The sequence below is a fragment of the Jaculus jaculus genome, unplaced genomic scaffold (genome assembly GCF_020740685.1).
Source record: "Jaculus jaculus isolate mJacJac1 unplaced genomic scaffold, mJacJac1.mat.Y.cur mat_scaffold_36_1_2353498_arrow_ctg1, whole genome shotgun sequence".
In the NCBI taxonomy this organism is placed as follows: Eukaryota; Metazoa; Chordata; class Mammalia; order Rodentia; family Dipodidae; genus Jaculus; species Jaculus jaculus.
Window position 1 is genome coordinate 818515 of NW_025423492.1, and position 144179 is coordinate 962693.

Consider the following 144179-nt stretch of genomic DNA (forward strand, 5'->3'; position numbering starts at 1 on the left):
TAAAGGCAGGATGAAGGCTCTTGAGTGCATTGTGTCCCAATATAAATGAAAGGCAGTAGTAAAGTTCAAGATGAAATGTATGAGGACCTTGGAAAGCCGTATCTAATAGTAGGTACATATTCAATAGTTTTAAGTAAAAGTTAAAAAAAAAACACTTTTGCAATCTATTTTTTTAATTATTTATTTATTTATTTGAGAGCGACAGACAGAGAGAAAGACAGAGGGAGAGAGAGAGAGAGAATGGGTGCGCCAGGGCTTCCAGCCTCTGCAAACGAACTCCAGATGCGTGCGCCCCCTTGTGCATCTGGCTAACGTGGGACCTGGGGAACCGAGCCTCGAACCAGGGTCCTTAGGCTTCACAGGCAAGCACTTAACTGCTAAGCCATCTTTCCAGCCCTGCAATCTATTTTTTTATTGAAGAGTTTATTCTGTTTTAGAATAAAGCCTTGCTTTAATGCTGTCAGGTGCACTGCAGGTACGCCATGCTGCCAGTTACTATTGGGACAACAAACACCCTCGTCAGTGGCCCCAGAGGGCTGGGAAAATGAGTGAGCTCATGCTGTTTGAGCATGGAGAAGTGGCATTTACAGCAGCTCTTAAACCCAGCCCGGGACATCCCCATCCACAGAAGTACTGTCAGCACTCACCTTGATGTTCAGAGTGCCTCAGCAATGTGTTCAGTGTCATGATTTGTGGATCCTCCAAAAGGTTTGTTATTGACACGCAAGCAAATCGTACTAAACAATATTATCTAACCTATGGCTGCACAATACTGGATCCTAATAACAAAAACAAATTACAAAACATTTCCTTGTAGATCTATACAAAAGATATAAAATTAAAAATATTAACCAGCTTAAATAGTCCAATTCTGTTGGGTGCTGAAAGGCCCAGGCGTGAGGCCTAGTGGAACTTCCTGAGCCTAGCTAAAGTTTGGCGACCTGTCTCTGGCCAGCTAGGACTCAGCAAGATGCCTAATGGCTTCTTGCTTGCCACCTCCTGGTGGCAATTATAATTAGCATTTCAATAGTTACAGTTTACTATTGGTCCTTACCTCTCACCCCCCCCCCAAATCCCACCTTCATCCCCAACTTTATATAGGCAACTGCTCATAGTAATAAAATGAGTTTTTTTTTCTGTGAGTTCATGCTTTGAAAAGACTCCCGACTCAGTGTGGTTTTCTCTGGTGGCTAGGAGAGATTTCTGAGTCGTTATATGCTCATCTTCCTCCTTAACACCTTGGGAGGAACCAGCAAGTCTGGTTCTTCCACAGCACTACCTGCCCAGGGAGGAGCCCAGCACAATTCTCCTACAGTGTGGTTTTCCATATAATTACCACTACTCAGTGTTTTAAGGAGAAAGTTAACAAAAATCAAAATAGATAAAAGTATTTAAATCTTTGGATCCCTTTATTCCATGGCCTTGAGAAAAACCAAAAGTGACCAAGTTTTCTACTATAGCTTAAATTTCAAAAGGATTTCTTATAATTTTATAATTAGCAATGAACTATATACCAAGTCACCTGCGGGTCACAGGCCCAAGGACTGTGTTAATGGTGTTCACAGTTTTGAATGCTTGCTCTCCATCTTCTTGAAACACAAACAAAACAGTCAGTGTTAGTCACAACAAAGTTCCAGGCACATCAAGAAGACAAGGTTAAATGATGCCTAGTTTAATGTCTTAAAAAATGGGGAGGGTTGCTTATTGCAAAATACAGCAAGGTACATTTCTTGTTTATGATTATGTATATTCACATACTCAAAATATCTGTTATTTGAACAAATCCTATGATACGCCATTTGCTACAAAAGAAATTTACACTCTGAGCATGAATAATTTATCCTTTTTAGATAATGGAAAAATGTATCAAATCTTCATTTGTGTTCCAAACATTATAAAAAAGAAATAAAAATTTCTTAAGCCTGGAAAGCTAAGGAAAAAAAAAAAAAAAAAAAAAAAGACTCACCATAACTCTGCTCCTCAGCACATCAACTTCTGCAAGGACACAGTATGTTTGCTGACTTTAAAATGTTTATTCCTTTAAAGATTAGTTGCTTTTCGTAGAGCTATGCAAAGTTCTTAATGTTTCTTTGGCAATGGAATATAATGGAATTTTGCAACTATATAAAAAGTTACCTTTGTCTAAGAAACAGTATTTACCTGTGTGTACACAGTTGACTGACAAAATTCTCTACCATCCAGCACCCTAGTTAATTGACAAAATCAGCTACCTCATATTATAAGATTCCAAATAGAAAGAGAAAGATACAGACGCACACAACACACACACACACACACACACACACCACACAACCTTCTGTGGCTCACAGTTTCACTGCCCAATCCGCAACCTGCAGTAATTGCCAAGTGCAATTTAGTGATGAAAAATATCCTTCGATGTTCCACTGAAGTACTGCTCAAGTGTAACTATACATAAGAAATTACTTAACCTTTTGCTATTGCAAATATAGTTAGTGTTCGTTTTTTTGTTTTTTTTTTTTAAGGATGAGTCCCCCTGCCCCCCGCCAAAAGAAAAAAGTAACTGCATTGTATCTTTGAAATTAAGCAGAAAACAAAGAGACAAAACCCAGTGCTGGTGACAAGTATAGAGCAAAGTCACTTCTTCATTCTTCACAAAGGCTGAAATCAATTTCCAGGACCAGGAAGAGCTATAACTCCACCTCTTTTACAAAGCCTTGTTTGTAGACTATGCAGCAACTTTGCTGTCTTTCCTATATTCAAAATCTGCAAACTCCCTGCCCCCACAGCCTCCTCTGAATCCACCACGAAACCTCGAGGGGCAGAGAAGGTCCCTCCTGGCCACCACCACGCCCTCTGCCACCACTGAACCCAAAACCTCCTCTGCTTCTGTACCCGCCATGGCCACGGTTTGGATGAGGTGGGATTCCAAACGTTTCAGCGTTTAACCTTCTTTCTTCAGCCCAGCTTGGCCTCCTATCTCTGTTACTATCACAAGAAATATTATCAAAGAGGGATTTAGTCTAGCAATTAGGTCCAAGTAGATCTTTGTCATCAGCATTCCCTTCACTGTTTTGTGTATCTATGCCTGAGTCTCCTTTATCTTCACCATTTATAGGTTTCTCTTCTTTGTCAAGTTTATCTTCTTTTAAGTTTATTATGAAATTCTCTGTCGATCTCTTCCTTGTTAAATTGTGCATTTGCACGTTCAAAGTCAAAGTCATTCTCAAATTTCACTGGACCCTCTGGGACAATACCAAATCTTCCCCTGACTCCTGGATGTCCCCCGCGCCCTCTCCTTGGCACTGAAGGAGCACCTGGAACTATTTGTCTCTTGCTATCATTTCTGAGATGATCATTCATGTTTTCTGGCCTTGAGACTTTGTGTTCCTCAGCTCGCCTGTGCTCTTGATTCTCTATTGCTTTCTGGCTGGTAGATGCAAAGGCCTGGTGGACCCAGGGCTCCTTCTCCCAGCAGGTGCTGGAGCAGGTAAGTGGGCGGAAATTGTCTACACTGCTTGCTCCGTGGTTGGACTTTTTCTCAAAGGGTCTAACTGAGGGCTTGATCGACCCTGAGATAATTGTTTTTATAGATCTGGTATCCTGCATAAAGGCAGAACCAAGTGCTCTACTTTGGGACAGGACACTTCTGTTTGATGTTTCTGTTCCAAAGGACATCAAGGAGCTTCCAGCAACACCAACAGCACCAAACTGCTGCCCAACCCAGGTACTTGCACTGAACTGACTGCACCTGGGCATCCTGCCGAATGGTCCACAGGAACTCACTGACCGGCATGAAGATGACGATGAAGCTGGTGAAGTCTGAGAAATAGCTGGGTCCTGAGGCAAAGAACACTGTGGTTTTGGTGGCTCACAAACAGCGAGGTATTTAATATCACTTCCGCGGAATATTATGTACTCAAATACTTCATCTCGTGGTGGTATCGGATGATCTGCTGGTCTGTCTTCTGTGCCGAAGGATGGAGCTTTGGCGAGGGCCACGGTGGAGTTCTCGGTCGATGGTGTAGATGATGCCCTCGTAGCGGATCTCCGCCTTGGAGAGGAAGCTGATCTTGCGGCGTGGTAAGGGATGCGGCTGCTCCGGGCACCTCCGCCCCTCAACACCAGCCGCAGCCACAGCGCTCACCCGCCAACCGCTCTCACTCGCTGGCGCCTACAGCAGCCATGACAGTGCCCCGGCTCCGCTACCCTCCCCCGGCCTCCCGCCCTCAAACCACGGTGCTGTGGCGGGGGGAAGTGGGGTCTCAGTCTAGTCCAAGCTGACCTGGAATTCTCTATGTTGTTTCAGGGTGGCCTTGAACTCATGGCATACCTTCGTCTCATGAGCGCTGAGATTACAGGAATGTGACAACACAGACCCACAAAACTTCTGGAAGATTGAATTAGAGTGGTAGTTAATACAGCATCTAATGGGGCCTGGTTTCTCAGGATTATGTGTCCATCCGTATATTTAAACACCAGTGAACTCAACTCTGGCTTCCCCAAAAGGCACAAGTTAACAGGCTGAGACAGAAAACTGGAACCATTCATGTGCTGTGTACAAGAAACCCCCAGTACCATTAAGGACACATACCAACATAGGGTGAAAGGATAAAGATATTTCAAACAAATGGAAATAGAAAACAAGCTGGTGAGGCTCTAGCAATATTTGAAAAAATAATTGTATATAAGCAATCAAAATAGATTTAAAAATGCCCTATTGTACTCAAAAAGGAAACAACTCAACAAGAAGACATTACAAACAAAGCCATCAATTCACTATAAAGTCACACACCACCTTTGACAAAAAATCTATAAGATACAAACTAAAAAACAAATCCCAAAATATAATAGTGGGTTATTTTAATACATTTCTGTAATCAATAAAAAAATGGTCTAAATTAAAAGCAAAAAACCATGAATCTAAAGGCCAAGTATGAAATTGATGTAACAGACATTTACTGAACATTACACCAACTCTCCAGAGAACACACATTCATTGTGGGGGATGTTCTCTACCAAGCCAACTATACTAGACTGCATAGCCAATTTTTACTGTTCAGTGTCCTCCTGAAGGAATGCTGGAAGTAATTAAAATCATAGGCAAGAAAAAACATTGCAAGATTTTCCTATTCTTAAACAGTTATAAAGTGACAGGTTCAGAAATCTGCCTTGTTTCTCTTCAGGAAGTCCAAAGGTATCCTTAGAATTATAGGGAAAAAAGTGGGGGCAGGATTATGCTGTCCTGCTAAGTTCCCCATGGGGGTAAAGGTAAATTAGATAAAAATAGACAAAGGCTATCCCACTAGAATAACATCAGATTTCTCAATAGAAACCCTGAAAGCCAGAAGGACCTGGGGCAAAACATTTCAAAGTCTGAAAAACTATGGCTTCAAACCCAATCTACTTTACCCCACAAAAATTAACCCTCATAATAGATGGTGAAAGAAAAACTTTCCATGAAAAATTTCAACTCTATAATTATATGAACACAAAGCCAAACCTTCAGAGAATACTTAAGGGAATACTACACACAATATAGTCAAACAACCAATCTCAAGAGCCAACAAGAAGAAGATTACAATAACCAAAATTAACCATGCTCAAAATAGTACATAACACAAGTAAGCAACCGACCCCATAAAATGCCTTATCATGGCAGGGATTAATTCAAACCCTGCAGTAATAACCTTAAATATTAATTGTCTTATCTCACCCATGCTATTAGGATGTATCAAAAGAACCTTTTATCTGCTGTCCTCAAGAAACCCACCTCACCACAATGATAAACAGCTCCTCAGGGGAATGTTGGGAAATGATATTCCAAGCAATGGACATAAAAAACAAATCATAGATCAACTAGAGCTAACAGATATCTACAGAACTTTTCACCCCAACTCGATAGAATACATACTCTTCTCAGAAACCCATGGAACCATCTCCAAAATTGACCATATGTTAAGCCATAAAACATGCCTTCATAAAGTCAGGAAATTTGAACTAACTTCATCCATCATGTCAGATCACAATGCTTTAAAGCTATAATTTAACAACAAGAGACAAATCAAGAACTCCACCAACTCCTGGAGACTAAACAACACAATTTTAAACAATGAATGAGTCATGGCAGAAATCAAAAAAGAAATTGTAAAAATGCTAAATTTGAATGATAATGAAAACACAACCTACCAAAACTTAGGGGACTTAATGAAGGCATTCATAAAGAAAAAATTCATAGCCCTAAATGCCTTCAATACAAAGACAGAGTGATCAAAAATCAATAAACTGACTGTACACCTAAAGGCTCTGAAAAACAAGAATTATCCAACAAAAAGAGTTCCATATGGAAAGAAATAGGCAAGATTAAAGCAGAACTTAATGTATTGGAAACTCAGAAACAATTTTAAAAACTAAGGAAGCAAAGAGCTTGTTATTTGGAAAAATGAAGAAGATTGACAAACCCCTGGCCAAGGTGATCAAGCAAAAAAAGAGAGAAGTCTCAAATTAAAACATCAGAAATGAATAAGGAGAGATCACTACACACATAAATGAAACTGAAAGAATCATCAGGGAATGTTTCCAAAATCTCTACTCCACAAATTAGATAATCTGGAAGAAATGGATGAATTCTTAGACACATACCACCTACCAAAACTAAACTCAGAGCAGATTAGTCTCCTAAACAAACCTATCACATCCATGGAGATTGAAAAGGTAATCACAAACATCCCCAAAAAGAAAAGTCCCTGACAGGACGTCTTCTCAGCTGAATTCTATCATATCTTCATAGAAGAATTGATGCCAATTTTTCTCAGATTATTTAACATAATTGGAGACCAGGGAATCTTCTCTGAGTCCTATTATGAAGATAAGGTCACCCTAACACCAAAACCAGACAGAGAAGCAGCAAGGACAGAAAATTATAGGCCTATATCCCTAATGAACTTAAGATGAAAATATCCTGAACAAAATCCCTGCACACTGAATTCAACAACACATCAAAAGAATTATCCACCTTGACCACGTAGGCTTCATCTTAGTATGCAGGGATGGTTTAACATATGGCAATCAGTCAACATAATACATCATATAAATAAACTCAATCATAAGAACCACCGGATCATCTCAAGTGATGCAGAGAAGGCCTTTGACAAAATACCACACCACTCATGATCAAAAACTGGAAAGAATAGTCATGGAGGTTTATTTCTCAACACAATAAAAGTTATATATAAAGCTCCTAAAGCCCAAATAATTCTTAATGGAGAAAAACTCAAGGAGTTCCCACTCAGATTGGAAACAAAAGAGGGGTGCCCACTCACTACTGCTCTTCACCATAGTACTAGAAGTACTAGCCCAAACAATAAGACAGGAGAAGGAAATAAAAGGGATTCAAATTGGAAAGGAAGAAGTCAGGTTAGCCCTATTTTCAGTTGGCATGATTCTATATATAAGTCTCCATCCCAAAATTTCTACAGGTGATAAATTCCTTCAGCAACATGGCAGGATACAAAAGCAATGTACAAAAATCAGTAGCTTTTCTATATACAAAGGACAAATATATAGAGAAAGAAATCAGTGAGGCTGTTCCATTTTCAATAGCAATCAAAAAAAAATGCAATACCTTGGAATAACACTAACAAAGGATGTGATGGAACTATATAATGAAAATATAAAAACAATCAAGAAAGAAGTAGAGGAGGACTTAAGAAGATGTAAGGGCCTCCCATGTTCCTGGATAGGCAGAATTAATATTGTGAAAATGGCAATTCTACCACAAGCAATATACAGATTTAACACAACAACAATAAAATACCAGAATCATTCTTCACTGTGATTGAAAAAAGTGATGTCAAAATTCATATGAAATGGTAGAAGGCCTCACATAACCAAGCATATAATAAACAGAGTAACACCTCTGGTTGTATCACCATACCTGATCTAAGGATATATTACAAAGCCATAGTGACAAAAACAGCCTGGTACTAGAAGAAAAACAGAAACATAAGACCAATGGAAGAAAATTGAAGACTCAGACTTTAGGGCAAGCAACTACAGCTGCTTGATCTTTGACAAAGCTACCAATAATGTAGAGTGAAGAAAAAAAGTATTTTCAACAAATGGTGATTGACAAATTGGATGAACATAAGTAGAAAAATTAAATTAGACCCATTAATTTTGCCATACACAAAAATCATGTTCAAATGGACTAAAGACCTCAATATAAGACCTGAAATGCTTCAGTTACTGGAAGAAAAAATAGAAGGAACTCTCCACAATATAGGACTGGTAAAAGACTTCCTGAACAAAACCCCAATATCCAAGGAAATTAAAGGAGCATTCAATCTATGGGATCTTATGAAGCTAAAAACTTTTGCACAGAGAAACATACCATAAGCAGAGCCAATAGATTACCCAAGAATGGTAGAAAATCTTTGCCAGCTATAAGACTGACAAAAGCCTAATATCTAGAATCTATAAAGAACTCAAAAAATGAAACAATTAAAAAAAATCAAACAACCCACTCTAAAAGTGGGGCAGAGAACTAAATAGGGAGTTCTCAGAGGTTACAATTACAAATGGCTAACATACATTTTAGAAAATGTTCAACATCCCTTTTCATTAAAGAAGTGCAAATTAAAAAAAAAAAACTGTGAAATTCCACCTTACTGCAGTAAGGATAGCAAACATTAAAAAATCAAATGAAAACAAATGTTGGCAAGGCTGTGGAGCAATAGGAATCCTGACTCACTGTGAGAATGTAAGCTGGTACAACGACTGTTGAAATCAATTTGGAGACTCCTCAAAAGGATGAATATAGAGTTATCAGCAGACCCTTTTATTTCCTTACTGGGTATTTACACTAAAACCTCCAAATCTCTGTTCAGAAATATTTGCTGAACCATGTTTACAGCTATTGAATTGATATTAGCTAAAAACTGGAATCCACCCTGGTGCCCGTCATTGGATGAATGGATAACCAAGATGTGGTATACTTACACAATGGAATTCTTCTCCACAGAAAGAAGAAATGACATATTAAAATTTTTTGAAAAATGGATGAACTTGGAACAGATCATTTTAAGAGAACTCACACAATCACAGTAAGACAATCATTGTACAATCTCACTTATCTGCAGTTCCTAGCCTGTGTCAGCCCAAGTTTCTGACATAACTGAATAGCACCTTGATGCTTGGACATCAGGGAGGATAGGGTTCTGGAGAAGGGAAAAGGTGGGAGTGGGGGAACACAAAATCTGAACGGAAATTGAACTGGTGCTACACAAATTGAACTGGTCCTAGAGGATACTATATCCTAGAAATCAGCCTAAAAGGTGGAGCCTTCAAGTTGCCTTAAAGCGACCTTCTGACTCTAAGGGGCCCAGAGAGAGTGAGATGAAACCTAACCTCAAATTTCTTCTGTTTCTTTTTCTTCTCTGGCTTTCTCTTTTTTCTTGGTGCTAGCCTGTAATTCCCTGTACCAGGACGTGGTCTATATCCACAATGAACTGTTGATCAGAGAGACCAACTAGATCTCCCAAAACAAACAGCTCAGGCTGACCTGGAGCTCACTCTGTAGTCCCAGGCTGGCCACAATCTCACACTGGTCCTAACTATGCCTCCCAAATGCTGGAATTAAAGGCATGCACCAACACACCTAGCTAAAACACTGTAATTTTAAGATGATTCCTGTCTTGTTCATGGTGCTTTTGATAAATGATTATCACTGAGGTTATAATCTAAGTCATAAAATGGTGATATGGTCATTGTGTCTTTGTTCTTAGGAAACTGAAACAGCTCCCCATATCCTAGAGAAAACTGCTATATACAAACAGTGTTACTATAGTTTGTCTTAGCTTAATATAACGGCCATAAATGTTTCTTTCAGCCACAAAACAGTTCAAAATTACTTTGCATTTGTAATAATGTCTCTAAGGTATATTAGAATCAGGCTAGGTTAACTCAACAATTACCATATTTGACTTTATTCTTAAGCTATGTATAATCAGTCTCTGTCAAGGTTTTTTTTAAGTAAATTCATTACTTATGTATATATTGATACTTAAGATATGATTCTTGCCCAAGAAAAATAATGTTAAACTGCTGCTCTGCTTCCAGTTATGGGAGTAATTGGTACATGGACCTTTCTATCTGCTGTCTTCAAAAAACTCACTCACCACTAAAGATAGACACCTCCTCATGGTGAAGGGCTGTGAAATGATATACAAAGCAAATGGAAATAAAAAAGTGAGTGTTTCTATATTAATATCTGATAAAATAGACTTCAAAGCAATAATAATCAAAAATGACAAAGAAGGCCACTTCTTAGTCATCAAGGGCATGATCCAACATGAACATATCACATTCATAAATATATATGCACCAAACACAGGTGTACCACAGTTTATAAAGCAAAATCTGCTCAACAATAAAACAGAAATAAACACGAACACCATCAGAGACTTCAGTACTTCACTATTGTTAATAGACAGATCATCCAAGTACATATAAACAGGGAAATAATAGAACTTAACAACATCATAGATCAAGTAGACCTAATGGAACTTTCCACCCAAACTCTACAGAACATTCTTTTCAGCAGCCCACAGAACCTTTTTCAAAATTGACCTCATATTAGGCCAAAAAGTATGCCTTCATAAATTCGGGAATATGGAAGTAACTTCTTGTATCATGTCACATCACCATGTATAAAGATAGAAATTAACAACAAGAGACACATCAATAACTCCACCAGTTGTGAGAGACTAATAAAACACACATTTAAACAATGAATAGGTCATAGAAGAAACCAAAAAGAAATTGTACAGTTCTAGGAATTGAATGATAATGAAAACACAGCCTACAAAATGTGATGTAACACATTGATGGTAGTCATAAGGGTAAAATTCATACCCTTAAATCCCTTTATTACAAAGACAGAGAGATCCCAAATCAATATCCTGACTGTCCACCTAAAGGCAGTAGAAAAATAGGAAGAATCCAACCTAAAGAACTTCAGACAGAAATAAATCACCAAGATCAAGCAGAAATTAATGAATTGGAAACTAACTAAGGAAACAATAAAAAAAAAATCAAATGAAGAGCTGGTTCTTTGAAAAAAATTAAACTGCACTGATAAACACCTGGCCACATTGATCAAGCAAAAAAAAAAAAAAAAAAAAAAAAAAGTCTCCAGGTCTCAAATTAACAAAATCAGAAATGAAAAAGGAGACATGAGAGATCACAACAGACATCAAAGTAATTGGAAGAATCTTCAGGGAATACTCACAAAACCCCCTACTCCACAAAGTTAGATAATCTGGAAGAAATGAATGAATTCCTACACATATACCATCTACTCAAACTGAACTCAGAACAGATTAGTCTCCTAAACAAACCTATTATATCCATAGAGATTGAAAAGTTATTCAAAAACTTCCCCCAAAATAGAAGACCAGAACCAGATGGCTTCTCAGCTGAATTCTATCAAACCTTCATAGATCAACTGAAAACAATTTTTTTTCTCCAACTATTCTGCATAATTGAATGCCAGGGCATCCTCACCAACTCCTTTTATGAAGCTAGGATCACCCTAATACCAAAACCAGATAGAGACGCAACAAGAAAAGAAAACTACAGGCCTACATTCCTAATGAACTTAGATGCAAAGATCCTGAACAAAGTCCTTGCAAACTGAATTCAACAACACATCAAAGTATTATCCATCTTGATCAAGTAGGCTTTACCGCAGGGATGCAGGGATGGTTAAAAATAAGCTTGCCCCCAACAATACACTCTCTCCAGGAGGTATTAACTCCCACATCTTCATTAGCTGGGAACCTAGCTACAGAACACCCAAGTTTATGGGGGACACCTGAATCAAACCATCACAGTCATCGTGAATGGTATTTTTGATATATTCTTGTATTCTGTTTGCCAATGTTTTTTTGAGAATTTTTTTCATCTCTATTTATGAGGAAGATTGGTCTATAATTTACCCTTTTCTTCTGTCATTGTCTGGTTTTGATATCAGGATGATGCTTGGCTTCATAGAAGGAGTTGGTAGAATTACTTCATGTGCTATTTTATGAAAAAGATTGAGAAGCATTAGTGTTAGTTCCTCCATGAAGGTGAATCCATCTGGGCCTGGACTTTTTGTAGTTCAGAGACTATATAACTGCTTAGCTATTTGTACTTGTGGTATGTCTATTTCATTGTTTTATCTTGATTTAATTTTTGTAGGTCATATGAATCAACAAAATCATCCACTTCTTTCAAATTTTCATACTTAACCACTAAGACATTCCTCCAGCCCAAGGTGTTATCTTTTAATCATCCTCACAAACAACTTTTAATATCTGTTATCTTTCTATTAAAATTATAAATGTCTCCAAATATTAAGCTACATTTACATATATTGGTCTTTTATCAAGCTTAATTTAAATGTTATTTTCTGAAGCAGTACTCTGTATACTTTATTTCCACCAGTTTTCCAAAGTCAGCATATTATTTTTCTTGTTATAATCATTGACCTCTGTAACACAATAATTGTACATTATATATTAACATTTATCAGACACTCTTGAAACATTCTTTAGAATCAGACCAATGTGTAAATTTTGCTATCAGGACACATTACATATTACCTTATAGGTTTATATATTTTATGCTGCAAAGCTAAAATCCTAATGCCATGACATAACAATGTAAAAGTTATTTTTAACTATAATTGACTTTCTGGGTTTCCTGTTATTTGTTCAAGTCCTAGCCAATAAGAGTACAGATTTTATAACTCCTTATTATCAATTTCCAGTGTAGAAAAGTGTAATTGAATAAGCATCCATTCTCCAAATTATCATGGTTCTGACTCTTAAAGGGGATGATATAGTGATATCAATTAGGCTCAAAGGCTAACAAAGATTGACCTCACTTTATTAACATTAAAAAGAAATATTTTCTTCAAACCACAGGACTGGTCCCATATACCTCTATGTTAAGCGATATTGAACTGGTTAAAATTACGTTATTAGAGGATATTGTTAATTAGGAAATACTAAATTCCCATAACCAAAATTCAAGTGTTAGCAAATCTAATTTTACTGTTAGATACTGCTATACTTCTATTGATGTTCATAAAAGTCATTTTCAAACGGAACTTCAGATTAACTTTTAATTAATTAATCCCTAATTGTATGTTATTTTGTTCACAACAAGATTTCTTCTTTTAAAATATTATTATCCCCACCCCCCTTTTTTTAGGGAAGCCTTCAACAATGCCCATTTAGAGTTATGCCTGGATGTTAAACTTCTATGTTTTCCCAATGAACACACTTGCTGTTTTGATATAATTCATCAATTCCTCTGCATGCATGCATTGTTTTGATCTCTTATCGTTCATTTTAGACAAAACCTCATTTAGTAGGGAAAATCATTTCAACAGAAAATATTAGGTTGAATGAGACAAAGCTCATAATTTTGTGGTAATATAAAATGACAAAAATCATCAAATCTTTTGTTTTAGTTTGAAAACCTTTCATGTCTCCAAATCTTTTGCCTATACTAAGTAAATGAAATGCTTTGAATTATTAGTCCCTTAATTTTAATTAACTTTTTTTCTAAGTTAATGTCTCTTTTTATAGACAAAACGTGTTTTTCTCACCTGCAACTGTCATTTTGACATTGGTTATAATATTTGTGTATGTCACTTGTAAATGTCTTTCCACATAAAGAAAGGTTTTATAAGGTAAGAGCCAGGGTTTGGGGGCTAATAAACATAATACAATCCAGGGAATTATCTTCTTGGTGGCTCTGATTTGCACCATTTTTCTGAAGAGTAAACTGTGACAATTCAGCATACAAAATGAACAGAAACTGAAGTTCCTGAGCGCTACACTTGTATTATCAGAACTTCAAATTCAGCAGTTAAGGAGAATTGATTGCTGTCTGTCAAGAGCATATTAATCTTTGGGAATATGTGCCCCCCAGAATAATCAATTCACTGTCTTTCTGCATGTAAACAGGCATCTTTGTGACTACCTGAAACATCTGTTTCTCTGGGTTATAATTCCTATAGTTTTCTAATATACATAACCAGTTAGGATTATTGGTCCGTTTTAAATAATTCAATACCAAATACCAAAGAAAGGTACCATACTTGGCAGATCCAAGATGACTTTTGTCCATGTATCTGTATAACTAAAACATTTTTATGTTTCATCAGGACAAAAGGAAACTACACTAAAAGGAAAAAGAATCTCTGAAACACATACTTCCCAGTTGTAAATTTTGTAGAAAAATTTCCCTGTTCTCATCCTCCCTAGTGTGGCTGATTCTTGATAGTATTTTATTTTCCTCTCAAGTCTTCTGAAGATCCATTTCTGCTTATTTACCTTTGCTGGTCTTTCTTCCTTTATTTACTCCAAGGGGCCATGAATGAATCAACCAGTCTCTTTGGAGGAACAATGGCTTAGAATACTCCTTACCACCATGTCATAACACTTCAACATAACTGAAGGATTTATGAACCACTGACCATCATGGAAAAATTCTTGTGGACCATAAAACTTACAACCTTACAGCCATAAAACTTAAAGCTGGGGAACAGCTTTACTTCCCTCTCAACAGGCAATTAGTAAACAACAACAAAAAATTTAGATGATTTCCTACTAATTCCTGTTCAGAGGGGCTTAAATCTGTTTCCCAGATGACCTGATAACTCCATGGTCAAATATGGCTACCTGTGAGCTTGTAGGTTTTATGGTCGAAAAGAAGGAGAACAAAGGTCTTAAGAAGATGGTATTGTATATATGTAAGTAGAAGATCAGATCACAGGGAGGGGAAAGGCCGAAGTGAGGTCAGGGGAAGAGATTGTATAAAGAAAAGATGGGAGGGGAGAGTAAATCAAAATTCAAGATATTCTGAATATGACATATGAAAATCTAATTTTTAAAAATAATGGCACATCAATAAGCCATAGATTGTTATGTGAAAGTTTTCAGTGCTTGGGATGGGATACCACCCAGTGAGTCATTGGCCAGGGAGGTCTATGTTGCCTAGAAAACAGTACAGGCTATTGCCAAGGCACTTTGTTTCCCATGAGAAAGAGATGGTAAGACCCTGTTGCTGAAGACATCACATGGCTGAGCAGCAAAGTCACTGAGAAATCAAGGTGGTGCTGAGCAGAAAACCTTCTCCTTGTAGCCCAGACAACTGAAAGCTAGAAAAGGCTGCACTGTATGCAGTCTTATGGGAGACAGAAATCATCAGTGGTGCAAACAGTGGACACTTGAAACTTCAAGTTTGGCCAGACAGGACAAAGGCCTGAATGAGTGCAATAGTGGCATGTCTGCTCTGGGGGAAACCAACTGCTCTCTAATTGGACTGAAGGCCCACTCTATGGGAGGGAATACGTGCCTGGTACTAAAAACCTAATCAAAAGCCTATGGCAGGAGAGGTCATGAGACTCAGGGATATAAAGCCTGCTCTTATCTGGATAAATGCATATAGTACTCTCACCAAATTGCCCTGAAATGACTACTCTGAATGTTCATATTCATATATTAATGTTACTGTCACTTCTGGTTAGAGAAGCTTCTCTTTTCAGATGGCAATGACCACTGGGATGTCCCAAAAGCAACAGAGTGCAGAGAAGAAGGGCTGGAGGAGTGTCCAGCACTGAAATATTTCACACCCTCCAAGGCTCTGGGTCCACTGAGGAAGAGGTGGTGGAAAGAATGTAAGATCCAAAGCAAGGGTACCACTCCCTACACATATCTGTCCAGACAGAATTTGGCTTTGATATCTAAGACCTCACAGTGTCTAGAAATACCCACACAAGGCCCTCATAATAGGAGAAAAAGATGATGACATCAAATTAAAAGAGAGACTAATGGACAGAGGGAAGGGATATGATGGAGAGCAGACCTATGAAGTACAAAGATGGGGATGGGAGGGGAAGGCAGGAGAGGGAAATACCAAGGTTTGTTTCCTGTAAGTATAGAAGTCATCAATAAAATAATATATATATATATATATATATATATATATATATATATATATATATATATATTTAAACAAAGTAATCATCTAAAACAATGTTTCCAGTATAACTATTTGTCTATGTAAGAGGAAACTTGCCATAACCCTATGCTGGAGCTCAACCAATATGACTGAACAAGACAGTTTTTCTTTGATACCAGATCAAAGAAATTTGCCCAGTGTGTTGCCTACAAGCAAAACTAACTGACACAAATTTCTGTTCACACAGCAGTTTGGATTATGGGGATCTGAGTAGCTCAGTTCTGGCCTTTTAATTTTTCAATTTGCAAATAAAATAGTATATTTTATGAAATAAATAAATTAATGACCTAGAAACAAACAAACAAAAAAGCAATTCAAAGATTCAATGAACCAAAGAGTTAGTTCTTTGAAAGGATACACAAGATTGATAAACCCTTAGCAAATCTGACCAAAAGAAAGAGAGAAGAGAGACAAATTAATGAAATTAGAGATGAAAAAGGCAGTATCACAACAGATACCAGAGAAATTAAAAAAAAAAATCATAGAGACATACTATAAAAACATATACATAATTATGAATTATGAAAGAAATGAATTATTTCCTTGATTTATATGACCTACCTAAATTAAATCAAGATGAGATTAATCACTTAAATAGACCTATAATGAGTATGGAGATCCAAGCAGTTATCAAAAATCTCCCAACTAAAACAATCCATGCCGAGATTGACTAACTGGTGAATTTTAGCAGACTTTTAACAAATTTAGGGAAGAACTAACACAATTGTTTCTTAAACTTTTCCATTAAATAGGAAAAAAAGCAATCCTCCCAAACTCTTTCTATGAAACCAGCATCACCCTGACACCAAAACCAGGCAAAGACAGAACAAAAGAAGAAAATTATAGACCATTATTTGCAGATGACATGATTCTACACATAAAATACCCTAAAGACTTTACCAGCAAGCTGTTAGAGCTTACAAATGCCTATAGCTATGTAGCAGGTTATAAAATAAATACACAGAAATCAGTAGCCTTCCTATATGCTAACAACAAACACACAGAGGATGAAATCAGACAATCGCTCCCATTCACCATTGTGTCCAAAAAAAAAAAAAAAAAAAAGTACCTTGGAATAAACCTAACCAAGGAAGTGAGGGATCTCTACAATAAAAATTTTAAAACACTCAAGTGAGAAATTGCAGAAAACACAAGGAAGTGGAAAAACATCCCTTGTTCTTGGATCAGAAGAAACAATATTGTTCAAATGACAATCTTACCAAAAGCAACCTACAAATTGAATGCAATCCCCATCAAAATTCCAAAAGAATTCATCATGAAAATAGAAAACAAAATCCAAAAACTCATTTAGAACTACAAAGAAATCTTGAATATCTAAAACAATACTGGGGGGGGGGAAAGGCTGTTGGTATCACCATACCCGATTTTAATCTATGCTATGGAGCCATAGTAACAAAACAGCAAGATCCTGGCACAAAAGCAGATATGTTGATCAATGGAACAGAACAGAAGAGCCAGGTGTAAGTCCAGGTAGCTATAGCCACCTGTATTTGACAAAAATGCCAAAAATCCCCATTGGAGAAAAGACAGCCTCTTCAACAAATGGAGGAAACTGGGTATGTATCTGTAGAAGGATGCAAATAGATTCTTCTCTCTCTTCATGCATAAGAATTAAGTCCTAATGGATTAAAGACCTTAACATCAGACCCGAAACTCTGAAATAGCTAGAGGAAAAAGTAGGGGAAAACCTTAAACAACTTGGTCTGGGCAAAGACCTGTTGAATATAACCCAAGTTTCCCAGGCAATAAAACTGCAGATTCACCATTGGGACCCCATGAATTACAAAGATTTTGCACAGCAAAGGACACTGTGAATAAAGCAAAGAGGCCACCTACAGAACTGGAAAAAAATCTTTGCCAGCTACATATCGAGAGAGGCTTAATATCTGGGATATACAAAGAACTCAAAAAATTAAAAAAGAAATCACACAAGCCAATTAAAAAATGGGCTATGGAACTAAATAAAGAGTCCTCAAGAGAAGAAAGACGGATGGCATATAAGCATCTATAAAGTGGTCTACATCCCTAGTCATCAGGGAAATGCAGATTAAAACTACATTGAGATTCTATCTCACTCCTGTCAGATTGGCTACCATCATGAAAACAAATGACCATAAATGCTGGTGAGCATATGGAAAAAGAGGAACCCTTCTACACTGTTGGTGGATGCAATCTGGTCCAGCCATTGTGGCAATCAGTGTGGAGGCTCCTAAGACAGATAAAAATAGATCTACCATACGACCTATCTATAGCATTTGTAGGCATATATCCTACATATATCATCTCATTACCTTAGAGATACTTGCTCAACTATGTTTATTGCTGCTCAATTCACAAGAGGTTGGAAATGGAACCAGCCTATATGTCCCTCAACTGATGAGTGGATAATGAAGATATGGCACATTTATACAATGGAGTTCTACTCAAAGGTGAGGAGAAATGAAGTTATGAAATTTACAGGAAATTGGATGGATCTGAAATGGATTATACAAAGTGAGATAACCCAGGACCAGAAATCCAAATGTCACATGGTCTCTCTCATTTGTGGATCCTACCTACAGATGAGTGGACTTCTTTGTGAGTAGAAAGAAAACTCAGTAGCAAAGGCCACTAAGCTAAAAAAAGAAATGTAAATGGAAGCTAAAGGTAGGGAGGCTTCTACTTAATATTGTAACATATTGTATATATGTAAGTAGAACAATAGATTAATGGGGAGTGAAAACATACAAGTGAGGTCAGGGGAAGAGATTGAGTAAAGGAAAGGTGGAGGGAGGGCTAATCAAAATCTAACAGATATAAATAAATCATATGGAAATCTACTTTTGTGGACAATGGAGCACTCAGGAGCCATAGATTGTTGCTTGAAAATTTTTAGTAGCTCTGAGGGGTTACCTTTCAATGAGTTCTTGGCCAGGGAGCTCCCTGATGCCCCAAAACATTATAGGCCATTGCCTAGGCCCTTGGTTTCCTGCTAAGAATAGATGATATTGCTGAAGACTTCACATACTTGGGCTGCAAGGCAACTGAGAAATCCTGCTGGTACTGTGCTGAAACCTCCTCCATGTAGACCAGCTGACAGAAAGCTGGAAGAAGCCATTCTACATGTAGTTCAATGGGAGAGAGGGAAATCACCAGTGAAGATACTCAGCAGTGGACACTACAAGTCTTAACTTTTGCCAGCCAGGCCAAATGAGCCAAAGGGTGCAATAGTGGCACATCTGTCATGGTGGAAACCAACTGCCCTCTAATTGGACCAGAGGTATGCTCCATGGGAGGGAATACATCTGTGATACTGAGAACTTTAAACATAGGTAATCAGGAGCCCTAGGGGTGTAACGTCTGCTGCTATCTGGCTAAATGTATACACTATGCTTTTCAAACTGCCCAGTAAGCACTTTTCTTAATGTTCATACCCATATATTGATGCTACTGTCACTTTTGGTAGAGAGCTTTCTCTTTCAGATAGCAGTTACCTTGGGATGACTCAGAAGGCATCATGGTGCTGAAAAGAAGTGAAATGAGTGCTCAGCACTGCAATATCTCTATCACACCTTCCAAGGCTCAGGGTCTATTGTGGAAGAGGTGGCAGGAAGAATGTAAGAGCGAAAGGAAGGGGAGGACTCCTTACAAAGTGCTCCATCCACACATAAAATGGCCTGGATATCCGTGATCTCACAGTGCCTGACACTACCTACACAAGAACATCATAATAGGAGGACAAGAACATGATATCAAAATAAAAGAGAGACTGGTTTTGAGAGGGGAGGGGATATTATGGAGAATGGAATTTCAAAGGGGAAAGTGAGGGGAGGGAGGATATTACCATGGGATATTTTTACAATCATGGAAGTTGTTAATATAAAAAATGTTGACACTGGTTTTGCCTATATTTATCAATGTTAATATACAGTGCACCTACTTCCTGTTGAGCCAAATTGTTGAAAACAGTGTTATATTTCTTACGCTCCTAGCCTATATCAATCTGAATGCCATATAATCAATGTATCTATACAAATGTATGATTGCACCAGGTGTGGTGGCACATACCTTTAATCCCAGCACTCGGGAGGCAGAGGTAGGAGGATTGCTGTCAGTTCAAGGCCACCCTGAAACTACAGAGTGAATGTCATGTCAGCATGGGCTAGAGTTAGACCCTACTACAAAAATAACAAACAAAGTTATGATGGCACCTAAGACTTTCAGTGAAGCAATAACTATTTTACTTCTTTTTGAAATTGCTACAAGCAAGATCCCTTTGTGGTAGCTAATATACAACAAAAGTTCTGTTAACAATATACAACTAAAGTTAAACAAATAGGAAATGACAGGGGGCATTACACTGTCTACATAATATATTACTACTTTATCTTGGGAGTCAGGAACCTGTCTTATTTGACAGAAAGGAATATCTTAACCCTAACTGTACATAAATTTCTCTCCTATACAAGTGTAGGAAAATTCAAACAGAGAAATGTAACGTGTGTGGAACTCTAGCAAATCAGTAATTGTCAACTTCATGTGTGGAGTTTGGAGGCTCTCTCCATGTCTGTGAAGTAGGTTCTGCATAAAAGTATGTCTTCAGTTAAGGTATTTTAAGTTAAGATAAAACGGGTTAACATAAAAACTGTAGCTGGGCATGGGGGTGCAGGAGGCAGAGGTAGGAGAGTCTCAGTGAGTTCAAGGCCACCCTGAAAATACAGAGTGAAGTTCAGGCCAGCCTGGGCTAGAGTGAGACTCTACCTTAAAAAAAAAAATTAAAAACAAAACTAAAATAAAATAAAATAAAATTCTTTCTTTGCAGTTCTCTCTCCTTAATTGTTTATCTAAATCAAACTTAACTGTAATAGGTTGGTAAGTTAGAAAATTTTAAAAAACCGGACCCAAAGTTATGTTCTGCATTATAATAGACTTTTGTACTGGTGATGTTCCATATGGCAGAGTCTTTTGTGTTGATGTAAATAACCTTCAGAACTTTGAAAAACCACCAATTTCCCTCAGAGGTGCTTATACAAAACTAACTCCATCTATCTGAGATCCTCCCCATGGTTCTCCAAGGCTAAAATCCACAACAGAGACTCCCACTTTCACCATTCCACTTAAGATTGAAAAAGTCACACTTGATTACACCATCCACCTTCTAAAACCCTTGGGGTCTCTCACCAGTGACATGGACTTGGATATGACTTTGATATAACCTGGAGTTCATCAGAATACAGACCCAATTTCCTTTGCCTCTGCTAACATTAGAAGAAAAGAATAAAAATGCCTGCTGACCTTAGTCTGAGCCTAAACAGAGACATAAAATATATAATATATAATATGCACTGAATGATTAAAAGGGTAGTAAAAAGCTGTTTAATCTTTGATTGAGACAAATAGGTTATGTCCATCTGCTGAGATTGTATGTTTTCTACCTGATAAAGCTTTTGGGTAAGGGGCTTTAAAATTTCCTTGCCTCAATTTCCATTTCAATATAAGGCATGACACATTAATTTTTATTTTTTAGTTATTTTTATTTGAGAGAAAGGGTGAGGGAGAGAGAGAGAGAAAGAGAGGGGATGAATATTTGTATGCTAGGGCCCTAGCCACTGGGTGAGGGAGGAAGAGAAAGAGAGAGAGAGAGAGAGAGAGGAAGAAAGAGAGGGGATGAATATTGGCATGCTAGAGCCCTATCCACTGCAATCACACACCAGATGCTTGAAATACCTAGTGAGCCTCAGCAATCTTATGCTTGCCTCACATTTCTGTGTCTAACTTAGGTGGAATCAGGAGAGTCAAACATAGGTCCTTAGGTTTGTAAGCAAGCATCTTAAATGATAAGCCACATCTCCAACCCAACAAATGACACTTTAAATACATTTATCAACATATTATATAAAGTTTTGTGAATTAAGCCCAACCCCAATGATACGCTGGCTCTGGAAGGTGCCAATTTCCAATCTCCATCAGCTATGAACCTAGCATTCCTAACACCTAGGTTTTTGGGGGACACCTGAATCAAACCACAATGGAGGACACGTCAGCTATCTCTTTCATTGCTAAGCTCTCAATATTCTTCATTTTCTACCTTGATGAGTTTTAAGCTCCTCGATGTCTACTGTCATTTCCACAGAGAAGCTTAGTTGGCTAAGAAGCAAGAAAGAGAAGCACTCATGTTCCTTCCATGTCTACCTCATTTAGCTCATCAACAAAGATGACTCTTCTAGTGGTAAGCACTGGGAAATGTCTTCATGTCCTCATTTAGATGAGTTTTTATCTCCCCTTTACTTGTCTTTATGTGCAACAAGAATATTTTCCAATCAACAGTGAATATAAGATTATCAAAAGTTTTAACCATATACATTTAGAGGCAGGCTGCTTGGTGAGCATAATTTCTTTTATGTCAGGGAACTTTCATTGGAAGCTTCCCTTTGATGCCTATAACCAACCATGCCATAAGTTTCTCATTTCTTTTCAAGGCATCATCTTACTGTAGCCCAGGCTGACAAGAAGAAACTCACTCTGTAGCTGAAGGCTTGAATTGAACTTCCACCAATTCTATCTCAACTCCCTGAGTATTGGGAATAAAATTGTGTGCCACCGCCATGGTTAGTTCTGTGCCATAGGTTTTCATTTCTCATTTACAGGCATGAGTCACCACCCACCGAGCAGTTTCTTATTCAATGACAAAGAAGTTGATTGATTACCCATCACTTATGTGCCACAGTACACTGGTGGGTTCATCTTTCCTGGCGGGTGGATGTTATTGCATAGAGGCTCCAGTGCTTGTACAGAATGTAGATCGATTTTCTCCCAGAAAAGTTCACACAGTGCCTTGTATCATGATGCCAATTGTCTCTAAGGGAGATTGTTTTGATTTCAGTTTCAACCTTATTTTTCAATTTTCTGTTATCACAGCCACTGATGTATCTAGCAAAGTGGTAGTAACATTTAGCTCTCGTATGTAAAAAAAAAACCACAGTGGTAATGGCCTGCATTGTTTCGTACATAACCACCCCCCCCCCACACCGGGGATCAACAATATATTTTTCTACTCTTATGAAGCATCTCAGTATAGATATTTACAGGAAGATTAAGTAAACTACGAAGACTGCAAGGTGTAATGTGCTGAATATATGTGAGGTAAACTCAATAACCATCAAGGAAACATCAAACATCTGCAGGCCAAGTCCAGTATCACAACTAGTGACTGACAGTGTCCAAAATTCCCAAGGCTATACTTCCAGTTGTGCTGAATATCCAGGGAAAACGTCCATCCTGAGTGAACGGTGATACATGGTAGCCTTTGTATAGTCCTAGTATATCCAAAACATCTTCAGGTCTCCATGCAATCCATGGACTAGCTCCCAATAGCCTCATCAGCCTCCTCATTAGGGTAATCACACCGTGCCTATATGCCAGTAGCAGCTACTGGTACTGTGTATGCATCATGACTCACCCCATGTAGTTTTCATGCCTTATAAACCAATACCAGGTGTGCAGGACACAATTGTATTCTTGATTCAGTAGTGAAAGAAATCATGACCTCGAAGAGTAGGATCATTCTTTTTAGATCTCCTTTCAAAAGAGTCTTCAGACAGGCATGGTGGCACATGAATTTAATCCCAGCACTGGGGAGATAGAGTTAGAAGGTGTTGGTTGGGTGATTTCTACAAGCAATGTGAACCTGACTGCAACAGTAAAGTACTACCAAGGAGTGATTGCTGCTAGACACATGATTGTGTGGATTTGGCCTTTTGGAGCTGATTTTCAAGAGGGATGTGGAAGTATTTGAAACCTTGGCCTAAGAGATGCCTTGCAGTGCTGTAAGTACATCTTGATGGACTGTTCTGGTCAGAGTTGAATGACCTGAATGCAGTAAGAACTATGGACTGTGAAGCTAAGTTATGAGGGTAATAAAGAGCTTTACTTGGACTGGACTAGCAGTTTGTGTGAGGCTTGCTGTTATGCCCATGTCCTGAGAAGTTGTGGAGGGTTGCTTTGCATAGAAATTAACTGGTGTGAGCAGAGGGATATGGCACAGAAAGAAAAATCTTTGGGTAAACTGCTTTCCATTCAGCTGCTACTGAAATTACAACCTCTGAGACTGGGCCATCTGACATACAATGGGGCAACAGGAAGAATGTAGACTCTTTGGGAGGGGTCTGAGGGCTCAAGGAGTGTCCTGTTCTTCAAAGCCCGCCTTATTCCCCCTGGATTAACAAATTGGAGCCCTATCTGGTATTGTGCAGTATAAGAAATGCAGGGAAGATGCTACGTCCACGGCGACCTCGCCTGTGTAGCAAAGATGCCTCTACACTGGAAGAGAGCTGAGGACAGAGGGCCAGCACTCCTCGGAGGGATGCCCCCGGTGACCCCTTGGCAGTCAGTTACTGTAATGGTTCCTGCTGCCCATGAAGTCATGAAGACCCGATTGCTGGCGCCAATGGGCTGTTTTCTGCGCTCTGTTTCTTTCCTGCTTCCTTCTAGTTGTTTGTCTAAGAACAGCTAATTCAACGCTTACTAGTAATCATGCACGCAATCAGAGTACAAGGAACAATCTGAGCATTGAATGTGCCCCTCCTATAATTAGGGCAATGGAGGGAATGTATAATTCTACTAAGAATAAAAAATTAACTTTAGGACAATTTTTTGATGGTGTAGAGCAAAAACAGCTTATGATATTTGAGAACGATACTGAGCCTGAGAAAATGAAAGTAGAAATGTTGATCGGTAATGTTCATAAGAAGCATGACAGTTCTGCAGAAAAGGAGTTGCAAAACTTAGGCATTCCCACCAGGAAACTTCCTGGGGGATAGGTTCAGTACTTGATCAAGGGCAGATGGTGGACACCACCGAAGTGGACTCCTAGAGCTGGAAACTACTTAGATCCACTCCCCTATGAGGGAGGATATGATGAATTTGGTAATAGATGGGTGAATTATGAAGGAAAAAGGAGGCTATGGCATTCTCTTCCATTTATGGAACACTTAGCAAGGAAGCGTAAGCCTTGGTGTTTATACAATAAACAAGAAAGAAGAGAATTTCAGGAAAGTATTACACCAGTCTTAAAATATTGGTGGTCTTTTGGATGGAAACACTTTTATAATGAATATGAGTATTATATAAATGATTTAATAAGTGGAGAAAAGATGGTTTGGGACAGTCCTTGGGGCATGACAGTCCTTGGGGCATGACACTCCTTGGGGCATGACAGTCCTTGGGGCATGACAGTCCTTGGGGTATAAGAAATAAGTAACCTGTTATTCACCTTGCACCTTTTGCCCTAGTTTCTGTTCATATAATGTTGTGGTCAATGGTGCGAGACGTGCTTCTCAGAAAATGGGTAACACTGCATGTATGCTCACAATAGAACAATACTTAAGATTGTTTAGATTAATAATTCTTGAGATCACTTGTTCAATCTGTATAAAACCTTAATGAAAACTTCAGTAAATCGCAGCAGCATATTCAACTTAGAGTGTGTCTGTCTGTCATTTCCTCGCCGAATCCAGAGTTCTCCTTGAGCCTTCGCCCTTGTTCTCCCTCAGTCCTGATCTCCCTGAGAGTCAGTCCATGGCAGGAAGAGAGTGTCATTGAGTTTGCAACACAGCCCTGTGTTTTGGAAATGGCCATGGGCAGTGTGAAGCAGGTTTGCTGGATGCCTGCAAGAAGACCCCATGGGGGCTGGAGAGATGGCTTAGCGGTTAAGCGCTTGCCTGTGAAGCCTAAGGACCCTGGTTCGAGGCTCGGTTCCCCGGACCCACGTTAGCCAGATGCACAAGGGGGCGCACGTGTCTGGAGTTCGTTTGCAGTGGCTGGAAGCCCTGGCGCGCCATTTCTCAATCATTCTCTCTGTCTCTTTCTCTCTCTCTGTCACTCTCAAATAAATTAATAAAAAATGAACAAAAAAAAAAATTAAAAAAAAAAAAAAGAAGACCCCATGGGGCCAGGAGGATGATCTGTGGATTGCAGTGGAGACCCAGTGGAGACACTGGAACCACAAGATGTCTGCAAAGGAAAGCTGCCAGCCCCAATCAAGTTTTCCAGTGCTGTGAGTAGCCTAGCTAGAGGGACAGAATTGGAATGCCAGAGACTTGTTGCTGGTTAGAATTATCATAGTTGGAGATTTGTCATTTAGTAGAGTTGTTGGACTTGGAGTTACAAAGTTTGATGTTTGTCCTGGTTGTTTTAAATCTTGTTTTGGTAGAATATTTCTTTGCTATGCCTAATGTGTTCATTCTGTGCCATTATGGGTTTTTTGAGGTTATTTTTTGGTATTATAGCTCAGTTAAAAAATCTTGGACTATGGGGATATTTGAACGTCATCAGAATTGGTTAAAAATTATGGGGACTTTTAAAGTCAGACTTAATGCATTATATTTTGCATCATGTATGGATATCAGTTTATGGGGGCCTGGGGCAGAATGTGGTGGTTTGATCCAGGTGTCCCCCATAAACTTAGGTGTTCTGAATGCTAGGTTCCCAGTTGATGGAGATTTGGGAATTAATGCCTTCTGGGGGGAGTGTTTGTTAGGGGTGGCCTTATGGGTTGTAGCAAACAGCTTCGGGTTCACTGAGATGAACTTCCGGACCAGGAACAGTTATGAGGAAGGGATATTTATTGAAGCCTACAGATCCAGGGAAAGTTCCATAAATGGCAGAAGAAGCTGGCTTGCCTTCAAAAGACTAAGCAGAAAGAGAAAAGTACAAGCCTAAAGGTCAAAAGCCACAGCACACTTTAGGAACTCCAGCTAGACCCACTTTGCATATCTTTACATTGAAACCTAAAACCCACCACCACACCTTAAGATCCACCCAGTAACACTGCCTCCAGCCAGGTGGCTAAAGATGCAAACTACAAACAAATAAACAACTGAATATATTAGGGGCCATCTATTCTATTCAAACCACCACATGGGTGTTATAGCCAGTTTCCCCATGCAAGTCTTTGGCACACTCTCCTGTTGCTATTGTCCACCTTATGTTGGTCAAGAGATGATGTTCACCCTCTGCTCATACCATCCATTGTTTTCCCCTGCCATTGTGGAACTTTTCTTGAACCTGTAAGCCAAAATAAACCTTTTTCTCACAAGCTGCTCTTGGTTGGATGATTTCTACCAGCAATGCAAACTGGACTGCAACAGAACAATTGCTGTGAGATCAACATCAGGCTGAGAATACATAGTGCATTCCAGGTAAGCCTATGCAAGAGTGAAAACCCTATCTACAATTTAGTTGTTCAGAGTGGAATCACCTCAGGCACTCTCTCCCTTGTTTTAATGTAAAGCAAGTGGTCCATGGTCCATGTGCCAGCAACAGATGATTCTATTTACATTCAACACTCTCCCACCAGTACCCAGGAAGTCATCAGAACACAAGAAGCGGTTATTACATAAAATGCCCCATACCACATACTGCTTTTAGCTTTTTCTAACATATTTTTGTAACATACCACAATTGCCCATGAAACTTTTGTTACATCACTGCACGGTTCCTCAAGACCAAAATTCTAAGTCCTTCCATGTACATCCCACAAACCAATTCTAAAAGAATAAAGTCTGCATGTTTTCCAAAGTTCACTAAACTATGACTTAAAGCATAAAGTGTAGGTTTTTTTTTTTTTTTCAGATTCTTAAGCATTATATGCAGGCAATCTCTGATGTATAATTTGGACAAGTTTGCTCAGAGCTTTCCTTTTTTCAATGGACAAGATATATAGACAGTTCTAGGGATGAATAAGCTGAGTTGTTTTTTTTTTTTTTTTTCAAGGTAGGGTCTCACTCTGGTCCAGGCTGACCTGGAATTAACTGTAGTCTCAGGGTGGCCTCGAACTCATGGTGATCCTCCTACCTCTGCCTCCTGAGTGCTGGGATTAAAGGCGTGCGCCACCACGCCTGATGAATAAGCTGAGTTTTTATTCTTTAAGACTTGTACAAATTTTCTCATATGTAATGTTATATGAGTTTTCTGATGAAAAGTGAGCATTGACTTGCTCCAGCTTGAAGACTGAATCTGGTTTGGTCATACAGTTCCTTGTAATTGGGAAATAATGTACAAATTGTGCCAATATGTTATATCATGTAGACTCCCATAAAATAACAGCCACATGTCTACCATAGATCTCTACTGGTTGAAATGTAAAGTTAGCCTAGAGAAACTTTATACTCCGGGTGTTCATTAAATAAACTTTCCCTGAAGTGACATTGAAAATATCTCCATCAAGTGTCATGGAACAGCAATACAATGACATTTTGTTGTTGTTGTTTTTTACCTGGTATAGACTAGCCCAGGTAGATCAAGAACAGATGCTGTATCTCCAGGCTGTCCTCATACTCATGAAGACCCTTCAACCTCAGCCTCTCATGTTCTAGGACAAAAACTGGCACCACAAGACCCACCTCACACAAATAATAAAAAATAAATGAATTTACACTTACTGACTTTAAATAACCATAAAGTGGAACATAATGAAAACTAGAAAGACAGCAAATGACATTTGTGGGAGGTGGCTAAAAAAAGGGTGGTCATTTAAAGAAAAAGAGAGAAAGAAAATGGAAAAAGAGTTCAACTGAAGAAGTGAATAAATAAAATAAAACAGTAAAACGGATTCAAAAACAAATCAATAATGTAGAGGCAAGATTGTATAAATTAATCATGCAAATTAAGAAACTGGAAAAATATAAGGAAGGAATTGCTGTTAGTATGTGAATGTATATAAAAACCATGTTCCAACATAAAACAAACAAAGTAAAAATAGTTTACATGAAATAGTTTTCTATTATGGGAAAAAAATTGGCAAGGCTCACAGGAATCTTACCACATCTGAATAGCAAATTCAAGAGCAAAACAAAAAGTCAGTTATAAAAGAACAGTCCTTACAGTGACTGGCAAGTTCTCAGATATAAACTCAGATCAGCATTAAAGTGATTTGGAAAATGCAGATACAACATCAAAAGTATAGACCCACTAACAATTGATGAATACAGGTGCAAAATTCCTGAATGTAATAGAAAATAAGGAAGAATAGCACATAAAAATATTGTACACTATAAGTGTATTGATGGTTCAGTAGATAAATAATGTTCCTCTATAAGCATGTGGTGCTGAAGAAGCCTAAATTCAATTTTCTAGATCCAGTGGAAACTGCAGTACCATTCAGGCATATAACCACAAGTCATTCAGGGATGTAGAGACTCAAAAATATTTGAAGCCACGCAAGCTCTGCATTCAGAAACAGGAGGCTTTGGACAAGATGAATAAAATAAGCCAGACATGAAACAATCACATAAATTAACTCACACAAGCAGTGAAAGGCAAACATCACATGTTCGCTTTCATCTGTGGTTCCTAAACTGGAAGAGCTTGAGTTGCTAAGAAGCATGTCAAATGACAGACAAGAAGGATATAAGGGCTTAGGGAGCAGATATACACAAAGATAATCAAAAATGAATTGGTACCATAGAAACCTTCCTGCTGGGTAGGAACCGAAAAGATAAAAATCTAATAGAAATATGGAGGGACAAAAGAGAGTGTCATTGAGTTTGCAACATGGTCTTGTGTTTTGGAAATAGCCATGGGCAGTGTAAAGCAGGTCTGCTGGTTTCCTGCATGGAGACCCCATGGGGCCATGAGGATGAAACTTGAGTTGCAGTGGAGACCCAGTGGAGATGCCGGGACAACAAGATGGCTGCCAAGGAGAGCTGCTGGGTCCAGTGAAGTTTTCGAGGATTGTGAGTAGCCCAGCTGGAGGGGTTGAAACTCCAGAGACTTGTTGCTGGTTAGAATTATTGGACTTGGAGATTTGTCATTTAGTAGACTTGTTGGACTTGGAGTTATAGAGTTTGATGTTTGCCCTGGTTATTTAAAATCTTGTATTAGTTGAATATTTCTTTGCTATACCCAATGCCATCTTTTGCAGTATGAATGTTTAGTCTGTGACATTATGGTTTCTTTTAGTTTTTTTTTTTTTGTTTAATAATTGGCTCAGTTAAAAGATCTTGGACTATAGGGATGTTTGAACATCATTAGGATGGATAAAAACTATGGGGAGTTTTAAAGTTGGACTGAATGCATTTTATTTTATTTTATGTATAGTTATCAGTTTATGGGGGCTAAGGGTGTAATGTGGTAGTTTGAATCAGGTGTCCCCCATAAACATAGGTGTTCTGAATGCTAGGTTCTCAGATGATGGAAATTTGGGAATTGCTGCCTCCTGGAGGGAGTCTGTTGTTGGGTGCCAGCTTATGGGTGTTATAGCCAGTTTCTCCATGCCAGTGTTTGGCACACTCTCCTGTTGCTATGGTCCATCTTATGTTGGTCAGGTTATGATATCCACCCTCTGCTCAAGTAGCCTTTTTTCACTGCCATCATGGAGCTTCACATTGAGTCTGTAAGTCAAAATCAACCTCTTTTTCCCACAAGCTGCTCTTGGTCTTGTGATTTCTACCAGCACTGCAAACATGACTGCAACAAGGCCATTCTGAGACTACATAGTTAATTCCAGGTTAGCCTGAGCTACAGTGACACCCTATCTCAAAGGACAATGCAAAAGAGAGAGAGAGAGAGAGAGAAAGAAATCAATAAAAACTGATTTGGGTTTTCATTTAGTACTAAAATTGTACATGATAGAAGCCTTTGCTTTCCAAGTTAACTAATAAACTCACTCACTGAGGTGAAATTTATAATTTTTCCTTTGGTCTATAAAAGCCTGCTATAATTGGAGTGAATAGGTCTTATTTCACTTCTCCCCAGAAAAGACATGGGATGTAAATGAAATATGATAAATTTAAAAAATCCTGCATGTTCTCATTATACCTACAGGTCCAAGTTTACATAACAAGGTAAAAAATAAAACAAGTAATTGCAATGGAAAATGAGTAGAAGAAAAGGGATACAATGAGCTGGTTAAAATTAACTGGGTGTATTTGGAAGAAACAACTTCTTATGTTGTATAGAACAGTAGAAAGTTAGTATGCATTTGGCAAGGGTTGGAGAGATGGCTTAGCAGTTAATGTGCATGCCTGCAAAGCCAAAGGACTGAATTTCAATTCCCCAGGTCCCAGGTAAACCAGTACACATGATTGTGCATGAATCTGGAGTTTGTTTGCACTGGCTTGAGGCCCTGGTGTGCCCATTCTCTCTCTCTCTCTCTCTCCCTCTTTCTTTCTCTCTCTCTCATAAGTAAGTAAGTATGCATTTGGCAACACACATACATCAGTATTCAAAATAGCGACATTACATTTTAAGTGATTCCTATACAAGCAAAGCCTGACTGAAAAGATTCTGGTGATTATGTATGTGTGTACTGCAAAGCCAATCTGTTCTATATAATATGCTCCATTAAGTATGTCAGTTTAAGAGTACAATATCAAAACAATACCAAATATTAGTTATGATAGTTATACTTATCAATCCAAAGGAAAGTAATTGCTACTCAGAGACTCAGAGGCATTGAACTCACCCAAGAACATCAGGCTGCTGTAGATCTCCAGCATCACATCTCTGTACAGATTTTGCTGAACAACATCCAGGTGCTGCTACTCTTGCTGGGTAAAGTCCACAGCTATGTCTTCAAATGACACCAACTCCTGTAATGAAATATTTCTCTTCAACCCAAGACTACAAAAGAGGGACAAGCAATTTGAGCTTCACTCTTCTATGTCTTGGTAGGGACTTACTCAGTAAGCGCTAAATTCCGATGCTGTATCATGGAAGAAAGGACTCAAGACAAACATCTTACCTGTATCTTACTGTAATGATTCAAGAAAATAAAATGAGGTTGTTTTTTTTTTTTAAATGAAAATACAATAGAATGGAAAGGCATATGTTAGGAATTGTTACATTCCATTGTGGTACATGGTCTGCCCAGAAGATTCAAGGCCAAAAACAGGGACACCACAGTTCATAAAACAAAACCTACTTGACAATAAAACATAAATAACCACCAACACCGTCATAGCTGGGGACTTCAGCACACCATTATCAGTAATAGACAGATCATCCTGACAGGAACTCAACAGAGAAGTAAGAGAACTCAACAAAACCATAGAGCACTTAGAGCTAACAGACATCTACAGAACTTTCCATCCCATATCCACAGATGACACCTTCTTCTCAGCAGCCCATTGAACATTTTCTAAAATAGACCATATAATGGGTCACAAAGATTGCCTCCACATATTTAGGAAGGTTGACATAATTCCCTGCATGATATCAGATCACAATGCTATATTGCTAGAAAGCAACAACAAAAGACCCACCAAGAATCCCAATGGCACCTGGAAACTGAATAGCACACTCTTAAACAATAAATGGATAGTGGATGAAATAAAAAATGAAATTGCAAAATTCCTGGAATTGAATGACAATGAGAACACATCATACCAAAACTTATGGGACACAATGAAGGCAGTCCTCAGGGGAAAATTCATAGCACTCAATGCCTTCATAAAAAAGACAGAAAGATCCCAAATCAATAACCTAACCATCCACCTAAAGGTACTGGAGAATGAAGAAAAACCTATCCAAAAGAGTTCCAGAAGGAAAAAAAATAATTAAAATCAGAGGAGATATAATGAATTGGAAACCAAGAAAACAATTAAGACAATTGACAAAACAAAGAGCTAGTTCTTTGAAAAAATAAACAAAATAAATAAAATAAAATAAATAAACAAAATAAACAAATCTAGACCCAAACGGCAATGGTACCATCAAATTCTACTTCCTAAAAGGCAGACCAAATGGGTGAACCTTCACCAGGCCCTTACATGGAACACCTACACCACAAGACACTGGAGAGGTTAGTATGAAGGCTAACGTTAATCTTCTACATATTCTCTCTCTCTCCCTCTCACTCTCTCTCTCTTCTCTCTGACTCTTGTATATTACTTAGCTTTTTCCTCATTTTTTTATTGGGCACTTACCTGTAACACCCAGTACCTGCATGGGGCTATCATGTACAAACAGCTTTTGATCAGAGACCTACAAGGTTTCCTAAAAGACAGACAGATTTCGCTCAGAGTACTTGATGACCCACCAAAGGTTAGTGGTAAGACCCTGCTGCTGAAGACACCATATGCAGTTGACAAGTAAAATGGAATGGAATGCTGGAAGCTAGAAGAGAGTCAGTCCCAAGACAGTCAGCATGTCTAGTGCCAGAAGGTGCTACATGTGCGACTGGGGGAAAATGACCAATATCAGTCCAAGCAACTCATGGTCTAACCTACTTAGCAGCAAATAATCTATTGTGATGCCCACACAAGTGCAATAGTGGTACACAGCCATGGTGACGAACCAACTGCTCTTCATTTGGCTAACTGATCCCCTCAGTGGTATGCGACCCATACCTGGAGCTGGGAAACAATTCAGAACCATATCCAAACATAAGCCCACTCTCCAATATCAAGTTACCATAAATCATGGGCTACAAGAGTACCCACACCTATTAAGCTCTCTATAAAAAAGTAAGGGTTATCTCATTTGTACTGGGGCTAACTTACTCTGTATTGGAGAATCTGCTTCTCTTTTTCAGATAGATGTAGATCCTAAGGAGAGAGTCACCCCTCATACCTCAAAAGGACCCTGGATGAAACTAAGAAAAAGTGGCAAAACAAGCAAGGGTGCTGTTATCCTGAAGAACTGCATACCAGCACAAGGGGGAAGGAGACTAACACAGAGAAAATTCAACTCCTACCAAATCAGAGAGCTAGAGCCTCAGAGGCCCCCAACACCTAATCCCTGAAGCAGACCAAAAATGAACCCAACATGGCACAGGGAAATTTTGCACAAGAGGGGCTGGAAAGAATGCCAGAGCCACATGTTGGGTCATGATATGCAGAGACATTTATCTTACCCATAACTGTGGGCTAACTCCACAATGCATGACCCATATACCTCAACAAGGAGGGGCTAGTGGGGAGGGGGTAAGTCATGGATGAGCCTAACAATGGTACCAAACTGACTGTATTTGCTGAATACAAAACTAACTAGTAAAAAAATTAAAAAGAAATAATATAAGCAGTGAATTCAAGGTGTTTTGGCACCAACATACCAGGTTGCATCAGTCAACTTCACTGAAGCTTATGCTGGGAAGCCATACAAGTACATTTCATTGTGCATACCATTAGGACAGGCAACTCCAGTCGAATGAGCACACACAATCTGAAACATCTTGGCTCAAGTGTATGTTACACATGTCAGTGCTAATAAAGTAGAATATTTTTCTCTTCTCTTGAGCCATACTTGTTTAGTAAATGACACTTCAAACCTATTTCTTTACTAGCTAAGAAAATATATGTTAAAAGAGATATTGTTTACCCAGAAGCAATACATTGTTATTAGAAAAAATTTCAATATCAGGATGGGCCACAAAGTATTAGCATAAAACCTTTAAACTGATAACCATAAATGTAAAATGCAATGTATTCAGTCCAATTTTAAATGTTCCCATAGTTTTTATCAACCCAAATGATGTTCAAACATTTCCATAGTCCAAGATATTTTAACAGAGCTGTAATATTCCCATAATGGCACAGAATAAACACTCACACTGCAAAAAATGGCATGGGGCATATCAAGGAATTATTCAACCAATACAAGAGTTAAACAGGGCAAACAGGAAACTCTGTAGCTCCAAGTCAAACACCTCATAATAAGTCTCTAAGTCCAATAATTATAACCAGTGACAAATCTTTGAAGTTCGAAATCCACCCACCCAGCTAGGCTACTCACAGCCCACATAACTTCTTCCAGTGCCAGCAGCTTTTCTTGGCAGTCAAAACATAGCCCTGAGTTTTCCTGGCTGCAACCCATGGTTGATACTAAGCACTCCACAGAGTCTCCATGCAAGTCACATTGCCCATGGCCATGTCTACTATACAAACCTGTGTTGTGAATTCAACAACCTTCTCTTTCCTGCATTAGTTTTACTCCACAATACCAGGTGGGTTACCAACTTGATAATCCAGGGAGGAATAAAGCATGAATAAGTTTAGATGGCACTGTGGCGTGAATAATTTATTAAATAAACATCACAAGAAAAGTAGTTCTCTCCTAAGACTTATGACCTCCTGTGGTGGTTTGATTCAAGAGTCGCCCATAAACTTATGTGTGTTATGAATGCTAGGGTTCTCACCTGTTAATTTGACAAGAGAAGCCTCCGAGATGCACTGTATTGTTGGGGATTCTCACTTTTGGCTAAAGAAGCCTCCTTTTTCAGATAGCAGTGATCATTGGGGTGATTCAAAACACACCAAGTTGCGGAGAAGTGACAGTGGAATGATCAGTACTAAATGAGATATCTTGTTCACATGCTACCAGGCTCAGGGACCATTTTAAGTGAATGGATGAAGACCTGTGATAGCTGGGCATGATGTACTTGCTTTAATCCCAGCACTAGAAAGACAGAGGTGTAAGCGACCAGCACTTACCAGGGAGTGGGATCTCATGACAATGGTCAGTGGGAACGAAGCAGGCTCGGGTTGGAGGGATCCCAGCAAGGCTGAAACAAGTGTATTTTCAGAGCTTCAGACTTTTATGCTTCTCAGAACAGAAAAGGAACTACTCTCACTTTGGAACATCAGGAAAACTAGTATACAATAGTGCATTCTTTTTCAATAAATGGAAAGTCAGATAACTCCAGGTTATCTGAAGGCAATCTTTTGACTCATCTTTCAACCAACCATCCCAAGAAACTCTTGCTATATATTTTAACTGGGTGATCTGCATTATTAAACATTGAATCTCTAAACAATTAGCCTGTCTTGATAGACACAACCAGATCTACTTATATATAGTCCTTCCGACATCATGACACACCCTGACAATACAGTCCTGTACATATATCACATATTTCTTCTTCTATGAGTTACAACATGCATGATGTCATAAATGTCATAAATACATTATCACAAAATTAAAAGGTTCCTGTTAAAGTGAGAAACAGGGAAGACAGGAACAGACTTTATTCAAGGAACCTGACAAGGGCTGTGACCAGGCAGGTCAAACAGCCTACAGGATATTTTTGGGTCATGTGGGAACTGGAATTCTTTGTTTGCTGGTTGGTCCATCATGCTCAGGGCTTGGGCTACATGAGGGAAGTGATAACCAAACAGGTGGTTTAGGCCATTATAGGAAAGTTATATGAATGGAGAATGTGAGGCATTCCAAGAATGTGATAATTGGGAGGGGTGGTTGGGTCACTCTTAGGAAACAAAGAGTCACAATGACATGGCAGTCAGAGTCCAAAGAGGGAGTCATTCTAGTTATAACAGGTCCTATTTTCTACATAATCCTATTGTCTGCTTACTCTGTTTGAGGCAGTCTCAATCTGATTAAAAGTAAGCTTCCTCTTTATGTCTCCTGCAGGCACAGCCCAACTAGATGATTGTGTTGCTGGCAGAGTGTCCTTTATCCACCCCTTCAGTGTGTTCTGAGCTGGCTGTGCTCATTCATTCCTTGCTGTGCATATATGATGAAGTGACCCAGCCTTTTCTGCCATGATGAAAGTTCCCAGGAATTTGAAAGTCTTAAATAAATAAATAAGGTGAAACATCTCCATTTCTATTCTCCTCAGTCTTTCAGAACTCAAGCCTATCTCCTTCCTGAGAACTGACTTTTAGAGTCAAAGCATCTCCAAATTACCTTTTGCCTTAGAACTCTTTCTAGATACCTAATGCATCAGATGCCTAAGGCATCTATATGACTATCACTGGAACCTTCACATGCTTTCTTACAGAGTTAAATCCTCTTAGGCAATCACTCTCCTTGGGAACTACTCTCTAATCCTTTTTGTCCCTCAGTTTTTTGCTTCCTCCCTCACACCATGAATTCATCCTTCACACCAATAAGACCTGTCTTCCTCATACACATCCACGTTCCACACCACATTTTTTCCATCATCCATCCTCACAGAATGAGGAACAATTGTAACTCATACTATTCCTATGCTTTTTACACTCTTATTGAAGACACAGTATTCTTAAACCTGTGAAAATCCAGCCAGTGGCATCCTGGGTTAATCATTCCAGGTAAAAAAAAATAAAAAAAAAAGGAAGTTCTCAGGCCAAAATATCACAGATAGCTGAAATGGAATTGCTGCCCACTCATATTGCTGGTGGAAAAAAAAAAAAAAGACCAAGAGCAGCTTGTAGAAAATGTTTTATTTTGGCTCATAGACTTGAGGGGAAGCTCCAAATTGACAGGGACATTGATGACATGACTAGACAGTGGACATCACTTCCTGGTCAACATCAGATGGACAATAGCAACAGGAGAGCATGTCAAACCCTGACAAGTGGAAGGTGGCTATAACCACCATAAGACTGCCCCCAACAATACAGTTTCTCTGGGAAGCCCAATTGTCAAATTCCCACCAGCTGGTGACTCAAGCCTTCAGAACATCTAAGTTTCTGTAGAACATTTGAATCAAACCACTACATTCTGCCCCCAGAACCTTTAAACTCATAACCATAAATGTAAAATGTAATACATTCAGTCCAATTTTAAATGTTCCCATAGTTTTTATCAACCTCAATGATATTTAAACATTTCCATAGTCCAAGATATTTTAACTGAGCTGTAATAACCCCATAATGCCACAGAATAAACACTCATGCTGCAAAAAAATGGCATGGGGCATATCAAGGAAATATTCAACCAATGCAAGAGTTAAAGAGGGCAAACAGGAAACTCTGTAGCTCCAAGTCAAACACCTCATAATAAGTCTCTAAGTCCAAAAATTATTTCCAGTGACAAGTCTCTGAAATTCAAAATCCACCTGCCAAGCAAGGCTACTCACAGTCCACATAACTTCTTCCAGTGCCAGCAGCTTTTCTTGGCAGTCAAACCATACCCCTGAGTTTTCCTGGCTGCAACCCATGGTTGATCCTAAGCACTCCACAGAGTCTCCATGCAAGTCACATTGCCCATGGCCATTTCTAATATACAAAACTGTGTTGTGAATTCAACGACCTTCTCTTACCTGCATTAGTTTTACTCCACAAGACCAGGTGGGTTGCCAACTTGATAATCCAGGGAGGAATAAAGCATGAATGAGTTTAGATGGCACTTTGGAGTGGATAATTTATTAAATAAACATCACAAGAAAAGTAGTTCTCTCCTAAGACTTATGACCTCCTGTGGTGGTTTGATTCAAGTGTCCCCCATAAACTTATGTGTGTTATGAATGCTTGGGTTCACACCTGGTAATTTGACAATTGAAGCCTCCTAGATGCATTGTATTGGTGGGGACGCTCACTTTTGGCTAAAGAAGCCTCCTTTTTCAGATAGCAGTGTTCATTGGGGTGATTCAAAACCCACCAAGTTGTGGAGACGTGACAGTGGAATGATCAGTACTAAATGAGATATCTCGTTCACATGCTACAAGGCTCAGGGACCATTTTAAGAGAATGGATGAAGACCTGTGATAGCTGGGCGACCAGCACTTACTGGCACTTACCAGGGAGTGGGATCTCATGACAATGGTCAGTTGGAATGAAGCAGGCTGGGGTTGGAGGGATCCCAGCAAGGCTGAAACAAGTGTATTTCAGAGCTTCAGGCTTTTATGCTTCTCAGAACAGAAAAGGAACTACACTAACTTTGGAACATCAGGAAAACTAGTATACAATAGGGCATTGTTTTTTAATAAATGGGAAGTCATATAACTCCAGGTTATCTAAAGGCAATCTTTTGACCCATCTTTCAACCAACCATCCCAAGAAACTCTTGCTATATATTTTAACTGGGTGATCTGCATTATTAAACATTGAATCTCTAAACAATTAGCCTGTCTTGATAGACACAACCAGATCTACTTACATATAGTCCTTCCGACATCATGACACACCCTGACAATACACTCCTGCACATATATCACATATTTCTTCTTCTATGACTTACAATATGCATAATGTTGTCATCAATGTTATAAATTCACATGGTTCATGTTAAAGTGAGGAACAGGGAAGATAGGAACAGATTTTATTCAAGGCACCTGACAAGGGCTGTGACCATGCAGGTCAAACAGCCTACAGGATATTTTTGGGTCATGTGGGAACTGGAAGTCTTTGTTTGCTGGCTGGTACATCATGCCTCAGGGCTTGGGCTACATGAGGGAAGTGATAACCAAACAGGTGGTGTAGGCCATTATAGGAAATTTAAATAGAAATGGAGAATGAGTCATTCCAAGAATGTGATAATTGGGAGGGGTGGTTGGGTCACTCTTAGGAAACAAAGGGTCACAATGACATGGCAGTCAGAGTCCAAAGAGGGAGTCATTCTAGTTATAACAGGTCCTATTTTCTACATAATCCTTATGTCTGCTAACTTTGTTTGAGGCAGAGTCTCAATCTGATTAAAAGTAAGCTTCCTCTTTATGTCTCCTGCAGGCACAGCCCGACTAGATGATTGTGTTACTGGCAGAGTGTCCTTTATTCACCCCTAAAGTGTGTTCTGAGCTGGCTGTTCTCATTCATTCCTTGCTGTGCATATGTGATGAAGTGACCCAGCCTCTTTGCAATGATGAACGTTCTCAGGAATTTGGAAGTCTTAAATAATGGAATAAGGTGAAACATCCCCATTTCTATTCTCCTCAGTCTTTCAGAACTCAAACCTATCTTCTTCCTGAGAACTGACTTTTAGACCCAGAGCATCTCCACATTACCTCTTGCCTTAGAACTCTTTCCAGATACCTAATGCATCAGATGCCTATGGCATCTACATGACTATCCCTGGAACCTTCACATGCTTTCTTACAGAGTTAAATCCTCTTAGGCAATCACTGTCCTTGGGAACTACTCTCTAATCCTTTTTGTCCCTCAGGTTTTTGCTTCCTCCCTCACACCATGAATTCATCCTTCACACTAATAAGACCTGTCTTTCTCATACACATCCACTTTCCACAACACTTTTATTCCAACATCCATCCTCAGAGAATGAGGAACAATTGTAACTCATACTATTCCTATGCTTTTTACACTCTTATTGAAGACACAGTATTCTGAAACCTGTGAAAATCAAGCCAGTGGTATCTTGGGTTAATCATTACAGGTAAAAAAAAAAGTAAGTTCTCAGGCCAAAATATCACACAGACACATTCATAAATGGGTCAAAGAGGGAAAATGCCTAATCAAAGGCTTCCAGCCTAGAAATGGGAATCAGTCCTCCAGCCCACAATCTAGAGGCACCAAGACTTGAATGAAAGCCTTCATGAGGACAAGATAGTGAGAGACAATGAGAAAGCAGAGACAAATGAGATAGAAAATGAGATCATCTCAGGGGACGCAATGTGGGGTGACAGTAACATTCATGGATGAGGACAAAAAAAGAGTCACAGAGATGCAGAGATTGAGAGATTATAGATCCTTAGGAAAATGGCCAAAGATAAAAAGCTATATTTACACACAAACCTTTTCAGATGGGCTGTGACCATAGCTTTGCTTCCCAGCTACAAATTTCATTTTTCCCTCAGAACACTTTCCACATCTCTTTTCTATCAAGCACTTTTTTTTTTTCATCACTCAGATCATCCCTAACTCCTCACTTGCTTGCTCAGAGTCAAATCCTCTCTTAGGCAGTAACCTCCCTCAGGCAATGGACCACATTCCATGGTCTCCACTCACTTTCAGTCTCCTGCTTCCTCCCTCACACAATGACTTCTTCCTTCACACCAACAAGGCTTGTCTTCCACATCAGATCATCTTCCCACAAACCACTTAGCACTTCATCTGTCCTCAAAGACTGGGGACAATCAATGACCCATGCCTTTCCCATCCTTCTAAAAATATTTTGCAGTCAATGAAGAATCAGGCTTCTGGAACATCTGGTAACCAAGCCAATGGCTTATTTATACCATGATAGCAGGCAATGGAGACTCACCCACCAACTTCCCAAACCCATAACATAAGCTTCCCATACTGTACAGCAATCCAAGCTCGATATGCAACTGCTCTCACAGGTTTCAGGGTGTAAATGGAGAGCTGATAGATTTTACAACAGTCCTGGCCTATCCAAAGCAATTCCCTTGACATACTGTGGTTCACCACTATGGCCAGCTGACTGCAACAACACTCAATTCTCTAAAAGGAAAGGAAGTCAAGGGGAGGAACTGGGTTATCTAGGTAGGACTGAGATAAAATGATTGGGAATGAACACAAGGCATGGCCCATACCAGGCACAAGCTCTATCAGTAAAATGTAGACAGTTCATTTTAGTAAATTTACCACAAAAGTTTTCAAAGGTGCTTAAGTTCCTATTTATGGGCCTTTAACTTACTGTGTACACATGGCTAATCTGGAAGGAGGGTCTTCCTTCTTGCCTTAGTTCCTGAGTGGCTGAGACTATAGAGCTGCATGCCCCTTTCTTGTTTGAAATTGCAGCTGACCTTAGGTCTTAGCCACTTTCACAGTTTTAAGGAGGAACTGAAGGTGGACATTCAAAGAAGGAAGAAGAGAGTCAACTGGGGGTTGGTCTGGCTCTGATCCAAGATGTTTCTAGTATCCTGCACTTAGTGTTAACCAGGTGAGGTCTCAACAAGCAAAAGCTCCAAACAATGGATACACACTGATCTTCATTATTTTTCAGGTAGGCCACAGATAGACTACACAGTGAAATCCAGGTGGGACTGGACTAGAATAAGACACTACCTCAATGAAAACAACAACAACAACAAAAGCATCATCCACCTTAAAGAAGTAGGTTCCATCCCAGGGTTTTAGGGATGTTTCAAAATACAGAATTAGATAAGTATAACTCACCACATTAATAGAAAATCACATGATTATTCCAATAGATGCAGAAAGGGCATCTCACAAAATATATCCTTTTATGATTAAAACATTGGAGAAAGTGGGGGAGGGACCATATTTCAATATAATAAAAGCAATTAATATGCACACAAGACCCAAATCACACTAACGTAGGAAAAACTGAAAGTATTCCCACTAAAGTCTGGAATAAGACAGGATACCCACTTTCACCATTATTTTTCAACATAATAGTTGAGGTCTTGACTCAAGCAATTAGACAAGAAAGAAATAAAAGACATAAATTGGTAAGGAAGACCTTAAACTAGCCCTATTTTCAGATGAAATGATTTTATATTTAATTTATCCAAATATAACACCACAAAGCACGTAGAGGTGATGAAATCTTTCAGTAAAATTGCAGGATACAATAGCTATACACAAAAGTCAGTAACCTTTCTGTATGCCAATGATGAACTTATAGAGAAAGAGATACACAATACTATACATTTTGAAAAGCCACAAAAAATTAAACAACCTGGAAAGTTATTAACCAAGAACGAAAAGACATATACGAATAAATAAGTAAAATTAAAAAAATGAGGTAAGAAATTGAAGACCAATCTCTAAATTCAAGCAACTACAGCTACCTGACAAAAGGACCAAAATTACACACTAGAAGCCCAGCATTGTGGCACATGCCTTTGTTTTTAGTGTGTGTGTTTGTTTTTATTGTTTTGTTTTGTTTTGATTTTTGAGGTAGGGGCTCGCTCTAGCTCAGCCTGACCTGGAATTAACTATGTAGTCCCAGGATTGCCTTGATCTCATGGTGATACTCCTACATCTGCCTTAATCACAGCACTTGGGAGATAGAGGCAGGAATATGACCAAGACTTCAAGGCCATCCTGAAACCCAGGTCAGCCTGGGCTAGAGCGAGACCCTACCTTAAGCCAAGCAACCAACCAAACAAAATACCCACTAGAAGAAAGACAGCATCTTCAAAAAATGTTACTGGAGAAAAAGGCAAAATACAAGTAGCAAAAGAAATTAATTCCACATCATTCAAACTGCAAAATGTGAACTCAAAATGGATAAAGACCTTAACTACCAAAACAACTAACAGAAAAAGCAGGGACAACACTCCATGATATAAATGTATGGAAATAATTCCCAAATAAGACCCCAGTAGCACAGGAAATCAGATCAAATCTTAACCACTGGGAAATCCATAAAACTAAGTATTTACTATGCAAACAAGCAATCAACCAAGTCAATAGTCATCCCACAAAAAGGAGAAAATATTCACCAGCTATATGTCTGACATCTGTCTAATATCTAGTGTATACACAGAACTAGAGAGAGAGAGAGAAAGATTGAAAGACACAAACAAACAAAGAAACAAAGACCCTAACCCAACAAACAATTTTTAAAAAACAAACAAACACATTTAAAATGGAACACCCTCTGAAGGATATACAAGGACAAATACTTACTTTCTCCTCAACATTACTGTTTCCCCAAGAGGTATATACCACAAACCAAAAAACTCCAATGAAGTCAGAAAACTGTGAGACCTCTACCAAGGATGCCTAGTCCCAAAATGGAAGCCTCCAAGGAAATAATAGAGAAATCAACAGAAATTTGATTCTAAAATGAAACTACAACAAGCAATGAGATCCTGATCAAAAGAAATGCTGAACTGGAAGCAAGCCATTAAAAGAAACCAACAATCATATCAATGAAATTGAACAGAATCATCTATTAGAGCATTTAGATTTGGAAGTAGGCTTAACTTTACTGGAGAAAACATTAGAACCATCAAAAGAGGTATGATTTGAAGGTGAGCCAAGAAATGGAAGCTCACAATAACAGATTAAGCTTAATGAAGACTTGGTCAAATGTAAGAATGGATTCCAGGAAACATCAAGAAAATAAAATGGGAATTCAAACTGAAATGGTACATCAAACAAAGAGAGGGACACAATGGAAAATAACCCAACAGAAAACATAAATCAAATAGAGCCTATTTAAAAACTTCTCCAGAACCCCTTACTAACAGAGTTACTGACGTGGAAGACAGAACCTCTGACCTGGAAGACAAGACAGAAAAATTGACCAAAAACATTGCTAAGTTCAAAGACTCAAAGGAACAGAACAGAATACAAGGCAACTGTAGAATGCTCTAAAATAACCAAGCATCTGTATTGTGGGAAAGCCAGAAGGAGAAGAAATCCAGGCCAGAGGCAAAGAGAACATATTCAAGAAAATTATTGGAGGAAAATTTCCTTAACAGAGGCCCATCTGGGTACAAGTAGCCAGACAACACCACATAGGACCAAAGAAGAAACTTTCAAAGGCACATTATAGATAAAATTCTTAACAATGAAAACAAAGAGAGAGTGCTAAAAGCAGCAAGAGAGAAACAACTCACTACATACAAAGGAAATCCATGTGCAAGAGTTAAACAAAAAATCTCAAGAACTAAGAAGAATAAGATAACAATAATCAAAAATCATCAGACTCAAAAAAGTACATCCAAGCAGAAAACCAACAAGGAAATAAATGAGATCAACAACACCATAGATCACCTAGACCTAATGGACTCTAATTCAGGAAATGAAGTAACTTTCTGCATCATATCAGATCACAGTGCTTTAAAGCTAGAAATTAACAACAAGAAACACATCTAGAACTTCACCAGCTCCTGAATACTAAATAATATACTTTTGAACATGCATGGGTAGTGGAAGAAATCAAAAAATAAATTGAATCACAAGGGCTTTATGCACTGAGACATCTCTTCAGCACCTGAAATAGGATCTTTCCATGGCTGTGAATTCACCAAATAGGTTAAGCTGGCTGGCCAACTAGAAGCAGGCATACATCTGTATATGTTCAGCCATAGGACGGCAATTCTGGTGTAATGTTCTTACATCCTTCATTGCCACAAAATAGTTTTTGTGTCATTTAGACACGTTTTGCAATTCAACATATAGCAAACATAAAATATATACACAAATACTAGCTGATTGGGCTGGGGATATAACTTAGAATGACCATCTAGCATGTTGAAGGCCCTGGGTTTAACCCACAGCAGAAAGAAAGGATAGAAAAATAAAAAAGAGAAACAAAGATAAAAGTTTGATCTTTCCAGATTTTTGGGCTTTCCTTCCTGTATGGTCAATTCCTGCCCTCCACCTCAGCCTTAAAGTGCGGCCATCTCCCTCCCTCTGAACCACTTCCCTCTCCTAGCTGTCCCACAAAAGACTCCATGCTCACAGTCCCAATGTCTTAATGGGGCCATTGAAAAGTGACACAGACCTGAGAGCATGAGTGTGGGCATCTCTAAGAGGGACAATTATTAAGACTTTTTTAAACAAATATTTTAAGCACAGAGTAAGGAGAGATAGAAATACTGGACCAAACAATAGATAAGTATGAGCTTCTCAAGAGAGTCTCACCAAAGTTCAATTAACTTCACATGCATACCTACCCCTTTCGTGGCTTTTGATTACATCTCAAAGAGTTGCTAAGTAATTTTGTCTTTTGGATGCTGTGGTAGTTTGAATGTGTCTGCCAAAATAGTCTGGTGTTTTATTGTCTCTGGCTGCCTGGTTGAAGGTCTCACTGGGGGTGCAGACTTTGCAAGCAAGCACGTGTAACCTCTGATCCATTGTCCCATCTATAGAAACAATTTTTTTGGATCCATTTTCCTTATTTGAGAATTCTTTTAATCTGGGTGTGGTGGCACATGCCTTTAATCCTAGACCTTGGGAGGCAGAGTAGGAGGATTTCCATGAGGTCAAGACTACCCTGAGACTACATAGTGATTAAAGGTCCTTCTTATAAGCCTGCTATCCTGAGTTCGGTTCCTCAGCTCCCACATTACTACTGGAAGCAATGCCACATGCATCTGTAAATCTAATATACCCATGGCACTGGGACATGCCCAGGAGAATCCAAAAGCCATTTTTTCAGTAGTAAAAATACAAAGGATGACTGACTCAGAACAGAGATCTGTAGCAGCCTCTACATGTGTGGCATAGCAAAAACATATCAACCCTCAAACTCATGCACACAAACACACATACATACATGAAAAAAAAAACATAACAATAGGGCTGGGCAGATAGCTTAGTGATTAAAGCACTTGCCTGCAAAGCCAAGGGCCCCAGATTCAATTCCCCAGGAAGATGCACAGGGTGGTGCATGTGTGTGGAGTTCCTTTGCAGTTGCTGCAGGCCCCAGTGTACATTCTCGCTCTCTCTCTTTCTCTCTGTCCTATTCTCTCTCTCTGCCTCTTTCTCTGTCTCAAGTAAATAAATAAAAATAAATGTTAAAAAACACAATAAAAATAAAACACTTGTAGAAAGAACTGAAAAGCTTTCAGTGTAATCTCACATGTAAAGAATTAACAAGGGTGATTTGAGAGTATGATATTTAATAAAATTACATAAGATGTCTTAGAAAACCTTACAAATAATGAACAAGGAGATAAATATATGTAGACACCTTCATTTCACATGAAATAATGGATGCTGTCAGTAAATAACCTGATATAATTTAGTGCACAAACCTACAGCAACAAAAATGGGTATGTAGGTATGATGAAGAAAGATGAACATACCCTAAATGTAATTTCTGAATTTCAACCATGATCTCTCTCCCTCTTTCTCTCTCTCTCCTCTCAATCTCTCTCTCTCGTGTGAGTGTGCTCTTTTTTTCTCACTCCTGTTCAGACTCTTTACTTTGTCATTTCCTACCTCTGAAATCATGAGTGCAGGCTTTGTTAGCTACTGAACACTCCAATTTTTCTTCACTGTACTATGATTGAAATAAACATAGAGGAACTAAGTCCACCTACAACCTCACCATTCCAATGCCTCATACATGATCACTTTTCTGTACAAATATCATGGCAGTCACACTTCTCCTGTGCTCATCAAACACATCTCTCTCTTGTAAACATGCCCAACTGTAGACAAGGATAGCTATACATGTGCCAACAGAAAAATCTTACACTTACTTAAAATAGTATGAATAATTTTAGTGGAACTTGATTCTGCTACTCTGAAGTGTGGATTTTACATGAGCTACAATATCAAATGGTTCACTTACCTGCAAGGTGTCTCATTCCTTTGCACAAACCAGGCACTGACTTGCCTTGTGTGCCAATCACTAAGGATTTAAGCCAAGCAATTACACTGTTTTTCATTGCTGAGATGATAATGAAGTAAGCGTTCCTTTCAAATTGATGAGTGTATCCGGGGTACATGTCCTGCAGTGTGTGTGTGTTTAGAGGACAATCTTTCCCATCAGTTCTTGCCTTTGACATTGTCCGTGGCAGGGACTCACTGATCACCTCTGCATTCCCCAGGCTAGCTGTTCACTGACCTGTCAGAGGATTCTCATGTCTCCATGTCCCTTTTGCAGTAAGCACAATGAAATTATGGATGCTCACTACTGCTATATGCTAAATTTATCTAAAAACTGTAGCCGTATATACAATATGATTATGGTATAAAAGCATAAAGTTAAGTCTAAATGTACCACAAAAAAAAATAAATATGCCCATGCCTGTTGTAAGAGGACTATTTTAATGGAATATTGAGTTCTGAGATTTTAGGCAAAGGAAAACTGAAAAAGAATAAAACAGAGCTGAGGCTGTGGTTCAGTCCATAAAGGCCTTGCCTAACATGCATGAAGCAATGAGTTCAATACTCAGTGACCACATAAGCTGGAAAAGTTCAAGGGCATCTTTAGGTATGTGGTGAGCTTAAGGCAGACTATGCTACTTGATACCCTGTCTCAAAAACAAGAGCAAAAAGCAAAGAACAAACCATCCAAACAGTGAGTCAGTCATTCTGTTTGATTTTTGGATGTAAGTGCATCATCCCTCTAGCTGGCATGTGGGTCCTATCCTCAGTGTGTGGGGGGTGAAGAAATGTGGACGCAGGCAGGGGAGACAGTGAGGAGTCCCAACCCTTTCAAGAAGCTCCAATGTGGAGAACTGCAGCCATCACAGGTGAGAGCCTGTTTTATGCAGAACAAAAAGATTCTGCAGAGTGACAGAAACTGAGGACTGGGGACAAAGGGTTTCAGGGAATGAAAGTCTTTGAGAATTCTAACAATATTCTGTGGAAATTACCAAGGGACCTGTTATTGAGACCAGCGAAAGAAAGTATAGAAATCATTCAAAACAGGATCATAGAATTGGTTATAAACTGATGGTAATCCAGTCTGACAGTTTAAAGCAAGAGATGAGACAAATGTGTGAGAAAGTGTCTGAGAGTGGAGGAATTTAACTCAATTTAAAAAAGCAGGAGTGTGGAGCGCTGTCTTCAGTATACACCAGAACCATTGTCCTTTGAGCTATCAATGACTGTGCCTTGTAACTTTCTACCAAGGAGGAGAGGAGGGTTTATAAAGTTCTCCACCTCTTCAAGGATTCACAGACAGTTATTGTTACTGGAGGAGATGGCTCACAATGCCTTAGCCAGGACTTATATACAGTTCAAGGTTTATGAATGAAGAGGCAGCTCAGAGTGTAAGTGCACTTTCTCTGCAAACACGAGGATATAAGTGAACCTGAAATAGCTTAAGTTTGAATTTCCAAATCCCACATGAACAGCTGAGAATGCATATGAAAAAAATGTCAGCCCAGTCCCAAAATGTGGAGCACAGATTAGGGAGAGCCTGGGCTCATGAAAAGCTCCTATATTTCAAAAGTTTCCAATTCCAAATGAGAACAAGGGGAAGAACAATGGAATGGGACACTATTTTCTGTTAAAGTCAACAAAGGGGCATGGAAACGATAGCAGGAAAGAGCATAATACCCAATTACTGAACATGCATGTGCGCGCACGCGCGCGCACACACACACACACACACACACACACACACACACATACACACACACACGACAAAAGGTTATTGGAGGAAGAGACATTTTCTTCAATATTGTATCTGTCCACCTACACCCCTCTAAGTTACTCCTCTCTCATGCTCTTAAGTAAATGTCCCTGATTTAACTCATTATTGCAACATGCTACACTTGCAAGGAATTGTCCTTTCTTCCTATGATTTGTAATCCTATCTGAGGTGAGTAGATATTTATTTATTTATACCTTCTCAGAAAAAGCTCACACAACAAACTCATAAGATGTTGAAGCTGCTGCTTAGTGACCCTGCTGACAGCCACTCCTGGGTTCAGACCATTGGGACCCCCACATCCAGGTGCAAACTGAAGGAAAGCTGAAGGAGAGGAAAAGAACACTACCAAGTTACTAGTCTAATCTACAGAGCAGGCTCTGGACTCCCAAAATGCTCCTTTAGTGCGATGGTTCTGCCTTGGTTATCCACTTGACAATATTTAGAATGACCGTGGAAACAAATCTCTGGTTGTGTATGTGAGAAATATTCCAAATTAGGTTAGTTGAGGTGAGACGACCCAACTCCCTGCGGGCAGCAACATCATAGCGCTGGGTCCCCAGAATATAGAAAGGAAATAGCTCTCGGTACATGCAGCACTCCTCACACTGTTTCCTCACTGAGTGCTGAATGGAACCAGCTGGCTAGAGCTCCTGTCATCATTTCTCCCCTGCCATGATGTTCTGTTACCTGAAACTCTGAGCTGAAGTACACTCTTCCTCTCTTACCCTGCCATGATGTTCTGTTACCTGAAACTCTGAGCTGAAGTACACTCTTCCTCTCTTAACCTGGCATGATGTTCTGTTACCTGAAACTGTGAGCTGAAGTACACTCTTCCTCTCTTACCCTGCCATGATTTTCTGTTACCTGAAACTCTGAGCTGAAGTACACTCTTCCTCTCTTAACCTGGCATGATGTTCTGTTAACTGGAACTGTGAGCTGAAGTACACTCTTCCTCTCTTAACCTGATTCCTATATAGGATATTGTCAGAGAAAGAAGAAAATACACTGTGAGCCAGTTTCCCTGATGTTTTCTTAGCATACATACACTTGTAGAACCCACAAAACTTAGCCAGGATTATAGGCAGCAAAGAGCCTGCAAAAAGATTGCAAGGAGGGGAGTATCTGGTGTGAAGGGGAGAGGTTTCCAGCAAGGTGAGATCTCTTCTAGAAGAGGACAAGATGGCTTTTGGGACAGGCTGGGACAGGGTCACTGTAGGTACAGATGCCTCCAGGACTCGAGAGTGGGCTGGATAATGAGATCCAGGTCTTACCCTCACAGCCCAACCTGAATATTGACTGTTCTTTTCTCTCACAGATTCTGCCACCAAAATGTTTTAAAAGTAAAAAATTACATTCAAAGAATTCCTTTCCACCTGAAAAAACACTGTCCATAGGAAGAGGCAGTGGGATTGAATCTGGCTGTTCCTATTCAGCCCTATTGCCACTGCACCTTAGGTGGGAGCTATGATGTTCTCAAGCAGGAGAGGGCAACAGTATAGGGGCTGAGTTAGAAGGCGCTGGATTCTGATCCTGGCAACTATGCTTAATTCCATGCAGTTGCATATTAGGAAACCGAGGAGTATCATTCTAGGAGTTATTTAAACGTTCTCACTGTTTCTGCATCTTTTTTCTCCTTTCCTTTCTTCTTTATTTTCTCTTTTAATTTCTTTCTTGAAAAGGTCTCATATAACCCATTCTGCCCTCAACTTCACTATCTAGCCTAGGATGGCCTTGGTTGTATGGTCCTCCTGCCACCACCTGCAGAATGAGGGGATCACAGGTGTGCACAAGACTTAGTTTATGCAGGGCTGGGGATCAAATCCAGGGCTTCTGAGCTAGATGTAATCCAAACAGTGATTCAAGGGAATACAAGAGTTATTGGTTTCAGTGTATATGAAACCCTCACTTCATGGAGAGAACAGTGCATAAGGAGAAATATAGTCCATTAACACCAAAATTTCAGAGACATGACTGATTACTTGACCCCCCCCCCAAATTTGAGATGGCTCCCTTTGTTTCCCCACCTATACTTAATATTTTCAGTATAGATGAGATATATTATCACTAAGAGAAGAAACATTTGTTATTCAAACTTGCCAGCTCTCTCAATAAAGCATAGGATCAAGGTTGAAGTCCTATCTTTTGTCACTGGCTTCTGAAAGAGACAAGTATCAAGGACTGCATCCAGGTTTCAGAACACAGGATCCCTGAGATAGGTGATGAGTATAGGAAGAAAATTCAGGAGATTCTGATGTTACCAGTAATAGGGTGAAGGAAAATGATGGAACAAAGATTTCATACCTTGGTCATACACAAAGCCAATGCCTCATGCATTAGATACCCAAGAGAGATGCATCAGAGCCCTGGGCATTGCCCCTGCTTCTGTCAGTCTGAGCTTGGCTCCCTGCTTCTCCACCTGGTTACTCCTTCCTCCACATCACCATAATCACCAGACCACAGTGCTGAGAACCAACCCAGTACCAGTTCCCAGAATGGAGAATGTGGGTTGAGAATGGTCACTCATCCTGCATATGAAATGTGCCTCTCTTTCCTAGAAAGCAAGACCACACCTATTTACTTCTATTCTGGTGATCTCAGTTCCACAAATATCACATCCAGTGTCTGGTATTTCAGATTCTATTGACAGCTCAGAGTGTCATCTCCAGAGTAGAGGCCCATGGCCCAGCTTCTAATGATGTCCTCACTGTGAGAAATGGGTGATGGGTTTGTCTGTTTTTGGAGCTCTACCCATTGACTATCTCCTTTCCCCTGTCCAGGTGCCTGAGGAACCAGTCAATTCACGTAATTTTCATGAACAACCAATAGTATACTGCTTGTTGCATCATATTTGTGCTTTATGATTTAGCCCACCTTGTTTGCTATATCACAGAAAATGTCTTGGTCGGGGACATTTGATATGTGCCATTGCAGGAAATTGAGTACAGCTCACATATCCAAATGGAATGCTGAGATTACAGTGTGAGACTGGCTTCAAAATATGTTTAACAAGGGAACAAATAATAGAAATTTGAAGCATGTAGTATTACTTGATTTTATACATGAAGAAAGTATATTAGGATAGATTAAATAATTACAGAAAGATAATGCTAAGAATACATTTAAAAGCTGGATATTGAAATAATTCTTTCCTAATACCACTCAAACCAATGTACTTCAAAGTTTCATATAAAATGCCAGCTTATTAGTCTTGACTGAAAGATAAAACACTTGCTGAATTTAAAAGAGGACAAAATGCAGGGTCTTTGGGGCCTGGAGAGATGGGAGTTAAGGCACTTGCCTACAATGCCTAATGACCTGGGTTTGATTCCCCAGTGCCCACATAAAGCCAGATACACAAAGACATGCATGCATCTTTGTATGTTTGCAGTAGCTAGAGGCCCTGGTGCACCCATTCTTTCTCTCTCCTTACAAAGACTAAATATAATTTCAAATGAAAGATAATTTTAAAAACCATGTTAAAATATATTTTATGCCAGGTGTGGTGGCACATGCCCTTAACCCCAGCACTCAGGAGGCAGAAATAGGAGGATTGCCATGAGTTCAAGGCCACCCTGAGACTACAGAGTGAATTTCAGGTCAGTATGGGCTGCAGCAAGACCATACCACAAGAAAACCAAAAAAGAAAAACAGGAAGTTTATTCAGATAGCTAAAAAGAAATTTACCATATAATGCAGTGATAGCACTCCTAGGAATATATACTAATGACTCTTCTCACAACCTTAGAGATAAGTGAACAACCATGTTTTTTGCTGCTCTATTCACAATAGCTAGGAAATGGAACCAGCCTAGATGACCCTCAATAGAAGAATGAATAATAAAGATGTGGTACATTTACATAATGGAGTTATATTCAGTGGTAAAGAATAACAAATTTATGAAATTTGCAGAGAAATGTAAGGGTCTCGAAAGGATATACTAAGTCAGGAACACAAGCCCAGAAAGCTAAATGTCACATGTTCTCTTTCATATGTGGATCCTAGATACAAATGTTTAGACTTGTTTATGAGTGTGGCTTCCTGGGTTCTTGCTCTGGGGCTAGCCGCTAGGAAAGGAGGGGGTAAACGAGGGGCCAAAAGGAGGGGCTTGATGGGAAGGAGTCCCTGGGACCATGGTGGGGGGGGGCACTGGAGGAGGTGGAGACAAAGCACCTGCATGGTGCCATTATCTGGACACTTGTGAGCATGCTTCCTGACTCTGACTCAAGCACTTTGGAGTCCTCAGCTTTTCGTTTCTTAGCCAGTTAATCTATGTGGATCCACGTGTCTGAGCCACATGGATGCCCAGAAATCATCCAGGGGGTGACCTGGAGGACTTCCCAAAAGGAGCCAGACTCGCTCTGGGGTAGATTAATTCCCTTAACTTTCAGGACAGCCTGCAATCTACAAATCTGTGATTCCTTATGGTGGGAGACAATATTAAAGGAGAAAAATAGCTTTAATTTGATGTAGGAAAGAGAAATAGATAGAGGGTATTTGCCAATGCCCAATGGGATGTCAGGTTCCAGCAGAGGATGAATGGCCTTTAGTCAATACCGAAGAGTGGCCTTGGCCAAGAGATTTCACTTGCCAGGTCATCCTATCTGGTCCCTCATGGTGGTGTGAACTGAAAATAAAGGTGGAGAAAGAGAAACATCCCAGCCCTAAAAACATGGAGGCAAGGTCGCATGGGCCAATGTCTCCCAGTCCCTCTGGTAAGGCACTCACAAACCCTGTACATCTCATAGTGTCCTTGTTCAGGAGCCACCTTTAGGTTTCTGGGTTCTTGCTCGGGGGCCAGCCATGATCCCCCTAAAGGTGCCCAGATAACAAGGGTGGGGGAGAACATGGAAGTAAAAGACTTTTGGGAGATAGTTTCTTCAGAGAACAGCTGACTTAGTTTATTGTCAGGAAAATGGTTGTATAAGCATCTGAGGGCAGGGGGAAGGGTCCTAATGCGATTGGATGTACCAGGTTCACTCCTGATGCCTAAGAAGCACATGGGGACATTCATTTCAGCAGGTAGGCAAGAGTGAGGTGGGAGGGTTAGGTGATCTAGGGTCTCAGGGAGAAGGACAGTGAAGGTTCTGGCTGATAAGGCGTTTCCTAACCAACTGGCCAAAGGTCACAGGGCTATAGGCAAAGCCCAAGTTCAGGTATGCTGGGCTTGGAGACGCAGTGGCCTCCTGTAGCCCAGCCATCCTCTGCCATGCCTGGCAGCTCAGGCCCCTCTCCTGAAGGCTCTAGCGTGTGCCTGGCTGCCTGCCATATGAGATGTAATAAGAAAAAATTGGTAGCAGAAGTCAGTAGGCTAGAAAAAGACTATATGGAAGAGAGGAGAGGGAAAACTTTTAGGATGATGCTATTGTATATATGTAAGTAGAAGAACAGATTACAGGCAGTGGCATGGCCTAAGTGAGTCCAGGGGAAGAGATTGAATAAGAAATGTGTAGGGACAGGGTCAATCAAAATTCAAGATAATCTGAATAAGACATATGAAAGCCTACTCTTTGGATAATGGCACATTCAGAAGCCATAGATTGCTACTAGAAAATTTTCAGTGCCAGGGATGGGAGTTCCAGTGAGTTGTTGGCCAGGCAGGTCACTGTTGCCTCCAAAACTTTAAAGGCTATTGCCAAGGCCCTTGGTTTCCCATGAGTAACAGATGGTAAGACCCTATTGCTGAAGACTTCACATGCAGAGGCAGCAAGGTTACTGAATTATCAAGCTGGTGCTGAGCTGGAAACCTTCTCTCTGTGGATCAGCCAAGTGAAAGCTGTAAAATGCAGCACTGCATGCAGCCCTATAGGGGACAGAAGTCATCAGTGGTGAAAACAGTGGACACTCAAAGCAGCACATTTGGCCAGACAAGGCAAATGACGAAACGGGTGCAATAGTGGCATGTCTGCTCTGGGCAAAACCAACTGTTCTCTAATGCAACTGGAGGCCTGGTCTTTGGGAGGCAATACATGCCTGGTGTTGAAAACCTATTCAAAAGCTTATAGCAGGGGAAGTCATGTCCCTTAGTGGTATAAACCCTGCTCTTGCCTGGCTAAATGCATGTATTATTTTAACCAAACTGCACTGAAAGCTCTACACTTAATATTCACATTCATATATTAATGCTACTCTCACTTTTGTTTAGAGAAGCTTATCTTTTCAGTTGTCAATAAATACTGGGATGTGCCAAAAGGCAACAGTGCTGAGAAGAAGTGAAAGAGGATTTTCCAGCACTGAAATATTTCTATCACAACCTCCAAGAATCAGGGTCCATTGTGGAATTGGTGGCGGAAAAATGAAAGAGCCAAAGAAAGCATACCACTCCTTATAATGCAACTATCCAGACAGAAATTGCCCTCGAATTCCATGACCTCGCAGTGCCTAGCAATGCCTTCACAAGACCCTTATAATAGGAGAAAAAGATGATGACATCAAAATAGACTAATGGAGAGAGGGAGAGGATATGATGGAGAGCAGAGTTGTGAAAGAGAAAATGGGTAATGAAAGGGAAATATTGTGCTTTATTATCTGTAAGTATAGAAGTTGTTAATTAAAAAATTTAAAAAACACAATATCAAACAAAAAAAAAAACTTTTATAATGAAGCTATGCCAGAAAAGCCCAAGACTCGCATGGTTTTGTGGTTTATTTTTCATATATTTTACTAATATTATTCCATTTTGACTCTAGAGAGGGCACTGCTGAGACAAGAAGAATCAAGAAACAATGCAGATGTGTCTGACCATTTTACATACATATTTCTGTAAGATGTTAAAACAAACAAATTAGCAATACCAGCCTGTAACAGTTCAGGTCTTTGTAAGCGGAATTGAAGTCATAAGTAGGGTGTTAAAGTGAGACATAAGAAAGTGGTGCAACTTTTGAGCCTGTGGTAGTCTGAGACTTCCGAGTTTGGAAGAAACTGAGGCAGGAATTACAAACACAGGCAGCATACCCACAGGTTTAGAAGTACAGGTAGGTTTGCAGTGTTCTAACAAGGAAAGGGAAGAGTTTCCCATTCTCTGCAAGCACACCAGCATTTATCTTCTCTTTATGAAAACAGACTCTTTTTTGTTGTTGTTGTTTTGTTTTTTCGAAGTAGGTTCTCACTCTACCCAGGCTGACCTGGAATTCACCATGGAGTCTCAGGGTGGCCTCAAACTCACAGTGATCCTCCTACCTCTGCCTCTCGAGTGCTGGGATTTAAGGCATGTGCCACTATGCCTGGCATGATAACAGACTCTTAGGTGGCTAAAGAACCAGGTCATTGCAGTTGGGATATTTTCTGGAGATTCATAATCTATAGAAAATTGTCATACTTGTTTTATGTATTCTTTCAAGAAACATATATTTAGTCTTCTGTACAATTTTTTGTTCAGGAAATACATACATACATACATACATACATACATAAACACACACACACACACACACACACACACACACACACATATTTGAGAGACAGAATTTGTATGTCAGGGCCTCAGAAACTAAAATTGAAATCCAGATGCTTGCACCACCTAGTGGCCATGTGCGACCTTGGGCTTGCCTCACTTTTGTACATCTGGCTTATATGGGATCTAAAGAGTAAAAATGAGTCCTTAAATTTCACAGGCAAGTGCTGAATTATGAAACCATTTCTCCAGCTTTTGTGTGCAGTTTTTAATCATGATTTATTTCTCTTTCTTCCATTTCTTTCTTTCTTTTTTTTTTTTTTTTTTTTTGCCTTTTTCAAAGTAGAGTTTCATTCTAGCCTAGGTTGACCTGAAATTCACAATGTAATATCAGGGTGGCCTTGAACATATGGCAATACTCCTATGCCTGCCTCCCAAGTGCTGGGATTACAGGTGTGTGCCACCACACACAGCTACTTTTCATGTTTTAAATAAAAGAATGTTAAAGAGGTGTCTCAGAGTTATGTCAGGAGATGATTAAGGCACTTCTTTGCAAGCATAACAGTTATAGTACAGTTCCCACCATCTACATAAAGGCTGATACAACTGCAATACCCACTCCAAGGCAATGTTCAGTGGAGCCAAGAGAACCCTGAAGCTTGTGAATGAGAACGGTGTACAAAAGCAGCAAAAACAAACCAGACACCAAGTGAAACCTGTGTCAAGCAAAGGGGAAGTTGTCCTCACACCTCCACATGTACACTGCAGCATGCACATTCACACACAAAAAAAATATTTGAATCACATCACTTCTCTCTTTAATGTCATATTCTTCTGAATCTTTATATACATCCTAACAATCATATTAACCAAGTAATTTGAAGGTTTCATCCAAATAATAGGTTAGGCATCTCTGTGCCTGGAATGCCCTGTTCTTCCTTTGCATTCAGTAACTACCCTACTCTTTCATTCATGAAGCATCAGCGTTTTCCTGAGACCAGCCTGACCTTCCCAAACTGTCCTGTCCTCACAGGCCTAATGATTTCTCTAACAATTTCTATGTTTCCATGAACATGCACACCTTATGTAGACACCTACTTATTGTGAGCCTACTAAACTTGGGACATTTCCCATGTTGTTAATCACACTTTGTATTGTTGGACTGCCATTTCTCACAACCCAAAAGCCTCTACTATTTTGGGTTAAGGCCAGAGGCTGACAAAACCAAGACTTCACTTACTCTCCTCCCTGCGTTGTCCTTCTAGCATTTAGTATCTGACACTGTTGGTTTTTACTTTCTGTCCCATCCACAGGAAAATGCAGGTGATGTCTGTAATCACAGCACACTGATTAGAAAATCAGCATGGTACACACACAACCACGCAATGTAGCACACGTGCCTCTAGGGGACACACACGTCTGAAGTTCCTTCACAGAGAGCACTTTCAGGGGCTCCGTGCACTGGGTGCAGCTGGACTGAAGCAGGGACTATGCAGCCCACAGAGCTTGTGCCCTCACCTCCTATCCAGAGAGGAGATGTGATGGCATGGCTGCTGCCCCGAAGATCACAGAAGGCAAACTGTGTGTGCCTGACAACACTATGGTCAACCCACAAGGATTGACTGAGCTCAGGCCAGGGTTGTGCAGCCCTGCCCTCCCTCCCTTGTCCTCCCTTTCTTTATTCTTTCCTTTCTCTTTCCTTCTCATCAATTTTTTCCTTTCTTCTCCCTTCTTTTCCTCTTTCCCTCTATCCTTCCTTCCTCCCTTCCCTCCTTCTTTCCCTCTTTCCATTCTTCTCCTGTTACCACTCTCCTTCCTTCCTTTTTTCCTTCCTTCCTTCTATTCTTCTCCCTTTCCCATCTTTTTTCCTCCATACTTTCCTTCCCAATCCTTCCTTTCCTTCTTTTCCCTTTTTCTCTCACTCCCTCCCTTCCAGTCCCCTCTTTATGTCTCCCACCCCTTTTCTTTTTGTTATTTGGTTTTGGATTAGGATTTCTATGTAGTCCAGACTTGTCCTCAACTCTTGAACCTCCTAGTTCAGCCTCCCACTGGGGTTACAGGAGTACACCAAACTCCGCGTGGGGGGAAAAGGAAGTGTGTGTGTTTTGTGTGCATGTGGATGAATGTTTCAGGATGGTGCACAGAAACTGGCTGTGGGCTGTAGCCAGCCCATCATGAGGTCCTCCCAGAACTGCCTGAGGAAACCTTTGGCCCTCTACCTGGCCTGACCCTCCTTCCCGCTGCTGAGCAGGCTCACTGGTCACAGACACAGACACACCACAACCTCCTCAGTCTTGCTGCCCCGCGGGAGCTCTGGAGAATGAACTCAGCTGCTATGTCCACGCTGCTAGTGTGAACTGCCTTTACCTTTACAACTTCCCTACAAAGGCTCTGGTTGAGCAGCAGCACTGTGATGTCACAGGCATTCCACTTGCCTGCAACATGGGTGGGGGAGGGGAGGCTGGAGCCTTAGAATGGTCAGGTGGGGAGGGTGGTTTGCAAAAGGGAGTAGGGTGCAGCTGTATTGGAGCAGGGAATTTTCAACTAATGGAGCTTCTGTGTCCCCCCAAACCACTCATAGAGCAGATACTGGGGTTCCTGAAACCTAGTGAGCAGCACCTGAAGTAGGTGTAATGGATAAATTTGAGGTTTGGGTGTTTTTGGAACACCAAGCCTTGTTGTTGCCACAGTACTGGAGAGAGAGAAAATGGCCCCTCCTCTCCCTGGGTCACTTTATGCATCTGGCTCTATGTGGCTACTAAATAATTAAACTTGGGTCTTTAGACTTTTCCGGTAAGCACCTTAACTTCTAAACCATCTTTCTAGCCCAAATGTAGTTTTTTTTTTTAAATCTCTACAATTTTATTCATTTGTGTCTTACTTCTTACAGAAACATGAATCACCCTAAATTCTATAATCCACACATAACTTTTTGATTTGCTGAGCTATATACAAATTTAGTGTGTATATACACACATAGATCTTTTTTTCTTAATTTAATTTATTAGTTTTCTTTTCAGTAAATACAGACAGTTTGGTACCATTGTTTAGGCTCATCTGTGATCTACCCCCACCCATTGGACCCTCCTTGGTGATGTAAATGGGTCGTGCATTGTGTGGAGTTAGCCCACAGTTATTGGTATGATAAATGTCTCTGCAAATCATGACCCAACATGTGACTCTGACATTCTTTCCGCCCCTCTTCCACAAAATTTCCCTGAGCCATGTTGGGTTCATTTTTGGTCTGCTTCAGTGTTAAGGTGTTGGGGCTTCTGAGGCTCTGGCTCTCTGATTTACTAGGAGTTGATTTTTCCCTGCGTTGGTCTCCTTCCCCTTTCTGCTGGTAACTGGTTCACAGGAAAACATCACCCTTCCTTGTTTCACCAATTGTCCTTAGTTTCAGTTGGGCCCCTTTTGTGGTATGTTGGGGCAGCTCTCTCCTTAGGATCTGCATCTTTCTGAAAAAGAGAAGCAGATTCTCCAATGGAGAGTAAGTTAGCACCTGGAAAATTGAGATAACACTTACTTTTTTGATAGACAGTTTGATACGTGTGGGCCCTCTTATACCCCGTGATTCATGGTAGCTTGATATTTTAGAGTGGGCTTGTGTTTGGGTATGGTTCTGACTTGTTTCCCAGGTACAGCTATGGGTCTAGTACCACTGCGTGGATCAGTTAGCCAAATCAAGAGCAGTTGGTTCCTCACCATGGCTGTGTGCCACTATTGCACTTCTGTGGACATCACATCAGATTATTTGTTGCTAATTAGGTTAGACAATGAGTTGCTTGGACAGATCTTGGTCGTTTCCCCCAGTCGTCTATGTAGCGCCTTCTGGCACTAGACACACTGACTGTCTGGGGACTGACTCTCTCCTGGCTTCCAGCCATGTCAATCCATTTTACGTGTCAGCTGCGTATGGAGTCTTCAGCACTGGCCTGTGGTGGGTCATCAAGTACTCTGACCGAAGTCTGTCATTGTTTTGGGAAACCTGGTGGGTTTCTCTGATCAAAAGCTCATTGTGGATGGTAGGCCCAAGCTGGAAGTGGGGGTTACAGGTCAGTGTCCACTAAGAAATTGAAGAAGAACATAACTAATATACAAGAGTTAGAGAGGAGAGAGATAGAGGAGTGAGGGGGAGAGGGAGGGAGGGAAGATGTAGAAGATTTAGGTTAGTCTTGATCCTACCCTCTCCAGTGTCTTGTGCTTCAGGTGTTTCCTGTAAGGGTCTAGTGAAGGTTCAGCCATTTGGTCTGTCTTTTAGGAAGTAGAATTTTATGGTACCATTGCCGTTTGGGTCCAGATTACTGTTTTCCAGCCTTTGATGCCCTCCCCGCCCTCCCCATCCCTCCTATTGTCTAGTCCATGAGGTGCTTGCTGGGTATGTAAGGTATCTTGGGTAGATTCAGGTTAGGTGTTGTAGATGAGTGAGACTATGTGTCGATTTTTTTTCTGTGATTGGGTAAGTTCGCTGAGAATGATCTGTTCCAGGTTCAACCATTTTTCCTCAAATTTTTTATGTTGTTTTTTCTAACTGCTGTATAGAATTCCATTGGGTAGATATACCACATCTTTGTTATCCATTCTTCTAATGATGGACATCTGGGTTGATTCCAGCTTTTAGCTATTACAAATTGAGCTGCTGCAAACATGGTTGAGCAAATCTCCCTGGCCTGTGGTTTGAAGGTTTTAGGGTAGATGTCCAGTAAGGGTATAACTGGGTCTGTTGGTATTTCTATGGTCAGCTTTTTCAGGAGTCTCCATATTGCTTTCCAAAGTGGTTGTACCATCCTGCAGTCCCACCAACAGAGAATGAGTGTCCCTGCTTCTCCACATCCTTGCCAGCATTTATTTTCATTTGACTTTTTAATGTTGGCTATCCTTATTGGGGTAAGGTAGAATATCATAGTTGTTTTAATTTGCATTTCTCTGATGATTAGGGATGATGAACATTTTCTTAAGTGTGTGTTTGCCATTTGAATATCTTCCTCTGTGAATTGCCTGTTCAACTCTGTGCCCCATTTTGTGAGTGGGGTATTTGTCTTCTTATTGTTTAGACTTTTGAGTTCTGTGTAAAATCTAGAGATAAGGCCTCTATCAGTTGGATAACCTGCAAATATTCTCTCCCATTCTGTGGGTATTCTATTGGCTTTGCTTATTATACGCTTGTCTGTAAGAAACTCTTCAGCTTCATATGACACCATTGCCAGTTCTAGCAGTAGGTTGGTCAGGGTTGCATTGTTCATAGCTTCCACTTGATGTTCTGATCCTAAACCCTCTTCTATGTTTTGGTTAGATGTGATCCTTGTTGGACTGGGTAATCTATCTGGATTTTCTTGCATTTTATTTTTCCCGTTATTTCTTTTGCACTGTGGTCTACCCATGCCAGTGTATGGGCAGGTAGTTGGGTGGAACAGCCTGGGATCTATCTCAATGAGAATCCAAGCAGCCTGTGGCAGTTGCCAAGCAGCCTGGGTTTTTGCTCTCTCTTGCCAAAGCCGCCTACCTATAGCCTGCCAGGGGTGCCAAGGTTGCCTGAATTCTCACCCAGTAATGCACCAAAGCTGCCTGCCTTCGAGCTTGAAAGGGGATTGAGGTAGCAAGCCCTGAAGCTGCCCTAACTCTGGCTTGGAACACTGGGACCTGCAAGCAGTCTGCGCTCTGCCGCCTTAGGAGAGTGGGGGATGGATGGCGATGTACAGGTAGGGGTTTGCACCTGTGCTGGGGCTAGTGACTCAGTGTGGACTTGTGTGGCCCTTGCTGTGGGACTGGGCCCGCTGCACGTGCAGTTGTAGTGCAGGGGCAGCTGATGTGGGTACAGGATCAGGACACAGCAGAGGCTTGCCGGCTGGCAAGTGATGGGAGCACAGCAGCAGGGGATCTGGCAGCCACCTAATCATGGCAGAGGTGGCCCCCGCGGGGATGCGAACCAAGCACCATGTGGCTGGTCAACTCGCAGGATCAGAGAACAAGGGCAGAGTTCACAGCTTCAGTGCAGCAGGCTGGCGGGAGTGGCTGGTGGGTGCACGATCAGAGCACAGCCACGTGGGGCTTGGGGTGTGTGGGGAGCGCGTTGGGGGCAGGGGGCACGTGGCGCGGGGCTTGCTGGGGGCACGGGGCACGCCGGGGGGGCGGGGCACGCCAGGGTGCGGGGCGCGCGAGGGAGGTGCGGGCGGGGGGGGCATGGGCGGTGTGGGGAGCGGGGCGGGGGGCGTGTGCTTGCCTGTTTTTCCCCACTCTGTTCCCTCCCACTGGCAAAAAGACCCTAACAGCCCTTGAATACTTGCCTTTTTCTTCCCTGTTATCTGGAGTGCAGCTAGGCACTGGCCATCTTGGCCGGAAGTCTGTGTTTTTTTTTTTAATAGCATCTTGGGTGAGAGGAGCAGATATTGGAAGAGATGTATAGTTGAAGCAGCTTCAGGGTAAGTACGGGGCCCAGGAAGACAGCAAGAGTAGCCCTGAAATCCTCTCCAGGAACAGATCTTGCAGAACAAAGAAGCCAAAGAGTCTGGAAATGTTTAGCAGCTGAACAGGCCAGATTCCTGCTGATCAGAGGGTACCTGCAGTGCTGACAAGAAATCCCCCATGGGGTCAAGGTTAGAAAGGGCCCATTCTGGGCCTCTCGGAGAAAAGTGGCCTGGACGAGGGGGAAATCATCGGGCCTGTGATGAGTACCCAGGTCTGCATGCCGGACACTCCACAGCCTTCCTGCCTGGGTTGACAAATATCCTTACTAATTAGCCCTGGTTTGTTATGGAGGGTGGGTGCTGTCAGCCAGCATCGTGATGCTCTGAGACCTTCATCCTTGGTCTCAGGTCAGCTGATTTCTGGAGAAAGTGGCAACTCTCATTCCCTACTAGTACCTAGAAAAGCCTGGAAGAGAGCAGGTCAAGCCAGCTTCAGTGTCTTTTCAACATTCAATCAGTTTCATAAACAGAAGATTTAAAAAGGTTGAGATCACCTTTGAAGGGATTAGGAGAACACATGAAAATTATTCAAGGAGGCCTGGAGAGATGGCTCAGCAATTAAGGTGCTTGATTGTAAAGCCTGAAGGCCTGGGTTTGATTCGGGCACATACGTCTGGAGTTTGTTTGCACTGGCAAGTGGCCTTGGTGCGACCTGGCACACCCATTCTCTTTCTCCTTTGCGAAAGTTTTTTTAACTAAAGAAAAATATTCAAAGAGATCTCAGTGGCTGCATATGTTGGCAATTCTCCCTGGCAGCCATGACATGCCAGTGACAGAAGATGTGACTTGCTGCCCCCTCTACATAATACCTGAATGTATGTCATGTGACTTCAGGTAAGGCCTTTCTGTCTCTGAGCCTAGACCTCCCTCTCTGAGCTGGTGTGCTATGAAATGAGGGGCTGAGTGTGGAGCCTCCCAGCATGTTGAATTACAGCAAGCACTCAGACACAGTGGGCCACAGAGCTGGAGGATGGAGGAGCCTGAAATCAGGCCCTTTTGGCAGCAGATGTCAGGTGAACACCTTTGTAGAGTGGTGTGTGGCCATCTGGACTTAGTAAACATGTCTGCTCAGGGTACCTGTATCTGTCAGGCCTTCAACATCATGGACCTGAATCATGGTGACTTCATTGACAAGGTGGACCTGAGGGGTCACCTTTGCTGCACTGCGTGAATGATGCATGGGAAAAACTGGGAGTTGGGGGTGGGCGTGTTGTTATGTGCAGGCCACCTACCAAGAATAGGTGATTTGGGACATATGAAGATATGGATATGGACTTTTGGGCTTGTGAGCTGAATGGTCCTTTGGGGCCACTATATTCCTGCCTCACTGCCCTCCTCCATGTTCCATCAATGTCAAGAATGAAGAGTTGGATGCAATAGTGAAGGAGGCTCCAGGGCTCATCAACATCAAAGTCTTCCTAAAAATGTTGTGGGAGAAACTTCATGGTAAGCAAGGCTCTCAGGAGGCTAGGGAGGGGCTAGAGAGAGTTAGTGTGGTGGTTTGATTCAGATGTCCCCCATAAACCTAGGTGTTCTGAACACTAGATTTCCAGCTGATGGAGATTTGTAAATTAACACCTCCTGGAAGCAGTGTATTGTTGGGGGCCGGCTTATGAGTGTTACACCCTGTTTCCCTTGCAAGTGTTTGGCACACTCTCCTGGTGCTGTTGTCCACCTGTGTTGGCCAGGGGGTGATGTCTACCCTCTGTTCCTGCCATTTTTCCCACCTGATATCATGGAGCTTTCCCATGAATCTGTAAGCCAAAATAAACCTTTTCCCCCCACAAGCTACTCTTGTTGGGCAATTTCTGTCTGCAATGTGAACCTCATTGCAACAGTAGTAGACATGTCTCCGTAACTTTCCTAAGTGATTTTTACATAACCATATTTTAGAACACGGTGTACCCCTCAAGGCACTATGGACACACACACCATCCTAGGTGCCTCAGTTTCCACCTAGACTCAATGCTCAAAATCAAGACAGAATCTTCCACTTCCTGCCTATTACCATTCTTCTTGTTCTAGCAAAGGGTGATCTGGAAAAAACTAATCTAAGACTGACTCACTCTATCTTCATATCTCTCTTCCTCCCTCTCTCTCTCTCTCCCTAACTCTCCCTCATTCAAGTCCTTGAACCCCAAGCTGTAGGCTCATTTCTAATTTCAAGCAAAGAATTGAATAAAAATGACTGAGGGCCTAGAGAGATGGTATAATGGTTAAGGAGTTTGCCTGTGAAGCCTAAGGACCCATGTTCAACTCTCCAGCTCCCATGTAAGCCAGATGCACACAGTGACACAAGCACATAAGGTCACACAGACAGTGGCACAAGCATATGAAGTTCAATTACACTTTCTGGAGGCCCTGGCATGCCAACACTTCCAAAAACAAAGCAATCTGGCCATGGTGGAACAAGCCTCTAATCCCAGCACTTGAGAGGCAGATGGATCATCACGAGTTCAAGGCCACCCTAACAGTACATAGTGAAATCTAGGTCAGCCTGAGCTAGAGTGAAACCCTACCATGAAAACCAAAAACAAAAACAACAACAAAAAGCCATTATTGAACTAGCCTCAAAAAAAAAAAGACTGAGAAAGATAATAATTAAATTATTATATTTATTGAGGGAACTACTGAACCGAAGAAATGCACCCACCTGTCTAGAGATCCCATGTGGGGTGCTTGGAACAACTGTGGAATGAAAAAAGAGAAAAGAAAGTTGAAGGAGCTCCTGCCATGTGTTGAGCTGGAGGGGTAAAGGAGCCCATGTGACATTCTGGGAAGGCACTCACCTACCCTGTCCATCTCATACTCTCCTTGTTCAGGAGCCAGCTTTGGGTTTCTGGGTTCTTGCTCTGGGGCCAGCCATGATTCCACCAAAGGTAGGTGAGAGCATGGAAGGAAAAGACTTTTGGGAGATAGTTTCTTCAGTGAACAGCTCACTCAGTTTATTGTCAGGGAAATGGTTGTATAAGCATCTGAGGGCAGGGGGAAGGGTCCTAATGCTATTGGATGTAGCAGGTTCATTCCTGATGCCTAAGAAGCACATGGGGACATTAATTTGAGCAGGTCAGCAAGAGTGGGGTGGGAGGGTTAGGTGATCTAGGGCCTCAGGTGGATGGGCCGTGAAGGTTCTGGCTGATAAGGAGTTTCCTAACTAACTGGCCAAAGGTCACAGGGCTATGGGCAAAGCCCAAGTTCAGGTATGCTAGGCTTGGAGACGCAGTGGCCTCCTGTAGCCAGGCATCCTCTGCCATGCCTGGCAGCTCAGGCCCCACTCCTGAAGGCTCCAGCGTGTGCCTGGCAGTGCCTGCCATATGAGCTGTAATTAAAAAAATTGGTAGCAGAAGTCAGTAGGCTAGAAAAAGACTATATGGAAGAGAGGAGAGGGAAAACTTTCAGGGTGATGCTATTGTATATATGTAAGTAGAAGAACAGATTACAGGCAGTGGCATGGCCTAAGGTCTATAGTCAGCTTTTTCAGGAGTCTCCATAATGCTTTCCAAAGTGGTGCGGGTACGGGATCAGAACACAGCAGAGGCTGGCTGGCTGGCAAGTGATGGGAGCACAGCTCTTTCTCCTTTGCGAAATTTGTTTTAACTAAAGAAAAATATTCAAGGAGATCTCAGTGGCTGCATATGTTGGCAGTTCTCCCTGGCAGCCATGACATGCCACTGCCAGAAGATGTGACTTGCTGCCCCCTCTACATAACACTGAATGTATGTCATATGACTTCAGGTAAGGCCTTTCTGTCTCTGAGCCTCGACCTCCCTCTCTGAGCTGGTGTGCTATGAAATGAGGGGCTGACTGTGGAGCCTCCCAGCATGTTGAATTACACTAAGCACTCAGACACAGTGAGCCACAGAGCTGGGGGATGGAGGAGCCTGAAATCAGGCTCTTTTGGCAGCAGATGTCAGGTGAACACCTTTGGGGAGTGGTGTGTGGCCATCTGGACTTAGTAAACATGTCTGCTCAGGGTACCTGTATCTGTCAGGCCTTCAACATCATGGACCTGAATCACGGAGACTTCATTGACAAGGTGCAACTGAGGGTCACCTTTGCTGCACTGGGTAAATGATGCATGGGAAAAACTTGGAGTTGAAGGTGGTGTGTTGTCATATGCAGGCCACTGACCAAGAATAGGTGATTTGGGACATATCAAGATATGGATATGGACTGTTGGGCTTCTGAGCTGAGTGGTCCTTTAGGGCCATTATATTCCTGCCTCACTGCCCTCCTCCACGTTGCATCAATATCAAGAATGAAGAGTTGGATGCAATAGTGAAGGAGGCTCCAGGGCCCATCAACATCAAAGTCTTCCTAAAAATGTTGAGGGAGAAACTTAAGGGTAAGCAAGGCTCTCAGGAGGCTGGGGAGGGACTAGCGAGAGTTAGTGGTGGTGGTTTGATTCAGATGTCCCCCATAAACCTAGGTGTTCTGAACGCTAGATTTCCAGCTGATGGAGATTTGGAAATTAACACTCTTGGAGGCAGTGTGTTGTTGGGGGCAGGCTTTTGAGTATGACACACTGTTTCCCTTGCAAGTGTTTGGCACACTCTCCTGGTGCTGTTGTCCACCTGTGTTGGCCAGGGGGTGATGTCTACCCTCTGTTCCTGCCATTTTTCCCACCTGATATCATGGAGCTTTCCCATGAATCTGTAAGCCAAAATAAACCTTTTTCCCCCCACAAGCTGCTCTTGGTTGGGCAATTTCTGCCTGCGATGTGAACCTGAATGCAACAGTAGTAGACATGTCTCCGTAAGTTTACTAAGTGATGTTTACATAATCATATTTGAGAACATGGTGTCCCCCCTCAAGGCACTACGGACGCACACACCATCCTAGGTGCCTCAGTTTCCAGCTAGGCTCAATGCTCAAAATCAAGACAGAATCTTCCACTTCCTGCCTATTACCATTCTTCTTGTTCCAGCAAAGGGTGATCTGGAAAAAACTAATCAAATAGTGATTCACTCTCTCTATCTTCATATCTCTCTCTCTCTCAATCTTCATATCTCTCTCTCTCTCTCTCCCTAACTCTCTCTCATTCAAGTCCTTGAACCACAAGCACTAGGCTCATTTCTAATTTCAAGCAAAAAATTGAATAAAAATGACTGAGGGCCTAGAGAGATGGTATAATAGTGAAGGAGCTTGCCTGGGAAGCCTGAGGACCCATGCTCAACTCTCCACCTCCCATGTAAGCCAGGTGCACAGAGTGACACAAGCACACAAGGTCACACGGACAGTGGCACAAGCATATGAAGCTCAGTTACACTTTCTGGAGGCCCTGGCATGCCAACTCTTCCAAAAACAAAGCAATCTGGCCATGGTGGCACAAGCCCTTCATCCCAGCACTTGAGAGGCAGATGGATCATCACGAGTTCAAGGCCACCCTAAGAGTACATAGTGAAATCTAGGTCAGCCTGAGCTAGAGTGAAACCCTACCATGAAAACCAAAAACAAAAACAACACCAAAAAGCCAGTATTGAACTAGCCTCAAAGAAAAAAAAAGACTGAGAAAGATAATAATTAAATTATTATATTTATTGAGGGAACTACTGAACCAAAGAAATGCACGCACCTGTCTAGAGATCCCATGTGGGGTGCTTGGAACAACTGTGGAATGAAAAAAGGGAAAAGAAAGTTGAAGGAGCTCCTGCCATGTGTGGAGCTGGAGGGGTAAAGGAGCCCATGTGGGGTATGAAGGCTAGGGGTGTTCAGGTGAACTAGAGGAACATGTGGTTCATCAGGGCTAGGGGAAGTCTCAGAAAGAGGCTATCTCTGACACCAAGTTCCAGGCACTGAACTTGACCAGCTACAATGTTTAAATCTTATGAAAGACCTCCCTTCCAGTAGGAGTACTGGTTGTTTGTGGAAAAACAGGTCTAGAGCTGGAGGGATGGCTTAGCAGTTAAGGGAATTGCCTACAAAGCCAAAGGACTGAGGTTCGATCCCCCAGGATCCCACCTCTACAACAGACTGATCTTGAATTCATGACAATCCTCCTGCCTCAGCTTTCTGAGAGCAGGAATGAAAGGAGTGTGCCACCACACCCAGCCTTCCCATCACCACACTCATTATATTAAAACTGTGTCTCACTGAATTTCCCAGGTTGACATAACTTCACCATGCAGCCTAAGCTGCTCTCCAATTTTTATAGTTCTTCCATGCTAAGGCTCTACGGTAACTAAGATTACAGTCCTGTGCCACCATGCTTAACTTTGGACGTGAGATTCAAACCCAAGCAGGTCTATGCCTCCTGCCCTGTTGCACATTAATATGTTACTGAGAGGTTATCAAGAGAGGGCTGGCAGAAGGTGTAAAGGGTGAGGACTGGGTGCACAGCTGATCCTGCAATTCTGCATCCTGGATTAACCATGTCCTTGATAAAGACCCAGGGGCAAAGTCCTTTCCAAGACCAGGGCTCTGCACTGCCTTTAAAGGTGTCCAAGACAGACTCAAAGGCAAAGATGGGGACACAAAAAGTGAAAGGGAGCCAGAGGTTGCTATAAACCCCAGTATTTGGGAGTCTGAGACAGGAGGATTGCTGGAAGATTGAAAGATAGCATGGCTTACCTATTCAGTTTCAGGCCAGCCTTTTTCTACAGAGTAAGATTGTGTCCCAAAAGCAAAATAAAAAAGGGGTGGTAAATCATAATGGAACAAACTTGAAGAGAAACAGGCAACTCTACAACAATCCTGGGCTACATTTTCCCCAAGCCTGGTTTGATATGAAGTCCCCACTTCCTTATCTCCTTGATTCTCTAAGCCCATGGCTTCCCCCCATTCCCAATACTGAGTGACCTGGACTCAACTCCAGCAGTGTAACATATCTGAGTAGAGCGTGGTACTGCATGCCTTTAAACCAAGCACTCAGAAGGTAGGAGGGTTGCTGAGAGTCTGAGGCCACCCTAACCACACAGTGAATTCCAGGTCAGCCTGAGCTAGTGAGACACTACCTCAAAAAACATATACATATATACATACATACATATACATATACATACATACATATATAATATACATACACACACACGCACACACACACACACACACACACACACACACACGAAGTTGGGGAGCAGACAAGTCCACCCTTACTGCACACAGTAACTGGTCTTAGGACCTACCTAAAGTCTGCATGTTTATCAAGTTTGTCTTACCCATATCTCTTACCAACTCTGAACCTTGGTCTATAAGACTCTCTCTCTCTCACCTGGAATTCCTCACTTGTGCTGTGGGATTCTGGATGATTGCAAAGACACTAAAATGGGAGTCCCATTGAACAATAGTGCATGCGCCCAAGATCTGTCACTGAGAGGAACATGCAGCAGGGCAAGGTGGAGTCAGGAAGTGTGAACTAAAATTCCCAGGAAACAGCTCTATCTGCTGCACCTACTTCCAGCAAGGCTGAATAAACTGATAAAGTTCCTGTGATCACAGGCAGATGGGATGTTGCAAGTCAAAGCCAAATTACCCAGGGCTAACTTTAGCCTCTTAATAGCCATTTCTTTCCCACCCATGTGTCTGAACTAACATCCTGGTAACTATCAATTGATCAGGTGTTTTGAAATGCAAAAGCAGACCCCAGCTTCCAACCCAAGGGCTAAGAATGTCCTCATATAGCAACTAAGGCCTGTGATGGTCAGTCAATGTATTTGAAAACTACCCTTTTTTTGTTCTGTTGGAACATGATTTTGGGGTAACCTAAATCTGTATTCCTGGGCCATAGTCACTCATATTTGGCTGTAGAATAAGCTATCTATTATCCTGTTTGACATAAGAGCTATGTCTTTTGAATTGACAGAAGGCAGAATTGCAGCTAGTTCTTTCATTTATGTCAAATGCGAGCCCCAGCCCCAGGCCTGAGCTTATCAATTCACTTCCATAAAGACTACAGAGCTAGTCCTGATAGTACAGGATTATAAATCAAGGTACCTGAAGTTCAGGCTGGGCTACAGAGTGAAATCCTGTCTGAAAAAAAAAAAAAAGACATTTAAGAAATAATAATAGTGCTGTGTTGCTTAAGGCAAAGTGCTTGTACAATATGCAAAAATTCCTGGGTTCCACCCCCAGTATCCTTGACACACACAGGAATGGGTGAGAAAGATAAGTGCCTGTCAATGAATGAGAGTTCCCAGAAAAGCACTGAATCTGCTACACCTGCATCCAGCAAGGTTGAAAGGACTGATCAAACTCCTGTGACCACAAAGACATGGAATATTACAAGTCAGACCCAAATTACCTTGGGCTACTTTTATTTAGCCACTTCTTGCCCACCTCTGTGTCTTAACTAACTTCCTGGTGACTATCAGTTGATCACTTGTGATCCTTTTGGGAATGCAAGAACAGACCACAGCTTCCACCAACCCACTGGTAAGATTGTCTACCATCAGATGGCATCTGAGGCCTATGGTAGAGATTTCCCTGCAGTTCATTTGAAGTGGTAAGAGGCTCTGCAAGGAAGTGTCTTTAACCATGGAGCAATCTCTCCAACCCTGTCTCCTGATATATTCAGTTGTCCCAGATTTGACTAGGAGATCTCTGCACTCTTGGTTTTCTGACACAATGTCTAGCAATATAGATCAGGTTTACCCTAACCTGACTTCTTGGTCTTCCTGTTTATGCCCCTTGAAGTCTGGAATTTCAATCATGCACCACGATACCTAGTTTTCATCTGGTTCTTGATTTGAAAGTTTTTAAAGCTTCTGTAGCGAATATATGTAGGTTTTGTGTTTATTGGTTAAAAAAGTAACTAATGAGCCTCTCATAGTTTCTTGTGCAACATTAAAACTGATGTACCATATCAAGATTATTGGCTTAGTATTTTGTTATGTAACAACTCTAAGAATAAGTACTATTTCAGTACCATAGAATGGATGAAATAAAAAGAAATTTAAATATTACAAAAGGCCATATTCAGAAACAACTAGCTCTAAGCCAACTGGTGGCACAGACCTTGTTCCTAATTACTGAGGAAGCTGGGACAGAAGGACTACAAGCCCTAGACAATTTAGCAACACACTTACTCAAAATTTTAAATGGGTGGGGGGCATTTTGGATATAGCTCCGTTCTAAAGAGATTAGCTACTTATATATGTAAGGCTGTAGGTTTAATCTCCAGAATGTAAGAGAAACTTAAAGACACAGGGAGAAAGGAGGTAAGGAGGGAGAGAAGGGAAGGAACTAAGCCAGGTATGGTGGCACACACCTTTAATCCCAGCACTCATGAAGCTGAGGTAGGAGGACGGCAGTTAGTTTGAGGCCACCCTGAGACTACAGAGTGAATCTCAGGTCAGTCCAGGCTAGAGCGAGACCCTACCATGAAAAGCAAAGATAAAAATAAATAAATAATTATTGTATCTGCTGGAAAGATGGCTTAGTGGCTAAGGCAATTGCCTGAAAAGCCTAAGGACCCAGGTTTGATTCCCCAGAACCCATGTAAGGCATAGGTACAAGGTGGCACTGGAATTTGTTGGCTGGCTTGCCATTCTCCCTCTCATAAGCAAATGAACAAAATTAAAAAAAGAACAGACCCTAACTATAAAAGAGCATTTTGGAAACTAACAACAAGTAATTAGTCAACTACTAGGTAGCTTGATTCCCTCAATCACTAACTGGGAGCTCACAAAGAATATACAGTGGTTACAAATAAAGTCCTGTGAAGTCATGAGAGAGGATTAGGAGCACAGAACTGTCTTTAGAGAAGCCAAAAAGTACCCCAAACTAGAGTTCTTCATGGGGAACAGCAAGAAAAAAGTGTTGACTGAGAAGGATTTTTAGGCTTAATGCACAATTATTATAAGTCTGCTATCTCATTGTAAAAGACGGAAGAATTCACTGCCTGAGCGGGGTGGCTGCTCAGTAGTGGAGTGCTTGTCTAGCATACCAGAGGCCCGTGACGTGACCCCATCTACCCACCCCAAAGCCAAAACCTTAAAAATAAAATCAAGGCGTAAACAAACAAAAGGTTCTGTTTCTAACATGAGAGATGAAAACAGGTAATTTCAAGAAGAGAAATGTAGAATGTAGACAAGCATTCAGGAAAGAAAGGGAAACAGTCTGAAACACAACCATCAACTTAGAGGAATTAAAGATGAGCTAGATGTGGTGGCACACACCTTTAATCACAGCCCTTTGGAGGCTGAGGTACAAGGATAGCTGAGAGTTCTAGCCAGTCTAATACTACAAAGACAGCCTGGGTTAGAATGATACCCTAACTCAAAACACCAAAAAAAAAAAAAAAAAAAAAAAAAGAAAAGAAAAGAAAAAAGAATCAAAGATGACTGTTTTTACAAAAAAATAAAAATAAAAAAACAACCATGACTCTACCCTTAGATACTACCAAATTAAACACAATGTCTCTGTGCTACACCAATATATCTATTATAATGTAAATATTCCATATCAATTTATGTCTCTCTATATATACGTATGTATATATACATACACACACATACATACATACATACATACATACATACATACATACATACATGCATGCATACATACATATCTGTTAGTGGTATATGTCCAGACACCTGGGAGAAATTTGCAATTGACATTGGGGCAGATGACTAAAGCTTACTTTTGGGAAATCGAGCTTAAAAACAAAAGTGAACAACAAACTTTATTATTGTGTAGGTCTGTAGATAACCATAAAACCCTCGACATATTAAAAAAACTCTCCTGAAAACTAACACAGACACAATTCACCAATTTTTATAGACGAATGTATTTAGGAATATAAATAAGCCATTATTAGTGCATATTTTTGAAGTTCACATCACTGATTACATAGATTTTTTTTAAATTATTTATTTATTTATTTATTTAGGGGGACAGAGACAGAGAGAAAGACAGATAGAGGGATAGAGAGAGAGAATGGGCGCGCCAGGGCTTCCAGCCTCTGCAAACAAAGTCCAGACATGTGTACCCCCTTGTGCATCTGGCTAACGTGGGACCTGGGGAACCGAGCCTCGAACTGGGGTCCATAGGCTTCACAGGTAAGCATTTAACCGCTAAGCCATCTCTCCAGCCCTGATTACATAGATTTTAGATCACTTTTCTTTAAAAAGTTCTTTATGTTCGAGATTGGATTTTTGAATGGAAAAGTTAGGGAGCAGGGAATTATTATGATTTATTGGCTATGATTACAGAAGTTGTCAATAAAATATAAAAATAAAATAAAAAATAAACAAAAAAAGTCCTCTATCTTGGAGAAAGCACTCACATAACATTAAGAGAGGGCAAAGAATGTCTTCAGGGTTCTGGGTTCTCAGCCCAGGGTTCCGGATGAGGGTCCTGCCTGGGCCTCCTGCTGGCAGTGGCTGCTCCAGGGGGAGAGAACTTAGCTCTCCCCACAAAGCGCAGGGCGCCTACATCGCCCACTGAGAAGTGGTGCTTGCCAGGGCCCAGGCCATATCAGTGCCTGCTGTGGGTTCACTTTGGTGTCTGGGTCCTGTGGGGCGTGGCCACCTGGGGTCCGCCCTCCTCTGTGCTGTAGGGATCTGAGCCTAGGGCACTCTAGGAGGGCCCCGGGGTGAGGGGTATGGCGGGGAAAGGGCCATGCTTGAGCACCAATCATGGGCCTAGGCCCAAGGTGAACCTTGGCATCTCTTCACCCAACCAACCCCCAGCTGAGCTGCAACTAGGAGTGCCATGTTGTTCACGTTCCTCCTCTGAGCCCAGCTCAGCCAGTACAAAGGGAGCCCAAGAGGCGCAGGCTGCGAGGCATCTGCCTGCCTTCATGACCCGTCCTTTCCTGGCCCTGGCCCGCCGCCCCCAGCTCTCTGCCTCTGGTCATGGGTCTCTCAGCCCTTGGCCTGAGTATCACGAGATTTCCCTTAGTGGAAAAATTGCTGTGACAAGACTCACTTAAAAAAAAATAACAGTACTTATTCAAAAACCAGTGTATATAGCATCACATAGAAATAAAAATGCCTCCTCTAGCTAAGGACTAGCCAAATCCTGACGTCCTTTTCACCCATAGTGAGGACCAATCTCTTTGAGGCATGTAAAACATGTGGACACTGAGCATTTCACATGACCCTAGCTTAGGGACTGGAGATGACTCAGAGGTTAAGGTGCTAACGACCAGGGTTTGATTCCCCAGTGCCCAACTAAAACCAGATGCACTAAGTGCTGCATGCATGTGGAGTTCATTTTCAGTGTTGTGCCCACTCTCTCCATGTTTGCAAATAAATAAAATTTTATATGACCCTACATAAATGTAGTATCAAGTTTTATTTTAGGTTATGGTTTAATGCAACTACTGAGCCAGAAAGTTGAACAGGGACCAGTGCACAGTTCCTTGGTCCAGGTTGGTCGAGTAAGTCCCATGAGGCTCTGAAAGGCCCAAGAATTCAGAAGCTCAGAAATACCATCACGCTCCAAAGGGAGCTTAAGCGGGCCCCCTGCATACCTCAAACTCCAGGCTTTACTCTCTGTTGGAAGCAATTAAAGAATCCCTCTTCTCATTATATCAGAGCCGGCTCCTAATATAAAACTAGGTAAAAAGGGCATGAGATAGCCCTCAAGGATGGGAAATGAGTAATAAAGTAAACCACTTATTTGGTTTCTGTAAATATCCTGCACTATAAGCCTTAATAGCCCAAACTGTAAACCTTAGTAGCTCGCACCATAAGCTGTAGCAGCCTGCCTCAGACCACCAAGGTCATAGGAGGCTGATACCATACTCTGCTACCCCCACCTAAGGAATTGCGCAAGTGCTGACCTCCAAGGTCATAGGAGACTGGTACCACACTCTGCTACTCCCACCCAAGGACCTGCGCAAATGCTGACCACCAAGGTCATAATAAAATGATTGGTCTAATGCACAGGCTTTGTTAGAAACCCTATAAAAACTATCCTGTTCCTGCATTCGGGGCTCTGCAGTCCTCTACCCCTGTGAGGTGTACGACTGTGGGCCCCAGCACGCTAGGAATAAAATCCTCTTGCAGTTTCCATCAAGACCGCTTCTCGTGAGTGATTTGGGGTGTCGCCATATCCGGACAGAGCGTGGGGACCCCCTTCTGGGGTTTTTCCTTCAGCTCCATTCTCCAGGTGATGTCAATGTGATCCTTGAAATGTATTTCAGCCTTTTCATGGTTATCCCAGATGTGCGCCTGTCCAACTTGTGTAACAGAATGATTCAGAAAAGCTTAAACATCTCAAGTACTAACTGTAGTATTTCTAGTCCAAGAATTGATGTTGAAATAATGCTGAGAATAGTAGTACCTCAACACCTCTGCTTTATTTTGGGAAAAGAACACAAGAATTCAAAAATGAACCATCTGTAAGAATCAACTGATTATTTTTTAAATTTTTGTTTATTTTTTACTTATTTATTTGAGAGCAAGAGAGAGAGAGAGAGAAAGGCAGATAGAGAGAGAAAAAGAATGGGCGAGCCAGAACTTCCAGCCACTGTAAATGAACTCCAGACATGTACGCCCTGTGTGTTCATCTGGCTAACATGGGTCCTGGGGTATCAAACCTTGAACCAGGGTCCTTAGACTTTTCAGGCAAGCATTTAACCACTAAGCCATCTCTCCAGCCCAACTCTCATCATTTATTAACATTATTTTGCCTTTTTGGAGGTAGGGTCTCACTCTAGCTAAGGCTCACCTGGAACTATGTAGTCCCAGGCTGGCCTCCAACTCACAGCAATTCTCCGCCCTCTGGTCCTGAGTGCTAGGATTAAAGGTGTGCACTACCATGCCCGGCTCCACTGTGATCGGACGTGCTTTGTATTATCGGTAGTAATCTATTTATATGTTCCTCTATATATTGTAAGCCTTGTAGGAGCAGACTGTGTTCTGTTCCTATTAGGCATCTCAAACACTGGGAAAGGGTCCATCCAAAAATGTTTTCAGAAAGTTTTAAATGGATGAATATATTAGAAACTTCTTTGCAGTAAAATGATATCTAATTGTAGTGAGTGGTAGAGTGAGGCCCTGAGTTCTACCACTCAATATATGTGGGAGGTGGAGGAAGGAAGATCATGAGTTGAAAGTCTGCCTGTGCTTCACAGAGAGACCCTGTCTCAAAAATCAATAAATAAATTTAGTAAAAGTTTCAAATTAATAGTTTGTATGTTATTCAATTTTCTTAAAAATTTTCACAATAGGGCTGGAGAGATGGCGTAGCGCTTAAGCGCTTGCCTGTGAAGCCTAAGGACCCCGGTTCGAGGCTCGGTTCCCCAGGTCCCACGTTAGCCAGATGCACAAGGGGGCGCACACGTCTGGAGTTCGTTTGCAGAGGCTGGATGCCCTGGCGCGCCCATTCTCTCACTCTCCCTCTACCTGCCTTTCTCTCTGTGTCTGTCGCTCTCAAATAAATAAATAAATAAATAAATAAATAAATAAATAAATAAATAAATAAATTTTCACAATACAAATTTATTGTATTGCAATTTAAAATTGATTTTTAAAAAACAAGGTTTTGAGAGCCATCTCCCATTTTTAAACAGAAAAAATGAAAATAAATTTCATTACTGTAGTCTCTTCAGAAACAAGACTAGGTGCAGCATAGTGGCATGGGTCTTCAAAGGTAGAGGCAGTAGATCAGGAGTTCAAGACCTGATTCAACTTCCTAGCAAGACTGATGAGCCAGTCAGCCTCTCCTTTCTAAATATAAAACAAATAACGAAACTTGGGCTAGAAAAATGAGTCAGCACTTAAAGTGCTTGTTTGCAAATTCTCACAGCCTGGGTTTGGTTCCCCACTGCCCATATGCAGGCAGATGCACAAACAGGCATATGCATCTGGAGGCCATTTGCTATTGTAAGAGGCCTTGTGCCTCTCCCTCCCTCCCTCCCTCACACCCTCTCTCCTCAAACCCAAGAAATTAACAAATAAAACATTTTTTAAGCTGTCAGAACTTGATGTCTTTTGGGCTGTAGAGATGGCTCAGTAGTTAAGGCACTTGTCTGCAAAGACTAAGGCCCTGAGTTTGATTTCCCAGCACCCATTTAAAGCCAGGTGCCCAAAGTGGCTGTCACGTGCATCTTAAGTGTTTTTACAGTGGTTAGAGGGCTTAGTGTGCTCTCTCTCAAATGAATAAATAAAATATTTGTAAAGGGCCTTCAGCCTTCCCCCTCATTTGAGACAGGGTTTCTTTTGTTTCCTGCTCCACTGAAAATGCCAGATTAACTACTCCACAAACGTTGGGATTCTTTTGCCAACTCCCAGAATTGTTTTATGTAGATATGTGGGCGTGGGTCCCACATATATTCATTCTGTGGCTTATCATTTAACACATTTTAATTACTTTCTTGTGCCTAGTTTTTGGTTTTGAGGAAAATCAATTTCTGATACTAATTATACTATCTACTCTTTTGTGTCAGGAGCCATAGAGCAAAGCCTCTCCATTTTGCCTGGGCCTCTTCTTAGGTTGACTCATTTATTAGAAAGCTGGTCCATCCAGCTGATAATTAGGAATGTTGGTCAGCAGACTGTTTGCAGAATCTTATCTTTTGCAAACGGCCAGTTTATGGTCATGCTGTTAAGCCATTGAGGCAAAGTTAGACATACACCTGGTTACATCTCCTCTATGTTCCCTAACAATCTCTCGGCCTTAAATCACGTCACCCAGCTTAACTACCCGCTTTCTTCCCCTGTATAACAATGTGTAAAAAATAAAAATCTGAAGACCTTGATCAGAACATAGACGTGGTATCCTTCTTTGTGTCTCTTGTCTCTCATCCAGGTTAACTTCCCCTCAGGTCCATGTTTGACTCCCCACTGGACAGGATACTTTTGATATGGACAATTTGTTGTTGTTGTTGTTGTTATAGGTATGGTCTCCCTAATCAGACTGACTTAGAATTGACTATTTAATCTCAGGGTGGTCTCAAGCTCAAGGCAATCCTCATACTTCTGCCTCCCAAGTGCTGAGACTAAAGGTATGCTACACCGCACCTGGTTAACTGTGCTCATCTTTTTAAAATATTTTATTTTTATTTGACAGAGAAAGAGGGAAAGAACATGAGACAATGGGTGCGCCAGGGCCTCCATCCACTGCAAGGGAATTCCAGATGCGTGTGCTCCCTTGTGCATCTTGCACATGGGTCTTGGGAACCAAGGTCCTCTGGCTTTGCAAGCAAACGCCTTAACCACTAAGCCATCTCTCCAGCCCAAGTTTGTTAATTTTTAAGACAAATTTTCTCATCAATAAAAGAGGAAGTTAGGGGTGGGGCTATGGCTCAGAAGTTGAAGTACTTGTTTACAAAGCATGACAGCCTTGGTTCAATTCCCCAGTACACATGTAAAGCCAGATACACAACGCGGTATATGCACCTGGAGTTCATTTACAGAGACAAGAGACGCTGAAGACCTGTTCTCATTGTCTTTCCCTTTCTCTCTGCTCACAATTTTTTGGGGGAGGGGTCCAAGGTAGCATCGTATTGTAGCCCAGGCTAACCTGGAATTCACTGTGTAGTCTCAGGGTGATCACAAACTCATAACAATCCCTTTATTTCTGCCTCCTGAGTGCTGGTATTAAAGGTATGCACCACACACCTGGCTACAAATATATATCATTAAATCTTCAGCTTATTATCAACATCTTATTTTTAATTGACAATTCTACAACAACGGGCATCTGATGAGTTAATGTTTTCCCAAGGAGACATGAGCAAACATCTATTCAGCCCAAATAGGGCAAAGAAATGATTCCACCCAGGTCTAGCTTAGTGAACCAGTAAGCTAATTAGGGTTATTTACAGCAGGAACATGCAATTAGCTGCATCAAAAAAAATCTAATCCAGCCTGGTGATACAGGAACTCAGATGCCTTGGCATTGTGCCAATGGGATACATAAACTGGGGTGTCTTTGAAAGTGATAAGGCCTGGTGCTTGACTGGGGTTTAAACCATGAGTTAGCATGCTGGAATGTAACAGACACACCAAACTCAGTGGACTAAGGTTAGAGAAGTCTCTCTTTTCAGTTGGTGATGACCACTGGTTGACTCAACTCGCCAAAGTGCTGAGAAGTGACAGTTCATCACTAAGACATGTGTATCACATCCTTCAAGACTCAGGGACCATTGTGAAGATCTGACAAAATAATCGAAGACTCAAAAAAAGGGAGGCGTGGATACAATAGTGTCTTCCAGGCACAAAGTAGCCTTAATATTGATGGCCTCACATTGGCTGATGCTACCTACATAATACCTGCATAAGAGGAGGGGAAAATGATGGCATCAAAACAGGAGACTAGGTGGAATCAAGGGACTCAATGGTGGGTGTGTTTGGGAGGGGTTAAGGAGAGGGCGGTGGTAGGGGATTACGATCATGGTATATTGTTTACATTCACGGAAGTTGTTAACAGAAAAGGTTTTTATAGAGTTTAACCTCGATGGGTCTATGAGCAATATGCCATATGTTCATACAATCAAGTAAAAATTAATAAAATTATAAGAACTTAAAATAATGATAAAAGCTCATGCTGGCCTGGCTCATATCACATGCACAGGCATTGGGGACAGCACCCACTTGGAAGGAAAGCAGGTATAAAATAGAAATTGCATAAGGAAGGGGCAACAGTTCCACAAGACAACAAGAAGTCATGGCTGGGAGCTCTGTGTCCACTTTCTCACATTTCCAGGGCTAATGAACAATGTCACCCAAAAGTTCATCTGTTTTACAGTTAGTCCAAAGCTGGTCACCAGGTCCAGTGATGGGGTCAGTTCGCAGTGTTTCTGACCTGCACAACCAGAGATGAGCTGCCTCAGACCTTATGCAACCAGGACCTTGGGGATAATGCTGGTATAGAAAATTCCAATACACCTGACCTTCTGCAAACCTGTTCAGGCCCCATCCTAAGATCTCTGATGTGTATAGTAATATATACCATCAGAAAATGAGGATACTATTAATCTTGTCCTATTTGAAGGCCTTTTCTTTCTTTTATCTTATTTCTGAAGCTAAGACTTCAAGTACATCATTGATTAAGTGTGGGAAGAGTGACTTCTTTGTATTGTCGCTCATAGTGGGAAGGAGCCAGCACCCAGCTCTGCACAAGTGGCACTTTGCCTTGTCCCCACCTCCTCCCATCAGCACACTAAAACCAAGGTGGTCCTCAGCCAAACCCTCTTCTGTGGGCATTTGTTCCCAACACTATGGACCACATAAACATTTAGACTTATTATATGCTTAACAAAAAAAAAAAAAAAAAATACATGTTGTATAACTGCCTGTAGCCCCAGAACTCCAGAGGCTTGGGCAGGAGGATCAACGCCACCCTAGTCTCAAGAAGGAGACAAGAGTTAGAGAGAAAAGCAGGTGGAGGAATTATCTTCCAAGAACTTAAGAGGGCCAAATACTGGCAGCAATGAGAAAATAAAGTTTTAAGTCTTATATACAAATTATTCATTCATTTTGTCCTATTAAATCAATTTTATATATTGAATGTGGTATGTAAACATTTCAAACAAATCAGATGACATCCCAGCAAACTTAGCTCATTGGACATTTATAGATAAGTCCCACATAATCATGATGCAGTGAATAATAGATGAGAAGATCCAATATTAAAGAAATGTAGAATTTTGATTTTTCTTAACTGTTCAACTTTACATACACCTCAAACTAATACGTTGTATGTTGTAATGAAGCCTGCCTTCATAGAAAGTCCCTGAGACAGAAACTGTCAGACAGTTTTAATAGAAATATGTTTTTTAACAAATAATTTTAGACAACATTATATGTATATTTATCAAAGCCTAAAATAGACTGGTGATATGGCTTAGCATTTAACGCGTTTGCCTGCAAATGCCTAAGGACCCTGTTTCTATTCTTAGGATCCACATAAGCCAGATGCAGAAGGGGGCAGATGCATCTGGAGTTCGTTCGCAGTGGTTAAATGCCCTAGCACACCCATTCTCTCACTCTCTATCTGCCTCTCTCTCTCTACCTCACTCTTTTTCTCTTAAATAAATGAGTAAATAAAAAGAAATTTAAAGTCTGAAAAATATAATTTCTGGCTGGAGATGTGGCTCACCAGTTAAGTGTATATAAGCATTTATGGGCCTCAGGGAGTCTGACACTGCCCAAGCTCAAGTCTCAAGATCTCACATGCACCACTAAGCATGGCCACAAGCTCCTGCAACCCCAGTCAGACAGGGGACCCAACACCTAGGCACATCAGAGCCCCACAATCAGTAAAAGTAGACTCAGGCTCAAAATAAGACCATCCAGCCAGGCACTGTGGCACACACCTTTAATCCCAGCATTCGGGAGGCAGAGGTAGGAGTGTGAGTTAAAGGCCACCCTGAGAATCCGCAGTGAAATCCAGGTCAGCCTGGGCTAGAGTGAGGGCCTAGCTTGGAAGAAAACAAAAAACAAAAAACAAAACCAGGCAGAACAGTGATGGTGCAGGGCACCAAGTTCAACTAAGACCAAAGTCAGCACCCTTCCTCAGGAGCATATGAGCAATCATTAGAGGAATACACATGTACACACCATACACTCAGCAAACACAATCAAAAAGTTTTTTAAAAAGAAGTATTTCTAGAGAGTGATTCACTTCTAAACAATTAAGGAAATTAAGAAACAGTATTAAAGGCACAGCCATGTGAATTATTAAAAGCTGTTAAGTTCTGTCTTTGAGGTAAGGATGTAGATTAATGGTAGAGGTGTTTTCTTATTATACAGAAGAATCTGGTTTGAGTCTCAGCAGTGATATTCAAAATACCTGCCAGCTATGAGTAAAGTGGGGACTGAAGAGATAGTTCAGCAATAAAGTACTTGCCTTGAAAACATGAGGATCTGAGTTACATCTCCAGGATCCACATAAAAGGCTACAACATGACCGTTCAAAACCATAGGACTAGTGCTGGGGAAAGCCAAGGCAGGAGGAATGCTGGGCCTACCTGGATAGCCAGCATAACCTAAAAACAGCAAGCTGCCAGCTCAATAATAGACTGTGACATGGGAATTGTAGAGAAGAGTAGCAGAGGAGGACATTGGACCTTCTCCCCTGGCATCTGCAAGCATGGGCACTACATGCACAAATCTGTACATGCATGTTTGCAACACACACAAAAAGGAAAACAAATACTAGGTATGGAAACAGGATATCATGTTGAACATATTTTTATTCTTAGTTCAGAAAATGTATATAAACAGAGATTGGGAAAAAAATCTAAATCTAAAAGAATGCTGATTATATCTAGCTAGTGATACCATGATTCACTTTAATGTATTTTATATTTGATATGTAAATTTTCAAGAAATTACTTATTTTAAGAAAACAGTTAAGGGGGCCGAAGAAATGGCTTAGTGGCTAAGGCACTTGCATGTGAAGTCTAAGACTCAGGTTTGATTTCCCAGCACACACATATGCCAAATGCACAAGGAGGCACCTGTGTCTGGAGTTACTTTGCAGTGGCTGGAGGTCCTGGCATGCCCAATCTCTCTTTCTATCCGAATAAATATTTTTTAAAAGATCAACAAAGCTAAAATATACAGAGACGGAAACACACTGGCAGAATGAAGTACAGAGCAGGCCCATGTCTCTCTGCAGTCAGGTCATGCAATCGATATTCCTGATGATTCTGTTTCATCTTAGTGTGAAGGGATGGTACCAGTGAATATTCAGAAACCTCTACATGGGAGATAAAATAAGCTTTTCTTTCCTTGATTTGTTCCTCTGGTACATTGTCAATGCAAGTTACAGTGACTAAGACAGTAGCCTTCGTAGATAGGTTATGGCATGAAAGAATTTCAACATATTAAAGATGAAGGCAGTCAAGATTTTGTGTGCAATATATATAGTCCACTTCTATGCAATTAAGTGATATTTTTATGTAAAATATTTTGCTTGACATGGGGTTGTAGGTATACATGACCCTGGTTCAATCTTTAGCACCTCAAATTACTGTTTAATTGTCCAGTTGACCAGCTTGACTGTTGACTTTTTAGAATAGAAATCTAGACATTGTAACTATTATTAGTGCTTTGTGGAGAGCTGAAATTCCTATCTTATTGTTGAGACAAAGCACCTGACCAGAACCAGCTTAATGGAGGAAAGGGTTCACTTCATCTTACAGTCTCCAAGGGAGGGTTTATCATAGAAAGTTGGCATCACATCTTGCCAGAAGCAGGAAGTAGAAATCAGCAAGAAAATGAGCTGTCACATATCTGGGTAGAAGTAATCTAAATACTGAGCTTGGTGCTTGGCTACTTAACCTCAAGGTCCACCCCAGTGACTCAAGGCTCCTCCTCCTCATTTGCCACCAGCCAGACACTGAGCAGGAGGATGAGGCTCTGGGGTGTGTTTTACATTCAAAGAAGCACAGGGAGGCAAGTTAGCAATGAAATATTTATAAGTACATAAGTTTATAAGTATGAAGCATAAAAAGTAATGTACAGGGCTAGAGAGATCGCTTAGTGGTTAAGGTGCTTGCCTGCAAGCCAAAAGATCCTGGATCAACTCCCCAGGGCCCATGTAAGCCAGATGCACAAGGGGGAGCATGCATCTGGAGATTGTTTGAAGTGCTGGAGGCCCTGGTGTACCCATTCTCTCTTTCTCTACCTGCCTATTTCTGTATCTCTCTCTTTCTCAAACAAACAAACAAATAAATAAATAAATTTTAAAAAGCAATATACAGTCCACAAATACACTGTTGGTCAAACACAAAAGAGTTATTCCATAAAACAAAAGGAAAAGCCACATTTAAATTTTGTTCTTAAGGAAAAGATATACATAGCCAATTTAGATTATCTAATTAAAAGTATTTATATATTTAATGGTTTATTGACTAGTTTCCAAAGAAACCAAAACATGTATGTGGATCTGACTTTCCTGAACCCATATTCCCAGTGCTACTATAATGTCTTATTTTATTCTAACTCCCTTGTCTACTTACTTTTCTTCTCCATTGTGCCTTACCTCACACATTAGCCTGACAGAAATGCTAGAGGTACAAATTCCACAGGGACAGTAGCAAGAGGAGGAAGCTACAACTGTCACATAAATTTCACTATGTGAGAATACAGAGAGCAACTGCGGTCAGTAGATCACAGCTAGGAAAATAGCATTTGGGAAGCTGAGGCAGGAAGACTGCCCATGAGCTCAAAGCCAGCTATGGCTACAAAGAGAGGTCAATGTCATCAAGAGCTATAGAGTGAGAAGCTGCTATGAAAGTCTCCGCAAGATAAAGAAGAGATAGAGCAGGAAGGTGAGGAAGAAAAAGAGGAAGAAGATGAGAAAAAGAACTTATTGGACATATAACGAAGGATGGGTAGAAAAATGACATACATACTGTGATAAAGGAAACATTGCCATCAGCTGCATCTTCTAGAAGTCTGTTATTGGTTGTGATGCTCAGAATTTATTGCTGAAAATAAATTTGGGCAGTACAAAATACTGTTTCTGGAAGTTCACAGAAAATGACATTTATGAATATAGAAATGCAAATTCAAGGCCTATGCAAACACAATTATCTTGGTTAAGGGCTAACAGAGGAGAGATGTGAATCCACATGGGCCCATGACAGCCCAAGGGAGTGAGAAGTGAAGGAAACTAAATGAGTCAAGACTTGGACCACATAATCATGGACAATGTTCACAATGACCTTCACTGTCCTCTTCAAACCAGTAAGAAGTGCTCTTTAATCCCTCTTTTGTCTTCAAGGCTGCTGTCACTGCTTCAATCAGGTCAAGTTAATGGTTTCAGAATAACCATGTTACCTTAACCTAGAGTCTCTTTCCTTCCTGCCCAAGGATGACAACTATACTTTTAACATATACTAACGATGATGATCTAAAGGAATGGGAAATGTCCTGTGTAAGGTACAGACAACTTTTCCCATGAACACTCATCAGAACCACAGAGATGTCACCTCTAAGATAGGAGACAGGTTTAAGAAGGATTGTCAAGTCTGTCTTGCAGGCTTTCCCCTGCCAAGGTCTCAGCCACTTAGGGCTGCTATTAACTCTCCTGCCAGTTTCTCTATCCAATCCTGTGTTTCCGTTGGGAAGCTGACCTTCCTATTGGCTACTACCTGCTTATGACATCATTCCTCCTCTCAACTAACCATCACCTGGTAGCATTTTGGGGTTTCCATGGAGCTGTCTCTAAACAAATTTGTCAAGTGGACAGTGATGAGTTAACATTATCCTTCATATTAGGTACACAATGCTGATTTCAGACATGAAAAATGTCCAGGTACTGTGTTGAAATCTCTTGTATGCCTTAGTGTGATATAACTGCTTCTCTCTGACAGGTGAGGGAAAAAAGTTATCAGTTCACCTTTATTAGATGGCCTCCCACCCCCACAAAGTTATGTACAGTCAAAACTGTCTGGAAGCTTAAAGCTCGGTGTTGTGGTGCACACCTTTAATCCCAGTCCACTCTGAGACTACATAGTGAATTCCAGGTCTGCCTGGGCTACAGTGAAACTCTACCTCAAAAAACAAAAACAAAAAATACCTCATGTGTTTGGAATAATGAAGGAAAGTGGAAAGTATTGAACCAGAGATTTGGAGTCCTGACTTCAGTTTTGGCTTTTATATCTACTAGCTTTGTGACTTTGGACATATCATTTACTCTTCACTGGCTAGCCAACCTACTACTTGGGGAGGTGGTGAACTCTAGTGCAAATGAAGACCTAGTCTTAAAGAGAGGTGGATGATGGATGAGTTATACAGTTCTCCTAAAGCAAACTTGTGAATAAGCATAGGGCCAGTTCTTGAGTTAAATAATCACATAATTCCATTTGATTTCACTTCTGTTAAGTCATGACTTTCTGAAGAAAGAAATCATGAGACCTTTCATAATGAGAATCAGGTTAACATTTTTGTTTTCTTATCTAAAACCTTTTTCTAAAAATAACACTATTTTTTACAACAACCAAGAATAATCCCAGAAATGAAATATCACTCACCTATGAAGAAATATTAAGCAGGACTGGATAGATAGCTTAGTAATTAAGCCAAAGGATCCAGTTTCAATTCTCCAGGACCCATGTAAGCTAAAGGCACAAGGGGCATATGTGTCTAGTTTGTTCACAGTGGCTAGAGTCCCTGGCATGCCCATTCTCTCTGTCTCTCCTCTTGTATATGTGTGTGTGTGTGTGTGTGTGTGTGTGTGTGTGTGTGTGTATGTATGTATGTATATATATATTAGGAAAGAAATACTAAGTAGCCAGACAGATGAAAGAGTGGATACTCAAAAACACATGTAGCAAACAGACTTTGAAAAAGAAAAAAATTGTAGGAATGTGTTTCATGTCAGAAAACAAAAAGTAGATGCTTTGATACCCATCACTCTTTGTAACTTAACTCTTCTGGCTGTAGATACTAAAAGGGAATACAAAAAAAGTGGAAAATTTGAAAAAGCTAATTGTTCAAAAGGAAAAGTTATAAAACACAGAATAAATGCAAGAAATGTAGAATTAAAAAGTAAATTAGGTTCAACAAAAAGGTATAATGGTGAAATCTTACTCTAACTCTTTAAATACATGCAATTGACATGTTTAAAAATGTGTGAATATTTAGATATTCAACCAAATTTCTACCAAATTTCCAAGTTATTTTTTGTTCTCCAATCCACACAAACTGATATTCACGTTTCTATTGTCTCTTCTTGGTCACATTAGTGATGGTATTCAGGTCGCTATAATACTATGTTCTAGGTTTCCCTGCACAGAATAGGGTAGAATTGGTAGCATCCTGACTTCTTACCAGGCACCACTCAGAGACACCCCAGTAAGTTATCACAACTGCAAATGCTGATGGGCATTGTAACATGCCTCGAATAGACAGACAAAATACCAAAAAAAAAAAAAAATGTATTTTTTGTTTAATTTTTATTTATTTATTTGAGAGAGACAGACACATACAGACAGAGGCAGAGAAAGAGAGAGAGAATGGGCGCACCAGGGCCTCCAGCCACTGCAAATGAAATCCAGACATGGGCGGCCCCTTATGCATCTGGCTACCATGGGTCCTGGGGAATTGACCCTCGAATTGGGGTCCTTAGGCTTCAGAGGCAAGCGCTTAACTGCTAAGCCATCTCTCCAGCCCCCCAAATATTTTTACATCAGGTAGCAATGTCAAGTTTATCTTCATACACACAAAGGACCAAAAGAAATAGAGTTGAATGGGTCATGTTAGATCAAGCTTGTAAACCCATGACATAGGAGCCTGGGATATAAATATTCCTGCAGCTGTGAGGCTAGTCTAGCCTACACCATGAGTTACGTGTCAGTTTGTCCTACAGATTAAAACCCTCTAAAAACAAACAGAAGCTGGGCACTTATTGTAAAACGTGCTGCTTAAGTTCAATTCTCCAACACATATGAATATGCGAATGGAATCTGAATCTCAGCTTCAGTAGAAAGATAAGGAAGGCTAAGGCAAAATGCATACACTAGCGTAACACTGGCACACAGGCTATGGGGGTAATCACCTACTCTCTAATTAGATATTAGGCAAGATGACTGGAAGGGAATTCATGCTTAAATTGAGGGTCAAGTCAGAGCCCACAGCTTGGAACGTCAGGGACCCTAGAGGTAAGCTCCCACTGTACTTTGGCTAAAAGGAGAGGTGACACCCATCAAAAATCTCCAAAATACATAAATTTATACCCTATGATCCATACTGCTCTCAAACTCAGCATTGTACACATGGCAGCAAATGAAGGGAAGACCCAAGCCTTTTTAGTGTAACAAGAAAAGAACGCACAAGATGAGTCATCTCTATCACATCTGACAGGGCCCAGGAAACATTACAGAGGAAGTGGTGGATAAAGTATGAGTGCTGCTCTCACTGCTACCTCAAGAACCTCCTACGGAGACATGGGAGTAGATGGTGAGGATTCTCAAAACACATCAACGCAGAAAATCAGGGGCTGCTGAGATTTTAAGAGTAAAGGAGACTTGTATCAAGCCCTCCAAGACTCAGATAATATTGCAGAAGAGGGGGCAGAAAGAATGTAGGAGCCACGTGGTGGGAAAGTGTTTTTGTGTTTTTTTTTTAATTTTTAAATTTTTATTAACATTTGCCATGATTATAAAAAAAAAACCCTGTTAATTCCCTCCCTCCCCACCCCCACATTTTCCCCTTTGAAATTCCATTCTCCATCATATTACCTCTCCATTACAATCATTGTACTTAACATATATACAATATCAACCTATTAAGTATCCTCCTCCCTTCCTTTCTCTTCCCTTTATATCTCCTTTTTAACTTACTGGCCTCTGCTACCAAGTATTTTCCTTCTCAAGCAGAAGCCCAATCATCTGTAGCTAGGATCCACATATGAGAGAGAACATGTGGCACTTGGCTTTCTGGGCCTGGGTTACCTCACTTAGTATAATCCTTTCCAGGTCCATCCATTTTCTGCAAATTTCATAACTTCATTTTTCTTTACTGCTGAGTAGAACTCCATTGTATAAATGTGCCACATCTTCATTATCCACTCATCAGTTGAGGGACATCTAGGCTGGTTCCATTTCCCAGCTATTATGAATAGAGCAGCAATAAACATGGTAGAGCACATACTTCTAAGGAAATCAGACGGGGAAAGTGTTTTTTGAGGCATTGTGCCCCTCTCTTCAGAGACTAAATGGTGCATTAATGACCCCACAATGATGTCTAATAACATCACTGAGGAGGGCTGTCAGTGAAATGGGATTGAGAACGGTACTTAAGTAAATAATACAATGGGAAATGACCAATATGCAGTATGTTTGTATTTTAAAGAGCTCAATTAAAAATATGAAAAATAAAGGTCAGGAAATGGGATGGAAGACAGGAGGGGTGGGAGAAGGCTTAATCAAAAATTTTAAGATGTTTTGAGGGTGGAGAGATGGCTTAGTGGTTAAAGCATTTGCCTGTAAGCCAAACAATTCATGTTTGACTCTCGATGGGCCACATGCCAGATGCAGAAAACTTAATAAAACTCTATTTCTGGGCAGGTCACAAGCCCTTGAGAGGAAATTACTACTGTCATCAGGTTAAATGGATATATTTTATCCACCAATATGCCCTCTAGATATGTACCTTTATGACCACATATTAGTGCTACTCTCACTTTCGGTTAGAAACACTTCTCAGAGGGTAGTGAACACTGGGATGAATCGATTCTTACCAACATGCTGAGAAGAAGGGACAGTGGGGAGTTCAGTACTAAGTGAAGTATCTCTACCACACCTTTCCAGGCTCAGGGACCAATGCAGAAATTATGGCAGAAAGAATTTAAGAGACAAATGCCTACTATGCTGCCTTCCAGAATGAAAGTGGTCATAATGTTCATGGCCTCACACAGGTTGATGTTGCCTACATAAGACCTGCATAATAAGATGAAAAAAATATTACATTACAATATCAGAGAGACCTGTTTGAAAAGAGATTCAGTGGAAGAGATAATTGGAAAGGTGAAAAGAAAGGGTCGTGAAAGGAAAGTGTGACAATATTGTCTACTTGTATGGAAACTGTCCATAAAAATTTAAAAATATGACTTCCGGTTAAGATGGCGGCATAGGTACCACGCCAAAGCAGCCCAGGGGGGAAAAAGACCAAAAAAACTCAGCAAAATACACACTTTTACTAAAAATTGAGGTGTATAGGAAATTGAAGTGGCAGCAGAGAAGTTGAAGAGTTCAAGAGCATCCAGAGCCTGCAGAGGTGGGAAACGCGGCTCCGGCAGCTCGGCCAACCGCCGTGGCCGCGGCGCACCAGACAGCCGCCAGACTCGGCTCGAGCCGCAGGAAAAGCCAGGTGCCAGAGCTTTCCCTCACACCACGCTCTCCGCAACTCGGTAAACGTGAGGGGAGAGCGGCAGCGAGCAACGGAGGAGCAGACCGCGAGATAGAAGAACACGTGGAGCAGCGAGAGAACCAGAGCAGCTGCGGCTCCCTCCCCTCCCCCACTGCCTGAGCCCAGCTCCGGTGAACAGAACAGCAGCCCGGGACCCGGCCACGCCAACAGCGGGACCCAAGCAGGAGCAGAGTTCGGCAGCAACATCAGTGGCTCCAGCACTGGTAACAGCGGCCCCAGCAGCAGCAGACGCAGGAGTGGCAGCAGTGGCAGACTCGGCAGCAGCAGCTTCAGGGGGAGCAGCGGCAGTGGACACAGCAGCAGCAGCATCAGCAGCAGTGGTGGCTCCAGCAGTGGCAGCTACAGTAGCAGCAGAGGCAGCAGCAGCGGTGGGTCCAGCAGCAACACCTTCAGCAGCAGTGGCTACAGTCCCAGCAGGCGCAGCTAGAGCAGCAGCAGTTCCAGCAGCAGGGGTGCTGATCTGCAGGGCCACACTTGCCAGGCTCGGTTTGCCCCGCAGGAAAAGCAAGTGCCCAGCTCCAGAAATCAGAACAGCAGCCCAACGGCCCAGGCAGCAACTTGACTGAGACCAAAATCATCCAAGGTAACTGGGATTGCACCAGGGAAGGGTCTCACTTGGTCACAAGCTGACTTGGATCCCTCAACAGACCAGAAATCTTAACCTCTTTGTTGATAGAGGATCTGGCTGTTATAATAACTACTCTTGCAGACATACTTGGGGCTGGTTTTGATTGAATGTGTATAGTGTTTAGTTAAATTTTAAAATCTACCTGTATTTTATTCCACTCAGCCTGCTAGAATACTCCAATAGCAGGGAAACTCAACCCCTAAGAACATCTTTGTAGATACTCTGAGAGTCTTAAGAGCCACACCTAATACCTTAAGGTCCTACCCTGAAAATATATTACATCAAATCAATTGATACAGCTAAGAATACACAGCTAGCTAGAAAATCCAAGCATTAACTTAATCCAAGATGCAAAAATATATACATTATAACACAAGAAACACTAAAAAGCAAGACGATATAAACCCACCTAAAAGTATTAATGCATCAGAAATGTCCTCCAGTGAGAAAGAGTTAGAGGAAATGCCTGACAAAGAGTTCAAAAGAATGATTGTAAATATGTTCAAAGAAGTCAGAGAACAAATCAAAGGAGTCAAAGAGGAAATCAAAGGAATCAAAGGAGATGCAGGACACCAATTTCATGAAATAAAGAAGGCAATACAAGACATAAATAAGGAAATAGAAATAGTAAAGAATAACCAGTCAGAATTACTAGCAATGAAGAACACAGTAAATGAAATAAAAAACTCTGTAGAAAATCTCACCAGTTGGATGGATGAGGGAGAGGACAGAATATCTAAGCTAGAAGACCAGGTGGCAGACCTAATGCAGTCCAACAAAGAGAAAGACAAACTTATAGAAAAGTATGAGTGGGAATTTCAAGATATTCGGGACACTATGAAAAGATCCAATATAAGAATTCAGGGCATAGTAGAAGGAGAAGAACTCCACTCCAGAGGCATAGTAGGCGTCTTCAACAAAATCATAGAAGAAAATTTCCCCCAAATTGGGAAAGAGGTACCAATACAGATACAGGAATCCTTTAGAACCCCAGCCAGACAAAACCCAGTAAGAACCTCTCCTCGCCATATTATAATCAAACTTCCAAACACACACACCAAAGAAAAAATATTGAAAGCAGTTAGAGAGAAAAATCAAGTTACCTACAAAAGCAAGCCCATCAGGATTACAGCAGATTATTCAACACAAACTTTTAAAGCCAGAAGGGCTTGGAGTGATATATTCCAAGTTCTGAAAGATAACAACTGTCAACCAAGGTTACTTTATCCTGCAAAGTTATCCATTCAAATAGATGGAGAAATAAAGACATTCCATGACAAAAGCAGGTTAAAGGAGTATTTGAAGACAAAACCAGCTCTACAGAAAATACTTGATAGAATCCTCCATGCTGAAGAAAAGGAAAAGCACACATATAAGGAACCTAGAAAAAACAAGCAATACTCAAATACTAGTTAACAGAAGAGAGCGCAGGTAGAACCAGAAACACACACGCATACACAAAAATGGCAAACAAAAATACACACCTTTCAATAATCTCTCTTAATATCAACGGCCTCAATGCCCCAACGAAAAGACATAGATTTGCAGACTGGGTTAAAAAGCAGGATCCTATAATTTCTTGTCTCCAAGAAACTCGCCTTTCTACAAAGGATAGATATTATCTTAGGGTGAAAGGTTGGAAGATGGTGTTTCAAGCAAATGGGCCTAGAAAACAAGCAGGGGTTGCTATCCTAATATCAGACAGGGTAGACTTTAGTCCGACGTTAGTCAAGAAAGATAAGGAAGGTCACTTTATATTGATTAAGGGCACACTCCAACAGGAGGACATTACAATCCTAAACATATATGCACCTAACATGGGGGCTCCCAAATTCGTCAAACAAACACTATTAGAACTAAGGTCACAGATAACACCAAACACAGTGGTAGTGGGTGACTTTAACACCCCACTCTCATCAATTGACAGGTCATCCTGGGAAAGAATAAACAGAGAGACGTCTGGACTAAATGAGGTCATAGAAGGAATGGACTTAACAGATACATACAGGACATTTCATCCAAAGGCTGCAGAATATACATTCTTTTCAGCAGCACATGGAACATTCTCTAAAATAGACCTTATATTAGGACACAAAGCAAATCTTAACAAATTCAGGAAAATTGAAATAATTCCTTGCATTCTATCTGACCACAATGGAATTAAACTACAAATCAGTAGCAAGAAAGGCTATAGAGCATACACAAAATCATGGAAACTAAACAATACACTACTAAATGATGAATGGGTCAATGAAGAAATCAAAAAGGAAATCAAAAAATTTATAGAGTCAAATGATAATGAGAATACAACATACCAAAATCTCTGGGACACAGTGAAGGCAGTTCTAAGAGGTAAATTTATAGCCTTGAGTGCCTATATTAAGAAATTAGAAAGGTCGCAAGTAAACGACCTAATGCTTCGCATTAAGCCTTGGAAAAAGAAGAACAAGGCAAACCAAAAATCAGTAGACGGGAAGAAATAATAAAGATTAGGGCAGAAATTAATGAAATAGAAACAAAAAGAACAATCCAAAGAATTAATGAAACCAAGAGTTGGTTCTTTGAAAGGATAAACAAGATTGATAAACCCTTAGCAAATCTGACCAAAAGAAAGATAGAAGAGAAGCTAATTAATAAAATCAGAGATGAACAAGGTAACATCACAACAGATTCCAGAGAAATTCAAAAAATCATAGGGACATACTATAAAAGCATATACTCCACAAAGTATGAAAATCTGAAAGAAATGGATGATTTCCTTGATCTATATGACCTACCCAAGTTAAATCAAAATGAGATTAATCACTTAAATAGACCTATAACAAACATGGAGATCCGAACAGTTATCAATAATCTCCCAACTAAAAAAAGCCCTGGCCCGGACGGATTCACTGCTGAATTTTACCAGACTTTTAAGGAAGAGCTAACACCATTGCTTCTTAAGCTTTTCCAGGAAATAGAAAAAGAAGGAATTCTACCAAACTCCTTCTATGAGGCCAGCATCACCCTGATACCAAAACCAGGCAAAGATGGAACAAAAAAAGAAAATTACAAACCAATCTCCCTCATGAACATAGATGCAAAAATTCTCAACAAAATATTGGCAAACAGAATACAAGAATATATCAAAAAGATCATTCACCCTGACCAAGTAGGCTTAATCCCAGAGATGCAGGGATGGTTCAACATACGCAAATCTATAAATGTAATACATTACATAAATGGGTTGAAGGACAAAAATCACATGATCATATCATTAGACGCAGAGAAAGCATTTGACAAAATCCAACATCCCTTCATGATAAAAGTCCTACAGAGACTGGAAATAGAAGGAACATATCTCAATACAATAAAGGCTATTTATGACAAGCCTACAGCCAACATATTACTAAATGGGGAAAAACTGGAAGCTTTTCCACTAAAATCAGGAACAAGACAAGGGTGTCCACTGTCCCCACTTTTATTTAATATAGTTTTGGAAGTCTTAGCCATAGCAATAAGGCAAGAGACACACATAAAAGGGATACAAATTGGAAAGGAAGAGATCAAGTTATCATTATTTGCAGATGACATGATTCTATACATAAAGGAACCAAAAGACTTTACTAGCAAGCTGTTAGAGCTGATCAAAACCTACAGCAATGTAGCAGGATACAAAATAAATACAAAGAAATCAGTAGCCTTCATATATGCTAACAACAAACACACAGAGGATGAAATCAGAGAATCACTCCCATTCACAATAGCATCAAAAAAAAAATAAAATACCTTGGAATAAACCTAACCAAGGAAGTAAAGAATCTATACAATGAGAACTTTAAAACACTCAAGGGAGAAATTGCAGAAGACACTAGAAAGTGGAGAAACATCCCTTGTTCCTGGATTGGAAGAATCAGTATTGTGAAAATGGCAATCTTACCTAAAGCAATCTACACATTTAATGCAATCCCTATCAAAATTCCAAAGGCTTTCTTCAGGGAAATAGAAAAAACAATCCAAAAATTCATTTGGAATCACAAAAAACCTCGAATATCTAAAATAATACTGAGCAACAAAAAAGAGGCTGGTGCTATCACCATACCTGATTTTAACCTATACTATAGAGCCATAGTAACAAAAACAGCATGGTACTGGCACAAAAATAGACATGTAGATCAGTGGAACAGAATAGAGGATCCAGATGTAAGCCCAAGTAGCTATAGCCACCTGATATTCAATAAAAATGCCAAAAATACTAATTGGAGAAGAGACAGCCTCTTCAGCAAATGGTGTTTTGAAAACTGGATATATATCTGCAGAAGGATGAAAATAGATTCTTCTCTCTCGCCATGCACAAGAATTAAGTCCAAATGGATTAAAGACCTTAACTTCAGACCGGAAACTCTGAAACTGCTAGAGGAAAAAGTAGGGGAAGCCCTCCAACATATTGGTCTTGGCAAAGACTTTCTGAATACAACCCCAATTGCTCAGGCAATAAAACCACAGATTAACCACTGGGACCTAATGAAATTACAAAGATTTTGCACCGCAAAGGACACAGTGAAAAAAGCAAAGAGGCAAACTACAGAATGGGAAAAAATCTTCGCCAGCTATACATCTGATAAAGGATTAATATCTAGGATATACAAAGAACTCAAAAAGTTAAATAATAAGGAATCAAACAAGCCAATCAAAAAATGGGCTATGGAGCTAAATAGAGAGTTCTCAAAGGAAGAAATACGAATGGCATATAAGCATCTAAAAAAATGTTCTACGTCACTAGTCATCAGGGAAATGCAGATTAAAACTACATTGAGATTCCATCTCACTCCTGTCAGATTGGCCACCATCATGAAAACACATGATCATAAATGTTGGCGGGGATGTGGAAAAAGAGGAACCCTTCTGCACTGCTGGTGGGAATGAAATCTGGTCCAGCCATTGTGGAAATCAGTGTGGAGGTTCCTAAAACAGCTGGAGATTGATCTACCATATGACCCAGCTATAGCACTCCTAGGCATATATCCAAAAGACTCATCACATTTCCTTACAAGTACGTGCTCAACCATGTTTATTGCTGCTCAATTTATAATAGCTGGGAAATGGAACCAGCCTAGATGTCCATCAACAGATGAGTGGATAATGAAGATGTGGCACATTTATACAATGGAGTTCTACTCAGCGGTAAAGAAAAATAAAGTTATGAAATTTGCAGAAAAATGGATGGAGCTGGAAAGTATTATACTAAGTGAGGTAACCCAGACCCAGAAAGCCAAGCGCCACATGTTCTCTCTCATATGTGGATACTAGCTACAGATGACTGGGCTTCTGCATGAGAATGAAAATACTTAGTAGCAGAGGCCAGTAAGTTAAGAAGGAGACATAAAGGGTAGAGAAATGAAGAGGGGAGGATACTTAATAGGTTGATATTGTATATATGTAAATACAATGATTGTAATGGGGAGGTAATATGATGGAGAATGGAATTTCAAATGGGAAAGTGTGGGGGTGGGGAGGGAGGGAATTACCATGGGATATATTTTATAATGGAAAATGTTAATAAAAATTTTTAAAAAGCCAAAAAAAAAAAAAAAAGAATTGTAATGCCTCATTGGCAAATTGTTCCCTTAAAAAAAAAAAAATTTAAAATATGGTGACAGAAAACGGGAAGAAGCCATTCTACATGTAGTTTAATTGGAGAAAGAGATACCACCACTGAAGATACTCAGCAGTGGACACCGAAGCCTTATAATAGGTCAGCTAGGCCAAATGAGCCAACGGGTGCAATAGCAGCACGTCTGTCATGGTGGAAACCAACTGCCCTCCAATTGGACTGGAGGCCCACTCCATGGGAGGGAATAGATCCCTGATACTGGAAACCGAAAACCGGGGGAGTCATGAGCCCTAAGGGTGTAACATCTGCTGCTGCTGGATAAATTTATATACTATGCTTATCAAACTGCCCAGTAAGCACTTCTCTTAATATCCATACCCATATATTAATGCTACTCTCACTTTGGATAGAGAATCTTCTATTTTTTCATGGCAGTGACCTTGGGATGACTCAGAAGGTAAAATGGTACTGGAAAGAAATGACTAGAATACGGAGTAACATCTCAATCACAACTTCCAAGGGTCAGGGTTTACTGTGGAAGAGGTGGTAGAAAGAATGTAAGAGCCAAAGAAAGGGTAGGACTCCTTACAATGTGCTCCCTCCAGACATAAAATGGCTTGGATATCCATGACCTCATAGTGCCTGACACTACCTGCACAAGACCATCATAAGAGAAGGAAAAGATGATGACATTAAAATAAAAGAGACTGACTGAGAAGTGGGGAGGGGATATAATGGAGAATGGAATTTCAAAGGGGAAAATGGGGGGAGGGAGGGTATTAACATGGGATATTTTTTATAATCCTAGAAAATGTTAATAAATTTAAGGAGGGCTGGAGAGATGACTTAGCGGTTAAGCGCTTGCCTGTGAAGCCTACGGACCCCGGTTCGAGGCTCGGTTCCCCAGGTCCCATGTTAGCCAGAGGCACAAGGGGGCGCACGCATCCGGAGTTCATTTGCAGAGGCTGCCCATTCTCTCTCTCTCCCTATATCTTTCTCTCTGTGTTTTTAAAAAATTTAAGGAAATAAATTTATTAAATACAAAACATAGGCTACAAACATAATGGAAGAAAATGTCCACCTATTAAAATTTGACTATGAATTTAAGAGGATATATATAAATCATATGGAATCCTACATTTTGGACAAAGGAACACTCAGGTAACATACAAGATTGCTAAAAATTTTCAGGACCAGGGATGGGATACCTTCCAGTGAGTTGTTGGCCAGGGAGGTGCCTGATGCCCCCAAAATATTAGAAGCCATTGCTGAGGCCCTTGGATTCCCACCAGGAATAGATGGTAAGACCCTATTGCTGAAGACTCCATATTCTTGGGCTGCAAGGCCACTGAGAAATCCTGCTGGAACTGAGGTAAAAACTTCCTCTATGTAGACCATCTGACAGAAAGCTGGAAGAAGCCATTCTGCATGTAGTTCAATGGGAAAAAGAGAAATCACCAGTGAAGATAATCAACAGTGGACACTGCAAACCTTACAATTGGCCAGCCAGGCCAAATGAGCCAACAGGTGCAATGGTGGCACGTCTGTGATGGTGGAAACCAACTGCCCTCCAATGGGACTGGACTCCCATTCCATGGGAGGGAATACAACCCTGATACTGAAAACTTAAAACAGGGGTAGTCATGAACACTAGGGGTGTAACATCTGCTGATGTCTGGATAAATGTATATACTATGCTTATCAAACTGCCCAGTATGCACTTCTCTTAATATTCATACCCTTATATTAATGCTACTCTCACTTTGGTTATAGAATCTTCTCTTTTCAGATGGCAGTGACCTTGGGACAACTCAGAAGGTATCAGGGTGATGGAAAGAAATGACTAGAGTACCAAGTAACATCTCAATCACACCTTGGAAGGTGTGATTGGGTCTAATGCGGAAGAGGTGGTGGAAAGAATGTAAGAGCCAAAGGAAGGGTAGGACTCCTTACAACCTGCTCCCTCCAGACACAAAATGGCCTGCATATCCATGGCCTCACAGTGCCTGACACTACCTGCACAAGACCATCTTAAGAGGAGGAAAAGATCATGACATCAAAATTAAAAGAGAGACTGATTGACAAGAAAGGGGGCATGATGGAGAATGGAGTTTCAAAGGGAAAAGTGGGGGGAGAGGAGATAGTACCCTGGGGTATTTTTATAACCATGGAAGTTGTTAATAAAAATTTGGAAGAAAAAAAATTGACTATGATATGTAAAGAACTCAAAATAAAAAAATCCAAAATCAAACAATGAATATAAATGGGATATGGAACTGAACAGAAAGTTCTCAAAAGACAAAATACGAATGGACAAAAATATTTCAAAAACTATTGCACATTTTAGCCATCAGGGAAATGCAAATTTGAATGACTTTGTGGTTTAGAGAGAGTTGTAACTGATTGCTGTCTGATTCCAAATGAGGTTTACTACATGAGAGGGAATGTATCTGATAATAAACACCTATTCAAAAAAATCTATGATTTTGGGCTGGAGAGATGGCTTAGCAGTTAACACACTTGCATATGAAGCCTAGGGATTCAGGTTTGAGTTTTTGTTATGCATGTAAGCCAGATGCTCATGCATCTGGAGTTTGTTTTCAGTGGATAGAGGCCCTGGCATGCCAATTCTCTCCCTTCCTCACCCTGCCCCCCCCACTTCCCGTCTGCCTTATTCTTTCTCAAATAAATCAATTAAATACTTTAAAAAACTATGATTTGGAAAGATACAGTCCCTGAGGAAAGCTATTAGCATGATTTGGCTAAATGAAAACATTGTACCTATCAAATTTCTCTCTAAAGATTTATCTTTGCCCATAGATTTGTGATGCTCTAACTTAGGTTCAGATAAATTCTTTTGCAGATGGTGGTGACTATAAAGAAGGCTCAAAAGTCATCAAAGTTCAAAGAAAAAAATGACTGTTGGAATGGGGAGATGGCTTTGCCATTAAGGTCTTTGCTTATAAAGCCAAATACCCAGGCTCGAGACCCTGGAACCTATATAAGCCAGATGTACAAGGTAGTGTTTGCATCTGGAATGTGTTTGTAGCAGCTGGAATCCCAGGGGTGCCAATTCTCTCCTTCTCTCTCTCCCTCTCTGTCTCTCTTTCTCTCTCTCTCTCTCAAGTAATAAATAAAAATAAAAATATCTTACAAAGAAAAGGTGACTGCTGAGTTCTTAACACTAAATTAGACATTGATGCCACCTAATGCAAGGCTCGGTAACAACACTGAAGAGGGTGCTAAAAGGGCTTTGGAAAGCTATCTCCTAGACACCTTGCATCCTTTTTATTCATAAGCATTCTTTGTATTCATGACTTCACAGCAGGTGTCATCACTCGCACAGGACGTACACAATACTGGACACTTCAACATTTCCATGTGGATGACGAGGGAGGTAAAAAAGATATCAAAACAGTAGAGGGAAAAGCAAGATAAAAAAGTGGTTCAGTAGTAGGACAATGCAGAAGAAAAGATTGAAGATGAAAAGAGAAGAGAATAATGATCAAACAAAATTATGGATCTGTGTGAAGATTGTCAATAAAAGTCTTTTAAAAAAGTACAAAATGTGTATTGAGGAGATGGCTCAGCTATTAAAGGTGGTTGGCTATAAACTATGTTCAATTCTCAAGTCACACATATATAAGCAGGTGTAAACACTGGAAAAATAAAATCTCACATTTTTTTATAGCAGAAAGAGACCTTCTGCACCCATACTTCTCCTACATATATAAATAATAAATAAATAACACACATAGTCCTTAAAGTACAAGAAAATTAGTGAGGTTTAGAATCTAGTTATGGGCCGGAGAGATGGCTTAGCGGTAAAGGCTCTTGCTTGCAAATCCAAAGGACTCAGATTCAATTACCCAGAACCCATGTAAGCCAAATGCAAAGGGGGCACATGTATCTGGAGTTCATGTGCAGTGGCTAGCGGCCCTGGTGTGCCCATTATCTCCCTCTCCCTCTCTCTCTCTCTTTCTCTCTCTCTTTCTCTCTCTCTCTCTGGCTGTTTCTCTTCTACCCCTCAGCTTGCAAATAAATATTTTTTCAAAAGAATCTAGTTACAACCTAACCTATTTGCACATAAATGCTTAGTTGATTAGACTTAAAACTAACCCATCTCCTGTGTACATAACTCTCAATTATATCAGAAGCATATCCCCTACAACTATGTTACCTAATTGCCACAGAAAATAATCTCTCATAAAAAACATAAAGCAGGAGCTGGAGATACGGCTCAAATGTACAGGTGCTTGCTTGCCAAGCCTGGCACCCCAAGTTCAAATCAAGAGTACTGATGGAAACCACGTACACACACTGGCACCCCCAGTTCAAATCAAAAGTACTGATGGAAACCACATACACAAACTGGCACCCCAAGTTCAAATCAAGAGTACTGATGGAAACCACGTACACAAACTGTCACCCAAAGTTCAGATCAAGAGTACTGATGGAAACCACATACACAAACTGGCACCCCCAGTTCAAATCAAGAGTACTGATGGAAACCACGTACACAAACAGGCACAGTCATCTGGAATTCGTTTGCAGTGTCAGGAGTCCCTGTCATGTCCATTTCGGTCTTTCTCACCCTCATGCCCTCCATCTCTCTCTCTCCTCTACTTCCAAATTAACATGTAAAATATATTTTCAATATGTTTATGGCCTTTATCATCTTAAAAAAAAGGCACAAAGACCATATAGGTCAAAAATATTTCTTGATTAGGATTAAAGTTTCATTTAGAGAATAAACACAGAGCATCTGACTTTATGAGTTGGCTCATACATAAAAGGAATATTTGGTCTACATTCATAGTGATTTTATAGCTTTAATGTTGAAATGTCCAGGAATTAACTACTGCTGGGTATCTTTAATAAATCCAGACTCTACAGCTAGTCACACTGGCACACACCTTTAATCCAAGAACTAGGAAGGCAAAAGTACAAGGATCCCTGTGAGTTCAATGTCAGCCCTGGTCGAGAAAGTAAGTTCCAGTCCAGCTTGTGTTAGAATGATGCCCCATCTAGAAAACAAATTGAGAAACATACACAAATAGTAACCTCTGCTTCAATGGACCTTCAACTGAATGAACTTCCAGTAAATGAACAAAAGTAATTAATAAACATGTGCCCAGTGGTTCAGGAATCAAACCACTGAAAACTTGCCCATGCCAAATTCATCTTTAAGACCAATGCCTGTGTTCTTGTCATATTAATTACATCATCTACTTTAAAGTATGTGCACACATGTGCAATACAGTGACATTACCTCCCACCCAAAACTATCAATTTCAAAGAACTGTTGCTCTGTGCTTGACAACATACACAATGAAGAGACTTACAATATTGTTATGAGACTATATACTCTTATTGCCACTTTAAAACCAAGAAATCAAATTTTACATTGGATAAAATGGTAGACTTAGCTTTGGCTATCTATGTTTAAATACTTCTGTAGCAGTTGTCTTCTTGTTCCTGGGACACAACACCTGATCCAAACACTCTCCAGACCCAAACTTTCCAGAACAATGAGTACACTCCATGACCATGTATTTTCTGCATCTGTAATACTTCAAAACACCAATGCCAAGTGGGTGATGCTGAAAAATTCATTCCAGGCTGAAATGAAGCCAGACTTCCAAGGACCAAGAAACTCCTTCAGCATTCTTACTTCAGGCCCCCCTTTTAAGCATACATTCTACTTTGAGCCTACACTGGCTTGAGTCTCACCTGTAGTGAATATTCGCTATTTCCCCCATTCACAGGAGCTGGACCACCCTTCAATAGGGTAAGCCTTTAACAAATGCAACTAAGGTGACTAAACACTCTGGGTCCTAAAACTTATCTGTACATACTTCCTTCTTGCCAATCTTTATATCCTTCATATATTCTGCTCTACATTATTCTCCACCAAACAAATCAGTACATTACTTCTAAATTCATCATTACTCAAGGTCAAAGGACAACAGGAGAACAGTGAGAATATCAAACAAATTACATTTAGCCCAGATCCTAACAAAGACATCTTTCCTCTCTGAAAACTCAGGAGTCTACACAATTCATATCTCTTTCTGCATTTTAGTCCTTCATATTCTCATGTGAATAGCAAATTAACTTCTGCTTACAATCCTACACTTTCTTAGTCCAAAGTGCCAGATTCCTTGCATATTTCTCCTTAAGTCTCGTTCCAAAAGACTAAATGGTTGGGGGATGGAGAGATTGCTTAGTATTAGAGCACTTGTCTACAAATGCTAAGGACACAGGTTCAATACACCACCACCCACATAAGCCAGATTCACAAGGTGGTGCATGCATCTTGAGTTCATTTGTGGTGGATAAAGGCCCTTCCATGGCCATATTTATTCTCTCTCTCTCTCTGAAACTAAAACTTTACAAAGTCATATGTTTGTGCTTTTTGTAGCATCAGCATCTTGGTAACAACTTTCTGTACTATTTACCTTATTACTTCAAAACAGCTTATGGAAAGACAAGGTTTATTTCCAACTGGCAGTTTTTCTTTGTTTTCTTGTTTGTTGTTTCTCTTCATTGCTCTCTTATTTAAAATACATATATAATTCATTTATTTAATATATATTAAACACAAGTATATATATTTATATGCTTTTCTTTCTTATAATTAACAACTTCCATGATTGTGAACAATATGCCATGGTAATTCCCTGCTTCTGGATGCTTTGAAAAGAAACTTCATCATGGTGGGGAAAACATGACAAGAGCAAGCAGTTAGTCATAACATCATCACAGCATGATACTAGTAGAGAGTGAGCTTTGAGTACCCAGTGTGGCTAAAGCAATTAACATCGAGATCAGCACTTAGTAACACACCTCCTCTACCTCACATAAAGGCTCCAATCTGGAGATTACATTCTTAAGTAATAAGAAGCTTGACCGTATTGTAGCTAGGAAACAAAACTGGGATTAGATAACCCCCTATCCCTGCTCAATTTATAACAGCTGGGAAATGGAACCAGCCTAGATGTCCCTCCACTGATGAGTGGATAATGAAGATGTGGCACATTTATACAATGGAGTTCTACTCAGCGGTAAAGAAAAATAAAGTTATGAAATTTGCAGAAAAATGGATGGATCTGGAAAGGATTATACTAAGTGAGGTAACCCAGGCCAAGAAAGCCAAGCAACACATGTTCTCCCTCATATGTGAATCCTAGCTACAGATGAATGGGCTTCTGCGTGAGAAGGAAAATACTTAATTGAAGAGGCCAGTAAGTTAAAAAGGAGATATAAAGGGAAGGGAAAGGAAGGGAGGTGGGTACTTAATAGGTTGGTACTGTATATATGTATGTACAATGATTGAGATGGGTAGGTAATATGATGGAGAATGGAATGTCAAAGGGGAAAGTGTGGGTGGCAAGGAAGGGTATTACTATGGGTTTTTTTTTATCATGGAAAATGTTAATAAAAATTAAAAAGAAAAACAAATGGTGCTGGACAAACTGGATAACCATATGCAGGAAATTGAAACTTGATCCACATATCTTGCCATGTACTACACTCAAGTCCAAGTGGATCAAAGACCTCAATATAAGACCAGAAACTCTTCTACTACTGGAAGAAAATATAGGAAGAACTTTCCATGATATAGTACTGGAAAGACGTCCTGAAAAAAACCCTAGTAGCTCACAATCTTAAACAGTCACTCAACCAATGGGATTCACATGAAGCTTAAGAAGTTATTTACAGGCAATCATATGGTAAGCAAAGCCAATAGATTACCCACAGAATGGGAGAAAATTTTTGCTGATTATCCAGCTGACAGAGGCCAAATCTCTAGAATGTACAAAGAACTAAAAAACCTAACAAATAAAAAGTCAAACAGCCCACTCCCCAAATGGGGCAAGGAGCAGGACAAGCAATTCACAGAGGAAGAAATACAAATGGCAAACACACACTTAAGAAAATGTTCATCATCCCTAATCATCAGGGAAATGTAAATGAAAACAACTACGAGATTCCACCTTACCCCAGTAAGGATAGCAAACATCCAAAAAATCAAATGAAAATAAATGCTGGCGAGGATGTGGAGAATTAGGAACCCTCAACCAGTGTTGGTGGGAATGTAAGATGGTACAACCTCTTTGGAAAGCAATATGGAGACTCCTGAAAAGGCGTACTATAGAATTACCAACAGACCCAGTTATTTCCTTACTAGGCATGTACACTAAAACCTTTAAACCACAGTGCAGAGAGATTTGCTCAACCATATTTTTGCAGCTCAATTTGTAATAGCTAAGAACTGGAATCAACCCAGATGCCCATCACTAGAAGAATGGATAACTAGGATGTGGTATGTCTACACAATGGAATTCTACACAGCAGTAAGAAAGAATGACACAATGCAATTTGAAGAAAAATGGCTGAACCTGGAACAGATCATTCTCAGTGAATTACCAAATCACAGAAAGAAAATCGCCACATAGTCGCACTCATCTACAGCACCTAACCTGAATCTACCCAAGATGCTGACATATCCATCAAACATCTCGAGGACTAGACAATAGGGTGGGTGGGGAGAGAGGGGACTGCAAGGCAGAGGGTGGGAGACACAAATCTAGACCCAAATGGCAGTGGTACCATAAAATTCTACATCATAAAAGGCAGACCAAATGGTTGAACCTTCACCTTAGAGATAACACCTGAGCCACAAGACACTGGAGAGGGTATAATGAAGACTGACCTTAATCTTCTACAGCTTCTCACCCTCTCTTTCAGTCTCTCTTCTCTCTAACTCTTTTATACTAGTTATCTTGTTCTGCATTTTCTTCGTGGGCACTTCAGGTGCAGCCTTCTCAATCTTATGTGAAGTATCACTAGAAAGCACCCTACTCCCAGTTCTTTTGTTGAGTGGGTTATTTACTCTGTCCTCACTAACTCATACACAAAAATGAACATGACTAATTTTACCCAACCCACCCTTAGCTATAATATCATTGACAGAAAACATCATGCCTTATCTGATCTAAGGGATGTCTGAAGTACTGTCTGGTTTTGATGTAGAATGAACTTCAGGCCCACTCAGAGTATTTTTATACATAAAATTATTTATATATATTATTTATTAATATTTATAAATCAGACAATGAAATTATACCCCTGAACATAACATTACCACTATTGATGAAACAAGGCCTGTCACCATTCCACTTCTCAAAAGCAGAAGTACTCAAGAGGTAGCATTAACAGATGTTAAAACTATTACCAGCATCACAGAAACTAATACACTCTTAAGTCCTACAAGTTATCTAAACTTATTGGTGGCTGAGGAAGACTAAATAAAACACAATCATGAAAAATCCCATTTGTTTATTTTTTTAGGTAGGTTTCATCTAACCAAGGCTGAGCTAAAATTCACTATATATTCTCAGGGTGGTCTCCATCTCATGGTGTTCCTCCTAACTCTCATCCCAAGTGCTTCAGCCAGCTTGAAAAATCCTGGTTTTGGCATCTAATATTCATATATGATAAATAATAGTCATCATTACTTATGACACAGCAATTAATCAATTATACTCTTTGACTTATTTATATTAACACCAGTAATATTTATACTTACCACTAATTTCACCTTGACAATTTTATCTCCATCCCATATATACAATAGATCAGAAATTATAGTAATCTCTTCATTAATTTTATCAGTAAATATATTACAACCTTTGCCAGGATGATGGATTAATCTCAGAATACCACTATTTACTAATCTAATATTAATAATTATCCTTGTATCTGCAGCATTCCGACTTCTCCAAGGCACTGACTGCATATTCATCAGCAAGTGGCACAGTTACAATGCAGCTCCACTAAGGTCCACAGGGCACAGCACAAACACCAGCTCTAATAATGTCCCCACGTGACATTCTCCACTTTACCTGAGCCTCTGCTTCTAGAAGCCTCGGCCTGGCCCGCACTTCCCAGGGCGCTGACTGGACACAGAAACATGCAGACCTGTGCTCGGCCCCTCCGGGTCTGCGGAGAACTGGGGTCTTCGCCAACGCTGGCCACGCAGGGGCTGGACGCCCGCGGACGGGACAGGCGGCCCGAGTCGGCCCAGCCCTGCGTAGCTGAGCGCACCTGTGAGGAGACGAAGGTTCGCCGCGTCCAGCCTCTGTCCACCCGTCCGTCTGGTGTCTCCTGGGCGGACATCGCGGGGCTCCACTGCTCAACCTCCATCTCCTGCATCCAGAGCTGCGGATCCGCCTCAGCTCCTGAGTCCGCGGGCGCCGGTCCTGCCCTGGGCGGGGCTCTGTCTCCACAGCGACTGAGAGACGCGGAGCCAAGGAGCCTCCAGCACCGACCTCATAATGTACGCTGCAAGCGGTGCGCATGCGTGGCACTTCGAATAGCCCCGCCCTCCCAATCTTGCCTCACAGACGCCACACCCTCCGAGCATGCGCAGGACACTTTTTTTTAAGGGTTTTTGTTTGTTTTGTTTGTTTTTTTAAGAATGTTGAGACTGGATAGATAGATAGATGGCTCAGCGGTAAAATCATTTGCCTGTAAAGTTCAACCACCCAAGTATGGTTTCATCTTTACCAGCTTGGTCATTCAAAGTGGGGTAGGAAGTATTACCTGGTGTTTTTGATGTCCAATATGATAGCCTAAAAATATAAACAGAAACTATTGAATATGCATAATGATGACATAGCCTGTTATAATTTAACTAAGAATTAACATAGGAAATTATGGTCATAGCACAATAATGAAAAAAATTAAGGTGCTTCCTGGGTATCTAGTTTGTGTGATTGTGTAATGACTGTTTTGAAAACAAAATAGTAGAACTCTACATGTCAAAATGTAAATCTACACTCTGGAGGACAACTGAAACTTCCTGAAACACAAGTGAGTATTAAACCCAAGTGTAAATTCAGTATCACTGTGACTTGTTTGCTTGGTTTTTGTGGGTTGTTTTTTTTTTTTTTTTTTGAGGTAGGGTCTCACTCTAGCTCTGGCTAACCTGGAATTCACTATATAATCTCAGGATGGCCTTGAACTCACAGTGATCCTCCTACCTCTGCCTCCCAAGAGCTGGGATTAAAGGTGTGCACCACCATTCCTGCCTGGTTTTTGAGGTAGCATCTCATTCTAACCCAGGCTGACCTGGAATTTACTATCTATTTCAGGGTGGCCTCATAGTCACAGCAATCCTCCTACTGCTATGTCCTGAGTTCTGGGATTAATGGTGGGTAGCATTACACCCTACCACTATGACCTTCCGTATTAGAGCAAAACAATTGCTAATAAGCCATAAAAATCAGGCCACAATGTTGACCAAACTGTCAATGCAAAATTCAATGGAAAAAGCATTAGTTTTAAATATTCAAACCTGAATGATAGAACTCTGTTTTGATAGAACTTTGTTTTATATTTTCAACTCTACCTGCATTTTGAATCAAAAATAAGTAGGAACTATTACCTCATATTGTTGGTATCCATCAATTTCATCCAAAACTGGAGAAAGGAAAAAATAATATATGCATAATGAAGAAATATTTTCATAGCATTTCCCTTAATACTGGTATATGAGATCATCATCAGATTTTACTTTAGCAAAGAAAATTCCACTTTGGGCATGATAATTAATTTATGTTGTTCTTTGTATTAAAAATGATATGAAGGACTCTGAATGTCAAAAAACACAGAAATCTATATTTGTACATACACCTGAAATTAAACAAAGCACTAGGAATTATCTCACAAATATTGCCAACTTGGAAACTAACTTATCTATACCTTTCTTAATCACTGTAGCAATTAATTCCTAATAAAAGAATTAAGTCATAACAGTCTTTACCAATTTTAAAGCAAGATTCCACAGCCTTACATAACTAAAACACCTATCAGAATAATAACGATATGTTAAAATTTAGTTTTCACTGGCTGGAGATTTGGCTTAGCAGTTAAGGCACATGCCTACGAAGCCTAAGGACCCAGGTTCCATTCTCCATGTCCCACACAAACCACATGCACATGGTGGCACATGCGTGCGTGTATAGTTTGTTTACACTATTACAGGCCCTGCCATGCCAATTCTCACTCTTTCTCTCTGTCTCTAATAAATAAATGAAAACAAATCTTGAAAAATTAGTTTCTATGTACTTTCATTTCATGTTTAAGCTTACAATATTTTTGTTTGTCTTTCAAGATAGGGTCTTGCTCTATCCCCAGGTTTCCTGGAATTCCCTATGTTGGTTCAGGGTGGCCTCAAATTCATAGTAATCCAGGGAAAACCTAATTTTTTTATTGTCAAATTGAGCTACAATAGATTTCATGTAAGGATTCTCAGTGAAATGGTAAGAGACTAGTTCATAATTATACACATTTAATCATTTCTGTTTTCATTTTTGATGGATATGAAAACATGAGATAATAGTTTTTACTCAACTTGGAATTAATATTTCAAATTTATTTAATTGTGTAATGTATGCAATGGAGATTTCAAATGTTTACTGTCATATTTTGATACTAGATGTACATACAAACCAGGAATGGTGGCGCATGCTTTTAATTCCAGCACAGGGAGGCCATAGTAGGAGATTTGCCATGAGTTCGAGGCCACCCTGAGACCACAAAGATGTATATACAGCTAAAACACATGAAAGCAGAAATGTACCTTTGGAGAACGTGGGTAGGAAAGAACAGTACCAGGACATGGAATAACAAGATTTACATTTTGGAGCACTGTAAATGACCCCATAGTTTCTGGGTTTTTGTTGTTGTTACTGTTGTTCTTGTTGTTATTTGTTTGTTTGTTTGTTTTGTTTTGTTTTTTGAGGTAAGGGATTTTTCTACCCAGGCTGGCCTGGAATTCACTATGTAGTTTCAGGGTAGCCTCAAACTCAGAAAGATCCTCCTATCTTGGCCTTTTGAGTACTGGGATTGAAGTACACCATGGGCCTATTTCTTCTGCAGCAGGTGGAGCCTACTGGCAGCAGATCTTGAGTCCAGCCCTAAGATGTGTTCAGAATCAGATCTCCCTTGCTGGTACTGGCTGTTGTTTCTCTCTCTGCTCTGCTGTGGATATATGAGGTGGGCCAAATTCTGCCAACATGATGAAGCTTTCCTGAAGTCAGTAAGTCTGTAATGAAGCATTTCTTCCCGTAAGGTATTTCTTGTTAGGTGTTTGTCCCAGTCATGAGAAGGTAACTGCAGCATCCTTTGTCAGACATGACAGGGTCTATGTCAACAAAGCTCAACATATGTGTATTAAAAGGTCATAATTGAGCTTATTATTGTGCATACTATTAAAAAAATTAAGCCTGCCAGGTATGGTGCCATACTTCTTTAACCCCAGTACTGGGAGCTAGAGGTAGGAGGATGACCTTGAGTTCAAGGCCACCCTAGAATACATAGTAAATTTCAGGTCAGTCTGGGCCTGAGTGAGACCTTAGCTTGATAAAACAATAAAATTATAATAATAATTTAAACCTTAAAATCAATGGTTTAGTATTATGATTAACCTACTATTAATAAGTAATGCCCATTAAGTATAACCCCATGATACCTAATCTTTATGGATTAAAGAATTGAATCCCTTCAGGTTACCTCTGTCCCCACTTTTCTTCTGCCTGCCACTAAAACCATGAGAAGCTATATTCTCAACTTTGGCTTGAATACAAGCCCACTGAAGCCATTTAAAGTGAGATCCTTCATGTTTCCTCATCACTAGTTTCTATATATCCTAATTCCTTTTCTAATGCTGTTTTAACACATAGTTGCAGCTTTTCCCCTGCTTTTAAACAGTAATCTTCCTCTTGGTGGTATTCATACTTACCTGCAATTTGTGGATTACTACCACAAGGAATTTCCTACTATTGAGCTATATTATCATATAACTATAATATGTTTTGAAAGAATAGTTTGTGGGGTTGGGAGGATAACTCAGTAGTTGAAGGCAAATCCTGGCAAAGCTCAGGCTCATTTCTCTAGTTCCCACATAAAATCAGGTACACAAACTGGTGCGTGCATCTGAAACTCATTTCCGTGGCCCATGGCTCTAGTGTGGCCATCATGTGTATGTCTCTTTCTCTCCTTCTCTCTCTCTCTCTCTCTTTAAAATAAATAAACAAAATACTTCTACTTTTTAAATTTATTTCATAGAGAAAGAGACATTAAGAAAATGGTACCACCAGGGCCTCTTGTCACTGCAAGGGAAATCCAGAGTTGCAGCAGTTTGGAATCTGGATTGAGAAGGAATCAAATGAGGGAAGGCAGGCCTTGCAAGCCAGCACCTTTCCCTGCTGAGCCATCTCCCCAGTCCACAGTTGGGATTGCTGATTCCTTCACTATTTGTCTTTCCACCATCTCCAGAAACATGCTCAAGTGAATACTTTCTTGCTCTTGATTGTTTCTCAGGACTGATGACCCAGAGTCATTCTTATCTGTTATTCCTTGAGCAGGAAGTATTACATAGCTGCTCAGAGGGTGGTGTAAACATTGTCATTGCCTGATAATGTACCGCAAAAGTGCAGAGCTCAAGAATGACTTTGTCTGTCTGAACACCCTCTCCACACTTGTGTAAATTTTCACAGGGAAGGTCTCTGGGAACTCTGCTTCCATATCTCTCCACTTTAGATCTTTTTCTAGAAAGTGGCATGGTTTTAACCACCAACAATGCTCATTTCACTATTTTTCCTTCTTTTGCTGCACGCTCCCTGTATTTCTCATTCGATATTTCCTTTCTCAGTTCCTCTTCCTTATTTGCTTTTCATTCTCGCATACAAGAAAGACTTCACTTGGTAACAATAACAACAGCTCATTTAGTGACTTCCTCAGTTTCACTCTAGCTGAAGGTTGGTAACATATAGAAACATTTGGCATTTCACTTCACTCCTTCATTAATATCCACTAAAAGAGATATTCCCCACTGGTATTCGTGTCTTAGAAAAAAACTTCTTCTTAAATATTTTATTTATTTGTTTTGATAGAAACATGCAGATAGAGAAAAAATCAGCACTCCAGAGACTTCACCCAGCTGCAAAAGAACTCCAGATGCATGAGGCATCTTGTGCATCTGGTTTTCATGGGTCCTGGGAAACTGAACCTAGGTTTTTAGCTTTGTAGGCAAGTTCCTAAAGTGACAAGCCATCTCACCAGCCCATAATTGCTTTTAAAATGGAAATTTCAAATGTGTTTTTAATACCATTGAAGTACATTATATAACTCATTTTTATATAAAATTTTGTAGGTAGTCTCTGAGAGTGCTTCCTCTGAGGGCTGTAGATAAAGCAGATAAAAATGAAGTAACAGCAGTGGAAGGTAAGAATTATGGTGTATAGATGTATGTTATAGAAGACATGTTTAAGGGCTGTAGATATGACTTAGCAGCCAAGGCATTGCCTACAAAGCCAAAGGACCCAGGTTTGAATCATCAGGACACAATTAAGCCAAATGCACAAGGTGATACATGTACCTGGAGTTTGTTTCCGGCAGCTAAAGACCCTGGCATACCCATTTTTCTCTTTATTTGCCTTTTCTCTCTTTCAAGTAGATAAAATAAAATAAATTTTAAAAGCAGTTGTATATAAATTAAAGGACAATATTTAACATTCACACTATTTGAAAACCAACATTACTGATAGTCTCTAGTTCAAACCAATATGTTCCCCTTTTCTGGCTACTAACTCTGCAAAGTTAGCACATAAACATGGAGCATGAATATCCTCAGGCAAGATACTTACTCATATGCATATTTCATAAGATGACCTAACACCTGTATTTCACACCAAATAGATGAGATGACTTTCATATAGTAAGAATACACAAAACCTCATAATAACAGTATAAGCTGTCAGACACTTAAAGTTCTTCTTATAGGCACCATAGATTTAGTGCTTAAATAAAATATGGCTTGGAAATAAAATTTCTGGGTATAATTTACTCAAAGCAAACAAAACATTTAAAAACATGCTTCACTCCTGCCAACAAAGGATTACTTAAAAATTTTATTTCTGTAAACCACATGTAGTCGGGCAGGAGAGAGAGCCCAGTACATTGCTTGAGGACCTAAGCTTGACCTCCTGGACCTCTGTAAAATGTCCAGCATGGATGCACACCTGCACTTTATTCTGGCCAGCCAGTCCAGGCTAATTTGTGGGTTTAAGCCAATGAGATATCCTGTTGCAAAAGAGAAGGAACTCATTCCCAAGTATGCAGGAGGTTGTTCTCAGGTCTCCTCATGCACAACCATATATGCATGCATACAATGTGAAATCAAGAGTGCTTTATCTGCTGAGATGCCTCAATTAATACAGAGCTTGTGCTCCAAATGGTGTACCCTATTTCAACACCAAGGACTTCTGGAAAAAGCCAGCAGCCATAGCAACCTTTTATCATCACTGCATACTGATGCTAGTGGGAGATGGGAGGCTCAGACAAGTCTTCTCCCTGGAAGTCGCTGGCAAGCAAGCAAAAGCAAACAAACAAACAGCAACAATAACAGAAAAAAAAAAAAACAGCAGGTGAAATCTAAAGTGAGCAACTAGGGTTGGAGGGAAGGCTTAGCGGTTAAGGTGCAAGCCTGTGACGCCTAAGAACCAAGTTTGATTCTCCAGGTCACACATAAGCCAGATGCACATGGTGGCACATGCATCTGGAGTTCATTTTCAGTGGTTAGAGGCCCTGATGTGCCCATTTTAACTCTCTCCCCCCCCCTCCATCTCTAAGAAATAAGTAAAAATAAATCTTAAAAAATCTACTTAAAGAGAGCAACAATACCACAAATGAGATGGTCAGATGAAGTTATTCGCTGACCTCCACACAGAGGCCACACACATGCACCTTCACACAAACAAACAAGAACACACACAGACTCTGCATCAAAATAAATGAGGACAAATCCATGACCTCATAGTGCCTGACACTACCTACACAAGACCATAATGGAGAGGAGGAAAAGATCATGACATCAAAATACAAGAGAGACTGATTGAGATAGGGAGGGGATATGTTGGAGAATGAAATTTCAAAGGGGAGAGTGGGGGAAGGGAAGGTATTACCATGGGATATTTTTCATAATCATGGAAAAATGTTATAAAAATGGAGAAAAAAATTTTAAAAATTAAAAGCAGTTGTACATACTTGTGTGTGATTATGTTTTACAAGAGTTTTTTTATGGAGAACTTTATTGCATGAACTTAGTGCATATTGGTCATAATCTCATTGGGTTACGTTCCCTCTCAATAAGACACATTCCACAGTGGGCCCTTCTTCTTTGGGATTTCGGTCTTCACTCTGGGGTCATCAGGTCACTAGTCTGTTTCTTGTGGGGGGACAATGCAGGAGAGTACACGTTCCCACCCTGCGACTATTAGATTCTTTCCATCCTCTCTTGTGCCATATTTTTCTGTATTAAATTATATATAAACCCTCATCTAGTAAAAGCCACACTTACACAGCATAGGAAAAGAAATATATATAAGTTCAAAGCATTTAATATCACATCATAAAGGCCTGAGTCATCAAGTCATTATATTCCTACACATTTCTTTCATGAATTGATTACAGAAATTTGTCATGCTCCAACTTAGGAATCCATGTGCACTGTAATTTTTTTCATTTATTTATTTATTTATTTTGGATTTCAGGGTAGGTCTGCTCAAGCTCAGGATGACCTGGAACTCACCATATAGTCTCAGGGTGACTTTGAACTCAAAGCAACCCTCCTACCACTGCCTCATGAATTCTGGGATTAAAATTGTGAACTACCATTCTCTGGCCCAGAAAATGTTATTCATTTAATAATGTGAGAAAGTATTTAATTAGAAATCTGGAGTCCTGACTTAGGTTTGCTTTTATTTTCACTAGGTTTGTAATTTGGACATATCATTTACTCTCTCACACAGTGTTGCTTTATCTGCCACAAGAACATGACAGATGAAGAAAGCTCTGGGCTCTTTTTAGTATTGAGGCTTGAAGGGCATGTGAGTACAGAATGAAATCAGACTTCTTGAGTCTGTTAAACAGAAATAGAAAACCATTATTATTTACCTAGATGTTTCTTGCCACTGATCTTTCTACTTTGGCGTTTTGAATTTCATTCTATTAAAATAATGATAATAATAATAATAATAATTTCATAGGGGTCATGGCAAACTGAACAAAATCCAAGCATTGGAAGGTGGAGTCAGGAGAAGCAGGCTTTCAAGGCCAGCACTGGCTATACTGTGTTTCAGGCTAGCCTAGGTTTACATGGGAAACTCTTTCTCAAAAACATATCAAAGTAAAGTATAAAAAAGTAGTAGTTTTTCTTATATTTTGGCACATTTTCATTCATCTAGATGAAAAGAGAAAGATGGTAGAAAGAGGAAAGGACTAGGCTCTAGAAAGTCAAAGATTGTAAGAGGAATTGGGGACTGATTTCATGAAGCACAGACCACAGAAACAGGGGGAAGAAACCTAAAATGAGGGAGAAGTGAGTTTAAACATGAAAGAAATGGAGAGCATCAAGATGTTCTAGGAACTAAACTGGGAGATGGAGCACAATGGGGAGGGAGCTTGAGATTTCAAGCCCACACATAAAGGCCCAAGTGTGAAATCTGCTCCCAGTAAGACAAACAAGACAGAATTCGGTGACTGTTTACATTACATTAATGGAGTAAGAAGGTAGCTAAGGCAGGGTATGACTCAAAAAGGTAGCTTCTCTGAGAAGTCTTTTGTGGCCCAGTGTTTTCTCTGTCGAATGTGAAAACCAATGATTCCTAACAGTTTTAATGGATACATTTTAGAAATAGAGTTTAGAAATCATACTTAGGGCAGTGTACTGGTTCACATCTGTTATTGCACTCCAAGAGAGGCCTGGACAGGAGACCTCTCATGAGTTCAAGCCCAAGTTAGGGTGTGTAGTGATGTTAAGGCCAGCCTGGGCTGCAAAATGAGACCCTTTTATTTTTAAAGAAATGTATTCTTGTTATAACCATGCTATTAAATGTTACAGACAGTGCTGAGCACATAATTTTGAGTCTATTAGTTCATTCTGAATTTTAAAGTATACGGATTTTGATATAAAATCAAAGAGCCAGAGACATGGCTCAATGTTAAGGATGCTTCCTTGCAAAGCTTGACAGTACCCACATAAAACCTATGCACAAAGTGGAATGTGCATTTGCCTCAGCAGGTTTAAGCTCAATGGCTCTTTTATTCTCTCTCCTTTTTTTCTCTCTGCTTGAATATAAAAGATTTTCAACAAAAATGATATGTCCTATTTTGCATCAGAAGTAGGTTTTAAGTAAAAGTGGCTTTTGGGCTTTGCAATCATATCCTTCCTAAGACTAATCATATGCTTTCAGAGTACATACTCAGTCAGAACCATTAATGCATTTCAGACCAGAGATGAAAAGAAAGAAAACCTTCCTAGGAATGAAAAAATGGCAAAGGTTACATGTCTAATTCCACATATCTAAAACAACTTTATATATTTCTTTGTTTTTTTTCACAGAATTATTTAGCCTCAGGGAATAGCTCAGGAGAAAGCTCCTAGCTTAAACCCCAGATCAAAACAAATAAATACATGATAACAAATGATTTTAAACTTCTAAACTTTTCAATCATGTTCTGCCTATAGTGACTTTTAGGACTTTGGTGTGAGATTCCCTCAATGTCAACATTCACTCATGAATTTGATGTTGAGAATAAGTGTTTAAAAATCCTCTCTAAATGCCCTCTCTGCTTGGGATGTGCCTATGTGACCTGAACTGTCTTCCTAGTAGGACTGCTAACTGCCACAGGGTGGTATTGTTCAGAAGATGTAAAGGACCACAGCAGACCATGTGACACGCTTCACTCCTCACTGTGCACCACGTTGTTGTGTGGTTGTTTTGTCTCACCATCCCAGGCTGTCGCCAACACCTGGACCCCCACAGTCATCTCTTACCTGAGTATTCCCAGTGTTGCCTGTACAGGTGCTCTGTCTCGTCCCAGTTTCCTTGAAATACCTCTCTGTACAAATCACACGTTCACGTTTAGTGCATTCTGTCCAAGGCTTCATTGATATGGTCACTGTGGCTGTATTTGCTGACAGGCAATTACTCATATTCAAGCCAGGTCGGGTAACTGTGCCTTCAATCCCAGCCAATCAGGAGGCTTGCAAGTTAGAGGTCAGCATGGGCAGCTCATCAGAAGTCTCTAGCCAAAAATACTTCATATTGGACCTTAAAATCATATATAGTTAAGAAATTTCATTTACTTATTTATCATATAGAGGGAAAGGAAGCAGTGAGAGAATGGATGTGCAAGACTGGCCACTGCAAACTTCCAGACACATGTGCCATCTTGTGCATCTGGCTTACTTTGGTACTGGGGAATAGAAATTGAGTCTTTAGGCTTTGCAGTCAAGTTCCTTAACTGCAAAGCCATCTCTGTAGCACTATTTTGTGTGTGTGTGTGTGTCTGTGTGTGTCTTTGTATCTCAGCTTTTACCTCGGGTTAGAGTGGGACTCACTAACTGCCCCAGGCTGGCCTCTAACTCATGGCAATCTTCATCTATCAGCCTATAGAGGACTATTAATGCACACATTTACCTCTGTGCTTCACTAGAAAAGTATTTTATTCAAAAGCCACTTCTTGGGCTGGAGAGATAGCTTAGCAGTTAAGGCACTTGCTTGCAAAGCTTAAGGTCCCAATATCCACATAAGTCACATGCAGAAAATGGCACATGCATCTTGATTTTGTTTACTGTGGCTATATGCTCTGATGCATCCTCCCTCCCTCCTTCTCTCTCTGTCTCTAATTGCAATAAATAAATGAAACTTTAAATACATTCAAAAAGCAGTTTATTTTTAGGCTGTTTTTGGTTTACTCATTAAAACTGACAAGGTCTCTTCCAAAATATTGCTTGTATAATAACTAAACTTCTACCATTAGTAAAGTGACTATACTTTGCCAGTGGCCCTTTATAGGGAGCACATGATATGAATCCAGCTAAGTCCTCGAAAGAAAAAAAGAAAGAAAGAAAGAAAGAATTCACAAAGATATTTATGTGTAAAATTGTGACATAGAAGCTGCGGACATGGCTCACCAATGAAAGGTTCACAAGAATTAAAGGGTTCAATTCCCAGGCTACCCACATAAAACATGGACCAAAAACATGATACAAGTGTCTGTTGTTGCATTTTTAGTGGCAAGAGACTCTTGAATGCCTATACACATCTAAATACACATATTTCACATATTGTTTTTTCTTTTTTCAAAGAAAAAGACATTCTGTCAGATGTTGTGGCATACACCTTTAATCCTAGCACTCTGGAGGGAGAGGTAGGCAGATGCCTATGAATTCAAGGTTGTTTGAGACTATGCAGTGAATTCTCAGTAAGCCTGTGAGAGAGCAAGACTCTACTTAAAAAAAAAAAAAAGCCCTCACAAAAAAGGGCACTCTACCATAATCCAACTGAATTTAACAGACATTTACAGAACATTCTAGAAGAGAGATGGAGTATAAACCTTTTTCTTGATAGACCATGGAATTTCTGTGAGAATGAACACATCATAGATCACACAGCAAGCCTTCCAAATGCAAAAGCAATACATGTCACGTTACACATATTAGACCACATAAGAATAAAGCTAAAACTCAAAAGCAAGAGAATCTTCAGAAAACACACAAATACGTGGACATTGCACAACACACCTTTAAGGAGCTGAGAGGTTGATTCAGCAGTTCTGACCCAGATTCAATTCCCAACCATCCTGACACAAGCATCTCACATTGGTTTGCAGCAACAAGAAACCCTGTCATAGGGCTGGAGAGATGGCTTAGTGGTTAAGTGCTTTCCTGTGAAGCCTAAGAACCCTAGTTTGAGGCTCTATTCCCCAGGACCCATGTTAGCCAGATGCACAAGGGGGCAGATGCATCTGGAGTTCATTTACAATGGCTGGAGGCCCTGGTGCACCCATTTTCTCCCCCACCCCTCTCTCTCTTTGTCTTACTCTCTCTGTCGCTCTCAAATAAAAACAATAAATAAAAAGGAAGCCCTGTCATGCACACAAAAATATGCATATATATATACAAGTAAATAAATACTTTAAAGATTATACATCTGATCCTTCAGAGATGATTCAGTGGTTAAAGGTGCTTGCATGTAAAGCCTTCTAGCTCAGATTCAACTTCAAAGCCACTCACTTCATGTGCAGCAGAGGTATTTAAATGGACCAGCCAAAGAGCTACATACACATACAATCACACACACACACACACACACACACACAGAGTGAGAAAGAGAGAGAGAGAGAAAATATATGATTTTTATAATGTTTATTTATTATTAAAGTTGAGAAACAGAGAGAGAAAGAGAGAGACAGAGAGAGAGATAACGGGTATACCAGGACCTCTTCCCACTGCAGATGAACCCCAGACACCTGTGCCACCTGGTGCATCTGTGTGGAGGTCCAGCCCTGGCTTGAAGGAGGGCCCTGAAGGGAGGTATAAAGGGAACAGCACAATAACCACTCGAAGTCAAGTTCTGGTGCAAGCTGACAGGCTAGTGCTGAAGGCAGATGAGTTTCTCCATCTCTCTCTCTCTCTGCCACAGCTCTTAGACTCAGTCTTTTACTTTCTTATCATGTCATACAAGAACAAACTTCAAGAAAGGTACAGTTCCATAGAATTCATAGAAATTTTTTGCTATTTCTTTACATCAAACAATCCCATAATTATTTAACTCAAGTACAGTCGTCAGGCCTCTATAATGATTAACTATGTTTACATTTTCCCCATGTATGTGAGGTCAAGCACTTGCAGTTTGCTGAGCTCCTACTTTCAATAACTATGTTAAAGATGAGAGACAAAACAACCACAAAATGGGGAATCCCACCATTAATCACTGATCCAATAAACCCATTTGTCCCCCAACCATTTCTTTTGTATTTTCCTTTCCCATGTCTCTCCATTACTTAGACTTTGGTCTCCTCCCCCCCCCCCCCACCAATTGAACTCTTTCTGACCTCAGTTATTTTTCCTATAAGGATTCTTGGTAAAGAGTCATAGTTTGCTGCAATTGCCATCATTCAGAAAAATTAGTCATAGAACAAGTTTTACATTGTTCCAAGAGGTTCACTGTTTCCTCCTAAGTGTACTGTACTCCATGCCTGACTTTCTTTAGGTTCATTAAAGAAAACAATTATTTTTGACCCATTTTCTTATTTTTCCAGTTCTATGCCAGAGCTTCTTTCAGATATGCCCCGGCCACCAGGGAGTCGAACAAGGAAACAAGGGGAAAATTAACCTGAATGAAAGAAGGCAAACAGACACAAGAAGGGGACCATGCTAGGTGTTTGTCACGGCCTCGAGAGTTTATTCTTACACATAGGTTTATATCGGCTTGTAGAGGGAAGGGGACGTGGTCAGGGCAAGGAGTTGTAGGGGGAAGGGGAAGTGGCCAGGGCAAGGAGTTGTCAGGAAACCTAGAGGGGATGTAATTAGGTGTTCATCTAATCTTGCCTCACTGGCTTAACATCCTGACTGCACCAGGCTTCACATCCTGACCATAAACTGGCCTTTTGCAAAAGATAAAGATTCTGTAAGCAGTCTGCTGACTGATGTTCTAGAAGTACCTAACAGAAAGCTGGATGGACCAGCTTTCTGAGTAATGAGTCAGCTTATGAGCAGGCCCAGGCAAAATGGAGAGGCTTTTGCTCTATGGCTAGCAACATCTCCTCCCTTCTTTATACAAAAGAGAGGGAGGCCCGCTATTCAGCGGTGGGCTGCAATGCCTTTGTTTTTTCATCAGCTACCGAAAGCATGGGAGAGTATTCAGCCAAGCATACGATCCCCTGGTAGTTGAATATTAGGTGAGGAAGTAGAAACTTAACTTGCTAAATGGCGGTTTATGTTAACATGGCCAAGGATTGATTCGTAGCTCCCAACACAGATACATTGACCAACGCTTCACTAACCCCAATTTTTGCTGGAAAAGTCAACATAGAGATTGGTGCACCAAGTGAAAGACAGAAGAGGACAAATGTGATACAGAAAGCCATAGATATCTGTAACACAGAGAGCCAAAGATGTTTCTATAGAAGGGCCACAATGGATTCCAAGGAAGAGATAGATTGGCTGGAACTGTGTCATGCAGCTCTTTGGTGCTCGATTCCTCATGATCCTGAAACAGTATGCTTGCCATCTCCAGCACATCTGGCTTACTTGGGACCTGAAGAATTGAACCTGGGTCCTTAGGATTTGCAGGTAAGTGCCTTAACCAATAAGCAGTCTCTCTACCCCAATAAATATTTTTAAAATGAACCTTTGTATTAATGGTAAAAAATAGAAGGCATAAGGAAGGAAATTTAAAATGTTCCTAGAAATGAATACACAAGTCATCCTAACAGGAAAGTGTATACTCATAAGAATGCACACTGATCATTCAGACTGACTTGAGTAGTAATAAAATAAGGCAAATTAAATGATTTTGAAACCAACACCAAACCAGGCAGCAAGGAGTAATAAAAATTATGTCAGAGATTAACAAAACAGAGACAATACCAACACATAAAATAGAGAAAACAGAAAAATACAGAGATTCAGTCAAAATGTTGGTTCTCCAAAACAATTAACAACATTGACAAATCCCTATGCAAACTAATAAGAAAGAAAGAGAGAGAGGCACATGTAGGCAGACATAGAGGGCCCAAATAAAGAAAATTAGAGACAGGAAAAGGAGTTGCTAAAATCGATCCCTATAAAATCTAAGAGACCATTAGGAAATACTCAGAAAACTTACATGACAAAAACCCTGGAATACCTAGATTAAACGGCAAGTGCCTAAATGCATATAACTTATCAAAATTAAGCATGAAGATAAATAACATAAACAGAACCCTACTGAACAGATATGGAAAAAGTAACCACTGTCTCCCAGAAAGGCAAGTCCAAGACATAATGAATCACTGTTGAAATCTATCAAAGTTTTTGATGGGCTTGTATTTGCATAATGTGCATTTGTGTGCATGGGTGTTGGCGTGTGGGAGTGTGGGCATGGGCATGCCGCTGCATATGTGTTTAGGTCTAAGGAAAACGTTCAGGTGTTAACCTTCAACTTCTACTTCCTTTTGAGGCACTCAGTCTTGTACCCATTATTGCTCACTGCTACATCTGCTAGATTAGAACTTCCAGGAAATTCTCCTGTGTGGTCTCTGACCTCCTCAAAAGCACACTGTGAGTATGGAAACCAGTCATGATTTCTGGTTTGTATGTGGAGTCTGTGAACCCCAACTTGGTTACTCCTGTTTATATGGCAGTTTATTCACAGAACCATTTCCCAGCTTCAGCAATGAAACTTTTGAGAAAAGTCTAATGCCAACATTTCTCAATCTCTTCTACAAATGAAAAGGGAAGGGACACATGCTAATGTATTTTATGAAGCTAGCCAATATCAAAAGTATCTATCAAAAAGCCTCATTAATAATATAAAAGTTATTTATACAGAAAACTTCAAGGCATTGAAAAAATATACAAAACACCAGATCATAAAGAAACATTCACCCGGGCGTGGTAGCACATGCCATTAATCCCAGCAGTCGGGAGGCAGAGGTAAGAGGATTGTCATGAGTTCAAGGTCACCCTGAGATGACAGAGTTAATTCCAGGTCAGCATGGACCAGAGTGAGACCCTACCTCGAAAAACCAAGAAAAAATAAAATAAGATAAAGAAATATTCCAAGCTTCTGGATTGGTAGAAATATTTTGAAATGGATATATTATTAAAACTGATGCAATCAGGTTCACATTTCTGGCAGAACACACCCTACCAAAACCAACTCATGGTGAAAGAAGAGTTTGTTTTGGTTTATAGACTCAAGGGGAAACTCACTGATGGCAGGCAAAAATAATGACATGAACAGAGGGTACAGATCAACCCCTAACCAACATCAGAGAGACAACAGCAACAAGAGAGTGTGCCAAACACTGGCATGAGGGAGTTGCTAGACCCTTTCCCAATCATGCATTGCCCCAAGAGTCTTTCATTCCCAAATTACCATCACCTGTGAACCTATCATTCAGAATTTCTAAGTTTATCGGGGACACCTGAATCAAACCACCACAAAAAGTAATATACAAATTCAATGCAACTCCAAGTTCCAAAGACAAAATTTCAGCAATACATATCAAGTCACAAAAGACCTCATATAAGCAAACCAAGCCTATGCCACAAGAATACTGCTAGAAATATCATAATTTGTGACTTAAAATTATACTATAGACACTTGGACAATGATAGCATGGTATTGGCAAAAAGCATATAGTTATATGGAAAAGAATAGAGAAGCCAGAAATAAAAGTACACATGCATAGTCACTTGATATCTACAAAGGGATAAAAACATTCACTGGACTCCTTTGACCTTCCTTCCTACTTAACATTCTCTACCTAATCCTTAGGTGTGCATACCCCCGTCACTCCCTCTTCTTATGTCTTTCTCTTTCACTTCTCCCTTTCTTCTTCTTCCTCAATAAAATAAAACAAAGTACACATTCATAGTCACTCGATTTCAACAAAGGGACAAAAATATTCAATTTTGACCTTCGTACACAATGTTCTCTACCTGACCCTTATGTGTGCATAACTCCTGTCACTAGCATTCCTCTGTCTTTCTCACAACTCATATTTATCAAATTGTCAGTGATTACTGAGGGGCTGAGGCTGAGTGGGAGTAACGGAAACTTTCTCTATACCATCAAACCAAATCTACACCTCTTTTCCTGTGACTTTTTTTAAACACGGAGAATATGTTGTGGACTCTTTCAAACATTAAAATAAATCAATGAATGGCCAAAAAGGACAAGTAAGCAAGTGTTTTCAACAACACTCATGCTGTGCAGGATTTCTGATGAAGGTAGAGGTCAAGAAGAAGGGCGATAGAACTGACCAGAACAGACCTGGGCATTCTCAAAGTTGTCCTCTGTGCTAGACACAGTGCACACCCATTGACCAACTCTTCAAAATTTCTGAAGATCAAAATTCCTCATCTCCTACCAATACTTGACATGGCTTGGCAGTTCCTAAGACTTGAAGAGGAGGCTCATATCCACAAACCTGCCTCAATCAAGTACCACCCTATGTATGTCACAGGATTTTCTCCTTGCAACAACAGACACAAAATTCGTTAGTTAAATATAGGAACACGCCAGCTAGGAAAGGCCATGTTACAGATGAAGAGGCCACACTGTCATCAACTCTTTCACAAAATCAGCACTGGTCTAGCTGCCTCTGAGAGCACACAGAAATGTGGAGCCTGGCAGCTGAGCAGCAGGCAATGGATCCCCCCGAACCTCTTCCTCAGCATTGCGAGCACACTTACTTGCATATGAATTTCCTCTTGCAGGAGACCCGCAAATTCAGGCGGTTCGGTTTCTTACACTCTTCACAGGAGCACACAGGCTCAATGGACTGTGGCTGCCGCTCCATGCAGTCAATGTCCTGGCAGGAGAAGAGCATTTCACACCTGAGCATGGCTGCGTCCTGGTCACAGAACTGCCTCAGGGCCTTGTAGCATTTGTGGTGGTTGCAGATGTCCTGAGACATGCTGATGATGCACATGCTGACATAGGGCATCTTGAACTTCCTGCAGGTGTCATCCAGGGTGAAGGCATTGGCCACACTCAAACAATTGTTCTTTTTGAATTCACTATGTAATTTCAGGGTGGCCTCGAACTCACAGCGATCCTCTTACCTTTCCCCCCAGAGTGCTGGGATTAAAGGCATGTACCACCATGCCTAGCTTAGAAGAACATTTATAACACTACCCTATTAATTTAAATTAGTGTTTAAGAAAACAATAAAAGGTATATAACTGTTCATTATACAGTATATAAAAAGAAATGAATGGAGTATAATTGCCATGCACTCCTCCATGAATGTGAATTAATAATTACATATTTTACATGATAATCACTGTATTATTACAGAGCAAGTGCATGGCTATTTGAGTTCAGCAGATAAAATATTATGCCAATTTTCAATTAGGAAGCCATTATAAGAAAGTAGAATATGTCACATAAAGATTTGCAAACCATATTTACCAGGGTGGGGCCACTGTGAACTCAGAATAAATGAAGAAGGACTGGCTGCAGGTGCATAGGGAAGAAAGCAGAAGAAATGCTTGTGTGTAACTCTCAGGGACAAGAAGACAGGAGCATCTCTGCCTCTGACTGGCTAGCCAAACTACTACTTGGTGAGTTGGTGAGCTCAGATGCAAATGAAGAACTTGTCTCAAAAAGAAGTGGATGGGGGATGACTTTTATGGTGCGCCAAAAGCAAACCTGTGAATGAACATAGATTTGAATTAAATAATCAAATGATTCCATTTGATTTCACTTCTGTTAAGTCATGACTTTCTGAGGAAAATCATGAGATTTTTCAGAATGAGAATAGAGATAACATTTTTGTTTTCAAAGCCAAAATCATTTTATGAAAAAATAAACACGCTATTTTTCTTAATAGCGACTATGCCTAAAAAATGAAATATCACTCACCTTTAAAGAAATACTAAGTAGACTGACAATGAAAGAGTGGATACTCAAAAACACATGTAACATGTAATCCAAATGTATAACATAAAACATGGTTCTGGAATTCATTTGTGGCAGTGGAAGACAAAGGCATGCCTATACTCTCACTTCATTTGCCTCTTTATCAGTCTCTCAAATAAATAAAAATAATAAATAAATACATAAATAAACAAAAACCCCACATGTAGCAGACAGGCTAAGAAAAAGAAAGAACTATTGTAGGGGGGGGGGGGGAATTCCGGCCAAGTTGGCAAGTGCCTAGCTGCGTCGCACACCCCAGGGAAAGAAAGGCAAGACATTAAGGGTTCACTCGGTCTTGTAGGGGAGAGCAATCTCAAATAGACTGCCAGCAGGAGGGCACAGAGGGGGAAAAACAGGGAATTGCTGATTCCCTCACAGGCAAGTAGCGCACCCCTCCCCCCAGGTAGCCTCCATATGCACAACACTGCTATGCCGATGGATCCCTGTGTGTGGAAGCTTAGAGTGCTCCACCCACTTGCTCACTTACTGCTCCTGCCACTGCATGTTCAGTGAGTCCAGACAGACAGCAACTGCCACGCAAGCTCAGACTGTGTCTGTCACTTGCACCAGTGCAGCTGCCATCCCCTACCTGTCTGCCATGCCACCTGTCCACCATTGTCCTGTTCTGGGGAGTGCAGACTGCTTCTGGGTCCCAGTGTTCTCCTGCCAGAGTTTCAGCTGCTTCAGTGCTTGGTGCCTCAGTGTCCCTCCTAGTGCGAGCACAGGCAGCTTTGGTGCATTACCGCTGAGAGATCAGGCAACTTTGGTGCCCCGGCCAGGCAGTACATAAGGCGGCTTTGGAAAGTGAGAGCCAAAGCCCAGGCTGCTTGGAAACTGCCTCAGGTTGCCTCAGATTCCTATCGTGCTTGAGCCCAGGCTGATCCACCTACCTATGTGCCAATATACTGTGATGGACAGACCACAGCGCAAAAGAAATAACATGAAAAACAAAATGCAAGAAAATCCAGTTAGATCACCCAGTCCTACAAGGAACATCTCAAATCAAAACATAGAAGAGTCATTATGATCAAAACACCAAAATGAAGCTATGAGCAATGCAACCCTGACCAAGCTACTGGTAGAACTTGCAGAAAAGCAACAAAGGACGGATAACCAACTACATGCTGCCATCACTAAACTAGACTTAATAGATAAGAAAACAGAAGGAGTTCAAAGAGACCTAAGAGTTGTTTCTTTTTTAAATTATTTATTTATTTGAGAGCGACAGACACAGAGAGAAAGACAGATAGAGGGAGAGAGAGAGAGAATGGGTGCACCAGGGCTTCCAGCCTCTACAAATGAACTCCAGATGTGTGTGCCCCCTTGTGCATCTGGCTAACGTGAGACCTGGGGAACCGAGCCTTGAACTGGGGTCCTTAGGCTTCACAGGCAAGCGTTTAACCACTAAGCCATCTCTCCAGCCCAAGAGTTAAGAGTTTTGAGGGAGAGTGAAAAGAAAATAAAACCTCAAATATCAGCTGGCCATGCTAAATGAAGACATACAGAAATGCAAGCATGAATTCCAAGAATCATCAAGAAAATCAAAAAATAGTGTGAAAATGGAGCTTGACAGAGGGACAGAAATAATACATACAAAACTAGTAGAAAATGCAAACCTAATTGAGCAAGTACAAAACACTCTAGAAGCTCTCAAGAATAGAGTCAGCCATGTGGAATATAGAAACACAGAGGTGAAAGACAAGATGGAAGAAACAGTTCGAGAGTTCAAAAATTTCAATAAGTTCAAAAGTTTGGTGAACAGAACATGAGGGAATTGTGGGATTACTTAAACATCCTAATATCAGTATCAATGGAATACCAGAAGGAGAAGAAATTCAGACCAAAGGCATGGAGAACTTATTTAACAAAATAATTGAAGAAAACTTCCCCAGTCTCTTAAAGGAAAGACCCATCAACATACAAGAAGTGAACAGAACTCCAAACATACTGGACCAAAGGAGAAAATTTCCAAGACATATTGTCATTAAGACTCTAAACATTGACACCAAAGAGAAAATCCTAAAAGCATTTAGGGAAAAACAGCACACAACTTTCAAACATAACCCAATCAGAACTACTCCAGATTTCTCAATGGAAACACTGAAAGCTAGCAGGGCCTGGGATGAAATACTGCAAAGATGAAGAACCAAGGGATTCCAACCCAGACTACTCTACCCAGCAAAACTATCCCTCATAATTCATGGTGAAAGAAAAACCTTCCGTGACAAAACTTAGCATTACAACTATATGAACACAAAACCAAACCTACGGACAGTATTTCAGGAAATTCTCCAAAGAAAAGAAACAAATAGTCAAACTCAAATGCCTACAAGAAGCAGATCACAATAACCAAACTCAGAGTAGGCACAAAAAACTTCAAAGCCCATGAAAACACCAACCCACATATACCATCACAATATGGCAGGGATCAAATCAAATCTCAGTCATTACCCTAAGTAGTAATGGTCTTAATTCAACCATTAAGAGACACAAGCTAACAGGAGGAATCAAAAAACTAGACCCCTCAGTCTGTTGCCTTCAAGAAACCCACCTCATCACTAAAGAAAGACACCTCCTCGGGGTGAAAGGGTGGAAAACAATATTCCAAGAAAACAGGAATAAGAAACAATCAGGCATGGCTACATTAGTATCAGGTAAAATAGAATTCAAACCAAAAATAATCAAAAAAGACAAAGAAGGCCACTTGCTACTTATCAAGGGAATGGTCCATCAAGAGGATATTACAATCATAAATCTGTATGCACCAAACACAGGGACACCATACAGTTCATAAAACAAAACCTACTTGACAATAATAAAGAAATAACCACCAACACAATCATAGCTGGGGACTGCAATACACCATTATCAGTAATAGACAGATCATCCGAACAGAAACACAACAAGGAAGTAAGAGAGCTCAACAAAACCATAGATCACTTACACCAAATGGACATCTACAGAACTTTCCATCCCAAATCCACAGACTACACATTCTTCTCAGCAGCCCATGGAACATTCTCTAAAATAGACCATATACTGGGGCACAACCACTGCCTCCACATATATAGGAAAATCAACATAATTCCCTGCATGATATCATATCACAAAGCTATATTGCTAGAAATCAACAACAAAAAACCAACCAAGAATACCAATGGCACCTGGAAACTGAACAGCACACTCTTAAAGAATAAATGGATAGTGGATGAAATAAAAAACAAAATTGCACAATTTCTGGAATTGAATGACAATGAGAATACATTGCACCAAAACGTATGGGACACAATGAAGGCGGTCTTCAGAGGAAAATTCATAGCACTAAATACCTTCATAAAAAAGACAGAAAGATCCCAAGTAAATAACCTAACCACCCACCTTTTAAACCTACTGGAAAAACAAGAAAAATCCAATGCAAAGAGTTCCAGAAAGAGAGAAATAATTGAATTCACAGCAGAAATTAATGAATTGGAAACCAAGGAAACAATTAAGACAACTAACAAAACAAAAAGCTGGTTCTTTGAAAAAATGAACAAGATTGACAAACCCCTGGCCAATATGATCAAGCAAAAAAAGGAGAGACTCCAAATTAACAAAATTCAAAATGAAAAAGAAGAGTTCACAACAGACATAAGTGAAATTGGGAGAATCATCAGGACTTATTTGAAAAACCTCTATTCCACAAAACTGGAAAATGTGGAGGAAATGGATAAATTCCTGGATACATACCATCTATCAAAGCTAAAGTCTAAGCAAATTAATCACCTCAATGAACCGATCACACTCACGGAGATTGAAAAAGTAATAAAAACACCTCCCCAAAAAGAAGAGTCCAGGACCACATGGCTTCTCAGCCGAATTCTATCAACCCTTCAGGGAGGAACTCAAACCAATCTTCCTAAAACTGTGCCACACAACTGAAGAACAGGTAAAGCTACTCAACTCCTTTTATGAAGCTAGTATCACCCTAATTCCAAAACCAGGCAGAGATGCCACAAGAAAAGAAAACTACCGGCCTATTTACCTAATGAACTTAGATGCAAAGATCCTGAACAAAATACTTGCAAACCGAATCCAACAACACATCAAAAGCATTATCCACCTTGACCAAGTGGGATGCATCCCAGGAACACAAGGGTGGTTCAACATAAGGAAATCTGTCAATGTAATACACCACATGAACAAGCTTAAACATAAAAACCACATGATCATTTCAATAGATGCAGAAAAGGCCGCTGACAAGATACATCATCACTTCATGATCAAAACATTGGAGAGAATTGGCATAGTTGGTACATATCTAAACATAATAAAGGCAATATACAAAGCTCCAAAGGCCCAAATAATACTTAATGGAGAGACACTGGAGGAATTCCCATTGAGATCAGGAACAAGACAGGGTTGTCCTCTCGCACCTCTGCTTTTCAATATAGTACTGGAAGTCCTATCTCAAGCAATAAGAAAGGAGAAGGAAATTAAAGGGATACAATTTGGAAAGGAAGAAGTTAAGTTAGCTCTATTCGTTGATGACATGATTGTATATGTAAGAGACCCGAGACACGCCATCCCAAAACTTCTGAAGGTGATTAACTATTATAGTAAAGTAGCAAGATACAAAATCAATGCACAAATCTCTATATGCAAATGACAAAGATACAGAGAAAGAAATAAGAGACATAGCCCCTTTTTCAATAGCAACAACAACAAAAAAATACCTTGGAATAACGTTAACCAAGGAAGTGAAAGATCTATGCAACAAAAACATAAATACACTCAAAAAAGAAATTGAGGAGGAGTTGAGAAAATGGAAAGACCTCCTGTGTTCCTGGATAGGCAGAATTAACATTGTGAAGATGACTCCTACCAAAGGCAATATATAGACTTAACGCAATTCCAATTAAAAGCTCTACAGTGTTTTACACAGAGATAGAAAAAATGATCTCAAATTTTATATGGAAAGGCAGAAGGCCTCGCATATCCAAACATATCCTCAGCAAAAGAAATACCTCTGGTGGCAACACCATACCTCATCTAGAGCTATATTACAAAGCCATAGTAATAAAAACAGCATGGTACTGGCATAAAAACAGGAGTACAGACCAACAGAATAGACTTGAGGACCCAGACTTTGGGTCAAGCAACTATAGCTCCTTGATATTCGACAAAGGCTTGAAAAACATAGGCTGAAAAAAAGACATCTTCAACAAATGGTGCTGGACAAACTGGATAACCATATGCATATGCATATGGTATAACCACTTTGGAAAGCAATATGGAGACTCCTGAAGAAACCGACTATAGAGATACCAACAGACCCAGTTATTTCATTACTGGGCATCTACCCTAAAACCTTCAAACCACAGGCAAGAGAGATTTGCTCAACCATGTTTGTATAAGCTCAATTCATAATAACTAAGAGCTGTAATCACTCCAGGTGTCCATCACTAGAAGAATGGATAACTAAGATGTGGTATATCTGCACAATGGAATTGTATATAGCAGTAAGAAAAAAATGACATAATGAAATTTGAGGAAAAATGGTTGAACCTGGAACAGATCATTCTCAGTGAACTTACCCAATCACAGAAAAAAATCACCATATAGTCTCACTCATCTACAGCACCTAACCTTTATCTACCCAAGATGCCTTACATACCCAATAATCATCTCCTGGAGTACACAATAGGATTAGTGGGGAGGGAGCCGAGGGAGGGGAGGGCAACAGAGGGATGGGAAACACAAATCTAGACCCAGACAACAATGGTACTATAAAATTCTACTTCCTAAAAGGAAGACCAAATAGCTGAACCTTCACCATACCCTTAGAGGGAACACCTGAGCCACAAGACACTGGAGAGGGTATGATGAAGGCTGACCTTAATCTTCTACAGCTTCCCTCCCTCCCTCTCCCTCTTTCTCTCTCTCCTACAGTCACCCTCTCTTCTCTCTAACTCTCATATATTAGTTATCTTTTTTTCTTCCTTTTCTTAGTGGCCACTGACCTGTAATTCCCAGTACCAGCATGTGGCTATCATCCACAATGAGGTTTTTGCGTTTTTTTTTTAATTTTTATTTATTTATTTGAGAGCGACAGACACAGAGAGAAAGACAGATAGAGGGGGAGAGAGAGAATGGGTGCACCAGGGCTTCCAGCCTCTGCAAACGAACTCCTGACGCGTGTGCCCCCTTGTGCATCTGGCTAACGTGGGACCTGGGGAACTGAGCCTCAAACCGGGGTCCTTAGGCTTCACAGGCAAGCGCTTAACCGCTAAGCCATCTCTCCAGCCCCACAATGAGGTTTTGATCAGAGAGACCTAAAAGTTTTCCTAAAAGGAAGATAGATTTCAGAACCAGTACTTGATGACCCACCAAAGGTTAGTGGTAAGACCCTACTGCTGAAGACACCTTATGTGGTCGACACGTAAAATGGAATGGCATGGCTGGAAGCTGGAAGAGAGTCATTTCCCAGACAGTCAGCATGTCTAGTGCCAGAAGGTGCTACATAGGTGACTGGCAAAAAATGACCAATATCTGTCCAAGCAACTCATGGTCTAACCTACATAGCAGCAAATAACCTGTTGTGATGCTCACACAAGTGTAATAGTGGCACACAGCCATGGTGGGGAACCAGCTGCTCTTGATTTGGCTAACTGATCACATGAGTGGTATGGGACCCATAGCTGGATCTGGGAAACAAGTCAGAACCATATCCAAACATAAGCCCAATCTCCATTATCAAGCTACCATTAACGTGGGCTACAAGAGGGCCAATACCTACTAAATTCTCTATAAAAAGTAAGGGTTATCTCATTTGTCCTGGTGCTAATTTACTCTCCGTTGTAGAATCTGCTTCTCTTTTTATGATTGATGTAGATCCTAAGGAGAGAGCCACTCCATCATACCGCAAAAGGGCCCCGGCTGAAACTAAGGAAAATTGGCGAAACAAACAAGGGTGCTGTTTTCCTGATGAATCAGATACCAGCCAAGGGGAAGGAGACCAACACAGAGAAAAACCAACTCCTACCAAATCAGACAGCCAGAGCCTCAGAGCCCCCAACACCTCATCACTGAAGCAGACCAAAAATGAACCCAACATGGCTCAGGGAAATTTTGCAGAAGAGGGGGCAGAAAAAATGTCAGAGCCACATGTTGGGTCATGATACACAGAGACATTTATCGTGCCAATAACTGTGGGCTAACTCCACAATGCACAACCCATTTACATCAACAAGGAGGGTCCAATGGGGAGGGGCAGGTCACGGATGAGCCTAATAATGGTACCAAAACTGTCTGTATTTGCTGAATACAAAACTAATTAAAAAAAAAAAACAAAACCTGAAAGCAGCAGAATGAAGGCCATAATGGTAGCGCTCACTGCTGAGGTTCTAAATCATTTATGGTCACCATGGATCAGGTTAGTTTTATAAAGAACTTTGTCAATTTTCCTTTACTCGCATTCTCCAGAAAATTAAAGGATGTCATGAAATCTATCCATTCTCTCCACCACCATTTCCTTGACATCTTGAGGAATCACTAACAAATCTCCAGACTTAATAAACAGTCTGTAGAAAATAAGTATAAAAATAATTTTAAAACAACATATAATTTAGAATACTAAACCAGTGTTTCATAGGAACCCCAGATTCCTAATTCTTGGTAGGATCTCTCACACAGAAGGAGACTCCTCTTGGGGCATGTGTTAGTCAGCTTTCTATTGCTATAGCAACTACCTGACATACAAGAAGAAAGTTTTGCCTTTTAAAATAAAGAAATTTATTAATTAAAAAAATAAATTCTCTATAAAAAAAAGTAAGGGTTATTTCATTTGCCCTGGTGCTACCTTACTCTCCGTTGGAGAATCTGCTTCTCTTTTTCAGACACACGTAGACCCTAAGAAGACAGCCACCCCACCATACCTCAAAATGACCCCGGCTGAAACTAAGAACAACTGGCAAAACAAGCAAGGGTGCTGTTTTCTTGGTGAACCAGGTCCCAGCACAAGGGTGAAGGAGATCAACACAGAGAAAAATCAACTCCTACCAAGTCAGAGAGTCAGAGACCCAGAGGCCCCCAATATCTCATCACTGAAGCAGACCACAAATGAACCCAACATTGCACAGGGAAATTTTGCGGAAGATGGGGCAGAAAGAATGTCAGAGCCACATGTTGGGTCATGATATGCAGAGACATTTATCCTCCCATAACTGTGGGCTAACTCCAGAATGCATGACCCATATACCTCAATAAGGAGGGGCCAAGGTGAGGGGGTAGGTCACAGATGAGCCTAATAATGGTACCAAACTGACTGTATTTGTTGAATACAAAAGTAATTAATAAAAAATTAAAAATATATATTGTAGAAATGTATTTCATGTCAGAAAACAAAAAAAATTCTTTAATATCCATAATTCTTTTAACTTAGCTCTTATGGCTCTATATACTTAAATGGAAAATAAGAAAGGGAAAACTTTTAAATATCTAACTGTTCAAAAATAAGTTATAAAACACAAATAAATGTAAGGAAAGTAGAATTAAAATGTACAATGTAAATTAGTGTCAATAAAATGGAAGAATTATCACTATAAATTGTTTGAGTGTCTTTTACTACATACAATTCACATGTTCAAAACTGAAAAAGATTCAGACATTCAAACAATTTATCTCAGGCTAGTCTGTAGTCTAACAAAATTTCTAAAAAAAATTTCAACAGTTTTTTTTTTCACCAACTAATATAAGCTGCTTTTACAATTGCTATTGGCCCTTATCAGTCACATTAGTACTGGTACTTAGGTCTCCATAATACTTTGTTCCTGATTATCCTGCACAGAATGGATAAACTCATTAGTATCCTGATTTCTTACCATGGACTATCCAGTCACTGTCCCAGCAAGGTGTCACAAATAAAAATGATAACAGGCATTGCTACATGCCTCCAAGAGACACGAGAAGATATCAAAATAATTTTAGCATCTAGTGACAATATCAAATTTATCTTCATACACATACAGGACCAAAAGAGATAGAGTAAATGGGGCATGTTAGATCAAGCTTGTAAACCCATGACACAGGAGCCTGGGCTGTGAATATTCCCACAGCTGTGAGGCTAGTCTAACCTACACCATGAGTTACATGTCATCTTGATGTACAGGTTAAGACCCTGCTTAAAACAGAGGCTGGGGAAATGAAATGCACTTGCTTGCAAAACCTGCTGCTTAGGTTCAATTTGCCAGCACTCAGTGCATACCCAGATGGAAACTGAAACTCAGCTTCTTCAGGAATATAAGGGAGGGACAAGGCCAGGCAAGGTGGAAAGCTATTCCATGTACATGAAGACAAAATCAGCAAGAAGGCTAGTGGGGGAAGGAAATGCAGACCTAGAGGAAGACAAGGTTAGGTGAATCATGAGGGGATGAAGGTTAGGGCAAAGCACAGCCATGTAAGCAGTGGATAAGGCCATGCCTAGCCAGACCAAAGGAAGGCAGGGTGTAAAGCAAAACCAGGTAGGCAGTTTCAGAAAAAAGTAATAAGGATCAAACACCTTGAAAGTGACAAGCGGAATTGATCTCCCATTCACCCAACATCATACAAAGCAATAGTAATTTTGGGACTTGCATAGACCACTATTTCCCAAGGGAATCTCCTCAACATTCTCAGAGAAGTCATCCGCAACTCACAGAATTCACATCTACAAAGAACAGCCACAAAAAAATAAGAGAAATCCAAGCAAATGCAAGTGATAGGAAAGGGCAGATGTCATTCAGGAAAAGAGAACCTACGACTACTAAATAATTGCCTGATTAACCTCAAAACACTCCCTCAAAATTTAAAATGAAGCCGGGCATGGTGGTGCATGCTTTTAATCCCAGCACTTCAGAGGTAGAGATAGGAGGATTGTTGTGAGTTCGAGGCCACTGAGACTCCATAGTGAATTCCAGATCAGCCTGGGCTAGAGTGAGACTCTACCTTGAAAAAACAAACAAGCAAACAAAAATAAGTAAAATGAAACGCAGATGTTCACCATTATTAATGATTATAGGAATTCAAATTGCATGCTACTGAAGCTGATTCCCTGCAGACCTCTGGAAGACTTACATGGCCAAGAACTGACAAGGAAATGGATTAACATAACCTGAACAGATTGTACTTAGTGGGCTTAGGTTTACAAAAAGTTACCAATGGTCTTGGTCTATGCAAGAACAGGCCAGATTATCAGGACCCAGGAGGTGGCCACTACAACCACTCCACATGGACATGCTCTGCAGCAGGAGACCTGCTCCACAGAAAAACTTTGTGGATGCTGGACACACAGGGGAAGGTGCTGGAAGACAGATAGCAAGGGTGGAGTGTGGCCTCACCAGCAGAGGACACCATGTTCATCCAGAGTACATACCTGTGAGGAGCAACTAACTTATCTTTAGGTCACATTCTCACGTGTCACTCTGTCTTCTGCTGAGGGGTTAAGCTAGAACTCAGACTATCTCAGTCTCCTTCTCTAGGAAGGGATGGGCTCCCCACCCATGCTGCCCAATGCCCCAGCAAACAAGTAGTGCTGAGGCTCCCTGAGAGTTGGGAAATACATGAGCTGCTGCTTTTGTTTCTGAAGACAGAAACCTCTGAATTGTGGAGTGCAGGGAGACCCCTGCTTTCTTCACTGTGAGCATATGATGTGCACCTTACCTCTTGTAGGCATACCTCTTAGCCAATCCCCTCTCTGCACCCAATCACTACATTTGCTTGCAGAGACAGCCTCTGAAATGTCAGGTGCAGAGGGCTCCACAGCTTTAAGCAGGGGCAATAACTCATGTCCTGCTTGGTGACAGAGTCAGTTATAGGACATGCTGGGCTACTGTGACACCCTACCGTGAAAAAAAAAAAAGGCTAAGAGAATTCAACTATGTACTGACATACAAACTCATTAGACAGGAAGTAAGAAGGCAAGGTCACAGGAAAGCAAACTTATAGGAAAGGTAACTGACAGGTAAAGCACAAGTGAGAACTGGCCAAGGCCAGGGACGATGGACAGGGGAAAACAAAAACAAAGCCAGACATGGGAAGGGAGAAGGATGGGCCAAACCAGACAAAAGGAAGGCAAGCTAGGTCTGACAAAGGAGGGAGCAAAAGAACAGGCAAGGCCAGGCCCAGTCAGTGTGAACACCAGGCCAGGCCAAGCCATGGGATGGAAAGGAGAGACCAGGCAAGAGGGAAAGCAAAGAATGTCAGGCAAACTCCAGCCAGGTAATATGGAGTGCCAGGCAAGGGTGAAAACAAGGTCCATCTAGGACCTGAGAATGCAAGACCAGGACAGGTGAAATGCAACAAGAGGGGGAAAGAAATGCTGGACATGGCTAGGGAGAAGAGAAGGCCAAACAAGAACAGGCAAGGAGGAAGGTAGGCAAGAAGCTCAACAAGGAAGGAGAAAATCAAAACATGGGCCAGAAAAAGCCAGGCCAAAGGGAAGGCAAGGGAGAATCCAGGACAGGACAGGGGGAACCAAGGCTAAACCAAGCCAAAGGGAAGGCAAGGGCAGGTGGAAGGAGGCCTGAGAAAGACAGGAGGAAGGCATGGTCAGACAAGGGAGAACGATGGGCAAGTGCAAAGATGAAGGGACAGGAGAGCAGGCCAGACAAGAAAAGGAAGGCAGAAGGCAAATCCATTCAGGAGAAGACAAGGCCACACTTGAGACAAAGCACAGAAACAGAGGTCCCAAGACCATGCAATGTGGAAGGCAAAGAAAATGAAGTCCAGACAGAAGGCAGAGGTAAGGCAACACAGACCCAAGGGAGAGTAAGAGGAGAAGGCAAGCTAGGGCTGGGGAAGACAAGACGAGGCCAGCAAGGGGAAGGCATGGCCAGGCAAGGAAGGGAGGCAAGGTCAGGCCAGGCTGAATGTTATTCCAGGCAAGGCCAGGTAAGCGAAAGGGAAGAGAAGCCAAGACAGGCCAGGCTAGGAGCCAGTTAAGTGCAGAAGAAGAGTATGGTAACACAAGATCACCAAGGCAAGGGGAAAACAAGGCCTAAGGGGAAAGGGTGGTTGAAAAGCTAGGATAAGTAAGAGGTAAGGCCAACTGGCAAGTCAAAACAGGGAAGGACAGGAGGAAGCCAAGTCCAGGCAAGGATAGAGGTAAGACAAGGCCAGGCAAAAGCAGGCAAGGTATAAGGCAAAGGGACTGAAGGGAAGGACAGCGAGGCAAGCCCTCAGGGAAAGCCAGGCCTAGCAAGGGATAACAAGGTCTGGCAAGGTGGAAGGCAAGCAGGTGAGTGAAGACAGGCGGAAGGCATGTGCAGGAGAATGTAAGAAGCCTAGTTAAGGGTTGATGAGGGCCAGGTGAGGTTGGGGCAGGCATGGTCAGGCAAGATGGAACTTATAGCAATGGAGAAAATAAAGCTAGGCTAGGCCAGGGTGAGGACTCAAGAGCAGGCTAGGCAGATGGTAAGCCAGGACAGGCAATGGAGAATGTCAGGGCAGGACAGGCAGAAAGGAAGATGATGAAGATGGCAAGGTAGAGCAGGCAGAAGGCAAAGGGGAAGAACAGGACAGGTCATGCATGATGGGCTGTGATTTAGGGCCAGGTACAATTCAAGGCAAGGAAGACAGCAAGGCCAAGAGAGACAAGGGGAGACAGGAAGAGCAAACCAGACCAAGCCTGGGGCAAGGCATGATCCAGAAAGTTCAGAAGGAATACATGTTCAAATTTGGCCAGGGTAACCCATGCTGAAGCAAGGGAGATCACAGACTTCAAATGGACCAAAGACCTTGATGTAAGAGCTTAATCTCATAAATATATATAGAAAAAAAATACTTCCAGATGCAGCTCTAGAGAAGGACATTCTGAATAGGACCCCAGTTGACCAGGAAAGAAAGCAACTGACAAATAGGACCTCATGAGATTTAACAGCTATTTTACATCTAAGGAACCATCATGCAAGTTCATAGGTGGCATGCTGCCCATTTGATATTTACCTCAGTGCCTGGCCTGCCTCTCTGTAGTGCCAGAGAAGGGACACCAGAGATGGTCACACTCTCCAGCACATTCCATAACCCTGGCCATTAACCAGTCTACTCATGGACCAGGTGAGTGCTCCCCTTCCTGGGTCCATTTAATCCCTGGGATACAACCCTGACCCCCATACACTCAGATTGAGAATCAGTCAAATTTGGCACTGATTCACCCCATGCCTTCAATTCTGTGCCACCCTTGTAGGAACACTGCTGCTCACTGCAGTCAACAGCCCAGGGCACTGACAAGGTGACCCAGGGTCCAGGTCAGTGTGCTACACTTATGTGCACACTCAGTCTCATGTGTACAACCCCAACTTGTGCACACTGAGCCAGGGGGTCAGGCCCATTAGCACTGCACAAGAGCTCTGCCCTATGTAGGGAATCCAAAGCCAGTCACTGTCCCTAGTCTGGATCTTCATGGAGACTGCACATTAAAAAATGTCTGCTCATGTTCCAGTGTGTTCATCCCAGACATGTGCACTGACCATAAGCCCACACTCACTCAAATCAAGACTCCCCAGGCCATGAAACATGGGCTATGCAAGAGTTGTTGCATTGTCAGCAAGACAAAGAACTATCTGTAGATGAGCAAAACCCAGTGCAAAACAAGTTTACACAAGAAACCAAGGCAAGATACGCCCAATAAGAAAGCCTAGTCCCCTAGTGGAACTCTCACTAGGACCCATGTACACCACATGGACAAAGTGGTGTATGTTTCTAGAATTTTTTTCCCCACTGGCTAGAGGCCCTGATGTTCCCATTATCCACCCCCTCCCCATCAAATAAATAAAAAAGTAACAAAAATTTAATAACTACTTAGAAAAATCTCCAAAGAATTCAAAAGGGCAATTACCATAAGCATACTTGACAAGTTTAATGAAGCCATGAACAAATGGATTAATGAAATGAAAGAGAAATAGCAAATACACCTTAACAGACAGCTGAATAAAATGGAGCAGGATCAAGAAGAACTGAGTAGAAGACTGAATAAAACAAATGAGTATCAAAATATGGGTGGTGGGGCTGGAGAGATGGCTTAGCGGTTAAGCGCTTGCCTGTGAAGCCTAAGGACCCTGGTTCGAGGCTCGGTTCCCCAGGTCCCACGTTAGCCAGATGCACAAGGGGGCGCACACATCTGGAGTTCGTTTGCAGAGGCTGGAAGCTCTGGCGCGCCCATTCTCTCTCTCTCCCTCTACCTGTCTTTCTTTCTGTGTCTGTCGCTCTCAAATAAATAAATAAAAAAAATTTAAAAAAAATATATATGGGTGGTTGTTTTTCATGGACTTCCAGGTAAGATGGCAGCATAAGAGCCATGCCAAACCAGCCTAGGGAGGGATTTAAGAAAAACCCCAGAAAAATACAGTCTTCTTCTGAAAAGTGAAGGAGTATAGGTTATTTTGAGACACAGCAGAGAAGCCAGGGAGACCAAGACCCACCAGAAAGGAGGAAAACGGCCAGAATCCCACTGAGGTGATTGCAACCTGTGATCTGTGCAACACCCAGCATTGTCCCACCAGGCACGCCAGGCAGCAGCAGCAGAGACCAGGAAACAAGTTTTTCAACTTCATTAGCCTTCTTGCCAAGTTAAGAAGTCTGAAGAAAAGACAGCTGAGCTCAACTAAAGAGCAAATATGCGAGCAACTCCAGAAGTCTGAACTCTCCCATGCCCCACCATCAGATCCCAAACCTCCAGCATTCAGCCCCCAGTGGCAGCGCAGCCAGCAGAGCCCATCAGAGGTACAGCTGCACAGCACAACACGGAGGGATCTAGGTGGGCACTCAGCATTAGGGACACTGGAAGCCACCCCAGGAGGTAATGAGGCCGACAAAAATAAAGAAATAAATAAAATAAAAACAGGTCTGCACTACAAAAGCTAACCTCTCTTTTCTTGTCAGGGCAGGTTATGGGGTATATATTCTTGGTTGGCTATACCATTTTCAAATAACATGGATTTGGTAGTTGAATATTGTCACCTTTGAGATTTTATATATATATATACATACATATATATGTATGTATGTATACATATGTATATGTATATATATACCCTTTGTTTCTTGTTTCCTGCTTCTGCCATTATTGGGGGCAGGGTCTGATCCAGATCCAGACTGACCTGGAAATTAACTCAGAACAGACATACAGACATCTCTACCACCCAGCTGACAAGACTAAGGGTGTAGAATACACACTCTTAGGGATTTTGACTTTATAGGACTATCTGTTTTAATCCCAACAATTGCATACTTTGTGCTCATTTTTATTGATTGTGTATTTTACTCAGTTGAAGATTAGAATTTGCAAGTAAATTATTCCACCCAGTCCACTAGAATACTTGCTTAGCAAGCAAACTAAACACATAGGACTACTTCTCTGACTTGATTGGGGGACAAGAGCTACATCTGGCACCTTGAACTCATATCCTGAGGGTATATAGAGGTGGATTGCCATGTCTGGGAACACTGCAGATAAGTAGAAAACCCAACTGTCAAATCAATTCAGTATGCAAAAGTCACTACAATATAATACAAGAAAGTCAAAGAATCAAGACAATACAGTCTCACCACAAACTATAAATTCATCACAAATGATCACCAATGAGACTGTTTTAGATGAAATGCTAGACAAAGATTTCAAGAAAATTGTGGTATCTATGCTCAAAGAAATCAGAGAAGAAATGAAGGGAATCAAAGAAGAAAACAAAGGAATTAAAGAAGAAAACAAACTTCTGAAAGAGAACACAGGAAACCAGCTTAATGAAATAAAGAGGTCATTACAAGACATGGGTAAGGAAATAAAGATACTGAGAAAAAAAGTAGGCTGAAATCCTGGCTCTGAAGAATACAGTCAATGAAATAAAAAAACTCTGGGAAAGTCTCACCAGTAGAAGGGATGAAGGAGAGAATACAATATCTAAACTAGACCAGGTAGCAGATCTAATACAGTTCAACAAAGAGAAAGACAAGCTAACAGGGAGTTATGAATGGGAATTTCAAGATATCTGGGACACTATGAAAAGATCAAACATAATAATTAAGGGTATAACAGAAGGAGAAGAATTTCAATCCAGAGGCTTAGTAGGTGTTTTCAAAAAAATCATAGAAAATTTTCCCCAAATTGGGGGAAAAAAATGCCAATGCAGATACAAGGTGCTTTTAGAACACCAAGCCTGGAAAGAAGCTCTCCTCACCATGTTATGATTAAATTACTTAACACACAAACCAAAGAAAATATATTGAAAGCAGTTAGAGAGAAAAAGCAAAGAACCTACAAAGGCAAGACCATTGGAATAACTGCAGATTATTCAATACACAAACTTTAAATCCAGAAGGGTTTGGAATAATGTATCCAAGTTCTGAAAGATAACAGCTGTCAACCAAGACTACTTATCCTGCAAAGTTATCTATCTAAACTGATGGAGTAATAAGGACATTCCGCAACAAAAACAGGCTAAAGGAATTTATGACAACTAAACCAGTTCTACAGAAAATACTTGAAGGAATTCTTAATGCTAAAGAGAAAGCAAAACACACACAGGAGGAATAGAAAAAAATAAACCACACTCAAATAACACTTAAAACAAATGAGTAAAAGGAAAACAGGAAAAACTACAAAATAAGAATGGTGAGAATAAATGAACACCCTTCCATAATAACTCTTAATATCAATGACCTCAATGCACCGTTCAAAATACACAGGTTTGCAGACTGGATTAAAAGGCAGGATCCTGCCATTTGTTGCCTCCAGGAAACACATAGCCAAAAATACTTTAGTCTCTCCTGTAGAGACTCCCACTTGACCATGTTTGTTGTTATTCTAGTCACAAAACCTAGGAAATAAAATCAGCCCAGATGCCTATCAGCTGATGATTAGATAATGAAGATGTGGTACATATACATCATAGAGTTGTACTCAGTGGTAAGAAAAAAGAATTTCTAATATTGGCAATAAAATAGAAGGATCTTGAAAAAGTTCTACTAAGTGAGGTTACATAGGCTTAGAAAGAAATATGTCCCATGTTCTTGCTTATATGCAGATCCTAACATGGAAACATTTGGTTTACTTGTAAGTTGTAGTAAACTTCAGTAATAGTGGTAAGGAAGCTAGAATAAAGGTTGAAAAGAGAAAAGGCAGGGAGGGATCAGAGGAGTTGTTGCAGTCTGGGTTCGCATTGCTGGTAGGAATCAAGAGAAGCTTCTGGGAAAAAGAGATTTATTTTGGCTTACAGGCTCGAGGGGAAGCTCCACGATGGCAGGGAAAAACAATGGCATGAGAAGAGGGTGGACATCACCCCCTGGCCAACATAAGGTGGACCACAGCAACAGGAGGGTGTGCCAAACACTGGCACGGGGAAACTGACTATAAAGCCCATAAGCCCACCCCCAACAATACACTCCCTCCAGGAGGCATTAATTCCCACATATCCATCAGCTGGGGAGCTAGCATTCACAACACCTAAGTTTATGGGGGACACCTGAATCAAACCACCACATTCCACCCCTGGCCCCCATAAACTGATATCCATAAATGATGTAAAATACAATGCATTCATTCTGACTTTAAAAGTCCCCATAGTTTTTATCAATCCCAATGATGTTCATACATCTCCATAGTCCAAGATCTTTTAACTGAACCATAATGCCAAAAAAAAACCTCAAAAAACCCATAATGGCACAGAATAAATATTCACACTGTAGTAGATGGCACTGAGAATAGCAAAGAAACACTCAACCAATACAAGATTTAAAACAACCAGGGCAAACATCAAACTCTGTAGCTTCAAGTCCATCAACTCTAGCCAGTGACAAATCTTTAAGTCCAATAATTCTAACCAGCAACAAGTCTCTGGCATTCCAATTCTGCCTCTCCAGCTAGGCTACTCACAGTCCTGGGAAACTTCATCGGGCTGGCAGCTCCTTGGCAGCCATCTCATGGTCCCGGCATCTCCACTGGGTCTCCACATACAAGCCACGGTTCATCCTCATGGCCCCATGGAGTCTCTATGCAGGCAACCAGCAAACCCGCTTCACATTGCCCATGGCCATTTCCAAAACACAAGACCATGTTGCAAACTCAATGACCCTCTTTCCAGCACTTCTTATACTCCACGATACCAGGTGGGGTGCCAATTTGTTAATCCGGGGGGAATAAAGCAGACTTTGAAGAACAGGACAGTCCTTGAGCACTCAGGCCCTTTCAAGAGTCTACATTCTTCTTGTTACCCCAGCACAGGTCAGCTAGCCCAGTCTCAAAGGTTGTAATCTTTCAGTTGCAGCTGAACGGGCAACAGTTCACCCAAAGATTTTTCTTTCTGGGCCATATCCCTCTGCACACACCAGTTCATTTCTATGCAAAGCAACCCTGCACAACTTCTCAGGACATGGGCACAAGAGCAAACTTCTCACACAGACTGCTAGCCCAGTCCAAGCAAAGCTCTTTCTCACCCTCATAAGCCAAACCTCAAAGTCCATAGTTCTTACTGCCTTCGGGTCTTTCAGCTCTGACCAGATTAGTCCATCAAGCTGTACTTACAGTACTGCAAGGCATCTCTTAGGCCAAGGTTTCAACTCCTTCCACGTTCCTCTTGAAAATCAGCTCCAAAAGGCCGAAGCCACACATTCAGGTGTCTAGCAGCAATCCCACTCCTTGGCACCACTTTACTGTTGCAGTCTGGGTTCACATTGCTGGTAGAAATCACCCAACCAATAGGAGCTTCTGGGAAAAAGAGATTTATTTTGGCTTACAGGCTCGAGGGGAAGCTCCACGATGGCAGGGAAATATGATGGCATGAGCAGAGGGTGGATATCACCCCCTGGCCAACATAAGGTGGACCACAGCAACAGGAGGGTATGCCAAACACTGGCATGGGGAAAGTGGCTATAAAGCACATAAGCCTGCCCCCAACAATACACTCCCTCCAGGAGGCATTAATTCCCAAATATCCATCAGCTGGAGAGCTAGCATTCACAACACCCAAGTTTATGGGGGACACCTGAATCAAACCACCACAGGAGTATAAAACTAGGGAGGCAAT

General features: G+C 40.7%; 1 pseudogene; it reads right to left on the reverse strand.

Moving 5' to 3' along the window:
* Nucleotides 1–2537: 2537 nt before the first annotated feature.
* LOC123457324 lies at nt 2538–106573 on the reverse strand (annotated as a pseudogene).
* Nucleotides 106574–144179: the final 37606 nt, after the last annotated feature.